The sequence below is a fragment of the Pteronotus mesoamericanus genome, unplaced genomic scaffold (assembly GCF_021234165.1).
Source record: "Pteronotus mesoamericanus isolate MK-2021 breed Mesoamerican mustached bat unplaced genomic scaffold, CSHL_Meso_final contig_25, whole genome shotgun sequence".
Taxonomy (NCBI): Eukaryota; Metazoa; Chordata; class Mammalia; order Chiroptera; family Mormoopidae; genus Pteronotus; species Pteronotus mesoamericanus.
Window position 1 is genome coordinate 24,578,509 of NW_026555105.1, and position 143,283 is coordinate 24,721,791.

General features: G+C 43.5%; 4 protein-coding genes and 2 pseudogenes across 8 annotated transcripts; 1 reads left to right on the top strand and 5 right to left on the bottom strand.

Annotated features, from left to right (window-relative positions):
• Nucleotides 1-6,313: 6,313 nt before the first annotated feature.
• Nucleotides 6,314-22,832, bottom strand: TMEM230 (transmembrane protein 230). Of its 3 annotated transcripts, none has more exons than XM_054574006.1 (5): nt 22,715-22,832; nt 18,728-18,847; nt 18,289-18,367; nt 17,312-17,434; nt 6,314-8,655 (listed from the first exon to the last, which is right to left on the bottom strand). In XM_054574006.1, the coding sequence occupies exons 2-5, from the start codon at nt 18,748-18,750 to the stop codon at nt 8,515-8,517; spliced, it is 366 nt and encodes a 121-aa protein (XP_054429981.1). In that variant the 5' UTR covers nt 18,751-18,847; nt 22,715-22,832; the 3' UTR covers nt 6,314-8,514. The 3 variants fall into 3 exon arrangements, with proteins under 3 accessions (XP_054429981.1, XP_054429980.1, XP_054429982.1); XM_054574005.1 differs by having other exon boundaries at nt 6,318-8,655; nt 18,289-18,390; XM_054574007.1 differs by lacking the exon at nt 18,289-18,367 and having other exon boundaries at nt 6,372-8,655.
• Nucleotides 10,922-11,929, bottom strand: LOC129070835 (glucosamine-6-phosphate isomerase 1-like; annotated as a pseudogene).
• Nucleotides 15,759-16,405, bottom strand: LOC129070836 (60S ribosomal protein L12-like; annotated as a pseudogene).
• A 1,580-nt stretch (nt 22,833-24,412) lies between the features above and the next one.
• PCNA (proliferating cell nuclear antigen) lies at nt 24,413-30,079 on the bottom strand. Its single transcript, XM_054574008.1, has 6 exons — nt 29,680-30,079; nt 28,576-28,673; nt 28,369-28,436; nt 27,532-27,726; nt 24,910-25,033; nt 24,413-24,822 (listed from the first exon to the last, which is right to left on the bottom strand). The coding sequence occupies exons 1-6, from the start codon at nt 29,898-29,900 to the stop codon at nt 24,743-24,745; spliced, it is 786 nt and encodes a 261-aa protein (XP_054429983.1). The 5' UTR covers nt 29,901-30,079; the 3' UTR covers nt 24,413-24,742.
• Nucleotides 30,080-36,475: 6,396 nt separating this feature from the next.
• On the top strand, nt 36,476-86,551 carry CDS2 (CDP-diacylglycerol synthase 2). 3 transcript variants are annotated; one of them, XM_054574010.1, is made up of 13 exons: nt 36,476-36,696; nt 65,615-65,748; nt 67,012-67,108; nt 67,958-68,055; nt 68,804-68,943; nt 70,514-70,572; nt 72,231-72,313; nt 75,715-75,802; nt 76,294-76,362; nt 77,265-77,417; nt 78,827-78,946; nt 79,376-79,479; nt 79,742-86,551. In XM_054574010.1, exons 1-13 carry the CDS (start codon nt 36,634-36,636, stop codon nt 79,869-79,871), a joined length of 1,338 nt encoding a protein of 445 aa, XP_054429985.1. In that variant the 5' UTR covers nt 36,476-36,633; the 3' UTR covers nt 79,872-86,551. The 3 variants fall into 3 exon arrangements, with proteins under 3 accessions (XP_054429985.1, XP_054429986.1, XP_054429984.1); XM_054574011.1 differs by having other exon boundaries at nt 36,476-36,690; nt 65,612-65,748; XM_054574009.1 differs by lacking the exon at nt 36,476-36,696 and adding an exon at nt 41,449-41,655 and having other exon boundaries at nt 65,612-65,748.
• A 44,994-nt stretch (nt 86,552-131,545) lies between these two features.
• PROKR2 (prokineticin receptor 2) lies at nt 131,546-139,044 on the bottom strand. The gene is made up of 2 exons (XM_054573499.1): nt 138,522-139,044; nt 131,546-132,242 (listed from the first exon to the last, which is right to left on the bottom strand). The coding sequence occupies exons 1-2, from the start codon at nt 138,977-138,979 to the stop codon at nt 131,546-131,548; spliced, it is 1,155 nt and encodes a 384-aa protein (XP_054429474.1). The 5' UTR covers nt 138,980-139,044.
• Nucleotides 139,045-143,283: the final 4,239 nt, after the last annotated feature.

A 143,283-nucleotide genomic window follows, 5' to 3' on the forward strand; every position in this document is an offset into this window, starting at 1 on the left:
TATAGCATCTGTATATTATATTGTGTGTTCATCACCCCAATTTAAGTCTCTTTCCATCAACATTTATCCCCTCTTTTCCTCTGATCATCGTGATCCTGTTGTCTGTTTATAAGGTTTTTTAAAAAAATATTTTAAGAGTATGTTTATTAAAGCTGGAGACAGTGAAGCAAGGAAAGGCTTAGGACAGAAGCAGCCGCAGGAGAGCACAGGAAGGGGTGCTTCGGCTCACTGGGAAGTCAGAGAGAAGGGACCTTGGGGACAGGTTTGGGGGGGTTAGCTTGGGGACAATCTGCTACTGCTTGCTGCTTCCCTGGTTGCATGTCTCGTGGGGACCCTTTGCGTTTAGGAGATGCATGTCTGAAAGGGAAGAAGGGTGTAGGAATGCTCCTAGGCGGGAGAGAGCACCTAAGCTGATACTCCTACTGGGGTGGGGCGAGGGAGTGGAATGGTACAGAAAACAATGAATACAGGTAATAAATAAAATTAGGTAGTGAGTTAGAAAGTGACAATTGCTACAGGAGAGTTGAGCAGGAGAAGGGAGACCAGAAATAGGGACACTAGGGATGAAAGTGTGGGCAGGCTGCAGTATTAAACACAGGGGCCAGGAGAGGCTTTAATGAGATGTGATTTGAGCAAAGGTTTGAAGGAACGAGGGATTCTAGGCAGAAGGAAGAGCTAAAGCCAAGGCCCTAAGGTGGGAGTGGTTCCTGGAGAAGTCAAGGAACACTGAGGAGGCTGGTGTGGCTGGAGCAGAGTGAGCAGAGGTAGAGCAGCCAATGACAGGGAGGCAGGAGAAAGAGAGAGCATGTTGAGCCCTGCTGACCGCCGCAAGAACGCAGGCTTTTAATATGAGTCAGATGTGAAGCCACTGTGGAATTTTGAGAGAAATGACATGATATATTTTAAAAGGATCACTATGACTACTAGGCTGATGTGTGAATATTTTATGTAGAAAAGGGTATATATTAAGATGTTATGGCCACAGAATAAGAATTTGTTAGTATAAAAAAACCACCTAGAACAACCTGTGAATATTAAAACTATGATAGCTAAACAAAACAACAACAAAAGCTACAGCAGAAGAGTTGGAAGATAAAGCTGAGGAAAACTTCCATAAAGATCAAAAAGATAATATATGGAAGAAAGACAAAAATGTGGAAAATATGAGAGAAAATATAGGACCAAGATCTAAAAAAAAAAAACCACTTCAGGTTATAGAAAACAGAGATATTTGAGTAAAGGAAATTATCACAGACATGAATTTCAGAAAATCCCTAACACTAAAAGACATGTTTCCAGACTGAAAGGGCCCAGAGCCCCTGGCAAAATGGACAATCGGTGCTAAATTAAAACAGGGCAACAATAAGACATGTCATTGTGAAATTTCAGAACACTGAAGAAACTCCTACAAGCATCCAGAGAAAAATAATAGCAAAATGAAAAACCTGCAGAGTGGCACCAGACACCTCCATAGATGTCCCACAGGGAGCCTGAAGGCACGGCAGTCATACCCTCCCTTCTCGGGGACAAGGAGAGAGCAGGGGAGCAGGCCCTGGAGAGGGTTCCTCGAGGTGAACCGGGTGGAATACTGGGAGGTAGAGCAATGGCCGCAGTCTGAATTACCGACTGGTACACAGAAAATCATACAAACAAAATAATATCGGTCGTTCCAGGGAACACTAAAAGTTGTGCCGCAAGTGAGAAGTCAGTCATGGTATACGTCTGGTTTAGCTGGAAATACGGTTTATATAAATGCTGAGTAATGCCAACTCAAATGCTGAGTATTGATCCAATTAAAATGACACAGTTCTACGGAGAGAATGGAGGAGCTGCCAGTATGTGACTATGATGGGGGACGAGAGGGGACAGAAAAAAAATCTCCATCTCCTGCTGGAGAAAGCCCATTGCCTGGGCCAAATACCGAAAAACTGTGAAGCGTTACTATAAATATCACATGTGGAAATATTGAAGTCAATACTAAAAGATTCAGCTGGAAGAATTGGTGGTTGTCTTTCGAAGAGTGAGGGAGGAGGGGTTGCAGAGAACTATTGGTTTTCATAACGAGTCTGGTGGAACTGACTTTTTAAAAGTATATGCATTGATAATTTTGAGAAAAATAAAACAGAATTTAAAAAGAAAACTACCATAACTCTTCATTCTTTAGCTGGTCACAACCGAGTCCTGTGTCACCGAGGCAACCTTAATCTTCAGCTCTCAGTGCCCACCCTGGGGCGGGGGGTGGGGGGGCGGCCCAGACCACAGCACCCCAGTTTGGGGCCCACCCAAGTTCCCCTCCCACCCGCCCTGTCTCAGCCAGACCTTTCCAGCACCTGCTAATCCTCTTCTCCTCTCCAGTCCACTCAGGAGAGCAACACTTTTCTAAATTACTCATTTAACATTACTTACTGCATTTGTTTAGCTAGTTCAGTATGGCTCTTTCTCCGTAATCTCCGCACGTAAGTTACAAATTTCTGGAGCAAGTGAATGTTTCCTTTTTGATACTTAGCAAAGTGCTCTGTCTATAGTAAGTGCCCAAAAAAGTGTTGCATGGATGAACTTTAAAGTGAGTTCAAGGTGAATTAACAGGTCAATTAAAATCAAAGTTTAGACATAAAACCAAGGTTAGATTACAGCTGTGCCTGATAACAGTTAGGACATGTGGAGGACCTCGTTGTATCAAGATCGGGCTGCTTTCAAAGCTCTGTGGTCTACTCTCTGGGTTAATGTTTAAGTTGATTTGTTTTAATAAAGAGATAGTTTGCCCCCAAACTGCTCTTAAGTATCAAGTTTCGGTGACCTGGGCCTTTGTAAGTAAACGTAGGTCCACACTGCCAGCATGCTATGTGACTTTATAGATTTTGTGCCTGCTTTGTTTTTCTAAATTGCAAAACCCTAATCTCTGTCCTTTGACAAATTAACTCCTTTTATTGCCAATGGATGAGATAAGACCAAAGGAGAGGGAAAACTCCCTGGTCCCTTACTGGAGGTGGGATGAAAACACCTGGGAGCGAAATACAATAGAAGATTTATTTCCAGTCAGCATTCAGCATGAGCAGGAGTCCTTGATCTTGGGCCAACATCATCCACGGGTCCTCTGGTCTCACTGCGGTTTCATTCACCATCATATGGGGAAAATCCTTGGCATTTTCTGACAACCTCGTGAAGGGGCAGCTTGAACTCTCAGCAAATCCTTCGTCAGTGTTAAAATGTTCAGATCGGAGCTACAGGGACAGGAGTCTGTGGCTTTGTCCAGAGAGATTTGACCTACCCCAGCTTGTCATGGTCACCCCTCTCACCTGGTGCATGCCATTTTCTCAGCTCCACCAGGCCACACACTCTCCTAAGCTGTGTTGGTGATTCTGCTGCTGTCATCTTTTCAGTTGCAGGGGGATATTGGTCATATGGGTGGTGATCTCAGTGCAAACTCTGCAGATATTGATTCTATAGAAAACCCTCTTGAAGGATTCGCATCTTGGCTAAGAAACTTGATCCTTCAGGCTGGAGTATTTTCGAGCTGGCTCTTCTAAAGTTAATGAGAGGAATGAGCAACAGGAGGCATCAGAGTCAGACAAGGAGGGAAGCCAGCACCTACCTCCAGTGTTCGAGCTCAACTCCTAAGCCACCAGGCTTGCCTCCCACAGAAACCAACAGAAAAGATATCCTGCCTTTCACTGGGTCGTAAATGTCACATTGTTTCCTTCCCCTGGCCTTCAGAGCACCAAAGTGTGTTTCCAGTCCTGCCGTGGCCCTTCCTCTCTGGTGGGGCATCTGTTTTGATTTCTCACTACGCACAAAAAAGATCTTCATAGAGCTCCTTGCATTTTTTCCTTGCCATTACTGTGACACGTCCTCAAGACCTTGAGAGTTACTATTTTAGCTGGAGAGTACAGGTGGATGGAGGAGGGGCGATACCTTCTGGGTGCCTCCCACCTCCGACCATGGACATAGCCAGGAGATCCAGTCTCGAAGTGAGAAAATGGACTAGGAGGTCCAGGGTACCCCAGACCAGTGCTTCTCAGACACTGACACACAATGGAGCCCGCCCCCTGGGCCCCCCTCCACCGCCTCCCAAGGTCTTGTTCAAGTGCAGGCTCTGATTTAGCAGAGCTGGGGCAGGCCCAAGATTCTGCGTTTCTAAGGAACTCCCCGGTGATGTTGATGCCGTTGGTCCACAGACCACATTTTGAAAAGCAAGGGGCAAGACTGAGAGGAAGCGCAGAACAAGGTAAAAATGGGGACTGTGGGGACAACAGGGAGGGAACAAGGTGCAGGGAGAGCTGGTTTGATGGAGCTCCTGCTGCATCACCTCCTCTTCAAGACCTTCCCTGCAGGGTCTCCTGGGGCAGGGGCCTCCGTGGCCCACACGTTCGCTACAATGGAGCACTTTAGTCCTTCCTGATCCCCCCTTATTCCAGAGGACGACTGGAGCACACAGCTCCCGGGCCCAATTGCATAGCAGAGGGGGAAGCCCAGGGGCTGGCGCGCTCATTTCTCCCAGCAGGTGTTTCTGTCAAGGATGGGAGCCCTGCCTTGGCTGCAGCTGACTGCCATGCGCGTTCGGGCTCCTAGCTCTGGGGTAATTTCACCATGAAACAGCAGGCTCTTCAGGTTGGACTTGCGAATAACTGATGGGCTCTCCCCTCCTCTTAAGCTTCACTCCAGGCACTACTCCTTGAGGTCAAAATGTGACCTTCACTTTCTCAAAGGACAGCCTCCACTTAGTGGTACTTACTACGTGTCAGTGAAGCGCTCTCCCATGTTGTTTTATTTAATCCTCACAATTACCCCGTGAGGTTTACCCCATTTAATAAGATACCTCAGGCTCCGGGGGTAATTTGCCTAACACCTCGTAGCTAATACGAAGTAGTCTGTGCCTTCCCACCACGGCACTAAACCATGATCGAACTACACACCTGTGAGGTCAGGAGTCTGGGGCTGAATCTAGGAGAGAAGCCTCAGGATGGGAATTTAGATGACAGAGCAAGGTAACTAAGGTAGTTTGATTTGGTTTATGAGTCTTTGAAGGCCAGCAGAAAGTCAAAGCTATGATTGTCCCTCTACAGGCTTCCCTTACCACACCCGTAACAGGTCCTTTGGTGCCAGCTGGCAGGGACATCACCTGACCTCAGAGGGAACTCACAGACGGTTCTGAACTGGGCTCATTGGACTTGACTCACTGGGTAGCGCCAACTCTAAAGAGTAGCTAGACTGCCAGTCAGGTGATATAAGAGGATCATTTAGGAAAATCTGAATCAAATGGTACCAGCCCATCTGTGCACACCCTGAAGCAAAGCATCCTGGGATGGAAATACACTCTGGATTTTGGTTCTTTACTCAATAAACCTAAGTGACCACAAGCACTGTGCTAGACTCTGTGGGCCCTCAGACACTGTTTGCCTTCAGTGCAGACAATTAGCAGGCTGGGTAGGAAAGTAACTAAGCAGTGGTGGGAACCACAGTGAACCAGAGAATTCTGCTAAGATAAAGCTGCTTTACCACCTTGCTCCAGTTGATTGTAGCCCCTCAGTATCAAAGAAAAGCCAAAAATCAAGATCATGTGAATCTTCCTATTTTTTAAAAACAAAATGCAGGTCAATGTCTGTGGCCACTAGTTTGCAAACTCTGCTCCTCACTAACCAAACCCTATCTTTTCACGTTGTACCTTTAGCACCTGATGATTCCTGGTAGAAAGGAAGCAGTCAATATGCTTCTGGCACATTGAGCTGGTGAAGTTCATCCAGAGGCAGTGGGTGTGGACTTCCCATCATGTGCAGAACAGCTGATGTAACTGGGGAGGACTTTCAGACTTGAGTGGCGTAATAGTTGTTGCAAATAAGAAAACCCTTACCAGGCTAGGGCACATGGTTTGACCAACACTATAAAGGCCAGGGGGTCGGAAAGGGGAAGAAGGCCACTTTTAGGTAAAATATACATTCGTCCCTACTACAGTCCATACCCCCCTCCCACTTCCTCACCTGCTCAGCCCCTAAAGGTATTTGGCTTTCACACCTGGTAAGAGTAAATCCAGGCTTTTCCTAAATTTCAGTTGTAAATATCCAACCTATTGCTTAAGAATTTTACCCAACTTGGGGTTTACCCAAGGACTAAAATGAAGTAGAATACATAATGAAAGTGCTTGACACAAAATTGGGCAAAGGGTTAAAGAAACATTCACTGTGATTATGGAGGTCTAGATATTTTCCATAAAGCACTAGAAGATACAATTGCTGTCAATGCATAGTTACGGGGATTCCGAATTTTGACTTAATAAAGAATACTCTTGTAACAATCCAAATGCACTGACATTATGAGTCTGAATATTCAAATAGAACAGCAAGGGCCGTTTGTCAGGGGACATCCAAGAGAGGATTCCTGCTCTAGGCGTCTCACATTTATGGTCTCTGCTCTTAGGACCCCGTCACTACATGCACAGCATGAAAAACTGTACCTATAACTTATTTTAGAAAATGTGGCTGATCTGTGGAGATGGAAAGATATACAAAACAGAACAGGGAAAAAACCAAAATTATAGAACTATACAATGAGAGCCCAAGTTTGTTTTTTTTTAAGGAGACACACACACAGAATATTTCAGGAAGGGTGGGGAGGGTATACAAGAAACTTAATTAGAGAACCTTGGGGAATGGGCTGGGGGGGGCAAATGTTTACTCAGCCAAATGCTTACTTTTCATTTTATAGCCCTCTGTTCCATCCTGCCACCCCTTTACCACTAGCAAGATTACCCTTATAAAAAGGACCAAGTAGCCTTGGCTGGTGTGGCTCAATGAATTGAACGCCAGCCTGTGAACCAAGGGTTCGATTCCCGGTCAGGGCACATGTTTGGGTTGCAGGCTGGGTCCCCAGTTGGGAGCACATAAGAGGAAACCACACATTGATGTTTCTCTCCCTCTTTCTCCCTCCTTTCCCCTCTCTCTAAAAATAAAGTCTTTTTAAAAAAGGAAAAAAAGGACCAAGTAATCTGGTTTGACCAAAACCTTGCCTGAGCTTTTCTTTGCAAACACAGGCTGGAATAAAGCTTTATATATTTCCTTACATCTTCACTGCCAAGGCCCTTGGACTTTAATTAGACTACTGACTCCCCAGCCTATCCTCTCATTAACAAATGTACCTAACCTCGGAGGCTGCTTCAGGTCACCCACCGTCTTTGTCCCTCATTTTCTGAGTCCTAGTGTTTTTTTCCCATGCGCATTCACTCCATGGGAGCTCTCATCCAGGCTCATTGTGCTTAGATACTGTCACAACACTGACTCAACTTTCTACCTGTCCCTAGACTCCCTTCCTGAGCTCCAAACTTGCACATTGCAATTGCCTAGCCAACAGCTCCACTTAGATGTAGAACAAACATCTAAAACTTAACACACCCAAAGCTGAACACATTTTCCCCCGTTAACTTGCTCTACCCACGACCCTCTAAATCAGAGCTAATAGCATTTCCAGGCCTCTAGTTGATCAATCCACAACCTCAGGGTAAAAGCTTGACTGAAAGCACTCTGAACTGCAATGCCAGTTACCTAAAAATGAAAGTTGTCCTGGCTATTGGCATCTATGATACCATATAATCATTAAAATCTTTCCTGAAATATGTTTAAAGTTAACTCATTTAAGTGTAGGATTTAGATTTTGACATTTTAATTTTTTTTTTAACATGTCACTTTTTGCAAGCTAGGAAACAGAATCAAACTAAGGCAATGTAGTCTCCTAAGGATACAGACCAAATCTTGTGACTTTCAGCAGAATGACATCGTAACACAAGGTGCTAACAATGTGGTTAAAAACTCTGAACAACCACTTATCTACATTTTTCCTTAGAAAACAGCCGTAGGTCCAGTCCTTAAAGGCAAGATATACAGAGCATCTTAATATTTAAGGGACAGAATTACCCAAATTATACAGTGCCCAACTTATCGGTGAATCAGACCAGAGCTGGCCAAGGAGTGGTGAACAGAGAAAGTGTTTATATTTTGAAAACTTGCTCTGAGGTTTAAAAAAATTCCTGATTGTTCTTAATATTACAGATGCATCCACGCTAATATTTGATTTTGCCAAGGTCTTCCACTAGAACATGAAGTTAGAGCATAGGGGATAAGATACTTGTTTTCAAAATAAACTACTTAGTAGTAAATTTCACATATTGCATTCTTCCATTTGCCACAAGAACAAATTGACAATACAGACTATTCAAAAGAAATGTTCAACTCCAAAAAGGGTGGTAGCAGCAGCACTTTCTACTACAGAATAACCTCCCATTTTTCCATACAATTAACATTGCTATTCTTCCATGATACAGGCATGTTCCTGCAGAAAAGCTTGTTGGCTTTTTGTCGGGGCCAGGAGATGAAAAATAGAGCATGCCCTAATTAGCTAACTGTAAGCTCCGTTAAGTCTTGAGGATGGACCCATTAAACCTGACTATTGTTAAACATCTGCAAACTGCAGAATTCCTCAGCTTTTAGCCATAGTTTAGCCAAACTGCTCAATATCTCAAAGCTGAGCTTAGTCATCAAAGTCTGGAATGTCATCGTAGGAGTAACCCCGGTAGCCTTTGGATGCATAGTAGGCGATGCGCAGGTGGTAGAATCCTGGCAGGAACACTAGGATGCCAATGATTAGGACAGGAACGGCCCGGTCTGCCCCCTAGTGGAAGAAAGAGGCAAACGCATTAGTACTACACAAGTTACAAATTTTAAAATAACACACGGATCCAATCTGCAGATCAGTACCTTACACTTTTCGGAGTATTTTCTTTGGGTAATACACTACCTAGGGCAAAGGTTTACATCTTTTTTTCTCCTGATTATCAATTGTAGGAAAACTGCAAAGTAATGCCCTAGCAGGGTAGCTCAGTTGGTTAGAGTGTCATCCCGATACGCCAAGGTTTGCAGGTTTGATACCCGGTTGGTCAGGGCACACACAAGAAGCAACAATAAATGCATAAATAAATGGAACAAGTCAACGTTTCTCTCTCTTCTTTCCTCTTTCTACAATCAATACATTTTTTTTTAAAAACTTGCAAAGTACTAAAAATTATAAAGATAATAAATTATCCATGTTCATCCAAAGATATTTTAGCTTGTTTTACTACTTATATAACGTTTTTGGTTGTGAACACACTCTGTGCCTTGTTTTTTGTGTCTTATAACAAGATATTGGCAAAATATTACTAAAAGCTTTTCACTGTAGGGTACAGAGGTGGGAGAAATGGGTGAAGTGTTCAAAGGTACAAAATTCCAGTTATGCAATAAATAAATCCTGGAGATGTAGAGCATGATGACTACAGTTAAGAATGCTGTACTGTATATTTAAAAGTGGATGAGGGAGTAGATCTTAAAAATTCTCATCACATAAAAAATGTATAATTATGAGTGATGACGGGTGTTAACTAGACTTATTGTGGTGATATTTTGCACTATTTACAAATATTGAATCATTATGTTGTACACCTGAAACTAATGTAATGGATTTTTAAATTTTTTTATTTATTGATTTTTAGAGAGGGAGAGAAGGGAGAGAGAAACATTGATTTGTGCCACATATATTATTATATGCATCCTTTGGTTGATTCCTGTATGTGCCCTGACCAGGGATTGAACCCATAACCTTGGTGTATCAGGACAATGTTGCAACCAAATGAGCCACCTGGCCAGTGTTATAATTTTTTTTTTTAAATATTGGATTTAACAGAAAATATCACACCATAAACAAGCCCATGATCTATTAGCTTAAAACAGATTGACAGCACAACAACGTATAAAAGCTAAAGGCAAAATGCTGGTACCAAACACAGAACTTAGAGGCCTGTGCCAGGCAGCAGCCACTTGAAACAAAGAGAAGGAGGCTTAAGAAAGTAAAAGCAGGCAGAGAAATAGACTCATATTGTGAACAGGGATGAAAGATAAAGGGACAAGAGGGTTGCATTTCCTGATATTCTGGAAACATCAGAGCATGCCACAAGAACCTGAGAGGGTTAGAAGGGTGGGGTATTTTATTTGGAGAAAGGCAACTTTAGAAGCATTTGTATGTTGTCTTAACACTCAACTCCTAGGGAAGCAGAACATGTCACTCATGTGTTGTATGACTAAACTCCTAACTGAGCTGCTTGCTCCAGCCCCGTCGCCCTGGCTGAATACCATTCTGAAATCATGCCAGTGCCTGTTGCCCCAGTGGACCTTCTACTTTTAATGAATGTGTAAAAGGGGGAGCCACAGTGAGACCTTGGAACAAAAACATAGGCCTCTGGTGGGAAAAGGGTTTCTACCTTCCTTCTGGTGCTGGAGGGTCCCTAGGGAGAGGATTTTAACATTGCTTGGGCCTCTTGAAGTTCTGAGTTTGTCAGCAAAGCCTTCTCTTTAGTGTTACCCTCCCAAATCTTCCCCGAAGGAGTCTTCAGAGTTCATGGAAAGGCCAACTGAGAATAAAAGAAATGGGGCAGTTCTCTTTCCCTGGCACTTGTTAGTGACCAGAGAGACTGCCTCCTTATGCTCATATAAGACATTCAGAGCTTGTGCCTTAATCTGGAGCAGTGATTCTCAAGTACGGGGCAGGCCTGCTCAAGAGGGGCTCTCAAACCTCTTCAAAGACATTTTGTCAAATACTCCCCCCAACTGAGAATCTACGCATAATGACAGAAATTCCTGACAGGAGTGTGTTGCACATGTGAACAGTGTCAGAGGCCGAACAAAGCTAAAACCTCCTAGAATATTTTTTCTGATTAAGAGTTAGTTACAAACAAGTCATTTCTCCTGTAGCTAAACTCTACAACTAGGCTCTATGCTGCATATTAGTTCACCCATTTATCTGGAGTAATCAGCGTGGATTAAAGAAACACAAATCTGTCCTAAAGACAAGTTCCAGAAAGACCTGCCTGTCTCGATGAGCCATTCGACACAAGGATTAGCACAGGCTAATCACAGTGTGGTTTCTTAGAAGACTGTTTTTTCTCTGTTTCTTTCTCTTGGACAGTGTACAAGGGGTCTACCAACTTGTTATGAACAAGCAGGAAACCTTTGAAATACTTGACGGTCTTCACTTTCAGCTCCAGGGTGGCATCCTCATCACACACAATCGCAGTGCAGGGATGGGGCTGGAGGGCAGACATGACACAGTCCACACATGGTTCACTTTCCCTCCTCGATGGCTTTGTACTAATGCCTTGTGAGCTCCTGTGATGAGGATCGTCCTCTCTTAGCATCCATGACAGTGCCCACACCCACCGTCAGGGCCACAGTGGGCACCCTTGCGAGATGTCCATTGAAGAACCTAGCACTGGCCAGCATGGTGTTTATGTCCAGCGTCTTCGTATGGGTCCCGGACACCAGGCTAGAGACCAGCTCATTGAAGGCAACATGTCCATCGGGGTTGATGCCTCTAATAAACTGCTCAATCCCATCTATATCCTTGATCTTTTCTTTGAAGGCGTCAGTTTCAGCCTGTAGGTCAGCAGCATTACCATCCAGAATGTTGATGTTTTCTGGATGAGTGTCAGTGTGTTTAAAGAAGTTTTTCCACATAAAGGAGTGGTAACTCTCTGGGTGGTCTCAGGGAAGATCCACGTACTTGCCCACGTTGGCAGTCTTCACGTATTTGAAACACAGGTCTCCATTCTTACAGTACTCAATTGGCTTCTTGCAGCAGCCAGGTGGGGTGCTCCCAGTGGGGAGCCACCGGGTGAAGTGCTTGTCTGGTCCTGGATTAAACCTGATGATGCAGTTCCTGATGTATTTGGCAGCCCACACCCTGACCTGAGAGTAGAGGTCCAAAATGATGAGCTTCATCTTGTTGCAGACACCTCCACAGGGGCTGCAGCAATGGCATGGACCACATGGCCACGGGTCATGCTGTGCCAGGCCAAAACCAATAGATATCACCTAATGGTATGTAGCATTCCACTGTAATGTTTTGTAATTTTACTTAATCCCATCCCACCACCCTGGACGGTTGGATATTTTAGTTGTCTCTCATTTTTTGTGACTGTACAGAATACCACACTAAATTTCAGTGTTTTCCTTGCCATTTCAGATTATTTCTTTAGTGTATATTCCCATGAGCATGATTCATAGGTCAAAGACGGAGGAATAGTGTTTAATCTCTTTATCAGTAGGGCTTCAACTTTTGGGAGAATTCCATTAGGATAGGGACTTTGTTCATCCCTGTATCCCCAGCTGTGCCCGACATATAAGAGAGGCTCAATAAATGTGCTGAATGAATTCACCTTTACAAAACTGCTTTGTCTGTCTTGGTTTTATACATGCAATTTTAAATGTTTTATAGTTAAACTTATCCTCCTTTTTCTTTGTGACTTTTCCCATTGTTTTTAAGTTTAGGAAGAGTTCCCTCATCCAAAGATTTAAACTCAACCTATAAATCTCCTTTTAATAGGGCTATTTACATAAAGTATACTGATGAGTTATCTAATCAATACAATTTTGGCTGCTTCATTCACAAACAGAAAGAGAAGCAGTATTTACTCCATATGGTCATTGTGAAAACTCAATGAGGTAATACATGTAAAGCAAGTGGCCCCAGCTGGCACACAATGACTCAATAAACATGAGCTTAAACACAAGGAAAGAGAACTTAAAGGGGCTCCTTTGGGCCAAAGATGGACTATTTGAAAATCAGAAAGAATAAAGTCTACAGCTCTCACAATTGGACTTGCTTGGTGCTTTCTCTGTTACCTTCTTTTACATTTTCTCCTTTTCTCCTTTTATCTTTAACAAGATTTCACTACATCCCTAATAGTCATATTCTAAGGATTCAAAGAATTGCAAAGAAAACTTATGGTGCATTCAGCCTTCCTATATTTGGCATTTAATACAGTTACTGTTATTTTGAAGCAATTATATGCAGAGTAAGGCAAGTAATTATACAAATATCACTAGGATAGACATACATATACAAAGAATTCTAATCTTAAATTTGCATTAGAAATATCTGTATTTTTATATCTATGTGGTATCTCTATATTATTTTCCCATGTTTTCTAAAAGATACCTATTTCCTGATTCTGTCTCTGAAAAGATCTAGGAACAATGAAAACCACTAGCAATGAGCACCATTAATGCCCAGTTTGGGAGACCTCTAAATCAGGGCTCCTTAGAGATAAGGGCTGTTGACAAGCTAGAGGGCAGGAAATGGGTAACCTGCTGCACCAGGAAGCAAGAAGCTATCAAAGGCTACACAGGTCAGGTTTAAACGACACAGGAGTGAACTGAATGGGCTCCTAACTGACCCAATTTGGGATGATTTATATGTTAAAAGTATAAAAACTAAAACTAATTAAAGCAAAAATACTTTAAAAATGATGAGTTTATAATGATACTAATAATTCTGTGGTCATTTGTTGAGGTTGCTAGATATATTTATATAAAAGTTAAAATAGAGAAATAATCAAACATGTTTCCTACCTTCACTATATACACACTGGATTTCAGGGTAACCAAAGAGCAAATTTGAGAAGGTTCTTTATAGAAGAATTTCATCCGATAAATGCAGAAAATGATAAAACTGACTCATAAGTGTAAAGAGTGATGGAGAAGTTCATAATAAGTGAATTTAGCTGAAAACACTTGAACCCCGGAATCAATCTTAATATCCACTAAAAACTAGGACAACCATGTGTCTCCTAATGTAATGCTATGGCAATGTTATCAAAATGTGGTCCTTAGACCACCAGCATTTCCTGGGAACTTATTAAGAAATGCAAATTCTCATGCCCCTGCCAGACCTACAGCTAGAATCTCTGGGAATGAGAGCAAGAGATCTGTGTGCTAACAAACCTACAAGGTAATGCTGATTGACACTGAAGTTTGAGAATCAATGTGCTACAGTAAATACGTGGCGCTTCTTATGAAATATTCTTTCTAAAACAAAATTAAACTAAATTAAATCCAAATCGAAGGAAGTCCCTAAATCTAACAGTTTGCAAGAAATATGAGAAATAGAATAAGGTAAATAATATTAAGACAGCATCCCAAGATTTATGTAAAAACTGTTAGAGATGCATACTAAAGATGCACACTTAAGAATTCACCAGCAAGCCCTGGCTGGTGTGGCTCAGTTGGTTGGAGCATGGTCCCATAAACCAAAAGGCTGCAGGTTCAATTCCTGGTTGGAGCATATGCCTGGGTTGTATGTTTGTTCAATCCCAGTTAGGGCGCATGAGAGAGGCAACTGACTGATGTTTCTTTATCACATCGATGTTTTTCTCCCTTTCTTTCTCCCTCCCTTCCCCTCTCTCTAAAATCAATAAGAATGTCCTTGGGTGAGGATTAAAAAAAAAAGAAAAAAGAAAAAAAGAATTACCAGCAAAATGTAAATCTGGTGTCTGCTTTAATACACAGGAAAAAAGTTGAGGCGGATAGATTAAATAAATGTTTGTAACTGTTGATGCTGCACGGTGGACACATAGGGGTTCATTGTAATATTTCAGCTGCTTCTGTTTTGCTTGAATTATCTGTAATAAAAAGTAAAAAAAAAAAACCCAAACCAAAAAACAAAAGAAAACCTATTGTTGGGAAACGCCCTGTCTGGTTTCAGGGACTGTAGCCCGGCCGACAGGCAAGAAGGCCCCAAGGCTGGAAATATTCAAGGAGGCCTTGGAAAAACAGGCCCCTGAGGAGGTGAAACCTGTCCTCTCACATCACCCTGGTTGGCCCTGTGATAGTCACTTGTTGATGATGGGTAAGTTCTCTCACGAGGAGGGACAACCTAAGCCAGACATTGGCCAGTATTAGCAGCAGGACAAGGACTTGGGGGACACGGAGAAAGGGCAAAAAAGGCCTGCACACCTCGGCTCACCTTCGACTTGGCCGGAACCCTCATTTCATCTGAAAGAAGCCTCCTTACTTCTTGGTGGCTCTGCCCTGCCTGCCTGGCTTAGGTTTGAAACAATATTAAAGGCAGGTACAGCCCTAAACTGGGTTGGTCAATTCCCGGGGACAATCAGGCCTAGAAGTCAGTTCCTCTAAGCATGCTTTGTTCTTCCCTCAAAAGTGATGATAATGGGCTCATACTGGGAAGGAGATTTACATTATTCATAGACCCTGACCTGAGGCAGATGTCCTGTGTTCCTCTAATTGTTATCCATGATCTCTATTTGTTTTCTGTAAACATAGCCTTTTGACATTGATTGATGAGCTTTGCTGCATACCTCTGTGCCCTTGGCTCTCAATAAAAGCCTTTGGACAGGGGGTTTGGGGCCTTCTCTCCCCTAAAGAGCCATGTCTCCTCTCCTGGCAAACAGAGAAGTGTTTGCGCCATCTCGTGTTTATTCCCCCATCCGTGACAACCCCGGGACAATGAATCTGCAGGATTCAGAGCCTCGCTCCCTCCTCAGCTGGCGCCAGGCGGTAACCCTCAGATCCAGGAGTCCCGCACTCCACCGCAGTGCTCCCTGCGACAACCTATTACTGATTTTCTTCTTCTTTTTTTGTTAATCCTCACCTAAATATATGATTACTGATTTTAGGAGAGATGAATGGAGGAAAAGAGGGAGAGAGAAACACCAATGTGAGTGAGATATATCAATTGGTTGCCTTCTGTATGCACCCCAACTGGGGATCAAACTTGCAACCTAGGTATGTGCTCTGACCAGAAGTTGAACCTGCAGCTTTTTGGTGTACGGGACAATGTTCCAATCAACTAAGCCAACCTGCCAGGGCTTAGAGATTTTTAAAAAATTAACATCTTATTCTTATTTATTGAGTAGTCTTTATAAACCACACAAAATAAAATGGTATTGTTGCATGTGGATCTCACCTCCACTTTCAATTTTTATATATTTTTTGGTTGTCAAATGATCTTTAATTGAAATATTTTCCTTTGTAGGTCTTCACTAGCGGGGCGTTTCACAGCAGCGCTGTTGATGTCATCTGTGATGTCAGGAGGGTGGCGGCCATCGCCATTGCAGCCCACAGATTGGGCAGTTCCCGGGCTCTTTAATGGTTCCAGAGAGTTCTCTAGCTGAAGATCGGTGCCCCATCTGTCGGGCAATGTTGACAATCTCATCAAAAGTGATACTGCCACTGTGCTTAATGTTTTTTTGCTTCTTTCTATCTCGTGGTGGTTCTTTGATGATTAATACAGAGGCAGAAGGCACTACTTTAATCTGGGCCTGTCTCTTCTGAATAGTCAGTTTCACTGTAATCCTCAGACCCTTCAAGCCACGGGTTGCTTCGATGATTTCATCACCAACTTTTTTTTGGAGACAGACCCAGGGGGCCAATCTTGGGGACCAGGGCAGACGTGGCACCAACTACCCTACTGGTGCACCTCAGACATAGGACTTTGATTTTGTTGGGGTCAAACTTCGGTGGCATGGGGGAGACGGCTGGTGTCAGATGAACCCAGATTCAGGATGACCAAAGAAAGTTGCACCTTCGCCTCCTCTCAGCCAAAAGTCAAAAGCTATAATATCATTAATAGACTCCTTACAATACCCTTGGGATTTATCCTCCATAATGCAATGAAAGCTAACCAAAGGCACAGCCCTGAAGTTGGGTGTTCAAACTTAGAATGCACACCAAGTAAGCATCTGGTCACCATCTAATTGTTTTAGATAGCTAAGGATGTAAGGCAAATTAGATATATTTCTTAAAACCCATATACAGCCATTTTACTGTGATATTGCTAGTATTGCCAAGTCCAAAAATAATGCCCACAGATCCCCTGACCTGATGTGTGTTGAAGAACATGAATTATGATCAGTACTAGTTCAAAACAACTCAGACGTTGTTTAAATGTCTAGATAGAGCCCAAGAACCACCAAACACCACTTCAGGTTTCTAAAGTACCATATTGAAGCTTAGCAGGAACTGCGACCAAGCCCAATATAAGAAGGCTCTGATTCATGCGCCAAAAGTCCTGGCTTGGTCAGTGGTCCCAGACTTTCACAAGGCTCACTGCTTCTCCCCCAAAACAGACTAGTACATCTGTAGCACTGCAAAGCCACAACAGCAAACTACCCCATTTACAGCCTTTATCATTCAGAAGTCCTCGATTCTAGGCTTAGCTTTGCTGTTCCAAACTGTGAGAGTAAGGAAAACGCCCAACATCTCAGAGGGAAAATTTGCTGACCTGACACCACCCACCTCTGAGGAACTGTGGGAGAAGTTTGTTGTTCAAAGGAAGAAACTTATGTTTTGTAATCACAGAACAAAGTCTTAAAAAAAAGAACCCAAAACCCCTTTCTTCTTCCTGCTGGAATCTGCTGTACTAGATACGATTATCAAACAATAGAGCCCTGGTTCACATTTTAAATCTCCTGGCAAATTCCCAGAAACCCTCAGCTTACCCCTTTGCTGATATAGCCTGCCAGCAGGAGGGAGCCTATGATAATGAGAAAGGTGCCAATCAAAAACAGCACTGTAGCAAGCGCAATGGCCTTATACGGGATCTTAGGAGGGCTCTTCTTAAACTGGAAGAGAAAAAAACAGACAAGGAAGAGCATTATGACAATACCAGGGCGCAGACACTTTAAAGCAGGGAGGAAAATATGAACTAATCTGAATGCTCCATATGTCTTGAAGTAAGTCCTACTACCCAGTGCAGCTCTGGGACGGAAAGGAAAGGAACAGGCAGGAGACAAAGCTTTAGTTTACTGCTCTATCAATGAGTCCCAGCAGAATGTTATTCTTTCTAGTTTTAGTTTCATTCCACAGACCATAAAAAACTATTTTCCTACAAATAAAAAGACACTTAATGGTTATTCATTGATTAGACATGTATTCATTAAGTGCCTGGCCCATGGAAGGCGGTGCTAATCTACACGGATTCAAGACTGAACATCTTACTCTGGAGAAGTAAAGAAAATAAGTGGCTTCTGACTTTCAAAGTTAAGTCACCATACAGTCAAAAGTTTTAGAAACAGCTTTTTTTAAAGCATTAGTTGCCTGCCCTATGGAGCAAGTTACCTGCCTTATTAACAAGTTCAATTCAAGGTTAAGATTCAAAAACAATCTTTCTAAGGTTTGGATCATGGCTATATCTGACCTAACTGGCTAGAATTTTTCCAGATGCACTTAAAAAAAAAAATCTCTGTCCTTCAAGTGCACATCCAAAGAGTACAAAGAATAATTGATTTGTTTATATTTAAAAGGATGCCTTCCTGCTACTTCCTTCTTGGCCCTGATTCTACCTAAAATATTCTGTTCTAAGAAGAAATGGGCAAAAGGACATTCTACATCATTAAGTATTTTCTAAAAAGTGATTAGGGTAGAATACAAACTTAATAAATACTCTATTTTACTTACTGTTTGTCACAAAGAATACCTTTAATAAATTGGATCTCATGACATCAGGAAAAAAGGAAGAATTCCACAATGTGTTGGCTTTAGCAGTTAGTTTCTCCCTTAAAAGATGAACTGGCTTTGACTAAATTGTAAACAAACCAATGACATAGTTCTTTAGAAAACTCTACTTAACACAACACAATCTGATTATTTTTCAGATAAACTAAATAAAATGTGCAATTATTGGGCTCTGGTGTTACAACTAAAAATTCTTAAAAAGGAACAGCATTTCCATTGGTTTGAAACAGCTCCACCAAGGTCCCTCCTTCTGCAGGCTACAGCTGAAAGGACCTGGGTTTCTTTCTTGCTGCTCCCTCTAATCCCCAGGGATACTTAGCAAACCCTCTGTCTGCAAGGTCTGCCTGCTAATTCATCAGGAGCAGAGCCAGCCGCTCTCATCAGCTCTCTTCTGCACTTACCTGAAGGTCAATGTAGCCATCATCCGTGCTGGAGAGTCTTGAGTATTTTACTTTACTACTGGGTATTCCAGTAGCCAGGTTAGTACGAGATGGCATCATACACGCTGACACAGCTACAGGCTAAAAACAAGGAAAACTGTAATCATCTGCAAGCAACAATGACGTTTCATAGCCAATGAATTTAGACCTCTCAGATGCAGTGTATTGGAGTTCTGGGCTGTGAGGACATACTAGCAACTGGCAGTTTAGGCTCCACTGCTCTTAGAACCTGAATTCTTTTGACAAAGTGAACATATTCCCATTACATATCCACTCTAGTTTGTCCTGGTAGAGAGTCAAGACAATGGCCAAGATTCAGAACTCATGTTTATCTTGCCACCAACGTTACCCTGCCTCTTAATTTTTCCAAAGTCACATAGGGTAAAAAGTGCCGATTTAAATCCAAGTCTATCTGACACCAAACTCCATAGTACTCTTTGTCTCTTGTTCCTGCTTCCGAGATAAGCAAAAGGAGCAGGTACTCAAGTGATTCTCTTATTTGCCAGGGAGAAAGGAGGGAGAGGTGGGGAATAACATTCATATCAACATTTTACCTATTTCCCCAATGGATTCACAGGCGTTGGTTCACAGCTTGGCCTCACCTGGGCACCTCCGACCCAGCACATGTAGTGGCCACCTGCACATCTCTTTGTAGCTCATGCTGGGTCGCACCAGGCAGAACACAGACAGTGACTGACCTTGGCTTACACCTCCCAGGAGGCCCCAGAGCCTGTGCACCCAAGAGACAGCTTCAGGCCATGTTGAAGCATCACCACCCAGCCACCTCCACAAGTGACACACTCCAGGGGCAGACTTGGTGGGCACCAGAGGCCTGCTCTGTGGGGGCGGGGGGCCCTGCACAGCTGATCTTTCTTTGGTGATTGGTGGTCACAGCCAGTCCTCACAACTGATCAGCCTGGGGATAAATCCCTCCCATTGACTTGCCAAGAGCAATCAAGGCTCAACTAAAGAGGAGGGTGTACATAGCCCACATGAGGGTTACACTTTGAGTGCTTAGTTTGGGTGATTGAGGAGGCTGTGCCATTGGACCCTACAGGACACGTACTACATTAGGTCACCATACCAAGCCTGGAAGACATAGCAGCTCTACCTAATACATAGAAACAAACACAGGGAGGCTGCCAAAATGAGGAGACAAAGAAATATAGCCAAAATGAAAGGACAGAATAAACCGCCAGAAAAAAGAAACTAAACAAAGCGGAGACAAGTAATCAACTAGATGCAGAGGTCAAAACACTGGTTATAAGGATGCTCAATGAACTTACTGGGAATTTCAATAGCATAAAAAGAACCAGTCAGAAATGAAGAATACACTAACTGAAACAAATAATTTACAGGAAATCAACAGTAGAGTGGGTGAAGCCAAAAATCAAATCAGTGACTTGTAATTTAAAAGCAACCCCCCCGAAAACCAAACAAACAAAAAACAAAAAACAACCCCAATCACAGCAACAAAAAGAAAAAAGAATCCAAAACAATGAAGATAGTGTAAGGAGCCTCTGGGACAACTTCAAGTGCAACAACATTCACATGGTGCTGGAAGGGGCAGAGAGCAAGAAATCGAAAACCTATTTGAAAAAAATGACAGAAAACTTCCCTGACTTGAAGGAAATAGACATACAAGTTCAGGTAGTGCAGAGTTCCAAACCAGATAAACCCAAAGAGGCTCACACCAAGACACATCATAATTAAAATGCCAAAGGTTAAAGACAAAAAGAATCTAAAAAGCAGCAAGAGAAAAGCAGTTACCTACAAGAACACTCCCATAAAACTGTCAGCTGATTTCTCAACAGAAATTTTGCAGGCCAGAGGGATTAGCAAGATATATTCAAAGGGATGAAAAGCAAGGACCTACTACCAACATTATTCTATCCAGAAAACCTATTATTTAGAATTAAAGGACAGATAAAGAGCTTCCCAGACAAGAAAAAGCTAAAGGATTTCACCACCAAACCACTATTATATGACATGTTAAAGGGTCTTAAGAAGAAAAAAAGATAAAAAATATGAATAAAAATGTGAGCATAAAATGGCAATAAATACATATTAACAATTGAATCTCAAAAACAAAATAAACAAGCAGAACAGAAAGATTTATAGTCATAGGTACAAAGAACATTTTGACAGTTGCCAGATGGGAGGGGGGCTGGGGGATGGATGAAAAAGGTGAAGCGATTAAGTAGTATTAATACAAATTGCTGTTAGAGAACAGTCATGTGGATGTAAAGTACAGCACAGGGAATATAGTCAATAATATTTCAATAACTATGTATGTCAGATAGGTGCAAGATTTATTACCATTACGTAGTATATTATGTAATTTCTAATCACTGGGCTGTACACCTCAAACAATATAATGTATGTCAACTATAATTGAAAGATTAAAAATGATTTAAAATTAAAAATATTTTGTGTACTTTTTCATCCATAAAACCAGTTGTATAAATGAAGTAAATCTATTTTGATCATGAAGCTGTTTGATTTCTGAAAGTGAAACGTATCTTTTAAAAGAGAAAACTAAGTATTTCAGTAAGGGCAACATACACACAAAAAGAAAGAATGGTTTTCTGCTAGTATAACATTTTACCAATAATCACCATTATAACTGCAGTTAGTGCTGGTTAGGTGGACTCAATCCCATATATTAATGAGGTGTTTTGAATGGCCTGCATTCAACCTAAAATAACTAGTAACACAAAGGAATTGGTGCTAAATGCTCATGTCCCTTTTTAATAATTAATGGTGCAGATGTCAAGTATGGAAAAAAAGAATACGCTAACTTATATGCCATCCTAAAAGGTGTTAAAGAACAAAATTCAACTAAGTAAATTTGAAAATCTAATTGGCTTTATTATTTCATTAATGAATCAGGCAGCATCCCATCTAGCAACTGAAAGGGAGTGCTGAGGAGTTATAGAAATTGGAAGGTTTTTATAGGCAGAAATAGGAGGCTGATCCTGCAATTAGGTTAGTTATTAAGTTTTTGTTGACGTAGCTTAGCAAAAGTGACTCCATTTGGCCTATTTTTTTTTTTAAAGGGTTAGATTAAACTGAGTCAAATACTAGTGTGTGTGTGTGTGTGTGTGTTTTAAATTTATTTAAGTATTTTTAGAGAGGCGGAAGAGAGAGAGAGGAGAAACATCCATCGGTTGCCTCTCACGTCCGCAACCGAGAAACTGGCCCGTAACGCAGGCAAGTGCCCTGACCTGGAATCAAACCCCACGACCTTTCCGTTTGCCAGTCGACGCCCAGCCCACTGAGCCACACCAGTCAGTGCAAATATTAAGTTTTCAGATGTTGCGATCCGATGACATGATAATATAAATTTAATTTTATAAAACTTAAAGTCCAAACTACCTATATGAGGGGGTGTATGACGGCATTTAATCACCTCTGATTTGTATTAGTCTTTTTTTAAAAAAAGTTTGTGGGCTCCGCCAGTAACTATTCATATACTCGCACAAAACAAAACAGCGCAGGGCATGAGGGAGAATGGAGGGGAAAGCTTATTGGTGGCAAGGTATAAGAATTCTAAAAGAGGGGAAAGTACGGAAATCAATGTTCTAAAAGTTCCAACAGGCTCTTTTTCCAGCTCCACTGCAACTTCCAAATTCCCCCTGCACCTGAATGTTGCAAAAATTTTAAAAGAATCAGCATCACTTAGCACAGTGCCTGGAACTACGCGCCAGCACATACGCTAGTTTCCTGCCTTCCTCCAGACCGTGCCAGGAAAAGAAGAAAGAACCGACGCGAATTTAGACCTAGAACAAACAAGACCGGTTTCTGGGAAAAGGCCAGCCTTGCCGAGGTGGGATAACACTACACCCGGAGGTCTCGGGGCTTGACTTTGGCGGGGAGCGTAGTCCCTGCCACGCCATGAGTCTGAAGCGCCACTCCTGCGCCCGCCCTGCTTTTTGCACCCCTTACCGGAGCTCCGTGCCGAGTAGCCCGTGCCGCAGACAGCTAGTTCACCGTTGGAAACAGAGACGCTCATGACATTCCTCGCCTAACTGCCACCCTCCCCACCCGGCCCGGACCAGCTCACTGCCGGAAATTGCGTGAAGGAAGGCGACATAACGAAAGTGGCATCACTGGGAGCGACGCCTTCGGTCCTGCTTTTCCGGAAAGGTCTTTTCACAACCCTGCGTTAGTTCGGGCGCCCCCGGGGAAACCGGGACTCTCGGGAGGCGCCCAGGCCTGTCGCCAGCCACCCTCGCAGGGGTGGTTAGGTCTGTAGGGTGTCCATCCGCCTCGGGTCACAGTCCGGCCGTGGACAATCCGGCAGTTTTCCCGATTCCTCGGCAGTGTAGGGAGCCTAGTAGCGCCCCCCAGGAAGTGGAAGCCGAGCCCATCGGAGGTCCAGTAGTGCCAGAGCTGCCAGATCTATTGCTCAGGGCAGCCAGCCTTACACGGGGCCACGCGGTGGTCTTTGCCAGCCATTACCCCTAATTACGCTTTAGAATGGCCACTCTTGTGCTTCTTTCCCTCTCCTTAACCCCAGGCCTTGCCCAGTTAAGAGGGCCACCCACATGGGACATTTTGCCGCGTGCGACTCAAAAATAAATGAGGGCAACAGCAACAGCAACGCATCGCTTCGCCCACCTATGCATTCATCGGTTGTCTCCCGAACGGCACCCCTCCGAAACCCACACCTCTGCGTGCGCCTGCACACCGTTCAACCGAGCTAGCCGGTCTGGGCACGTAAAGCTTTTTTAAAGTAAGATTTATTAAGGTATAATTTACATACAATAAAGTACAATTGGGTGAGGCTTAACAAATGCAGTCTTGGAACCATCACCAGTCTAGATGAAGTATTTTCATTACCCCCAAAATTCCATCAGGCTCCTTTCCTGCCCATCTCCTTCCTCCCAGGCTCACAGAAGGTAATGAAAAGTTACCCAGTGGATACAGTGATTTCTAAAGTACAGTAACTAGAACTCAATCCCAGTATAACAAAGAAACTAATCATTCACTCCACCAAACACAAAACGCAATGGGAAAATCAACTGTAATAAAGCAATTCTTAGTATGTAAAATGCCAATTTGTGACCTCGTAGCACAACTGGGAACGTTTAAACAGCTTTTGTTTCACAACTGCTGGGCCTTTTCTCTTGGTTGATTCCACCATCCATGGGATTTAAGCCATCTTCACCCTTTAAGGGATCAAGTCCCAAATAAGGCTGTTTATACTGAAGATTTTTTGTTGTTGCTGTTGCACATATTCCTTGGGCTCTATCAGGCCTAGTAAAACATCAAAGATTCTTGTAAAAGGATCCCTAGGCCAACGAAACACTGCCCTGTAACAATGCTAGTCTTATAAAGCCCACACAACTTTGAAGTATAGGTTTTGCCAACAGAACGACAAAGTAATGAAATACATAGAATTTGTTGTATTCTTCTGTTCCATTCTTGAGCTCAAGAATACAAAAATAAGTTTGGCAAATGAATCCTCCTAAATATCTTGTCACCTACTGCATGAAGCACTTTTCATGGCCCTAATGTATTTATACCTGGCTGCTCTAGACTGTGGGGCAGGGGAGAAAACATTTACACAAGATAGCATTAGCTGTGAATTTGCTAGCATACTTTCAACTGTCTTGGTTCAAAAATGAAGGCACTGTCCTGTGATGTTTGAAATTCAAGTAACTTTTATTTAGATTGAAAACAATTCTTAAAACTGCACTAATAGTTAAAACCCTTTGTTATAAAAATCCTAAAGAGTATTTCTAGATAAGGCAGAAGTAGTTCTAGGTTAATAAGACCAGATTTGAATTGAGGCTATCTTTTAAATTGTAGAGAATGAGAGAAAAAAATAGGTTATTTACAGAGAACATTATCTACATATGTACTCAGGTATAAAAATTTGGTAACAGAAGAGACTTTTAAGGACATGTTGGAATCTCAGAAGCAGTTCTCAAAGAGCTTAGTTTTTTTTTCCTTGGACATTGGAAATGCCTAAGATCCTTCTTCATCCTCGATCTTGGGAGCCAGATAGTACTTTAAATGTCCCATATCAGCAATTTTATACTCTACAACTGAAAGAAAACAGGAACACAGTTAATTACTGAGATGTATGACATGCACTACCTAAAAAACAAGATTCAATAAATTAATTATCTTACCAAGGGGTACATCTGCAGACATACTGAGTGTTACTGTCGGAGAGAGTGGAGTAGCTTTTGTAAAGAAGTTCAGATACCTCAGTGCAAAAGTTAGCTGAACTGGCTCATTCATCTCTATGGTAACCTAAGGGAGAAAACAAAAGATCCCTAATATTGAAAAACATCAAGTTACAACCTGTTAGTTTATAATATGCATTAAAAAAAAAAACCTTTATTGATTACTTTGGAGGGTGCTACAAAACTAATTTTGAAAACAGGTTAATAAGCAAAAGAATCAAGTATTCAGCCTGCCTTTCCATATATGAACCAAATCCCAGGTAACCAAATTATGTGATAAGAGCTTCTCTTTATGAAAACATTTCTAGTAAGTAAACCAACTAATAAATGAATAACGAACTATATAATATATTATGACTATGCAAAATCTAATGACTTAATCTAGACATTACTATTATGGGTGCTAAAATCACAGAATGGTATTCAGATACCTCATGACTCCTACTAGGGGTACACATCACCATGTATTATGTATTCTTGCTCTCCCACCCCCAAAACAAAAAACCTGAATAGCATCAAGCCTCAAGAGCCACTAGTTTATAGGAAATACAGGGTAGAGGAACAAACTGACATAAGGGACGCAACTGGCAAAATCTAGACTTTGGGTAATGACTAATGACCTAGTTTCTTCAAAATGTGAAACGGTAATGGAGAGGCAAAAACAAACTGAAGAGAACCAATTGATTGACAGAAATTTAAGGGTTATATCAACCAACTGCAGTGCAATGTATGAAACTTCTTAAAATTTTGATTCAAACGGTCCTGACGTGACCAAGGAAGCAGGAACACTGAGAAATTCTTTAATACTGCATAATTTTCTTGGATATGGTAAACTTTATACTTCGAGCAATACTGAAATATTTATGGATGCCCCTCACTAGGTAGTACTCTTAGTTAAGAGTGTTGCCCCAATATGCCAAAGTTGCAAGTTTGATCCCAGATCAGGGCACATTCAAGCATCAACCAATGAATGAATAAGTAAGTGGAACAACAAATCAATGTCTCTCTCTTCCCTCCTCCCCCGCTCTCTAAAATCTATCTGTATAAACACATATACATACATAGAGATTACACACACACACACACACAACTGTCAGTGATTTTTTTAAAAATTGAAGCTGGATAGAAAGTGAAGTGTAATTTAGGAGACAGATAAAAGCTGGAATTAGCCCCTAGGCTTTTGTTGTTAATATAATTTTTAAGAAGTCTGTATTTGGCCCTGGCTGGTGTAGCTCAGTGGGTTGAGTGCCAGCCTGTGACAGAAAGGTCACCAGTTCAATTCCCAGTCAGGGCACATGCCAAGTGCCCAGCTAGGGACGCACAAGAGGCAACCAATTGATGTATCTATCACACATCAATGTTTCTCTCCCTCTCTTTCTTCCTCCCTTAAAAAATAGAAAAATAAAGTCTTTATTTGAAACATCTACAGAATATTCCAGCTAATATTGAAGAATCCATAACAGATATTAAATTCACATTGCAGAGAGAATATGTGAAAGTACATTACCATACTGTGCATTAGAATTATGGTTATGAGCTTATCTTGCCTGTGTACACAATATGTTCATTTAGTGTGACAGTATTTTACATAGAATAAATGTGAAATAAATTAGTAATGAAAATCAAAATTTTCTTAAGTATTGTTAGCTTTACTGTTGGGCATTCAAAATGAAAAAAAATTGAGTTTATTTTCATTTAAACTGTGGGTTGACTACTCAAGCAAGGGACAAGAAAATATCCAATTACTATAAACTTACAGTATGCCAGATACTGTATTAAGCACATTGACTATTACTATATTTAATCCTAACAATCCTGTGAGGTTAGGCTTTTTAATTGTTCTTGTTTTAGAGAGTCAACTGATGTTCACTGGCTAGGAAGTCTTATTTTAGTGCAATTACCAAATATTAGTTTTAAAATATTCTAAGAATCTAAACAAAACAAAGCAAAACATACAACTGCTTGATTACAGGAAAAACCTTAATTTAAGGATATTTTGGAATTAGTGTTAGTTTTTGGGTAAATGTGGATTAACTAGAGCTCCTAACAGCTAGATTTTTACCCCTAACTAGATCCTTCTGTTGAGGTGTCCTTTGCTCAGTTATTTGATAAAAGCGGAGTAAACATCTCTAGAAAGCTAAAGGTTAGACACCTAGCTTCCCAATCCAATCCTAAAAGTATGTGTGGGTGTGATACACAAACATACTGTTCTGTGATTTATAAAGAAACCACCAAACTTGCCTTCCCTGCCCACAAATTATAGTAATGCAATTTTGTCTAATTTTTCCTTAGAGTTTTCTGCAATGTTTAGTAATTATCTTGCTACAGACTGAATGTTTTGTGTTGTTCTTCCCATTCATGTTAAAACTGAATCCCCAATGTGCTGGTATTCAGAGGTGGGGCCTTCATGAATAGGATTATGCCCTTATAAAAGAAATAAATTTCCATTGCTTATAAGCCACCAGTTTATGATACTTTGTTATAACAGCCCAAACAGACATAACCTAATATTAAGCAGTGTTAAAATTCTCTTCAAAGTAGTTTGTTTACTTTAAAACTACTTACAGCTTCCTCTTCTTTATCAACGTTACTTGTTTGTGACAACTTAATATTTCCATTTCCAAGTTCCCCACTTGCAGAAAATTTCACTCCATCTTTTGCACAGGAAATTACAACAGCGTCTCCGATATGACTGAGATCTCGGCATATACGTGCAAATTCACCAGAAGGCATCTTTACCACACAGCTATACTCTTGTTCCTATAAAACAAAACAAAACACTTAAATATTAGTTGCTGAAAATTGAAGATTTGGCAGGTACCCTCACTTTCTGAAAAATCAGCATCTAAATGAGAACTCAGAATTTTAAGATTTCTGATTATGTTGAAATATCCTATTGTGTGACTTACACCCCAACCATTCAAAAAAATAAATGGAGATCTAAAACAAGTATGTTATAAGAATAATCACACTAAGAAAGCAAATTTAAACCTTGAACAGTATAATCCAGGGAACTAAAGTGTCCCCAAAATCACCCTCCAGGGCTAAATCAAGAGTACATTTGAGTATGGTATAGAACTCTGATGGGCAAGCAGGCTCACCTGCTTTCCGAAAGAAAAGAATATGATAGCAGGCATTTTAAACATGCCAACATTACTTCTCTCCTTTAATGCTGATAAACTTAATCGAATAAATTTCTGCCACCATTGCTCTAAAATCTACAATAAAAAAGCAAGCATTCTAAAGATAAGAAAAAGATGCATGGAGGTATATGGAAATGTAAATATGTACTTGACAACAATAAAGTCAACCAATGAAAGATCCAATTTTTAGAGTACTGCAGTTTAACATATCATAGGTAACTATCAAGTACAGTAAACTCAATCAGAAACTGATACTCACTGGAATTCCAAGTTGCTCAACATCTAAATCCATTAACTTCATTTCATAGTCTGAAACCTTTTCTTGATCTATCAAAAGAAAGCAAATGTTATTGAATAAAAGCATGTTAACTTATAACAATGAAGTGAATTTTATCAGCATCACAAACATTATTGACGCTGCATTTTAATTTTCTTCAGCACAACTCAGTAGAAGAGTATAACCTACTTGGGGCTTCGAATACTAGTGCCAATGTGTCCGCATTATCTTCAGCCCTTAGGGTAATGATGTCTTCGTTGCCAGCACATTTTAGTATTTTGGACATGCTAGAAAAGAAGACACGGGGTTTAAAAATGACACTATCTTCTGAAGACTGTTAGATTTCTAAGCAATTAAAACAAGGAATTACCATTTTTAACCATTAGGCTGTCTGATGAATTGTCAAGTTAGATAAACCTGCTACAGGGGGGATGTGTAAAGTGGTCCGGCCATTCTGGCATGTAATCTGGCATTAAGTACTTAAACAAAAATGCTCACTCCACCAGCAATTCCACTTCTGAAGATAAATAAAAGAGCAGTATCTTCTTTAAGGTTTTGAAATTGATTTGAGAGATCAATTTGTTGTTCCACTTAGTTATGCATTCATTGGTTGTTCCTTGTATGTGCCTTGACTGGAGCTCGAATCTCCAACCTTAGCTATCAGGACAACAAAAAGCAGTATTTTCTGAATTGCAAATCTTTTTACTGACCGAGTAAATTATTGGACCGCGATGACTATTAAAAACGATCTGTTATACCTATTAAAAGACAAGGCATGTACCATGGGAAACTATTTCCCATAAGCTTTTTAAAATTTAAACATGTTTATCTATTAGATAGTGGTCAAAAAGTTGAAAGCTACTGCCCTGGATAAATATTCCCTCAAGTCCAAAAAGGTGCTCACTGCAACTTCGTAATAAAAAGGAAACAAAAGTGGGGAACACCATAAAGCGGGTAAAGGCATCCATGACCAAGGTTTCTCATCCAAGGCTGCCGGCACCTAATGATCAACAGAGCTCTGTGTGTTTTCCTAGTAGCCCGGCGAAGCCTGTCATTTTCCCGCCACCACCCGCTTTGTCACTTTGGCGCGGAAAGAGTCGGTTCGCGCCGCCACTAGCGCGGGCTTTTGGAAGCGCGCGCTCCGCTGAGTCCCGCCCCCTGCATAGCAGGCCAATGAGAAGGCGCGGTGGCCCACACTAGCCAATGAGGGCCCGGCTCGGAGGAACTCCCGCCAAGAGCCGGGATTGGGAGTGAGGGGACCAGGGCCTGGTTGCCCACCGCCCCCGGGCTTACCTGGTGAGGTTCACACCCATGGCCAGGTTGCGGTCGCAGCGGTACGTGTCGAAGCCCTCCGAGCGCAGCGTGAGCTGCACCAAAGACACGTGGGACGAATCCATGCTCTGCAGGTTCACGCCGCTCGAGCTGATGTCCCAGCAGGCCTCATTGATGAGATCCTTAAGCGCCTCGAGCACCTTTTTCAGGATGGAGCCCTGGATCAGGCGCGCTTCGAACATGGTGGCGGAATGGCAATGACGCAGCTAGAGACGACGGGAAGAAGGAGGTATACCCTTGCGCTTCACAGAATGAGAGCGAGCAGGCAGCGCCTGAGATACAGGAAGACCACCACGGCGTTCGACCGGGAACCAAGTAACAGCGAAGCAACTGCGAGCCCGAGCTCTCGGTCCCTACGCTCCGTAACAAGACGTCACCACGCTGCCCCGCCCATACCTGGGCGGAGTGCCAGGGCCAATCCTGTGCTTTATCCGCGCTAGGCCCGCCCCCCGCGAACATCCATTGGGTTATGAGGGCCGAGAGAGAGGTAGGAACGCTGAGCCTTCGGGGGCGGGCGGAACGGCTTCTGGCAGAACTGTCACACTTTTCGTCACATCCCGCAGTCTGAACGCCGGACAAGTCCGGGCAGTAGTGAGCTGCAGGCCTGGGGTCAACGAGCTCCACGTTTGCGGTACCTCCTCAGTCTTCCGCTTCGGGAATAGAAAGTTGCCAGCCCCGAGAGTGAAAATAAAGCACAAATCTAGACTATTTGGAGGGAAAGCCGCCTTGTAGCCTGAAGAGAACTGCTTTAAGTGTGCACTTTATTTTTGCTGTTGTGGAAGTGACACGTTCCTAAAAATCAAAAGATAAAGAGGTGTACATTTATAAAACAAAATTAGCTTCCACCATCATCTTAACACACCCCCTACACACACGCCAAGCTCCTGCCAATCTTGTTTATACAGGTTTCTAAGCTTTTTTCTCCATGCAAATACACGTTTTAGAAAAAAAAAATGGATTCATACCGCTAACACTTAGGCAATGTACTTAATAAAATATATTTAGCTTTATGCCATGTACACGTTTTCTACATAGGTGCCTTTTTTCGTAATTTTAAAAAGGCGTAACACAGGCATACCTCGAAGATAATGAGGTTCCTTCCAGACCACGCAATAAAGGCACAAAGATAAAAAGAGAGTTGTCACCTTTTTGCTTGTGGGGGGTCTTGCCTTCTTTTTGTAAAAGCCGACACATCTGTGGAGCCCAACAAATCAAAGCAATGAGGTAGCCCGTATCTTGCATTTGTAATCTAATTTACCAATTTCTTGTGATTACAAACACCTTTGGGCACTTAGGTGATTCTTGTCAGATCAACTCCTTGAACTAGCATTGCTGGGTGGAAGAGCATATCATTAAATATTTGATTAACGTTACTCAATGGAGCTGTTAAAGACTGCAATTTACATTCCAGCTAAGACTATGAGCGTATCCATTTCTTCTGATTTTTTTTAACAATAGATATTAGCAATCTCAATATTAAATCAGTGCTCATTTTGTGTGAAAATTTCAATTTGCATAATTAAAAAATGTTATAGGTTGGACATTTTTCACATACTTCTTGACCATTGAGTGTTTATATTTTTCCATTAAACATTTTTATTGATTAAAAGGAGCACTTTATATATTAACCATTTTCCCATTGTTTATTTTTCTTCTGGCTTTGCTATTTCTCTTTTGCATTCATTACGGCATTTCCATTTAGTTGCATTTGGTATCCTATCTTGGACTGTAGAATTCTTTAGGGTTTTTTTTTTTTATGTATCCAGGTATGGATTTAGCTTTATTTATCATGTTCAGGAAATTTTGTGTTCCTGAATCAGGAGATTCATGCATTTCAGCAAGTCTAGAATATTCTCAACCATTACAGCTTCAAATACTGCCTTTTTCCTACTCTAGTCTCTTCCTCTGGCATTTCTATTAGATACATCTATTGCACTGAATTTAAGAGGAATACCATCAACTGTGAGATGTGCTCTCATTTTATGTAGCACATGAAAGAAAAAAACGCCAAACTTTTAAAAATATTTGTATCATATATTACTCCTGCTCATACATTAATATAGACATAATAAATATGAATATACACAAATATAAAAATAGGAATAAAGCCCTGGTTGGTGTGGCTTAGTTGGTTGACGTGTCGTCCCATAAACCAAAAGGTCACCAGCTTGATTCCCTGGTTAGGGCACATGCCTGGGTTGCAGGTTTGGTGTCTAGTTACAGGGCATATGAAAAGTAACCATGTTGCCCTCTCACATCAATGTTTCCCTCTTTCTCCCTCCCTTCCCCTCTCTCTAAAATCAATAAGCATGTCCTTGGGTGAGGATAAAAAAAAAAGTAAGAATAGAGACAGTCTATATTTAAAAATATATACATGAAAACAAAATTAACTAATGAAGGCATTCCTAGTATTTCTCTACACTTAATTTTCCACTCAGTTGCTGATACTGTTTTTCTGTGTCATTTCATTTTCTCTTGTCAAGGATTCTGATAATGCAGCATTCTCAGTGGTACTCTATTGTGTGTCTATTGTTTCAAGGCTCTGTCACCCATTTATAATTGTTTTTTATGTTAAAAAATTCAATTTATTTAAATTAAAAACATAAAAAACAAAGAACAATACACACCAATTTCCACCCTTAACTCTCTTCCCCATTGCCTCTGGCAACTATAAATCGGTTCTCTCGAATCCATGACCTTGATTTTTTTGTGTGTTTGGTCCCACATATAAGAGAGATCATACAGTGTTTGTCTTTCTGTGTCTGACTTATTCACTTAGCATAACACCCCTGAGGTCCATCCATGTTGTCACAAAAAAGGTGACAACATGGAAGCTAATTTTGTTTTATAAATGTACACCTTTTTATCTTTTGACTTTTAGGAACGTGTCACTTCCACAACAGCAAAAATAAAGTGCACACTTAAAGCAGTTCTCTTCAGGCTACAAAGAGCCTGGAAAAAGGTGACAACTCTTTTTATTTATTTTAAAGATTTTATTTATTTTTAGAGAGAGGAGACGGGAGGGAGAAAGAGAGGGAAGAGAGAAACATTGGTATGCAAGAGATACATGGATCGGTTGCCTGTTGCATGTTCCCAACGGGGAACCTGGCCCGCAACCCGGGCATGTGCCCTGATTGGAAATCAAACTGGCGACCTTTCGGTTCTCAGGCCGGCACTCAATCCACTGAGTGACCCCAGCCAGGGCTGTCACTCATTTTTATGGCTGACTACTATTACACTGTACATATATACTGTATCTTCTTTATCCAGTCATCCATTAATGGACATTCAGTGTGTTTCTTTATCTTAGCTGTTGTAAATAATGCTGCAGTGAAAAGAGGGGTACATATATCATTTTGAATTAATGTTTTTGTTTTCTTTGGGTAAATACCCGGAAGTAGAATTGCTGAATCATTTGGTAGTTCTACTTTTAATTTTTTTCAGGAAATTCCTTATTGTTTCTCATAGTGGCTGCACCAATTTACATTCTCACCAGCAGTGCACAAGGGTTCCCTTTTCTCCATGCCCTCATCGACACTCATTACTTGTCTTTTTTATAATAGCCATTCTAACAGGTGTGAGGTCGCATTAAGGCTTTGATTTGTATTTCGTTGCTGAATAATGACGTTTAGCATCCGTTCGTGTGCCTATTAGCCAACTGTATTCCTTTGGAAAATGTCTATTCTGACCTTATGTCCGTTTTTAATTGGATTTTTTTTTTTTTCGGCTATTGAATCGTATGAGTTCTCTACACCAGGGTTCCCCAACCCATGGGCCACAGACCGGTACCGGTCCTGGCACGTTAGTAACCGAGGGCGAGGGAAGCTCGTCTGACCTCCGCCTCCTGTCTCCGCCCCCTTCCCCGCTCGGTCCACAGCAAGGGGTGAACAAGTGAAGCTCCGCCCTTCCCCGCTCGGTCCACAGCAAGGGGTGTACAAGTGAAGCTCCGCCTTAGCTCTGCCTCCAGACCCCTGCCCACCCCCCGCCCCCACTCCAGAAAAAACCTGTCCTGGTTCCAAAAAGGTTGGGAACCGCTGCTTTACACAATATATATGTTGGATAGTAGTCCTTTATCAGGTACATGATTTGTATTCTTTTCTCCCATTTATTATGTTACCTTTTCATTTTGTTGATGGTTTCCCATTTGTAAATTTTGATAATAACACTTTCTAGCTTTATGTATGGTCAGTTATCCTTTTGCATACATCTTAATATCAAACATAATTGCTTCATCTACTTGTATTTTCCTTTTTTAGAACTTACAGAATCTCTGTTCCTTTGCAAAATGTGGAATGTGTTCATTGCTCCAGTAAGGAACATTTGCTTCACTAATAACAAATGTGTACTCCACTGCTGTTTTTGTACTTTTTACTTACTTAATAACATTTAGGTTTAATGGCAAGCCAAAGTGTAATGGATTTAAAGGCATTTAAAATGGCAGTTAAACTTCCATGTAGTTGAAATGGGGACATATGAATGGCTATGACCTATAGTCAAGAAGACCTCTCCAAGGAAGTAGCATTTTACTGGAGATGCCGGTTTGGAGAGCGAAAGAAAGAGTATTCTGGGCTGAAAAGAATGGCATGATTAAGAAGGACAAGATGCTTAAAAGGTGTTGAGATAGTAGTTAGTTTTAGAATTCAAAGTTTTTTCAGGGGAAGGTGTTTCCCTGTTTTACTGAGATGTAACTTACATATAATAGAACTCAGACTGATGTATCTGGAACACACCAAATAATGAGCAGAGTAGTGCAAAGTGAGGTTGCAAAGGGAGGCAGGGGTGATGTTTTATAGCACTTTGGAAGCCCTCTATAAATGCAAGGGAAAGTTATCAAAAGAAGTCTTTGCTCTGGCCCTGACTGGTTGGTTAGAGTGTCATCCCATATGCCAAAGTTATGGGTTCGATTCCTGGTCAGGACAAATACAAGAATCAATGAATCAATACATGCATAGCAATCATATTGTGCATTCTGAAACTCTGATCTACATGCACTGGCTCTCCAATCTCCTTTGTTTTAGGCTGGGTATGAAAGGACTGATGTGAGGCTTACTCAGATGTGACCTTGCACAATTGTGTACCTGAAAGTGAGGATGACTTTGTGGTGCTCTCTGTGTCCATGTCCTTCTAGGTCTTTTTGTTTTTGTTTTTTAAATCCTCACCCTGGGATTTAAAAAAATATATATATACACACACATATATATATATATATATACACACACACATATATATATACACACACACACAGAGTGATATATATATATCGAGTCTCCAGCATGAACGAGCTATATATAGTGGTAAAAAAGAAAAGAAGGGAAGGAGGGAGGAGGTGAGAGAGAGAAAGAGACAGATATTGATTGGTTGCCTCCAGTATGCACCCCAACTGGGGATCATACCTGCAACCTAGGTATGTGTGCTGACCAGGAATTGAAGTCGCAGAGTTCTGGTGCTCTACAAGTGGACAATGCTCCAACCAATTGAGCCACTTGACCAGGGCCTTTTCAAAAAGTTATTATTGGTAGAATTTCATTTATTGATTTTAGAGAGAGAAGAAAGGAGAGAGAGAAAAGTCAATTTGTTGTTCTACTCTTTGTGCATTCATTGATTGATTCTTCTATGTGCCCTACTGGGTATTGAACCCACAACCTTGGCATATCAGGATGCTGCTCTAACCAATTGTGTTACCTGGATCTATCTAGCCAGAGCTAGGTTCTTTAGACAATAAACCTTGTTTAATTTACCCAACAGGTGTCTAGTGTTTAGATCAAGAAGTGCCCACTGAACAGTTGAAATGGTGACCAGTCCTCAACAGATTGAAAGTTTTAAAATTAGCATCAGCAAGGTATTTACTTTTACAAATAACATTAAAACAAAGACAAAACACAAAAGCAAAGCTTTCTGTAAATAAATTTTGGCCTGAAGAGAGTGGTCTATCTCAAAAAAAAAAAACAAAACAAAACGCAAGTATTTGTGCAATTTTGTTAACACGAAACAAAGCATACCCTGAGTTCAGTGTTCTCTACACCTATTTTACGCTCACTGTGAAACACTGTTACAGGAACTTGGAAATACACTCTTATAGAAATCAAGAAGATATAATGCCCTTCTCAGAATTCTCTCCATTTTCCCCAAAACCCACAGTTCAGATAAAATTGCTTATACGAAACTGCAACTCGTGTGTGTGTGCAAGTTTCTTTCCTTGTTAAATTACAGTACGCTTAAGGGAAGGGACCTCATTTCATAAATGTTTTATATCACGAGACAGCGAATGAGAACCGCCGAAGGCGATGTTTGGGAAACATAGGTTAGTGTGGTCTTCGGTAAGAAACAGATGTGTTCTAATTCTTAGTGGGCACTTTCTAGCTATGAGAACTTGGTGAACTCATTTCCTTTAGGAGAAAATGTCAATCCACTCAACAAGTACTTAGCCCGTGTCAGGTACAAAGTCCTAGCGTGTCAGCGCGGGCCATCCGCGGTATGGTCGGAGCTTTCATTGGCTATCCTTCAGAAACGCACGCCTTTTCCCGCCCCCTCACTTTGCGGCCGACGCTAGCCTACCTACTCTGCCCCGCCCCCGCTGCCCCGTCTCCCTGGCGGATTCGCGCCATTGGTGGGTCGCTCGTGGTGGCTTTGCGCGTGCGCGCTCGCTCCCAGGCCCTGCCGAGAGGGGGAGCGAGCGGGCCGGAGCTGGAGGCCCACGGTGCTCCGCCCCGGTGAAAGGGCGGTGGTGGCGCTGGGCGGGGCCAAGTTTCAGGGCTGGCGGCGGGGCTGCGCTGGGGCCTGCGAGCTGCTGCGGGGCTGTGCGCTGCTCAAGCTGGGCGGGGCCGTCCGAGCGGAGTCCGTGCGCGCCCGCGCTGAGCTGCCTGCTTCGGCGGCTCCGCTGCTCGTCCGCGGCGACGTCGCCCGCGAGTCTCCAGCATGAACGAGCTAAGGCTTAGGGCGGTCCGCGAGCCGGACGCACCGCCCGAGGACAAGGTAGCGGTGGCCTGCGGGTGGGCGCAGACAGGGCAGCGGCGCCTCCCGGAGGTCCGCGTGGGGCACGCGCGATGGGATCGTCTAGCTCTTTGACCCTTTGTGGCAGCCGACCGCGGCCCCGGGCCTGGGCATCGCGAGGGTCCTTGGTTGCGGGACCTCCGCGGAGCGCGTGTCAGGGGTCAACAAGTCGGGGTGCTGGGGGACGAAGCTCTGGGGTCCGATTGGGGGTGGTATCTCGGCGGCGCAGGAAGGAGCGCGCGGGGGTGCGCACCGCTGCTTGCCTCGCAGGGCTGGTTAGGGGTCACCCTTCAGTCCCCCACCTCCCGAGGCCTTCCTAGGTGTGAAGACGTCGATACCCCGCAGGGTCTTCTCGGACGGGCAACTGGACTCCTCTGTGCCCGACTTAGGCTTTCCGCACCCCTCTACATTTTTTGGCGGGGTGCATCAAGACAAGGCCTTGGGATTTGTCTTGTAGGAGATTTAAATCCCTTCTTGAAAGTGAAATCCGTTGGCATTAAGCAGAGCGATCTCTTGACTCACGTAGTCAGCAGGTGTTGGAAAGGATACTCCAAATAAATGGGCTTGTTTTCTCCTCCAAGTGTGGGCATTGATGGGGTAGAGGAGGTAAAAAAAGAGGCCATCTTGGCGGGGATGCAGCTGGGTGGGGGGGGTCAGTGATGGGGGGTAGACTCTTTTCGTTGAAGGGAAGGGTTTGTGTAGGGGAGTTGAGGAAGGTGAAGGGAGCGTGGTTGTGATACTGTGGATGTTGAATGACAGCATAAGGGTTCGGACTTCATGGTACTATTTCGAGCCTGGAGTTAGTGTTTAGGAGCACTGTAGTCGGTAAATTGTTCTGGAGTGGTATGTAGAATGGACTGAGGGAGCCTGGACCAGAGTGAAAGAATCTGATTAACCGGGGGATTGGTAACTGGTGACCTGCAGATGTTTTCTTTGGTCCACATGTTGCTTTAAAAACAAGATTTCTCCTAACAGTGTGAATTTCTTGCTTATATTGTATAGTTGGAAGATCTGCCATCATGTTCCCACCTTATTTACATTTGGCTGGAGCTGAGAGGAACAGCTGTTCCCATCAATCCCTGTTGCCATATTCCAGGCCTACAGCACCCACCTATGTTGCTTGCAGGTTTTGATAACTGGAGGAAAGCAATATTAGGGAAACATCAGGAAGGAGGGAAGTCCAAGATTTGGTGAAGGGGTGTAAACAGAGCAATTATATCAGGGGGGATGTTTTAGGTGAAAGAATGTTTTGGGTTTTAAACAACTCTTTGTTGTTGATTTTGACAGTGGATCATCCAAGGAGAATTCTTCATACTGATTTTTAGAATATATTTTGGAGAAAATTTAGGGCTTCTGTGCAAGTTTAGGAGTTGCTTGCAAAGACAAGTGATCTAGCAATTTCTGATCTTCCTATTAAATACCCTGGTTGGGCCTGGAAGAACTCTGTCCCCTTCCTGTTGGTGAGTATTCAGATGTTTGAAGTGTACAGAGCCCCGTTTAAGGGTCAGACTTGTTAATGGGACTCTATGAGAAGAGGGAGAAAAAAGAAGGTATGAGAGCTAATGTGCTGTATTTTTAAAAAGCTAATTAATCGTAATAATTAGACATATTTACTGGTAAAAACAGAACAAAACCATACACACAGAATACCCCCACTAGATTACAAAGTGAAACAAAGTTTTTATCCTCCCCATCCAAAACTCCTTGGACTCATCTCCCAGAGAAAAAGTTATGGCCTGTGTCACCCCAATAAATTCAATAAAGTAAAAAAGCAAAAACAAACCCTTCCCCAAACCCCACAAAGATCTCTTTAAAAAAAGAGAGAGAGAGAGAGAGAGAGAGAGAGAGAGAGAAGAGAAGAAAAGAGAAAAGAAAAAGTGCCAAATGATTCCTAAATACTTTCTCATCCCATATTTTAGGTAGGACATGAGGAGCTGTCCAGCTAAAGGTGCCTTAATTTTTTACAACTGCACTTAAACCACTTACACAATGACAGAATGCTTGGGGGTTGTGAGGTCCACTAAGTGCATGCTACTTCCTGAAACACAGCAGCTACTGTATTCTGTTAAAAGCCTGATATAGTCCATTAGTTCTGAACAAGCCCCTCATCCCATCACTGTATTTCTGATTTATCATGCATGAGATTTAAGAATGGTGAAATGCTTTATTTGCCTTTGGTGAATGTATATTGTAGAGTTTTAAAAAAATACTGATTTATTTTATAGGTTGAAAAACCTACTTTCATGATTTTAGCTTTGCCAATGTTCTAGTTAGAACCTGAGAAAATTAGAAATAACTAAAAAAGAATATCTTTTTAGGGAAATAAATTGTGAAATGGAAATTTGCTTATTTTATGGAAGAATTCAGAAAACAGTATCAGGTCAATTTATTAAAAGAACTGAAACAAATTTGAAAGATTCTTTAAAATGTTACAGTTGCTTAACTGCTGTGGCAAAATTGTCTTGTAAATAAGCAGACAATCATTAGTTTCAAAATAATCTGGAGAATGTGTTTATTATAAAAGTCAGAAAGTATTTTGTTATATTTAGCATCATAGAATGGAATTTTCATAGCCAGTTAGTTGCTAATAAAGGAAATGTTTTCCTCTGGGAACCAAGCTTATAATTTTAAAGTCGCGAAGCACAGTATTATTGCCAAACTAAGGAACTTGGAGTTTAAACTTCAGGAATGATCCTCTTCCTTCCCAACCATGTTTTACAGCGTAATTTAGGAATGGAGATGAAGCATGGGTCAAAAGATTAGCATCTTAAAATTTATGATTGGGTTGGCATTTCAGGGTACTTTGTTTTAGAGGGTAGCGTGAAGGTTCAGAGTTTTCTGCTGTACTTAGATGCTGGAGAGCTATTTAAATTAGAGCTTTACTCCTTTCAAGGCCTCCCTTCTAGATTGAGGAAACCAGTATCAGGAGGGAATAGTGACATTATTTACAAAGGGGAGCTTAAACTTTAAAGACAGTGGTTTAAAGCAGGAACTTAAGAATCAGGTCCATCTTGAGCCTGGGTTCTGCATCTGAAGAGCTGTATAACTTTGAGCTAATCACTAAACTTGGATAAATCCTTAGTTTTTCCATCTAAAGTGGGGCGATAAAACAGCATGTGCATCAGAGAATATTTGTGTGGATTAAATGAGTATGGATGTTACATAGATTGGGCATGAATAGTCACATTGTAATCATGTTAGCTGTTTCTGGTTGAAACATAGTTTTATAGGAAAAAAACTTTAATATTTACCTTCTGCTCTTGGAAGATGATTAAATCTTTAAGTTATAAATGTTTGGAGTAGTCTTTTCCTATTCATCACCTTTTAAGGAAAGTATTATGGACAGAGCTTGGCCTTCTGTGACCTATCTTTTCAGTTCATTTTCTAGCTGAGTTTTTCAGTGCTCAGAATCACAGTCAAGCTTAAGCTGTAGAAGGAACATCGCTGTATTCAATTATCTTCCCTCCATAGCATTAGCTATAATATATTGTTAGCACAGTGGTGAATAATTAGAAATGGCTTTCTGATATACTTTTAAGAGTGAACTACTAAAATAAAATCTTTTTTTAAGAGCTATAGCTACTTCAGATATAGGAGAAATGCTTTGTTTCTCTCAAAAATATTTTTTCTTCATTGACAAATACTTTGGTATTGAAAAATCAGTGAATCTTAACTATGGTTCTCAGACTTAAACATAGGGAGAAGCAGTGAAAGATTGATTTGTCATATAACCCACCATTTTAAGTTTCATTGGAAGGGAGTGAGGGAGGGGGGCAGAGAGAGAAAAGAAAGAAACATCGATTTATTGTTCTACTTATTTATGCATTCATTGGTTGATTCTTATATGTGCCCGAACCAGGGATTGAACCTGCAACCTTGGCATATCAGGTTAGTTTACTAACCCAACTGAACTACTCAGCCAGGGCTTAAGCTTCTTAATTTATGTTGATCAAACAGTGTAATTTTATTTTAAAGACTCAGTGACTCTCCAATTAATGAATAGTTAAAATTAGTCTTTTAAAAAAGCTAATTTTGTTTAAAATGTTTTGTGTTTGCACAAATTTGCGATTTTTTTCTTAGAAAAATTTATGCCTTTCAAAAATATTAAATTGCACTAATTAGATGTTAAAATTAGAAGGGATCCTAGAGGTCATTATTTTATAAAAATGGATACCATAGTCCAAAGAGTTTACTTACCCAATATCACACAGTTGGTTAGATGCAGAATGGTTAATAGTATGAAGCTTTTCATGCTTTTTCTTGTTTCTTTCCTAATTATGTTGCGTAATGCTGCTTTCAAGGGTACAGAATTAGTCTACAGACTTTTAAAGCTTTTGCATTGATTGATAGGAAAAAATGTAAAAATAGCACCTTTTTTTAATGTGGCTACAAAAATTAAAAAATAGCAAAAAAGATCTTTAAAATGTCAAGTATATAAAAATAAATTCCCATATACTGAATGTGGAGATTCTGAGAAACCTTTTTTTTTTCCCCCCCTGTAGAAACAGTTGATTAGGTTCAGTTTTCCGGGATATTGGATGCCTGGTGATTATATATTTTGAAGTCCATCCCTAAGAGCAGCCACTTGGATATTACAAGGAAAATATTCAGAATTTTATACCAATTTTATCTTCAAATAATCATTCTTTCCCCATTGTTTTGAAGAAATCCTTTAACTTGAATGCATCTGGGAAATCTTTGAAATGAAACTTGTAACTAATTTCATAGTGCAAATAATCATTCTTTAAACCATTTATAAAAGTGTGAGCATCAATATTTCTGATTTGTACACTCTTCCTTCTTCCCCAGGATCTACATAGCGGGAGTGTGTTGAACTTGTTAGTGTCCCAGAGGGCATGCAGAGCGGCTCTCCTGCACATGCTTCTTAACCTGTTCGAGGGCTGTGACGGCCCAGGCCGTTGCGAGTGGTGCTGGAGGCTGCCGGGGGTAAGAAAGTACAGCCTTCCCGGTGTCATACTGCTTCTGGTTTGGAAAAGAGACAGAGAGACCCTGATGATTAATTATTAATTTTGCCAGGGTCTCGTTGGAAGAATACTAATTTATTCCTGGCATTGGGCAGAGTTCTGGCCTTCCAAGCCTTGCCACGTGATGGTTGCCTGGTTGGGGTGGTGGGGCAGTGCCAACGAGGGCAGACCTGGTCCCGGTTAGGCAGCTCACCCTGCCAGTCCCTGATCTTTGCTCTCATGCTATTTGCTACAACAGTGGGGATGGCATAGGGCCCGCTAAGTTGAGTGACCTTTCAAGGAAAGCTGAACTTTTTAACGTTGTTCTGACTAGGCAATGTATGGTTCAGAATTTGATAGACACAAAGGGTACACTGTGAGCACATCCTTCTCTTCTCCCTATTTCTTCCCAGAGGCAGCCCCCCTTGTTCCAGGTTGTGGTGCTTATGAACAACTGCTGTCCATGCGGGAAGGACCTGACCTGTCCTTCCAAAATCAGATGTTCTTTTGGTTTGTTGACCTTTGTGCTGGATTTCTCTGTGAAGACTGCTGTTTTTGAAAGAGCCCTTGAGACCTAGGATTTACTGGTAACACTCTCTGTATCTGGGTTTCTGATGTAAGGATATCTGTCATTGACCCTGGATCCCTCAGTGGGTGTCTCTCAAAGCCTCATCTCCACATCTGTGTCTTATAAAATTAAAAAATTATTTATTGACTAGAGAGAGTGAGAGTGTGAGAGATCTGTTGTTCCACCTATCTATGCATTCAGTGGTCGCTTCTGATCGATTCAGTGACCAGGGATTGAACCCACAGTCTTTGTACATGCAGATGATGCTCCAACCAATTGAGCTATCCGGCCAGGACCCCACATCTGTGTTTTGCTTGTCCTGTGGATTTGGTGGTTTTCAGGACATTCTTAGATGCCTGCTCTCAGTCAGTGTAAACTTTGTCTCAAGCCTGACTTCTCTCATTCTGGATGTTGACCCTCCTCTTCCTGTCTCCTCTGCAAGTAGAATCAGATGTCAGAGTTACTGCAGCTTGAAATCCATTAGTCCCTGTGTCTCTGCTCCCTCACCCAGCCCAGGGCATAGGTTTTAACGGGTGTTACCTGAATTCCTTATCTCTTGCTCTTAAGTATTTCCCGTAGGTCAGGAATTGATGCCTACACTGTGGTAAACCTTTCTAATTGAATGCCCTCCATTTAGGATTTTTCTTAGCCTCTTCTAGTCCATCTGTACTTTGTATTTTCTAGCAGCTCTAAAACCATCCTGTGAGTTACGGGGGTGGGGGTGGGGCATGGAAGAATTCCGGCCCCTTTATCAGATCTCTTAATCTAGGTCCTTTATAACCCTCTCTCTTAACCAGTCCCCTCCTCTTGCTTTGGTGCCTCTGTGGCATGGATCTTGGCCCTTGCTATTTCTAACCCCCAGGATGTGCTCTTTTCTTGTCACCCGTCTCCCTACCTCTGTCTATTTAAATCTTATTTTGTCAACATTCATTTTCGATCTTCCTTATCTCAGTACTTTATCAGACTAGTATTGTAGAAATCACAAAAAATGTATATATATGAGTATGAAATCCACTAACAGTCCCATCATTCAGAGAAACGGCCGTTGTTCAAAAGAGTACCTCTCCCGTGCATATTGCTGCACATGGCTGTAACGGTGGCTACCATGCATGATCTGATGACTCGCCTTTTTATGCTGTCGGAAGCATTTTCCCAAATGGTTAATGTTCATTAATTTCTTTGTGAACGCTGTTTCACATTTTTTTAAATTATAAAAGATATTCTTGTATGTAGAAACACCAAAAAGAAATCTCCTTAATCCTGCTACTCAGAGATAACTACTTTAATGTTTTGGTGTGTATGCTTGCTTTTTATACACACTGCACATTCCTGTACTATGTGTATTACTGTTTTATGACTCAATTTTTAAAAGAGATTTTATTTATTTACTTTTAGAGGGGAAGGGATGGAGAAAGGGAGGGAGAGAGAAACATTGATGTGTGGTTGCCTCTCGCATGCTCCCCCACCGGGGACCTGGCCCACAACCCAGACATGTGCCCTGACTGGGAATCAAACCGGCAACCCTTTGGTTTGCAGGCCAGCGCTCAGTCCACTGAGCCATGCAAGCGAGCGCATGACTCAATTTCTTTTAACTTAAGAATATGGCCTTAAATATTGTTAAGTTCTTTAAAAATTCTAACCCAGCATCATTTTTAATGGCTTTAGTTCATTTCGCTGTTTGGCCATACCTTAACTTATTGAACAAGTCAGGTATTTAAGTTTTGTTGTTTGTGTTTTTTTTAAGGTTTTTATTTATTTATTTTAGACACAGGGGAAGGGAGGGAGAAAGGGAGAGTAAACATCAGTGTAGTTGCCTCTTGTGTGACCCCTACTGGGGACCTGACCTGGCCCATGACCCTGGCATGTCCCCTGACTGGGAATTGAACTGGAGAGACCCTTTGGTTTGCAGGTCGGTGCTCAATCCACTGTGCCACACCAGCCAGGGCTATTTAAGCTTTTGGGTTTTTTTTCCTGTTGTAAGCAGGTTGCAGAAAATATCCTTGTTAAAAAAAAAAAAAAATGAAAAACTTCTGCACATGCATGATATCCTTAGATAAGTTCTATGTTTAGAATTATGGACTCAGAAAGGGATATACATTGTTTCAGCTTTTGATACAAATGACATATTTCCTTTCCTCAGTAAATTTGTGGCCACCATAACAGCCAGAGGGTCTGTCTTTGTATGTGGTTTCTCCTTCCTCACAAAGGAATACTGAGTATTGACTTGTTTCTTGATCTTAGGCATTGTGGCCTAGTGGTTACCAGCACAGGCTAGGATTTGGACTGCTTGGTTTATAACCTTGGCTCCACCACTAATTTGCCCTAGTTTTCTCATTTGAACAATTGGACTTCGAATGGGATGGTTTTGAGATACTATCATGCTTTTCCTATAGAAACTTTACTTTAGAACAGTGATTTTCAACTGGTGTGCTGCAAGAATTTTTAAAACATGCAGTAACTGACTCTTAGTCAGGGACATTGATCTCTATTCTCTTAGATTGTCAAATAAAAAAACTGACAACAGCCAACACAATAATAGCTGTTCAGTGTGAATTAATCAGTTATAACTTTCTGTCATGTTGGCAAAAAAATATCTTTTTTGGTGTTCCATAGAGTTTTAGTAATTAGTTTATGTATGTCATTAGCTGAAAAAGTTTGAAAACTGCTGCCTTAGAATAACCAAAAAGTTTATTAGGAGAAGTTTCTCTCTTTTAAAAAATTTTAAGGTCAAGGACCCATGGGCAGAGGCAAAGTGGGGAAGGACTGAGGGTGCGAGGTAGGGGGTGGGGTGGGAAAATGGAGACAAATATATTTGGACAATAAAAAAAATAAATAAAAAGAGAAAAAATAAAGATTAATTTCAATTCTAATTTTCTAATTTCTAGGATTGGTGGGTGACCATAAAATTTACTGTCCAAGCAGGGCATGAAAACTCTGTTAAGAAAGAACAGTGGGTGCTTTTAATTACAGTGAGTCCCCATGTACAAATATGAATATATGGCCACTGCCTGAATAGGGAAGCCTTCATAAGAAAGCGGTGATATCTAAAATGGATCTTGAAGAAATGGATTTTGAAGATTGAATGTTGTAGGAAAACTTGCATATGTATAGAAAAGCCATTAACCTTTTAAAAACATAAAAATTGCCCTTCTATTATGGCTTTTGAACACTTGTATTAAAATCCAAATATATTTCCTTGGAAGATGAAAAAAAAATTTTACGATCACACTTTATTTAAATAACTTACAGAAGAGTATAGGACGAATGTTTCCAGCAGTATAATGAAATGAACATCCTAATTAACTCTCCACTAAAAGTAACTAAAAAATGTTTGCTAAAATAAAACTAAAATACTTTTTTCAATATATTGATAAGCTGGAAGAAAACAAACTTTATAAAAGTCAAAAGCTCTATAAAAGCAGAACCACAGAGATAAACAGTAAAGCCAGCTTCCATTTAGAGGACATTGGCCAAACCAAGTAAACTAAAGCTTTGGGAGAAGTTTCCCTACAGGATAAATGGAAAAGGAGTGATAGACTATAAATATTTTCAATTTTCTTTGAGTTAATAGAATGAGGTAGTAACCATTAGCGATGCTTCCATCAGAGGGACCAGTAGATACTATGTATCTCTGGATGGACAATACTACTAATGCATGCATCTTGCCCCAAAATCATATTTGAGCCCGATCAAGACTCTAGCTCTAAGTACTGGTTTATAGAAAATGCAAGAAACAGAAGAATACATTGAAAAACACCACTGGACAAATGATCTGATTGCTTTAGAAAATAAATGTTAAGAAGTCACCCTCCTTCCCAACTTGGGGGAAGAAAAAGGAAGAGAGGGGAGTGATCGACATGGAGAATAAAATCTACAGATTAGCCCTGGCTGGTGTGGCTCAGTGGATTGAGCGCTGGCCTGCAAACCAAAGGGTCAGCAGTTTGATTCCCAGTCAGGGCATATGCCTGGGTTGCAGGCAGGGTCCCCAGTAAGGGGTGTGAGAGGCAACCACATGTTGATGTTTCTCTCCCTTTCTTCCCCTCTGTCAAAAAATAAAAGTCTTTAAAAAAAATCCACAGATTAAAAGACTTAAGGCATATTAATGATTTCTGACCTCATTTGGATCCATCCACTCAAAACTGCTATAAAGAGAAAATTTAAATTACTGAGTAAATTTAAATACTTACTATAAAGGAATTGTTAATTTTTTAGGTGTAATAATGGTATAGCAATGTTTAAAAGTTTCTATTTTTAAAAAGCACTATAAAGGAGATAGTAAGTTGAGCTACATTAAAGCTTCTGCTTCTTGAACTATTAAGAGAGTGAAAAGGAAGGTCACAGACAATGAGAAGATACTTATAAAAAATATATCTGAAACAGGACTCATATCCAGAATCTATAAAGAATTCCTACAAAATAAATTTATAAAAAAGACAACTCAATAGAAAAATGAGTACTTCAAGATGGTCAATAAATATATGAAAATGCTCCCAACACCATTAGTCATCAGAGAAATGCAAGTTAAAACCCACAATAAGATACCACTACATACTTACCTGAGTGGCTAAAATTAAAAAGACTGAAAATACTAAGGATTGGCAAGTATGATGGAGCAAATGTAACTTTCACACACTGCTTATGGAGTATAAATTGGTACAAGCATTTTAGAAAGCTGGCAATATTTACTAAAGCTAAATTTACACAAATCTTATGATTTAATATTTCCATTCCTAGGTGATTACCCAGGATAAATCTGTACATATGTTTAGACAACTACTAGAATATTGAAAGTGGTCTTCTTTGTAGTGGCTCCAAACTGCAAACAACCCAAATTGCAAATAATTCTATGAACATGAGTGTACAAATATTTGTTGGAGTATCTGCTTTCAGTTATTTTGGGTTTATATCCAGGAGTGGAATTGCTGGATCATATGGTAATTCTATGTTGAATTTTTTGAGGAACCACCATACTTGCATATTTTCATATTTTAGAAATTTCCCAAGTTTTAGTTTCTAATAATGGCAAATATCAATAGACAGAACTTACGTAAATAACTATTGAGGTAATCAGTAATAAGAGGTCCTGAGATCAAAGAATTCAAGAACTGTTGCTTTAAAGAACGGTATTACCAAGGAAGAGAAGGGTTGAAGAGGTCAATGATAATGGGTGTGGAGTAGGTGGGTGATGAGTAGGGTGACACTCTTTTGCTCATTAGGGTCCCCATTTGGAGGATACATTATGTGGTCACCTTAATGAGCGGGCCCATATTAGGAATACTGTCGTCTAGTTTCATTAAAATCTAACATCCAGTGGTGGATTGTCAGACTCACTGAGTCACCTTTATTTTGTTGGCGGTATAGAGCTTCCTGAACTGGCAAGCTTGCATAGCTTGATGTCCGGTAGTCTCCTCATTGGGTCTGGTGACCCTGTACTAAAAGGATTACCTGTCATTGTCTCCCCTCCCAGTACAATTGTGGAAGAGGGACAGTATGAGGGGGTGGGGCAGGATACCTCAAATAAACTTTCCCACTCAGACAAGGAAGAATGGGGAGACACACAGCAGTGTCTCGGCTCGCCCCTCTCCTGACTGATGTTAACTGTAAATAAAGTCTACTAGGTATTCATCAGCCAAAAAAGGATTTGTTCAGGCAAATTAAAGGATTGCAGTCTAGTACCTGCAGCCGTGCAGGCAAGTGTGCCAGACCAAGAAGGAAGTTCTTAAGAAGGGTGAGAGGAAGTTAAAGGGATGGCTGTTATAATCATAGAATTTTTCCTGTAGGGCTTGACCGACACACAGTGTGGGAGTTCCTCTTACAGGTCCTCCAGATTCCTGTCTTGATTAAGGTCTTTGTTATAAATTTTGACACTGGGAATTTGACAGACCTCTGTGTGCTTAAATGGAGCCTGTTGTCTGGCAGCCTTCATTTTAGGCCGAGTAGGTGGGGGGCAGAACCTCCCAAACCTCACCTGCCATCCTATAGGTCAGATCTCAGTGCAGAGCTTCTGCAGGGCATCAGAGCGGAGGGCTGCCGCTTCCCCGGAGCCCTCCTCAGGTGTATCCTCTTGGCTGCATTTTCTGTTTTATTTCATTCATCTTGGTCATCCAGAAATCTGTTGAAATCTTACGTCCACAGATGCTCCCTGTCCCCTACCATTTCTGTCTAAGGCCATGGTTTTAATCCTTACCATACTCTCTGACATTCATTTCAGTAGGATATTGAGGTTAAAGGGCATGGGCTCTGTCTGCCCTCTTCAATAGGAAGTTTTGAGTTTTGAGAGACTTCCCTCATCTTACAACATTAGAAGCAGGAGGTTGCTACACTTTTGTTGTTTTGTGTGGGCTGGGGGTGGGGGGTGGGGGGGTGAGATAAAAATGGTTCCTCTTGGTTGATGACACATGTGAATTCCAGGCTTCTGCTGTTGACATTAAGAAGACCAAAAAAAAAAAAAAAAAAAAGAAAAGAAAAGAAAAGAAGAGCAAGAGTTGAGGCTTAGCCTGGAAAGTGACCATATTTGATTTGAGGTGGCCGGAGGAGGAGAAGAGACGGGGTAGGAGAACAATGAAAGAGTCAAGAGCGGGTGGTGTGCTATCATACCAAAGCCTGAAAGAATAAATTTTTGAGAAAAAATAAAAGGTCAGTATCAAGTGCCAGAGAGATGTCAAGTGGAACGAGGAGTAGATATGGTTTTATCCTGCCTACGTAATTTCCCACAATGGCTCAATAATCATTTCATGGAAGGTGATGGGGCCTAACCTTTTTTTTGAACAGTAAACCTTTATACATACATTTGCCATTTGTATGGATTTTTCTGAGCTCTTACTCATGTTTTTTAGTTTCTGTTATCTTACAAAATAACTAGTACTGTGTGTTTTATAATGTATTTCTTTAAACATTACAGCAAAATCTAAAATACCAAAACATAGTTGCTCCCCTGTTAACTGGATATGACCAAAAACCAAAAATGATAGTGATTTAAACAAGATAGAAGTATATCTCCCTTGTGTAAAAGAAGTCTGGAGGTCAGCATTCCATCAACTTCAGTGTCAAGGATTTAGTTTTCTTCGATCTTGCTGTTCTACCATCCTGATTGTGTGACTTCTATCTCTAGTACAGTATGGCTGCTGGAATTCCAACCATCACATTCATATTTCAGAAAACAGGAAGAAGGGGGAGAGAAAAAAGGAGGCCTACTCCTTTCCTGGAAGGACAATTCCTAGAATATGCTGTCTCTATTTCTGCTTATGTCCCATTGGCCAAAACACTGTCACATGGCTTCCTCTGACTGCCAGGGAAGCTAGGACATGTTCCATATAGGTGGCCATGTGCCCGGCGAAGCATTGGGGCACCTATTACAATGGAGGAAAAGGAGGATGGATGTTGGGACAACCAGGTACCTCTAAGCACTTCCACAGGCCTGAAGGTGCCTGTTAAAAATTGACAGGAGAGCTACCAAGCAATGAAGAAGAAAAGCTGGAGGAAGATGAGGGTGGGGAGTAGAGGAGACGAGTTATGGTGGTTGAGGGTCTGCTCCAGTGCTGGCAGGTGGCTGATTCACAGACAGACAGAAAGTGAAAGGGAACAGTTTTGCATGTTTGAGGGTGGGAAGGAAGGGGTTGGGGGTTGAGCACAGGCAGCTGTCTGCTCTTCAGTCGGAAAACCCTCAAGACGCAGGCCTCAAGGATCTTTTGGTGTGAGGATCATTCAGCAAACAAATAACATGTGGGGAACTCCCTGCATCCCATAGCACACAAGTATGTCCAGCACCACTTTTATGAAAGTAGAGGAAAAACCAGGCCTTCAGCACCATGTTTCTTATCATCAGATTTATATTTTTTGATCTCTATAGGACAGAGGAGTAATTGTTACCTAAAAAGAAGATCTGGAATTCTTACAAAATTGCCTGGAAATGATCTGTTTTAGATAGTCAGAAATGATGCTGCTTTACTTAACAAGATGACTTTGGATAAAAGTCGTTATTGCATGTGCATCTTCTTCCAACCATTGCAACAGAAATGCCTGTTACCCAGCTGTCGGAGCAGTAACTTGCTGGCGATGGCACAGCTACTGTTAGGGCTGGCATTGAAACCCAGGTGTCCTCCTGCCTGAGGGGCCTAAGGAGGTTAGGCTCTTAGTGCAACGTGACAGTTCTCTATGGAGAAGCAAATCAGTTATTAATAAATGCAGTCTTCAAAATAACAGGTCCTTGGTGGAAAAAAGTCACTGAAAGATAAGTGAAAAATAATCCCATTATGTTGCAGGGAGACTGGCTGGCCAGCCAGAGTTCTGATTGCCTTTGGCCAGTTTTTTCCACAGGCTTAATAACTCTGACGGCGTACATCATAAATCTTCTTTATTCCCTTCCACTGTGGGTTTATAGTGTGCGATTCTGCTTTGAAGGTGAGGGTGCTCGTAGATGCCCAGGGACCCCCTTAATTGCTTATCTTTGGCTACTTCTAATAGAATTTCCCACTAAAATCCAGTCTGTGCTGTGTCAGTAACCCTCCTGTAATTTTGGGAGAGCAAGGTCCGCATGAGGTTTGTTTTTTCACAAGGATATCAGCCAAATACCTAGTTTTCTCTTGAACAGCTGGCATTTCTGTCTCCTGTCTGTTCCACAGAATTCTCTGTACAGATATTTTTCAATTTGCACATAGTGATCTGTTGAAAAGATGCCACAGGGGAATAGCTATTTTGAGAACTTTTGAGAAAGAACTATTTCTTTCAGAGATACCATTCTCTGAGGGACTTTTCACTAGACAAGTGACATCTCATTGTTCCAGAGGGTTCCACTTGAGTCCTGGTAGCTCTGTTGGATTATCTTATTTCCTCGATCTCAGGAAGAATTGCCTCAAGTATTGAGTTTGGTGTTGTAGCACATGACTCTTATATTTCCCATTGGTTATAAAATAATCTGAAACACTAAAATGAGCCCCCATTTGAAGTTGAGGAAACAAAAACTTTTAGCATCAAGGTTGGTCAAAAAGGAGGTGGAAACTAGGATGGTATGAGATTTTTTTCAGGGCCCTTTCTTTTCAGGAAATTTGGCACAGAATTTCCAGCCTTCGTTGACCTCTAATATCTTGGCTTTGTTGAATTCAGTATAGACGTACTTCAGAGTCACTGTGGTTATTCCAGACCTCTGCAATAAAGTGAGTATTGCAGTAAAGAGAGTCTGATCTTTTCGCTGGTGGGAAGTCTTGCCTTCAATTTGTAAAAAATGCCACACTTGTGAAGTGCAGTCAAGTGAAGTGACAGTAAAAGAGGCTATGCCAGTATGAGTAACGTGGTGGTGGTAGTGGAAGCAGACCTTGGGGTGGCTGTTCTGGTTGTTTGGAGAATGTCATGGTGCCCTGTGTATTCATCTGCATGACTCAATCCAGGCCTCTCGTATGATTGAATACCGCCTGGGCAGGGGCGGAGGAAGGGGCTCGTTGGGGGTGAACATTTGAACTGCAGGAGCAGAAATGTGCCTGGGAGGGTAGCGAGAGAAGGAGGCAGGGATCTCCAAGTGTGATGGGAGGGCCTTAAGGGCCATGCCAGAGAGTTTAGGGGGAAGCCAGTAAAGGCATCTTTTTTGTTTTATTTTTACATATATTGGGAAACAGCAAAAGTTATGCTCAGAGACTGAGTTATCTTTGCCAGCAATTTATTTATTTAGCGCAGGTTTGCTGTGGAAATTATAATTTCACAAGCCAGTAGTATATAGGATAATATCTCTTAATAAATAAAATAAAGAAGTAACATACTCTAAACAAATGCAAGATTAATAACACTGTTGTTCTAGGTAAAGGGAGGTGAGAGAAATAAAGTCCAAATTTAATATGAGGTGCACCTTTTTATATGAGTTAAAATAGGTGAAGAGTCAGGGTCCAGCCTACAGCTGATTTGGAGTACGTTGCTAGGGAATGATAACAGATGCCAGTGTCGCTAGGTGGGCTGTCTCTTGCACAGGGCCAGCTGTGAGGTTTATCACCACTGTCTTCCAGGAGTGCCTCACCAAGAAAGCAGCGAATGCCCCAGGGCTCTTCAGAGAGTTGTTAGGTTAGGAAGAGTCACCTTGCCCAAACCAAAACTCTCAAATGATGCTCATAAACTCTCAGTATTCATTTTTTAAATACTCCCCTGCCATCGTTGCTTCTCCATGTGTTCTTACAGAAGCTGTAAGAGGGTGGGAAGGAAGGGGTTGGGGGTTGAGCCCCTAAGGCGCTGCTGACTGCTTATCAGCACAACAGATGTAGAAAGATGACATCTGTGCATTGTTCTAGCAAAACAACTTTACTTCTTTTTTAAAAAATTTTATTTATTCTTAGAGTGGGGAAAGGTGGTAGAAAGAGAGGAAAAGAAACATCAATGCATGGTTACCTCTTGTGTGCCCCCCACTGGGACCCTGGCCTGCAACCCAGGCATGTGCCCTGACTGGGAATCCAACCGGCAACCCTTTGGTTTGCAGGCCTGCGCTCAGTTCCCTGAGCCACACCAGCCAGGGCATTATTCCTAAGGTTTTAAAATGTCTGCTTGGTATTCCTCCCTACCTTTGTTAAGTAGATCAGGGCAGAATCTTCTATTGTTGGTCGTAATAGGATGTTTCTTTGTACAAATAATCCTGTAACGAACATCCTCATATAAATTATATGTTTCTCAAAATATTCACTAAGGGTATTTTCTAGACATGGGATGACTAGATCAAAGGAGGTATGAATCATTTAAAGGCTATTCATACAAATTTCCAAATGACCTTTCAGAAAGGTGGTGCTAATTTATCTTTCCGTGTGTACTATATGAGTGTTCTAGTTTTCTCTAACCCTGGTCCATATTGCATATTCTTTTCATTTACCCATTCAATTTGATATGAGAAAAACAGTTTCTCATGGCCATTTTATTTTTTTATGTCATTGAATATTGTGAAATTAAAATACAGGTTATTTGTATTTGGCAAATTGTCTTTTTTGCTAGTATTTCTGTTGGCATGTTCACATTTTTATTATTGATTGTTAAGCTTTTTTAATTGTTAAAGAACTTGAGAGATCTAAACTTCGGTATTGTTCTGAAGGGATTTTTAGAAAATTATTATCCATTTTTTCACAGACATGCTGTCATAGCCTAGAGGATAGCCTTAGGGCAGGGTTGTGATGTTATTATGAGGCCTGACCTTGCAGCGACCAGCTGGCCCCTTGTATGCATTTCTGTATGAGGACTTGCTGGATTATCAGAAGTATTGGCTCCTATTTACAGGTATGAGCAACAAGGCCTGAAATTCAACTTAGAATTGGAACCTCGAGCCGACCCTGACGTGCATGCTTTTCCTCGAGCCATTCTACCACCCTGGCTCCTGGTCTTGGGCAGGCCCTGCCGGCTGCTGTAATATGAGGCCTGCACTGCCCGGAGCCCTTATACCCTGAGGTCCAGCTTAGCCCCCAGCACCCGTGTGGCATCTTCTCGATTCCTGCCCCCCATTTCTTCATCTCCTTCCCTTCTCCAGGCCTCAGTGGAAACCGGCTGTTCAAATCCTTGATAAGTGCTTTCTCTCCTCCGGGTGTGCATTCTCTGGAGTTGGGCTCCTTGGCCTGGATTTCACGCAGTTCACTAAAGACATGTTGATCTGTCATGGGGGTTCCTGACAGGTGGCAAACCTGACTGTCCCGGGGGAATAAAGGAGGCAGAGCTAGAAAGCACAGCTCTCCTGCTGAGATGGTCATAAACTCCTGGTCACGGGCAGTCTTGGCTGTTTGCAGCATATAAGGTTGTCAGAAGGTTGAGTGGTGCTAAGGCAGCTGTGAAGATTAGCAGCCGGCTGGGCAGTGAAAAACAGGCCTCTGGTTGCAGGAAGAATTTGTTGAGCTTAGCAACTAGAGTTGAGGAGCAAAATGAAAATTATCGGCATGTCAGTATTTATTTTTAGTATTGAAGTACCATGCGCCATTAACATGATGTGCTTAGTATCAATCCCACCATTTCGTTAAAAAGTGTTTATGTTAAAAAGACTTTATGAAGTTGTAAAGACAGTAATTAAAACTAAATGGTTCAGATGCACAAAGTTTGGACACACTACAGAATGTCAAATACAAACTTAATTCATATGCCCTGGCTGGGTGGCACAGTTGGTTGAAGCATTGTCCCATATACCAAAAAGGTGATTCAGTCCCTGGTAGGGGGTGTGTATGGAAGGCAATGTCGTGCCCCCCCAAGTCCCCTTCCCCCTACCCCCTACATCTCTCCACCTGCCCTTCTCTTTCAAATCAATAAACACATCTTCAGGTGAAGATTAAGAAAAAACTTAAATTCATAAAAATTTAAATACTAAACATAATAATGACTATTGCTATATAGGCTAGTAGATAAAATAAGTAAAATTAAAAGTTTTACTCAAAATTAAAACCTAAAATGTATTAAATTAACTAAATTTACTAAATTCAAAATTAAATTTACTAAAATTTAAAATGCAGTGAATGCTCTTTTAAAATATACGTCAACAGCAACAATTCATATCAGTACATTTCTGTTTAACTTCTTTCTTTCTCTGTGCTGAAATGTAACTCGGAGACCATCGAACTCCAAGTCTTTTCTCTTAATCTTTCATCTTTACATCCCACCTATTGTTTAATAACTTTGAGGACCTTTTTTTTTGGACAGATTGTAGCCATTTAAATGCTAATGTGCTGTGGTTTTTGGCTCAGGCAGCATTTCCTGTTTGTCTTCAGTTTCATTGCTAGTTTGGAAATTAGCGTCCTTACTAATTTCTTTGAACTGGAGAGTAAGTCTTCAGGCAGAAGTTTTACCTTATTGGTTGGTGTATTTTCTCTTCCTGAGGATTGTGGAAAGAGAAAAAGCCTTCAAAATGAGGAAACCTAAGTATGGGTAAATCTCAGATATAAATAGGATAATGGAGAAGAAGCATGTCATTTTGAATGCTTTTGTAGCACACAGTTGCTGTGTTTTTATGTTTTAGTTTTTATCTGTGAAAGGCTAACCATGCCATGTCTCCCCCTTATTCCTGCTCCCACCCCCACAAGAACCAACATTTGTATGGCCACTTAGTTTACAACATATTTCTCTGTGTTGTTTCAGGCCTTTCAGGCTTTTTTGGACCTTGATCCACAGGAGTAAATACATTTTACATTGTGGCCCAATACAAGGTTGCATATATTAATCACTTCAAAGCAAAAGTTTCATGAAGCAATAATTGCACTATCTGTGATACATTAAAAGTTTTCTGTTTGATTCCTGTTCTGCTTTTTATGTAGACTTTTATTGAAGTGTAGTGCACATATGGAAATGCGTCCATATAATAACTATATAGTGTTGTGATGGTTCATAAAATAAGCATATCTCTGCAGCCTGCGCCGCCACCCCCTCATCAGACAAAACATCACCAGTACCTGGAAGGCTCCCTAGTGATTTTGTCTAATTAGTTCCTCTCTCGGGGTAGCTGCCACTAGCCTGACTTCTGCCATCAAATTTTATTCTATTCCTTACCGATTGTGATTTACTGAATTGATTTCAGGAACCACTAGGTCTCAACCCACATCTTGAAAAACACAGACTTATTTTATCTCTCCAGTACCCTTGGGATGGGATTTGTTTCTGTTTTATAGATGATAAACCAAGGCCCAGATGTGTTACGATTTCTTCCAAAGAAATCAGCTAGTACTGGTTCCCCCTTTTCTCATGCCTGAGACATTCTTCTCCCTGAGGTAGAGTGTCTTGCTTCTTTGGAAAGTCAGTTGCAGCCTTTTTTGTTTTTCTGTCTAGTTTTTCACTCCATGCTGTGTTCGCAGGATTGATATTCATTATTAATGTAGCTTTAGTGAATTCCAATATTACCATTAAGTACTGAGGATGTTTTTTGTTTGTGTTTTTGTGAATATGAGCCGTGTCCATTGCTCTGGAGGTTGTGTGGTTTGGAGGCTTTTAATGGCATTCATCCTTTGTCACCTCCCTCGTCCCTTTCCTAAAATGAAACTCTGCCGGGACATGGATGGCAATCAGGTGTGACAAATGGCTTGGACTGCGTGTGCCCAGTGCCCTTCCTCACTGTGCAGTAAAGTACTTTGCTGACTTCCCTGCCAGTAGAAACCTGTGGGTGGATTTCTTCCCATACCATGCCTCCCTTAGGCTCCAGAATACCTGCCTGCAGGGCATACGTGCTGAGCTGTCCTGTCATTTTCCAGCTTTTCTGGTTGCGAGGCCATCGCTTCTAGCCAGGACCTCTCCGAGCAAATGCTCGGAGAACAGTTGAGGCTGCTGTGCCAGTCTACCCTCGAGGTCCTTGATTGGGCGCTGGGCCTGAGGACTCTTCAGCTGTGAACTTGTGAACTGTTCTGGATCTGTCCATTTTTAGCGTAGGCCTAATTCTAAGAGGCTTGACCTTCTGAGCTCTCCTCCCTTGCTAGTTCTCTTGAGAGAGAGACAGCTTGGAAAGACAGGCATGCTAATGGCCAGTGGCGTGAGAGTAAGGGAGGATAAACTCTAGGATTCAAACCTGAGCACTAAAGCACAGGGCCTGTATTATTGGGGCAGACAGCTGCTTCATCCATTAGCTCCTAAGGCCTGCGCAGGTGGAATGGCAGCGGAGATACAAGATGTCAAAAACAAGGCAACAGGTCCCAAATGTCTCACTTATGCCAGGCCCCACGTCACCAAACTGAGACTTGATTTAACAGTTTTTTGCTCTCCCAGAAACAGAATCTTCAACTAGTCAGCCAGGAATTGCTTGATGAGCACTTGTTAGGTAATTTGCCTAATAGGCTCTGCCATCCCCTCATGGAAAGTGACCTTGAAACAGTCGGCCTGCCTGCTTTTTTATTTGCCCAGCCTCACTTCCTTGCTCCTCTCCCTTTTATCTGTAGAAGTTTCATTTTGTACAGCCTCTTGGAGCTCCTTTCTGTCTGCTGGATTAGATATTACCTAATTCATGAGTCATTGAATAAAGCCAATAAGCTCTTTAAAATTTACTCACTTGAATTTTGTGTTTTAACAAAGGAAATATAGGACAAAGTCCTGTTAAAGTGCCCTTGTTGTAGAGATTTACAGTAATCTTTGGGTAGAAGATTTGCTACCCCAAACATTTAAAAGAAAGCCATTTAAAAAATAATAGATGAAGCAGCTGACTTTTGTTTGTTTGTTTTTTTAGAAATTTCACTGTGGATTAGCAGGGTGTTTTTGTGTGTGTGTGTGGTTTTTTTTTTTTTTTTTTTTTTTTTTTTAACATCAAATAACTGAGGTGTTAAAGTTTATTCTGTTCATTGACCTCAACCCTCAGCTGAGATAAGAGTTGGGTAGAGACAACAGCCATCTTGTTCACAGTGTAAAGACTGAGTGGCTGTTACTGTTGCATTTGTTATTGAGATGATGAGTTACTTCCTTTTTGGTTAATGTACCTGGCTGTCTTTGCTTGGAGCAGAAACCACCTTGTCAGGGAACTCAGCTTCTAGAAGCCAAAGTGGCAAGATGCAGGTACAGGTATGCCTTGCTTCATTGAGATATTTGCTTTATTGCAGTGGTCTGGAACCAAACCTGTGATATCTCTGAGGTATGCCTGTGTATCCTTTTGGCAAGAGTGGTGGAGGAAAAGCAGGCAGCAGCTCTTTGAGATTTTTGAAATTTTCTTCTTATACTACTACTCACCTTTATTCTGCATGTTTGGTGGCTCCTGCTTATGACTTCCACTTTCCTTCCACCCATGGAACCTGCAAATCTGTGTAAACATGGTAAGATGGGGATTTTTGTGCACAGTGGCTGGCTGTTGTGGTGTGATGTTTATGCCTGTCACTTAAAAAAAAAAAACAACTTTATTTAAATTTAGCGAGAGAGGAGAAGAGAGGGAGAAAGAGAGGGAGAGAAACATCTGATGTTGATGTGAGAGAGGAACATTGATCAGTTGCCTCTCGCATGCCCCCAGCCTGGGACCTGGCCCCTATCCCAGGCATGTGCCCTGATTGGGTGTTGCACTGGTGACCTTTTATGGTTTGATTACATCCAACCCACTGAGCCACACCTGCCATTTTAACTTACAGACTGAGAAGAGGATAATTCCTTAGTTATTCTTTAACCTATTGTCTTCTCTCCCTTCCTCCTTCTGTGAAGAAACATTTATGGAGGATCTTCTATATGCCAGGCAGCATTACAGGCCATGGGAATATAGCAGTGATAAACAGATGTAGCTTCTACATGGAGTTTATGTTTCAGCAGGGGAAGCGAAACATAATTATTACATATCAGAGACAAACGTGTAATAATTTCAGGTGATAGTGATGTTAGCAAGAAGAATAATGGAGGTGTTTCTTAGCATGAGAATAGCATCTTAAAATGTTAGCTTTGGAAGGGGCTTTCCAATAGGCAGTCCGATTGCCTCGAAGGACGGATGTGTGACTCTGCGTGGAGCATTTCCCATTATTCAGGGGCAAAGAGTGAAAATGTGCAGGATGGAACCATTTAGGGCTCTAAAAGGTTTCACTATCCCTCTTTAGTCATTATTCCTGGCAACACGTTCGTTGCTGTCTGGAAGTACAGCTCATAGCCACCCTGGGCTTTATGGGTGCCCCCTGGGGCTCCCCTCCCCTCAATCATTTGAACCTTTGGGATGGGTTGAAATCATAGCCCTTTTAGTTATTAGTTGCATTTGTATAACTATAGCTCTAGGGTTGTCTTCCCCACACTAATAGTGGTGGCACCCATTATTCTAGGTCTTGTAGATAAAGATTGACAATATGAATTAAAATTCAATGGGATTAAAAACATACTCTGAGCTTTTACCAGATTCAAGGCAAAGATTCAAAGTAAACAAATAAGAATAGGGCAGTTCTTACATTTGATGAGTTTGAAACCTAAATTAGATTATGGAAAGTGCCCTCTTAACTGTCTGGAAGTGAAATGGTTCATATCCTGAGTTAGGTTTTGAAAAGGCGGGTCTCCCACGAGCTCTTCTCGTCCTTTGCGTCCTTTCTCTGGAGCTCCTTGGTGTGGAGTGCAGTTACCTGTGGAAGTACTTTAAGTGCAGTGGTCCATCTGTAGGAGCTGAACGCATTTTCTGTAAATCTCATTATGGGAGGCTTTTGGAGTGCAGGGTAGGGCCATATTGGGGATGATTCTAAACTTTCAGAATAGGGCGCCTCCTATTCGATCCTTTGTTCAGACAGCTGAACTTGTCAAAGGGAGTCAGCATTAGAAAAAGCTAGAAATATTTCTTTTGCTATTCCTAACACTGCACATACACACCTACTTGGCTTTTCCAGCGAGAGTGATATGTAGGTCCCTGACACTCCTATTAAGAAGAAACCAGTAATTTCTATCCGGGAGATGTGCCTGTAAGTGGAGGAATCAGTTCCCTGTCAGCTGCCACAGGCCTTGATTAAGAAGATGCAAGTGGATATTTAGCGGAAAGGTTAGGCTCAGCCTGAACGACTTCCTCCAGGACAAGGATTATAATTTGCATCTAAAGCAGCGCAAAACAGTCTGTGTTAAGGTATGGAGTCACTCAGTAAATGACACTGACAGTTTGAATGCAGTGTCAGTATGAAAGGACAGAGCTGTCAGGGGCGTAACCAGCCGGAGTGTAACCAGCCAGGGCATGGAGTACAGCAGGTCCTCGAATGACGCTGCTTCGTGGTTTTCCTTACGGCATTGATGAGAAGAGGTACTGTAGGAACTTAACTCTTGTTTATATTCATTAGCCTATGGTGAAATTGGTTTCTTTATATGTCCTTTCTCTGCAGTTCCAAGAATTTATTGACAACGTAAGTGAGGACTTACTGTACTACCTTTTAATGAAATTGCCTTGAAAATGAAAAAGAGAAAAAAAACCTAGTGAATGATACCACGTATTTTCTTTTTCATAGCTGTTAGGTCCTGTTAGGCAAACATGAACAGAATGTGAATACATTTTCTCTAGCAAGGTATCAAACTGAATTGGCATCAGATAAAGAAGTGGCGTTTGGGGTGGGATGAGTCCCATCTGCTTGGAGCCCAGTTGACACAATGCCCAGCGCTCCTGTCCAGCCTGGCCACAGCCACACTTTTTTGGGTTCATCTCTAACCATTACCACTTGTGGGTGTCACTGTGGAGTTTTGAAAAATGCTGAGGTTGGAGAGTGGGCCCCTGCTACCAACCGGTGGCCCAAAAGGAGCCTCAAAGAGAGGCTGCCCAGCAAGCTATTGTAAGCCCAAGGCAGGCCTCAGGAACGCCTGAGGACTGAGAAGGAATGGGATGGGGGAGGATTTCCCACCGTGAGAAGGCCCTGTAAGTGGGTTCTGCAAGTGCTGTTTCAGACTGAGCCGGGCCTCTCCGCCGGCCAGCAAATGCTAGGCCTTGGCCATAAGGAACTTGCCCTCCTGCCCTGCTGCTCCTCTGGTCGTCCCTTGTTGCCTTTCCTTTCCTCTGTTGAAGGAAGGCTTCGGTGCTGTTCTCAGCCCCAGGTCGGTGCTGGTGTTGGCTTTCGGGCAGCTGTGGCTGAGAGAGGGGCCCTGGAAGGCTGGTAGGGGAAGCTTTTGGGACATGAATCTCTCCAAAAATGAAGACATATCCTACCTGAGCTCTTGGTACCCAGGAGACTCCATGTGTCCAGCACCTTCGGTGCTTCTGCCTTTCCCTGTAGGATCTAAGTGAATCAGCAGGAAGAAAGCCTCTGAGGGAGCTTTTTTCTCTTCTTTTCTTTTTTTGTTTTAAACACTTTATTTATTTACAGAGAGAGGAAGGGAGGGAGAAAGAGAGGAAGAGAAATGCTGTTGTGTGAGAGACATCAATCAGTTGCCTCTTGCACACCCCCAGCTGGGGGCCTGCGCTGCAACCAGGCATGTGCTCTGACCGGGAATCGAAATCATGACCTTTTGGTTTGCAGGCCGGCACTCAGTCTACTGAGCCACATCAGACAGAGCTTTCTCTTCCTTTTAAAGTACCACTTGTATTTCCTGTTTACACCAGCAACACAGCCCCCCTGGGAAATGGCTAAGGGAGTGGGGGAGGATGGGTGGTGATTAAGATAGAGTCTGAGAGAGGAGGTCTGTGCCACTTAGTGTCTTACCTGGGCCCTTGGGATGAAAAGGAGGGAGGGAGGGAGAAAAAGCAGGGAGGGAGGGAGGAAAAGGAGGCAGAATAGAAGGAGGTCATGCGTGGAGGCTGGGCTGAGACAGTTTGAAGCAGCAAGGCAGCCATTCCCTGCTGCCCTTTGCTGGTTCCAGAACTGAGCCGGTTCCTCAGACCCAGCACTCAGCAGGGAGCGGGGTGGGAATGGGCACTGGTCTGGTCCTGGTTTGAGGGCCACTGTGAAGGCCATGGTGTGGGTCTTGGCATGTGAGCTGGAAATCAGAGTGGGTTCTGTTGTACCTTCAGTGCAATCTGGACACTGGTGCATGGTGGGTCCAGTAGAATTAATTATCTTATTTCAGCAAATCTTTGAGTGCTTGTTATGTTCCAGGCACTGCTGGGTGCAATGGGAAATGAGACGCACATGGCTGCTGACATGTATGTGTCGTTTTACCATGTGTCCCAGCTTGCACAAGCTAAGTTCTATATATGTACTGATAGGCCCATTATAGAGCATGCACAGGAAAAAAAACATGAACAAGATAAACAGAAATAAGTGCTCTCTGTTTTCTCCCACACTTCAGTGGATTGCTTTACACACATCCCACTTCAGAGAGTACTAGTATGTACTGCTGTATTTGTGTTTCAGACCTCCATCTCCACGGTAGCTGTGGGAAGTGGATCCGTTTTGATTTGGGGCTGCCTATTGGATGTATTGCAGGTGTGAAAGAGAAGGCAAGGCGGGCAGATGCCGAGCGCACGTAATCGGTCAGCACATGGGCCTCAGCAAGGCCTGATGGCCACCATGCTTTCCCTGCTCCAGCCTCGTTGGGGAAGGTACCCGGGTTGCCTGGGGTGGGTGTTTAAGGTTCTTGTGCTGCTGTCCTGTGCACCATGGTGAGGGGACTGAGGGGCGGAGGGTGTTGCTATTCAGTCCCTTTTTAGTTTTTACAGTCATTCATTGATCTTGCATTTGATCATCCCAACAACCATCAAGATGGGGGATTCTTTCCCCACTGGGAAGACCAGGGAATGGAGGCCTGTGCCGAGCATAAGAGCAAGAGAACTGGGCCCTGGGCCTTGCCCTCCCTGACTGGCCGCTGCCTCCTTCTGCAGAAAGCCTTCCTTCCCATTGGCCTGTCTTGCCTTCCCTTGAGGAACAAACCAGTGAATGTGCTTGGCACCCTTGACTCTTGGTTCGGCTTCGAGGATTAGGTCTTTAGGGTAGAAGCCTGTTAGGAAGGGAATGCCTGTTAAGGCTAGGCTTCCGACGGACTTTTCTTCTGGGTGAGAAGTTGGCTCCAGGTCCTTGCTTCCTTCTGGGCCCGCTTTGGAAGCCACACCGACACTTGGCCTCTTCTACTCAGGTATTAGCGACCCATGTTGCAAGGCCTTCGCCCATGGGGTGGGGAGGAGCCAGAATGCGGTAGGCCTCTCCAGGTTCTTTTACGTTTCTGTTCCCTTGGCCAGCTCTCCTGTGACACTTGGCTGGGGCAGTGCCACAGCTGAGGGGAGGGTCAGGAGCCTAGAGTGCTGGCTGACTCGCCCCCTCCCCATCCACGTCTGAGGCTGTGCCCTTTCTTTCCCTTGCACAGGAATTTGCCTTCCTGCTGGCGGGAGAATGGTTGTCTGTGTGGGTGCTGGTTTCCTGTTCAAACGGAGCCTCCAGAAAAGAGCTCTTTCTCAGAGGCCTGGGGTGAGGCCTGGGACCCTGGAGTTACTTGCTTACAGGCAGGTAAAACCTAGGAAGCGAATCTCCCCTTCAGGCTTGTTCTTTCAGAGCATTTACTTAAATTCCTAGTTGTTCATCACAGGCCCTTTGACCCCTTGGTAATGACAGCAGCTACAGGGTCGATGCAACAGTCCTCCATCTACTACTTTCCGCCTCAAGATACCTCTCTTCACCTCACCCCATCCTAGCAAGGGAGGGGAGGAGTCACAGTTGGTGATAGTGCAGGAGACAGTGCTGGACTAACATTTATAAAAGGGCCGGGAAGGTCAGGAGGCGGGAGGGGAGTTAGTACGGAGCCAGAGCTCCTGCCCCTCCCCGGCTCCTTCCTGCCCTGGGGAACCAGCAGCCTTTCTGAGTCTCCTTGACAACAGGATGGGTGAGTTAAAAATAACCTTCTGCTGGGGCTTCAGTGTGCGTGCGTGTGTGCATGTGTGTGACGTACACAGGCGCATGACTTCTTGTCTGCTGTGCTCAAGCTCAGCCCCTGTGGCTTCTAGGTGCTGGCGGAAAGCCTCTGTCGGGAGGCTTCCGGGGGCCCTGGTGCTTTCCTGTTGAAGACCCTCAGTTTAGGGGTCAGAATCCTTACCTCATATTACTACTGAATGTTACAGATGGGGTGTGGGTGATAATGTTAAGATAAAGAATGGAAAGCTGTTCTGAATGCCTCCTCTTCATTCCATCTAACTGGAAAGGGATGATTTTGGAGGTGTTACTCTGTTTTGGAACTTCTCAGGGTGGTGGAATGGGACATAGCCTTGGGTGGGTTTGGTTGTATGTCTTCAGTGAACCCTCACAGGTCAGGAGAGCCTGTTTATAAGGTAAGGACACTAAAGCACAGAGGCACTTGTGTGACTTCTCCAGAGCCACCAGGCTCAGCTGTGGCAGAGTAGGGAGCAGCAACCCCGTCATCAGAAGCTATAGCTCTTTCCCCGAGATCCGGTTGACAAGACTACCTCTTTACGTCCTTTATCAAACCCAGTTGCCTTTTGTATGAGCAATCTCGTACTAAAGATCTTTTGTTTAGCGGTGTTATCACAGTAATTTGTGATGTAATTTAGAAATTGCTGTTTCCATGAGGGCAGGGGCTAGGCATCTCTTTACCATGCCTGGAATTAACTCCTTGCTTCCTCCTTCCATCCTTCCGTCCATTAGTAAGTATTTTGCAGTGTGCCAGGCATGGGGATGTCATGAGAACAAGGGGTCTCGGTTCCTAGTTTTAGGGAGCAACAGACAATTACAAAAGATCTCCTTCTAAGCCCCCATCATGGGCCAGTGCGAGAGGGAGACGGTCTGAGTGTTAGAGGGAATGACTGGGGTGGGAGCAGGGTCAGGGAAGGCTGGGAGAACAGACGGATCAGTGACACAAAGTACTTAATTCTGGGATGAATAAGAAATTTCTACAAATCAGTAAAAAGGAAATGCACCCCGACTGGTGTGGTTCGGTGGGAGTGTCATCCTGTAACTGAAAGACTGTAGGGTCAGTTCCCAGTCAGGGCACATAACCTATGCTGTGGGTTCGATCCCTGGTCCGGATGCATACAATCCATAGTCTGAGCACATACAAGAGACAGCTGAACTGTGTTTCTCACATCAGTGTTTCTGTCTCTCCCTTTTTCTCTAAAAGCAATTAAATAAATAAATAAAAAGGAAGGCAAAAAACTCAGTAGAAAAACTGGCCGGTGACTTGATAGACACTTTGCAAAGGAAAATAATCAAATGGACAGTAAACATATGAAATAGTGCTCTATTTTGTATATTTATTAATTAGGGAAATTTAAATTGTTAGTTCAACTTAAATATGTTTGCCCATATATATAATGAAATCCTTGAAGATGTGGTAAAACATCCTTTTGCTATATCTAGTTTACTTCATTTTGAATTTCTTACTGAAAAAACAAAATGGGTTCCAGGATGCTTAAATAAAAGGAAATGTGGTGATGAACAAATGCAAATTATAAGACCTGGGTGAATAGGCGATTTGGGGCCAGCCATGGAGCTTCTCAGAGCCTGTATCTTCATTTGTACCACGGGATCTTGTGTTTCTTTCTTCCCAGAAGTGCTCTGAGGTTCACAGGTATGGGGGAAATGCTCTAAAAACTTGAAGGGCTATATAAATACTAGTAGTATTGTTACCATCTAGTTCTATGTTACTGTCTAGTTCTACGTGATGTGATTTCCATGTCTTCTCACAGCAATTATTTTAAATTCCCTTAAGAAATAAAAGCTCTGAGTAGTAGGATCAGGAATGGGGCCCAGATGAAACCTGGCCACAGCTCCCATGTGCATTCTTTGGCTACAAAGGAGCCCCTCTCCCTCTTCTGAACTGTTCCCTGCCCCGCTCCTCTGTCTGGCAGTGGGGGTTTAGTAGATCGAGGCTGCTGCTCATCCTCCCGAGGTGCCGATGCATGTCTCTCTTGCAGTAGAGAGCGGGCCACCTTGGCACATGTCAGATGAGTGTCAGGATCGCTGTGCGTCCCATCTGTTATTGTCACCTGACTCTGCCAGTTCTTCAGGCCCAGTTTGGGTCTTTTCCCACAGATCTCCTATAAACAGCATATACTTCTCAGTATCCTGCTCAACATTTTGACCTTTTCCTCTTCTGTTTTTCTGCTCTGTAGGAGCCGGAGCCAGAAGCAAAGGTAGACGGAGAGACTGCATCGGACAGTGAGAGCCGAGCGGAAGCTACCCCCCTCGTAACCTCTGTGGACGATACCCCAGAGGTCCTCAACAGGGCCCTCTCCAACTTGTCTTCAAGGTAACCTGGCTTAATGATGCAGGTGCTTGTTGGGGGCCTTGTTGGCATGTCCAAGTGCCATGGAAGACCCAGGCCCTTCATGGTCTCGTGGTGGGAGTCTATTCCTGTCAAAGCGTGTGGGACATGCCTGCCCACTGGCATTGACTGCAGTGCCCGTGCCCTGCTCATCTTAGCAGCAACCGCGGGCACAGCCTGGAGGGGTCTGGCAGTTGAAGGGTGCTCTAGGCTGGGCTGGAAGGGGCTGTCCAAGGAGGAGGAAAGGGTGGGCAGAGGGGTGGTGGTGGGCAAGGTCGCTGACCCAGCATATGTGGGGAAATGGTCCCTGGGCTTTGTGACTGATGGAGGGACTGCTTTTCACAGAGGAGCCCACGTTTCCAGTTTAACGTTTAGTGCCCCCTCTCCCGCGCACGTCCATTGTGGACATTTAAAAGGTCTCCTGGAAGAACTGAGAACCATCTTAACTTGGGTGATTCCAGGGTTGGAATTCTGGTCCCTTGAAACTCTAGTCTCTCCAATGCCAGCTATGTGGGTAGATTAAAAACACAAACTGTAAGGCCCCAAAACATCTGTAAGTGTTTCTTTGTGTGCCTCCCATACATGTCCCTTTGAAAGATTGTATTGAGCAGTGGTTAGGGGTATGGGTTCTGGAGCCAGGCCCCCAGGATTGAAGTCCCAGCTTAACCGCTTCATAACTGTATGACCAGGGCCTCCAGCTCCTCATCTGTAAAAACTGAGAGTGTTGAGGGCTGAATGTCTTAATACATGTAAAGTCCTTATAAGGGTGCCAGGTGTGTATTTGTAATAGCTGTTATTATCACTTTTTAATATTGCTATCACCATAACAGTGCAGGAGTAGGGCAACGTAGGGTTCTGCTGAAGGAAATATGTTTGTAAGGTTCATTCCCAGGGCCCCCCGCCCCGTAGAGACAGCTGTAGAAACCATTCAAGTAGATACTGAAGTAGAGGGCACTGCATTTCCCTTGGGATTTTTGCCTGGTTCCTTCATTAAGACATAACGCTGGTGTATTCTTCTGTAGGCCTTGGGCCTTGGAACGTCCACTGTGTTGGGTGTGGATGAGGCATCGCCTGTAGTGGCCCTGCTCCCGCCAGCATGTGGCTAGTTCCTCTGTCCCAGTGAAGGAGATGCTCCTGGAAAGGACTGACCCCAGGCCCTCTCCTCCCGGGAACAGCCGTCCCCCCTGGGTTTGTGCTTCCGTTCTCTCTGGGCTCCTAATGCATTTTCTCCTTCCCTCTCTAACTTAGATGGAAGAACTGGTGGGTGAGAGGCATCCTGACTTTGGCCATGATTGCATTTTTCTTCGTCATCATTTACCTGGGACCAATGGTTTTAATGATCATTGTAAGTGCCGTTGCGTGTTCTTTTAGTTTGGCCTTCGGTTTTTCATGCAGGATCTGAAGTGCTGGGTGCTGGGTTAGTTCTGGGAATCATTTGGGGTCCAGGCTCCACAGAGCATTTCTTTCTTACAATATCTGTGACTGCTCTCTTTTTAGCAGCCAGGTAGAGGGATGTTGGGTCAGGCCAGTTGTATGTGGTTAAAGATGCCTCTCCATTTTAAAATTTGATTTTATTATTTCAACTGTTTGATTACACTGTGACCCCTGCTGTCCTGTTGATTCTTGGTTTTGTTTGTTGTTTTCCTGGGGCCTTACTCATAGGCTTCGGCCTTTCCTTAAGAACTCCCAGTCCACAGTGCCCCCTCTCAGTCTTCCCACTGTCACGGGCAGGTCAGATGACCAACAACTGACCGCTGAGCACAGCAGTTGGGGCTTTCCAGGTATTTGTATTCATAGTCAAAAGGGAAAGAAGTCGATTGAGTCCTGGGAAGTTCTAGAATAAAGAGTTAATTGAAACTTCAGGAGCATGTATTTGTTGTTTTGTTTCAAAAAATATTTTATTGTTTATGCTATTATGATTGTCCCAGTTTTTCCCTCTTTGTTCCCCTCCATCCAGCCCTCCCCCACCCCCTCTAGGAGCCTGTGTGTTCTTTGTGAGAAACTGGATCTATTCTGTTATAAAAGGCTATATTGCCACGGGGGGTGGGGTGTGAGAGAGAAGAGAGATGAATCGCTGTAGGACTGCCATTTTTCTTACAGTGGTTTTTCTTGAAAGCCCATGATTTGTTTCTGTTTCCAAAGATCATAAGAACTGGGGAGCTCTCCAGCATTCTTATTCTTGTGTGTCCTGCAGGTGATGTGTGTTCAGATAAAGTGTTTCCATGAGATTATTACTATTGGCTACAATGTCTACCACTCCTATGACCTACCCTGGTTCAGGACCCTCAGCTGGTAAGCTCTGCAGCCCCATAGGCACCCTTAATAGACTTGGGTGACAGGTGTTTTGTGGTAGATATTTACCGTGGTGATGGGCGGGAGGGGAGTGATGGCTATGAACCTGCATGGCACCTATGAAACCCAAGTGCTTTGTAGGCCAGACTACATGCTGGCCTTGGAAGAGTCGTTAGTAGTTACCAAAAGTCTGGAATCTTCCTAGAATAACAGAGACTGGCTGACGTGCTATAGAAGTGAATGCCAGGGAGGCAGGTATCGTGTTACGTCAGGCAAGGTTTTATGAAGAAACTGATATTTGAACAGTGAGTGAAGAAAGGTAAGTGAAGAGGATGCCCCAGGCAGAGAAGGGACAGGAGCAAAGCAGACAGGTGGCAAAGCTGGGTGAGCCTCCCTGGTGGGCACGAAGGGTTCCTGCCGGGGAGAGTGGAAACAAGACTGGGAAGCAGGATGAGGCACGTTTTGGAGCACTATCTTACGGTTTGAGCGTTCTTAGGTTAGGTACAGAAACTCTACAAAAGGGGCAAAAACTAAATCCTGCGTTTGTGATAAATGGAGGGTGAATGACAGCTGCCACAAGTTTCTAGATAAACTTCTCACCTACAGTGTCACTGGAGAACAGGGACCATGGGGGTCTCGAGGGTGGGGGACTGCTGTTCTGGTCCTTTCCTCGGGGTTTCCTGACAGCCTCGCTGTAAAGGACAGGCCGCACGTGCTCCCCGCGGCAATGACTTGTCTCCATTTACAGGTACTTTTTACTGTGTGTAAATTATTTCTTCTACGGTGAAACGGTGACAGATTACTTCTTCACTTTGGTCCAGAGAGAGGAGCCTTTGCGGATTCTCAGCAAATACCACCGGTTCATTTCCTTTACTCTCTACCTAATAGGTATGCGTTGAATGGCTCACTAGTTCTTATGTGTCCTGTTTTGTATGTCTGCTGAGTAGGAGTTGGGGAATTCCTTGGTTACTGTAAAGTGTTGATGATGTCACCTCTGACCACGAGGGGAGCAGAGCCGAGGGCGCTGCGTTACTTGAGCTGTAGCAGCTCTTTGCTAAGAGAAGCGAGGCTCTGGGGCTCTGTGGGTGTGGGGGACCGCAGCCGGTGCCACCTGTCCCTGTGTTCCAGCCTGTGTTGGAGGGCAGCACAGCATGGCCCTGCCCTGACTCTCCTGTTGGCAGAGAATCTGTGCTGTGATGGAAACAGAAACCACCTGTTCTTATAACTTAGGTTTAAAAACAGGCAGCCATCTTTAGGAGCATCTTCTTAGAAGACCGCCTTGAAGGACAATGCAATCTAGTGGAAATTTTACTGATTTGGATTTAAAAGGACTCTGTGACTTCCCAGGGGCTGGGAGCTTAATCTCTCTGAGTCTCAGTAAGCTCTTTTGTAATCTAGAGCTAAAACTGGGCACTTACTGTGAGGATTAAATCATATACATTAAAACTTGACAAACAGTAAAGTACTTGTCAGTCTAAACTCAGTTCAGACTACACACTAGTTCTGATAATGTTAGTGTTTTTCATATTTGCCTAATTTAAAGCTAGTTTGGGGCACATGAGAAAGTTGTTCTGACCTAAATTTGTCTGACCTATTTTTGATCAGCTCTGTGAATGACATCTGGGTATTAAAATATAAAATCCACTGCTAAGGGGTTTGCAGATGTTGAGGATATTCAGAGGGCATGCCTCAGACCCTGAAAGCAGCCCCCCAGTGGGAGTCAGAGGTATCTGGGACAGCGACATGCTCTCTGCTGGGCAGAACTGTGTTTGAGGGGCCTACCACACTTAGGGGTAAAAGTTCTTTCCCTTCCTGGAGAAGGGGCAGGGGCTGCAGGTATTTTTTTGCCATCATATGCGTCTGTGAGGGAGGTAGGGGTGGCTTCTACCCCGCACCTGGTGGATCCCCCTTCTACCAGGCCTCTTCACTGGAACAGGAGTTGGCAAACTGTTCCTTGAAAGTCCAGATAATAAGTATTTTAGGCTTTGGGGGCCCAGGGTCCCTGTTGCAACTCCCCAATCTGCTCTAGTAACACAAAAGCAACCACAGACAATATGTAAACAAATGGGCATAGCTGTGTTACAATAAAATTTTAGTTATAAAATCTGGCAGCGGCCTGACTGTTGTTTGTTGACCCGTGCTCTAGGGTTAAAATATTCTTATCTGGTGAACAACAGCCTAAATTGAGTGTAGTCTGCAAGATTTAAAGACAGTGCCTTCCTTTCATTGTCTTGACGGAGTCATTTTTTCCCTTCTGATTACAATCTGAAGAGCGAGTCCATGCCTTCCTCCCTGCTCCACTACCTGGGGTTTGGGGTTATGCACTGGTTAACTGCTTCCAGGAAATTAGCCAAAGGATCATAATCACGATGATGTACACAGCCAAAGGAAGTGGCTAGGACAAAGGTAAATGCAGAATGTGATTTATTTTGCCCTTTCTTCTCCCTCCTTGAATCAGGATTCTGCATGTTTGTATTGAGTCTGGTCAAGAAGCATTACCGCCTGCAGTTCTACATGGTAAGGGAAGTGTGTCTCTATCTCTGTCTCTGTCTCTGTCTCTCTCTCAGGATTCTTGGCTTAAATGAAGTTCTGCTGAAACTCAATAAATCTCTCATCTTTTCTGTGGAAAATCCAAACTCTGGAGTGCAGTCTGTTATGTATGTTTCTGGAACCCAGACCATGAAGGAAGGGAGCCTGTTCAAGTTTGGCAGCTGTATATCCACTTAGATCCAATCACTGTTACTTAATTTACACCCTAAGCGATCCCTCCACTAGGCCCTGAAGAAAGTGGGCTTCAAGTAAGGCTCAAGGTGGCGCTGTCACCAGAAAGGGACCAGGACTAAGGCAGGACTGCCCCAGGCTGGTCTGGAATGTGTGCATTCTTGACTTCATGTAGGAAAGATATCATGACACAAGGGCAGGTGATTTGGAGAGTATGTTTATTAAAGCCTGGGGCCAGTGAAACAAAGGAAGGGTTTAGGGTAGAAGAGGCAAGATCATAGCAACAGGAGTGAGCCTAGGCGAGGCTGCCTTGATGTAAGAAAGGAAAGCACAGTAACTGAAGTGGCAGAAGTGAGCCATGCTGGGCTGCGTGGACTCAGGAAAGGAAGTCACAGTAATAGAAATGAGTCACGATGAGCTACACAGACCAAGGAAACAATTTACAGAGATAAAAGGAGGGCCCTTGGAGACAGGTTCAGGGGGTTAGCCTGGGACAAGCGGCTGTTGCCTGCTGCCCTCCTCATTGCGAGTCTCCTGGGGACCTTTAGAGCTTAGAAGAAAGAAAGCAAAAGCACATGCCTGAAGAAAGAAGGGGTGCAGGCATACTCAAGGGAGAGCACACACTTGGTTCTTTGTCTTAAGAGTTATCTTTTTTCTGTAGGTGGGAATTTTAGGGAAGGTTTTGGGAGGGTGTCAAAAGAATATTCAACAGCTTTCCAAGTATGTCCTTTAATGTGCTGATGCATCAAAATGAGTGTATGGGGGAGTTTGGGATCATTTTCTGGTCAGCTTCACTGTTTTACTTTTATCTCGGATTGGTCTGGCTCTATTTCTTTTTTAAATCTTTTTATTTGTTCTTTTGACTTTATTCGTTCTTGGGCTTGGTGGGCACTGGTAGCACCATCTGGGTCTCTGTTATCTATCTCCTTGACTTGGGTGATTTAAGCTACTCACTCTGTTGAGGAGGAGAGGTATAAACCATTTGCTCCGAAGTGTTCTTGGTTAGGGAAGACAAGATCTTGCAATTTCTTAGCACCTTGTTTAACTATTTGTCTCAGTTTCCCTCATTCCACTTGCTAAAGAGTTTCCTAGTTTCTTACTGTTCTGCCTCAAGGCCGCAGGCATTGTCCTATCCTATATCACTTTTCCAAATTGATCATGTTTCCTCTCTGAGCACCTCAGGCACTCAATGAATACTTGGAAGTAGCCAGGGTTTCAGAGCACAGAAGAACTTACTCACTAGTGAACCACGTGGTCCTGAGCATTTATGGGGACTGTAGCTGGGGACAGAGTTTCTCCCGTAGGCCTGTTCTGTACCTTGTCACTTCTAATAAGAAACATATCTACAGAAGCAGATATCTTTCCTACCTGTTTCTCGGCAATTTTCTATTTGGTATTGGCTGGTGCCCTTCAAGGCACACTGATAAAAGTTGATTGTTTTTCTTCTTTTGCAGTTTGGTTGGACCCATGTAACGTTGCTGATTGTTGTCACCCAGTCACATCTTGTTATCCACAACCTCTTTGAAGGAATGATCTGGTGAGTGATGACAGGGAGGGAATTTTCCCTTTTAGTTTGTGCGTGTTTCTCACGCACGCGTCCCTTGCCTCCTGAGCCAATGGTTGTCACCTTGCGCTACATCAGAATGCTGTGTAGCGCTGGTTACAACACAGATTTCTGGGCCCTAGCCCCGAGTTTCTGCTTCAGGGAGTCTGGGGTGGGACTTGCGAACTTGAATTACTAGTGCATTCCCAGGTGATAATGGTGTTGCTGTTCAGGGCCTACAGTTTGAGGACCATGGTTCTAGACTAATAGGTACAGGGATATTTAAAGAATCAGAGACAGTTCTGTATGGCAACAAATTTGAAATCCTAGAGGAAATTTCTATGATTTCCTGGCAAAATATAAACTATTAAATGTCATCAAGAAGAAAATTTAATAGATAAGTAACTGTAGAAGAATTAAAAATTGTGTGGGAATCCACACCTGGAAAAAGAAAGGACCAAAGGAAATAGCTAAGTTTTATCTAACCCTTAACACTAAAGCTGATAAGCACAGGGAGAGACAAGAATGATAAACTAATTTCTTTTATGGTTATAGATAAACCGTTCTAAATAAACTGTTAGCAAGTGGAGTCTGGCAATGTGTCAAAAGAATGTATACAGTCACGTGCCACTTAAGAACAGCTTTGATCAATGACAGACCGCATACTATGGTGGTCCCAATGGAGCTGACAAATTCTTGTCACCTAGTGAAGTCGTAGTGTGATGCATTACACAAATACTTATAATTGCCCACAGCATTTAGTACAGTAGCATACTGTACAGATTTGTAGCCTAGGAGCTGTAGGGGAACAGAACTTTCTTACCCCAAAATACCTCTTGTTGGCACAAGCGTTATTGTAGGCCAATTAATTTTAAGAAATAACAGACTTGGGACAAGCTCTGAAAACCAAGTAGCAGTTACCCTTTGTAAATACGTTTACATTTGAATGGGAAATCTCCATATGTAAGTGTCTCCTTGCTGTACTGGAAGAGGTGGATGACCTATTTCTACAAACTATTGTCAATATAGAAGAGAAAGGACTTAAATCTGCATAACAACCATACCCGTGTTTACTTCACTTTCCCTGCGAACTTCCTATAACCAACTCTCCCCCCACTTAGGGAGAGTTTCTTTTGTCTTCAGCTGAAGGTGGTATTTAACTTGGTAGTTTCAGCCATTTTGGCCAGTTACTCAGTTTTTCAGGTATATATGGTTTTAAACTTCTATTTGTTTTTCTCCTACGAATCTGTCTTTTATTACAGGAATGTGTCAGCCAAGAGCTTAGAAGGGTAGAGGCAAAATTATTTTTCCGCCCCTACAGAGCAATACCCTAGGTGTGTAGCAGGCTATATTGTCTAGGTTTGTGTAAGTGCACTCTGGTGCTCATATAAGGACTCAGTCACCTAACAACACTTTCCTCAGAATGCTATCCTCATAGTTAGGCTGCGCATGACTGTTCTGTTACTTAGTAGATTTTATTCCAGAAATGTAGTGGTTTCAACAAGAAATCTGTCAGCATAGATAGAAATCATCAGACTGATTGAAGAAGTTGGATGGTCGTAATGAAGAGGTATAGCCTATCCTAGTGTATAGAAGAGAGGTACTAAGGTATTCTGGGTAAGACCCCAGACTGTGCTTTTGTTTCCAGATCTCATAATGAGGGTACAGTACTCCCCACCTCCTGAGGAATAAATTAGTAAATACATGTGAAGTGCTTAGAACAGAGACTAGCTCATATAAATGTTACAGGCATTATTATGGTTATAACAATTATAATGGACTGGGAAGCATACAGCTCCTTCTTTCTTTCAGAGTTTCTGTTAGGTGTCTCTTAACAGTGAGTGATACATGCTAAGTCCTCATCTTAATGACCAGATATATCACTTGCTTCTACAGTGAGTAATGTTAAAATCTCTAGGTGCTGGTTTTCAGATTCAACCTACAAGACTTATAGTTTTAGAGCAGAGAGTATGTGCTAGAAGCCTCTACAGAGTAAATATTTTGGGGGGGTTGGTTGAATACTGATCCTCTAAATCCCCATAACAAACAGCAAGTCAAAATTTTGCCTTTAAGTATTCAAAGTCATGAAAGGCAAGGACCTACATCCAAGATTACTCTGTCTGGCAAAGTGATCATTTAGAATTGAAGGGCAGATAAAGTGCTCCCCAGATAAGGTAAAGCTAAAGGAGTTCATCATCACCAAGCCCTTATTACATGAAATGTTAAAGGGACTTATCTAAGAAAAAGAAGATCAAAACTATGAACAGTAAAATGACAACAAACTCACAACTATCAACAACTGAACTTAAAAAACAAAAACAAGACTAAGGGAACAATTAGAACAATTAGAACAGGAACAGAATCACAGAAATGGAGATCACATGGAGAGTATCAGCGGGGAGGGGGAGGGGGAGAATGGGGGGAAAAGGTACAGGGAATAAAAGGCATACTTGGTAGGTACAAAATAGACGAGGAAGTTAAGAATAGTATAGGAGGTTGAGAAGCCACAGAACTTATATGTACAACCCATGGACATGAACTAAGGCGGGGAGTGGGGAATGCTGGAGGGAAGCGGGGTATAGGGTGGAGGGAGATAAAGGGGAGAAAAAAATGAGAAAACTGTGATAGCATAATCAATGAAATATACTTAAAAAATTTGCCTATAGTTGATGGGCCAGGAAATTGAAGAACTTTAAATCTGAAATAGAGGAAATTTTTAAAATGTGACTGTCAGAGAATAGAGAGTGAGGAAGAGGAGGGTGATGGTACAAGTGTGGAAGCGGCCCCAATCTTATGATGGGCATGACCAGACCAGCAGGGGGAGGCAGAGAAGACATCGAGCTGTGTGTGTGGATGGTGGTTTTGCCCACTGGGTAGTCCTAGAGAACGGCAGGGCTTGCTAGATAGAGCTTATAGTAAGTAATACACAGTTTAAAAGAAAGTAGGTAAATTATGAAATAGACAAAATATATCACTTACTAGAATTAGGGAGGCAACTACTAGGAGAAAAACCAGAAATGATTAAAAGTGGCTGTTTTGGGAAATGGAGATAGGAATAGGAGAAACAAGGGAAACTTTTTTTTCCTTTCCTTTACAGTTTAAATTTGTACTGTTGTGTAGATAATTGCTTTATAGTGACAAAAGAACAAATGACATCTTACAGCATGCTACTTTCATGTATTCAGTAGTCATTCAGTAAACATTTGAATGCCTGCCCTGTGCCAGGTACTAGGAATGGCTCGGTCGGTATTTTATTTTATTTTTTTAAAAGTTATTTCTCAATGGGTAACAAATACTCTATGAGTTATTTTGGTACTAGAATTCATGAATGGTATTATACTGTGGTCTTTTAAGGTATTATCATGGGAGAGTTGATCCTTTGGTTTATTTTGTAGGTTCATTGTCCCCATTTCTTGCGTTATCTGTAATGACATCATGGCCTATATGTTTGGCTTCTTCTTTGGTCGGACCCCTCTCATCAAGGTAAATGGATAATCCTAACATGAAACATCACCATGCGGGAAGGGGGATGCTTTCAACGCGAGTAGATCAGCTTGGGAGACAGAGGAGATCTAGCTAGTACGTATCTTTCATGTCGTCCCTGAGAATGGCTGATACTAAATTTTAGGAGAAAAAACCAAAGGAAAACCCTGACAGTTACCCACGGGGAAAAAAGAGTGAATAAGGAAAACATTTTTATAAACTCTGTAAATACATTTTGGGGGATTTGATCTGAATTTGAGTATTGCTGTTTAGTTAGTATGCTGTTTTATAATATAATTAAATGACTTAAATGACTACTTGAAACAGGAAATAAACTGAGGGGAATCAGGCAGGGAACCAGAAAACCAAGCATGGGGTATTTTAGAAGGTGAGGTGGTTAACATAGTGAGGTTTTTTTAAGACGTACTCAGTGTTCCCAAAGTCAGAGATCTCAACATACCCTTTGCTAAGGACTTGTTCTCTGCCCACAGCTATCACCGAAGAAGACCTGGGAAGGCTTCATTGGGGGCTTCTTTGCTACTGTGCTGTTTGGCCTCCTGGTAGGTCCTGGCTGGGTGGGGGAGTGCCAGAGGCCCCACACCCATCTTCCAAGCCTGTCCAGGGCTAGAGAACATGTGTCCCAAGGCCAAGGACTGTGTCCTCCTGGATGGGACCTTGCCCTGAAGAAGGGCACCAGCGTGGCATGCTCTGTAACTGGCACGGGCAGCTCCAGCTGTCCTCCGTCCGCCAGTTTTCAAACAGAGTCTTGGCAGTTGAGGAGCAGGGGCCGTGCGCACCTTGTGCTTCTCATGCCGAGGCATGCAACACCCAGCAGGCCGCATTCTTGTCCTGGCATTTGATATTTCAAGGTCAGCATGATTGGCATCGGAGAGTAAGGGGAGGGGTGAGATACACTGCTCAGCCCAGATTTTCTCCTTTGTGTGCCTGGCCACAACTGGATGATCTCCCAGCCCTTTCAAGAGCACCATTCCCTGCTCTGACCCTGCACCAGTCTCCCTTTTGCAGTGCTGTCCGTCTGCCCTTAAGTGCCCAGCTTCCTTACCTTGCTGCTCTTCAGCCTCCTTCCTCCTGGCTGTCAGCCTCTCCTTGTACCATTTCCTCAGTTCCTGCCTCCCGAGATCCTGAGAAAATTGACTATAGCACCCCCAAGTGGGGAGAAATTTCTTACAGTTTTTTCACCACATTTCTCAGGTCTTTCCTGGATTCGTTCAGGGCATGGGTGTCTGGGCGGGTATGTGTGCGACCGCAGTGGGCTGGGCACTGTCCTCCGCCCCCGCCCCAGTTCAGGCAAAGTACACATGTGGTGGAACCTAAGCCTCTGATTCAGTGCGTGCTTGCGGTTAGAGGGTAGGCACTGTAAGCACGGGACCAAACCAGGTGTCTGCTGCCCAGGCAGGATGGCGGAACTTGTCACCTTTGCCTATCTATTCTTCATTCTCAGCTGTCCTATGTGATGTCTGGGTACAGATGCTTTGTCTGCCCCGTGGAGTACAACAACGACACCAACAGCTTCACTGTGGACTGTGAGCCCTCGGACCTGTTTCGCCTGCATGAGTATAACATTCCTGAGGTGATCCAGTCGGCCATTGGCTGGGTATGTGTCACCGCCACGGAGCGATCTGACCTCAGTGGGATGGTGACTGCAAGGGACAGCCCCCTCCCCACACTGCCTTCTCTCATAAAAGCACCGTCCTGTCCCCAAAGCTGTGGGCCCCAGGGTGAGGGAGAGTGTTCTAGTCAGTTCATGGCGGGAACAGGAGGAGACTTGACTTCTTTCTTCAAATCATTAGGACGAGTGATTCTCAAAGCGTGCTTTTGGATCCCTGGGGGACCCTGAGATCCTTTCAGGGGGTCTGCGAGGTCACATCTATTTTCATAATAATACAGTGACATTATTTGCCTTGTTCACTTTGTTGACAAAAGCAGCCGTGGGTCAACCTGCTGGCGACCCAGCATGGGTGAGGGGCTGGTGCCAAAGAGGACCAAGTCACTGGGTTCTCTGAGCCACACGCTTGCAGTAAAAACTGAGCCGGTTCTTCTTAAGAGTGTCTTTGGCAAAATAGTAAAATTATTAATTTTATTAAATCTTGGCCCTTGAATACACCCCTTTCTAAAACTCTTTGTACCAAAACGAAAAGTGCATAAAACATTTCTGCTGAACTAAGTTTGGAGGTATTTGATTATCCAAAGGGAAAGCATGTGGGCACTTCCTTAGGAGCTGACCTAGCTGCTTTTTTATAGAAATATAATTTTACTTGAAAAGAACTGACAAACTATAGTGTTTTAGGCTTGGATAATTGACAGGTGTTTTTCTTAAATGGATGAAGTGAGCCTGTCACTTCAAGGAAAACAGCTCACAGTAATTGTTAACAATGATAAAATATGGCTTTCATGGGAAAGAAGAATTTTAGAAAGTGTTCCTTTTGTGAGCTTGATAGCTTCCTAATATTTAAAGAATTTTCTGATGAGATCTGTGGTAATTTTAATATGTGATGTTTTGACATTTTAGAGCTAAGTGCGTCTACCTTTGGAAGGTTGACGTAACTCAGGAAACCAGTATTTTCTGAATGGCCAGTGCATGGGGTTATACAGTCATGCATGGGCAAAAACATACATTCAAAGTGCCCGATAGACCAGTGGATTTTAACTTAAGAGTATAAAAGTTTCATTAATAGAATTTCAGATTTCACATTGCACCAAATTTTTAAGGACTGCCACTTATCAAGTTCTTGTGTATTGTCAAAAATACCCACAATTATCTGAAAAGACAGTACTGAAATACTCTTCCTTTTTTCAGTGACATATCTGTGTAAGGCTGGAGTTTCTTCATAAACTTCAACCAGAACAGAAGTTAAAAAAAAAAAATCAGTCTTCTTACTAATTATGTTCTTTTTTGGAGGGGTGCGGGGAATATAGGTAGTTGAATAAAGAGTTATATATGTTAACATGTAATAAGGCTGTGCCTGTTGGCATCTTGACTTTTACTTCATATATTCTCCTCAGAAAATCGTCCGGATGTACCCTTTCCAGATTCACAGCATTGCCCTCTCGACCTTTGCCTCACTCATCGGCCCCTTTGGAGGGTTCTTTGCAAGTGGATTCAAACGAGCCTTTAAAATCAAAGTAGGAGAACCCTCTTCTCTGTCCCTCCCATTGTCTCCCCGCCAGGCCCCTCTTTGCCTGCCTTCCGCCTCCCTCCTCCTGCCCCACCCTGTCAGCCACCACCTCCGTCAAAGTCCTAGGCCCTTACTGTGTGCTCTTCACCCATGCGCAGGATGTAGGTAGGTTAAAAAAAGGGCAGTGTTTCCAAGAAAACTTAGTAGTTGGAATTTCTGTGTATTTGTTAATATCTTACATCTTTCTTTAAAAAACCATTTTGTAATTTAATAAGATCATGTCCTGGTATAGCCTCAGCATTTGAATCAATGCTTGCTTCTCACTTGGTTTCCCTCAGCGACTCGGGACAGTAGCTGGGCATTGAGGTGGGGCCGTAGGCCAGGGTTTGACCTTGGCTGAGCCCCGGCCCACCAGTCCCTCTGCTGCCTCTAACAGGACTTTGCCAATACGATTCCTGGCCACGGGGGCATCATGGATCGCTTTGACTGCCAGTATCTGATGGCCACCTTCGTCAATGTGTACATCGCCAGTTTTATCAGGTACAGTGCCTTTCCACCTGAACCAAGTTGGAAGAATTTTAAATAGGGCGGAATTCTAGGAGTTTAGCTACATCTCAGTTTCAGCGAAAAGCATCCCAATTATAAATGCAGTTTTCCGCTGCTACTGTTTATCTACAGGTTTCCCAAGGCCGCTCTGCACTCTGTTCGTAGGGAATCCAGAGGTGGGAGCAACCACTTGGATAGTCAGGCCCTAGAAATTGGTGGGCCCCCATCAGTGCCATTTTGTCACATTCTCTTCCAGGGGCCCGAACCCAAGCAAGCTGATTCAGCAGTTCATGACCTTGCGGCCAGATCAGCAGCTCCACATCTTCAACACACTCAAGTCTCACCTGACCGAGAAGGGGATGCTGACAGATGCCCTGGAGAACTAGCAGGCGCCACGCAGGGCCAGGAGTCAGAGCAGGCCAGAGCGAGGGGACAGGGCTCCCAGGCAAGCCCCGCTGGTGTGACTTAGACAATGACAAGGCTTCAACTCACTGTCTTTTTCTTTTTTAACTTTTTGGTAGAGTGTTTTTTATCTGCAGGTGTTAAGAAAATTCTGTACATTCAGTCTATGTGCTTATGATTTGGGGTTACAAGTAAACTACAGCTTTGAGTTGGAAGGAAGTCATGGGGGTAAAACCATTTGGGTTTTTTAAACAGAAGTTTTAAAACCCTGGAGGATGGTGCTGCCCAGCTCAGCAGTGGCTGCTTGGCCCTGGGTCTGGGTCTCCTCAGTGGAACCGGGCTCGATTAGAGAGTGGCTGTTCACTGGGTCTGACGGGCTCAGGGTCCCCCGCACCTGTCTTCGTACTGCCCCTTTCCCCAGCAGGGAAGGGGTACACGGCTTCAGTGTCTTTGCTGCTGGAGAGCTTTGCCCTGAGCTGCTCTGTAATCCCGCCTTGGAGCCCCACGGGGTTTGCCTTCTGTCGGCTGCGGGGACAAAGGCTTATTTATCAGACAGCATTCTGTCCACATAAAATCCCGGGGAACATGAGCTCTGCTTTATGATATGGAGTCACCTAACTTCATCACAGACTGAAAAATTTTCTTGAGAAAGCTCAAAAAATTATTTATAATAGTCTGGTAAAACAAACAGACAAAAAAAAACACCACACTGTAAGACTTCAAGTATATACAGTAGAATGTACTGTAACCAAACCCCTTCCCACATGTTTAGGCTCTGATGGCTCCTGGAGGGCGGTCCAGCTAACTTTATCTTCAGGGATGATGGTGTTCACGTTTGTGCTATGGACTGGTTGCTGCTGAATCCTTTCTGGGGGCTTTCCCACTGGGCAGGGAGCAGAGAGCTTCTTGTTTGTGCCCCTCGCCTGACCACCCACCCATGTAGCTGCTGTGTTGTATATATATTACTCCTAAGGCAAATGTGTATTGTGTATGTGTTTTAAAAATCACTTATTTCCTATAGTGATTTCAACTGTACCATGACTTCTTCACTGAAACCATAGAATCCTGCTTAAAACTTTGGAAAACCCAACCTGATTAGAGGTTCGACTATTCTGAAGATTAAATGCACACTTTTTATATAATGTGACAAGTTAAATGTACTTTGTATTTTACTGGGGGACCTTTCTTTTTTTAAAAAAAACAAAACAGAACTGTGATTTATTTTGTTTCCCTTCTTAATTATAAGAGTGAAGTTGACTTTGGGAAAGGGGTACAGGAGAGAGAACTTGATGTCCAAATGGGTTTAATTATTCCATGCCATGGTGGTTCTCATTGCCAAATGAGGGTGTAATAGCTTCCTTTAGTACCTGGCCTGGTGGTAGTTTGTTTTGTTTCTGTTTGACTGAGCCTTTCTGCCTCCCCGAAAGCTCACACTCAGCCCAGATCACTGGAGCGTCCAGCACAGGGCAGACCCCTCGGCATTTCAGCTCACAGACACCGCATGACTTTCCACATGCCTGTAGCATTGAAGCAGCTTCTTTATTCTGAACTTTTACTTCCACTTTAGCACATAGCTCTTCTTTTTCAGGTTCAAGTCCCCCAAAAACAAAATGTGTTTTTGCACAGGGTTTCAGTCCTGGCTGTGGACCCTGGATGGGACTGGCACATCCCTCACTGGGTCCTTGTTTTCTGAGTTGTCTTCTAATTCCAGTATTCCGTGATTCTGGCTGAGCAAGTCATGTCTCCAGAGGCAGCTATGGGTAGTGAGTCATGTCCTGGGCACCCGAAAAGCAAGTGGTGTCGGGCCCTTTCTAAATGTTTGTCCTTAAGATGAGGCAGCATCTCAGCAATGAATTAAACAGTGGAGGTGATTAGTAATGACTCTAGTTTTCTCACTGAAGAATGAACTTATTCTCCTGAACCAGAGACAGAAAGTCTCATTTGTCTTGTGGTGCCTCATTGTGGGCCTATGGTGGGGTCCTTGGGAGCAGGGAGCGGCAGCTGGAGCCCAGCAGCAGAGAGCCCCTCGCAAGGAGGGCTGCGCTTGGATCAGGGTGCCTGGCACATTCCCTTGTGGATGTGGTCGCTGATAGAGGCGTCTGAGGATCCTGGGGGGTCTGCGGAAGCTGAATGTGGTTGCTCGCCGGAGCTACCAGCAAGAAGGCCAGAGAGTCAGCCTGGACTTTATTTTTTGGGGGGTTTCTCCACATTCTTTCTGGTGAAATAAGAGTGTATCCCAGTGGAGTATAGTCTAGAGAGCAATGCTCCCTTGTGTCTTTGTAGCCCAGTGTTTTTCTTTCTCCCATTTATAGATGTTACTTCACCATTCAGATAAGATTCAAGAGACTATTTTAACATATACCTGTGCAGATCTTAATGGTGTAACTTAACTTCGTGTCCATTTTGTGTGTGTGAGAGAGAAATAAAACGTGAATGACACTGTGTGCCCTCCCTTGTCATGGATTCGGTTTCTCACTTCCATGTTTGCCTTTCTGTTTCCCACTTGTTTGGTATTCATAGCTGTTACGCAGTTCTGATTTAGAGATTTTTGTTTTGTTTACAGTTTGAATCCTATACATTCTCACAACAACCTGCCAAGGTGCCACAGGTGAGAGTCATGAGCACTTTGCCAGTGCGGAAGCTGAGGGGCAGAGTCGGGAGAGAGCTTCTCCAGGGTCATGTGGTGGAGTTGAGTCTCCGTCTTTCCGTCTGCCCACCAGGACAAGGACTGGATTGTCCCCAGCCCCACTTGCCTTTGCAAAGGTGGAGTAAGAGCTTCTGAAATTTTGCACCATTCCTTCCCTCAAGCTTAGGAGGCCTGACCTGTCTGCCAGGTTGGAGCGTAAGTTGCTGTTTGCTCCTAAGCAGTGAGATAAAGGAGCTCATGGACAAGGGCGTTCCAGAAGCCAGGGCCCTTCTGCAGGGAGCTGAGCCTGGCATCCTCCCTGGTGATTTCTACTTGTCCCCTCTCACAGGACACCCATGTCTTTCCCCCTTGTGTGTGCATGCCACCTCAGCATGATGAAAGTACACATGTTTTCCTCCTGAATGTAGAACCCTCTAAGGCAGCCTGGGCCTTACTTATATTTATTATTTTTGGTCTGTTTCTATTCTGAACATTTTAGTAGCTGTAGTATAACTGTATTTAAAACATTTACTCTTAGTGCTGTACAGTTCTACAATGTATATTTGAAACTAGTGTCATTTTCAGAAGGGGCAAAATGTAACTTTTAACCTTATACAAGTGGACTTTTGAAACTCCTTTAATGGTATTTATCTTTTTCTACTGGGCTTCTTAGCCTATAAGTTGACTTATGTTATGCAAGTAGATTCCAAAAATATGCTTTAAGGGAGACTAAGCAAACCCTGTGACTTGAGTCTAAGCTAGTTGCTGAGTGGGCTGGAGGCCGATTTGAATGGATCCTGGAGTTTAGCTCTTTCGAGTGTCAACGAGTTCTGGGCAGGTCCGAGAGCACCATGAGGTGATGGGTGGGTCGGAGGAGCACGTGAACCACTCCAGGCAAAGAGCGTCCCTGCTCGGAAAACTACGCAGTGGCCTTGTTCCCTGAGCAGCCTGCCCAAGGTCAGTTTTGTAAGGAAGTAGATTTCCATTACTCTACCAAACGTGGTCTGTCATTGCTGAAACTTGTTTCTGCGTCACCATTGCCCTTTGTTTTTTGTAGTAACTCACATCTGTGCCCACCTTGTAATTATGTGCTGAGAAAAGGGTGGAGTGGGGAGGGGTGATGTCACTTGTGTTCAGGGTTCCTGTTCTTCCAAAGTCGGGGGGGGGGGAGGAAAGGCTAAGGGGAGGATCCAGGTGCCTGTCGTGGACACATCACGAGACAGTAAGCCACGGGTGGGCAGCCCCTGGTGCTGCCTGCAGCAGGGGCTCCGAAGGAGCAGCCGGAACAAACCATCGCTGAGGCGACGGGATGGGCTGCGCACAGTGGTTCCGAAGCCAGAGGTTGGGTCCAAACAGCCCTACGTCTGGGCAGGCTACTAAGTGCAACTCTGGCCCAGCTGGGCCTGATAACAGCACCTCCCTTGTGGGATTGTGGAGATTTTAAGAGAGAATGCTTGTTAAGCATTTCTCACAGTGCTTGACACATAGTGGGTGCTCAATAAGTGGTAGTTATTTTTGTTGCGCTGAGCTGGTAATTTGAACCTAAGTCGCTGTGATGTCAGAGACTGGGTTCTCAGCCACTGGACTGCAAAGAAAGGGGCTGATTCCTGGGCAGGGCCTCATTCTGTCCTTGTGTCAGTCAAAACAAACTTCTTTTCCCCTTGTCACTTGCCACACAGTTGCCCAGCTTCCAGTTTTTACAGAAATGAACAGCTTCCACTTCCTGACTTGCTTTCCTTTATTTGGAGGGGGTAGGGCTTGTGGCACGACCTAGAGAGAGTGCTGGCGTTTGGACAAAGGGGCGATGAAAGAGCCTGGTTTAAAGTCTTCATCTGGGCTCACCTCCTGGTCCTAGGTTCTGCTCATCCACGTGCCCTACAGAAGGTGGCCCCGTTCTCAGTAACAGCGTCCCCGCGGCCAACCACCTGTATCATTTGAAAGCGTCCCCATCTTTTTGTTGCTCCCAGCACTGCTCCAGTCCCTGCCTCCTTCAGGTTGACCAGCCAAGACGTTGTTTACCTGGGCTCTCAGGTGGGTAGAGGCTGTTGCTCTTACCTGGGGCTGCCTCTTGATTAAGTTTTTTACCTGTTTGTATGTGGACCGTGTTTTCACAGGCAGTGTGGGAGGTATACTTTGGATGCTAAAATGTTGGGGTTTTTAGAACATGTGGATGATTTCTGTGAATAGAGGACAGAATATCTGAGAGCCAGGAGTTTATGGCCAGTGGGTTTTAAGTCCACTTGGCTATTTAAAAACCCTGTCTCCTTTCCTACCGTCTCCACCAAATGCCTAACTGCTGAGGCTCTTTTCATTTTTCTTCTCCAGCCAGTAAGTTACTAGCAGTGTACTTATTAATAATAATTGCAGCAATAGTAATAGTGCTTGATATGGGCCAGGCACATAGGAAGTTGCTGTAGTGCCAGAGACTGGGTTCTCAGCCACTCCACCGCCACCTGCCCTGCACGCAGCCTGGGCGTCCAAGGTCTGGAAAGCGGCCCACTGAGCTGCTGAGAGAAGCAGTCCAGCTTCAACACCCACCTACTTTGCACTTGTTCCAGAAGGTTGGCCTGACAAAAGGAATGAAGACAAGAGGATGTTTTGAAACCCCCCACACTTAGCGGCCATGGTTTGCCTGAAGCCGTCCTCACTTCCTGCTGCTCTTGGTATAGATTTTCCATGGGAAAGGGCCTCGTTCTTGTCTTCTTGCCGGTGGTGCCTCCGCTCTGTGGGTGACGGTGTCTCTGATTCCCTCAGGACCCCATTTCCCCCTCTGGCCAAGGGCACACAGCTCAGGAACCTACAGCAGTGCCCTGCATAAGCGGCCATGGGCCACGAAGAGTAAGGGAAAGAGAAAGTACCTCCAGAGCAGATTATAACACAGGGGAAGGGAGCCTGAAAGCCCTGCCCGCACCCTTGCAGTGTAACAAGTCAGGGCCTTGTGTTTCATGCTTTCTTAATAGTATTTAAGGGTAGAAGCAGGTGACCACTGAGGATAGATGACGTGGGTGTGTTGTTGGATCGCAGGTTAGCAGAGGATCACGTGCGTGATTTCATGAATGAAGGGAGAACAGGCACTTGAGTGAAAAATATTTCATTTAGTTTTCTGAAGGGAGACAGGGAGTTAGGGAGGGTGTGTGTGTGAGGTGGGGGATTCTTCCCTTTGAAGGAATGGTGTTGACAAAGACCCGTGAAATTCAAGCCAATGGAGTAATAATGTGGAATTACCGGCTTGACCGAGAAGTGTTCCTGGGAGCTGGCAGAGAAGGAAGACCAGATCCAGAGGCCCACTGTGTTAACTGGCCTCGCCCCTTCACTTAATTAATGAAGCCGCAATTGTGGCAGGAATCAGGAGAGCATGGTTGCAGAGGTGTTCGGGAAGCAGCTGCTGTGACGGGCTGGTCCTGGGCTTGTCCTCTTGTCCTGGACTCCACGTTTGTTGGGCCTGGCACTTCCTCCCTCATCACTGCATCTAAAGAACCCAGGCAGCTTCTCGTCTGCAGAGAAAAAAAAAGTCTCCCAGTGGGGGCGAAGGCCCCGACAGTGCCGCTGCGGGGGTTTCCCGGGCGTTGGGCAGGGCCGAGCCCTTTGCAGCCTCTTGAGGGCTTCCCTCTATGCAGTGCTCAGAGGGTTCAGCGGGGTTGAGGCATCTGGTGATTCTGTGCCAAGTGAAACTGTTTGCTGATAGGATGGAACACTTACGTCTCACTTCCGTTAGGTTCACAGCCTGGGTTTGCTGGCTTTGTGCCAAGGAACACCAGCCCAGAAAGGGAGTTCGGGGAATTGTGTAGCTGCTGTGCCCCGTACGTGACTTGTTTCACTAGATCCATGTGTTTGTGCCACAGCAGACTCCCCTGTGCACCGTCTGATCAGTGTTGGACAGTACATGTAGATTCTTTTCCACTGCAGTGTCAGAACATGATGGACTATACATTGGAAAATATTTACCGTGTTTATATACCTGAATGTTCCTATTACACAAATAAACATCTATTAAATTCTAGATCCCGTGTGCTTCCTGGTGGGCAGAGTGCTGACGTGGCGTGAGGTGGGGGCTTGGTTGTGTGGGACCAGCGTCGCTTCCCAGGATGCCGCCCGGCCTTCGCCACCTGCCCTCCTGGCTTTCCTCCTGCTTCCCAGGCTGCCCCTCCTCAGGCACCCGTCAGAGCATTTCTGCTCCAGCCTGGCCCTTGGGTGGAGGCATTCTGCCCGAGGCGCTCGCACCCCCGCGCCCTCTCCTGGGTGTTCTCACGCACTCTGAGGGCCGCAGTGACCACACTCACTGTCACAATTTCAGGTCCACGTCTCCAGCCCTCACGTACCGACAAGGCCTCTTCACGTGGACTTCGCATGGGCAAACCCAAACCTGGCCCTTTACCCACACCCACCCCAACCCATGTTCCGTACCCCCACCCCCTGTACCTCTTCTTTTACCTAAGCCCGTCAGTAGGAGTGAGCTCACCTGTAACCAAGGCCAGCCCCTTCCACCTTCCCTCTGGCCATTCTGCTAAACCACTCCCTTTGTTATAGCTGGGGTGAGCTTTCTCTGCTAGATGCTTCTGGTGGCCTTAGGTCAAAGTTCAGCTTTGTTAATGAGGTTCCGCGGGCCCTCCCTCCAACCCACAGTCAGGGTCGGCCCTCTCACGGCCACACTGCGTGCGCATCTTTCCCTGTGCCAGGTGCTGTGGTCTCCTGGCTTCACACGTGCTGCTTCCTCTGCCCGATTTTCTCCTCCCCTCCCTCCCGGCTCCCCGCAGCCCGCCGAACCCCTGCCGGCGCCAGGTCCGCCATCCGTGGCACCTGCTCTGGGAGGCCCCTGTGCTCCCCGCCTCAGGACTCCGCTGAGACTGTGGGCCCTGGTGGGCGGCTGGAGGAGCCCCGAGTCTGACATCCTGTGACAACGGGCCCTGCCCAGCCCAGGCCCATGCATGGGCCAGTAGGACCTCCGGACCTTTCGCCTTTCAGACGGGCTTCTGCCTTTCTGGACCGCAGGGACCCTAAAATGGTGGCACTTGTGGAATGACTGGTTTCCTAACACTCAAAAGTGCAAAAAACGCTGCATTTACTTCCTTTCCTATATCCAACAAAATCTGACTCCAAGCCACAGGTTTCAAGGTTGATGAGGGCCCCAACGTTAGTCATTTTCTCTGGCTGCCTGGTTTTCTTTTGTTGTACCAGGAACCAGGGGCTCTATCTGCTGAAGGTTCTCATCCAGCCTGCAAGGTGCACATGCTCCCTGCTAGGAGGCCCCGTCAGTGGTATCAGGCCCCGCCTTCCCTCGGCGCCCTCACAGCCACCTGCAGCAGGTGGTGACCTTGCACCTGAGGCCCTTGACCATCTTCGTGCATTCAGCAGATGCTGTGGAGCTCTTGTTCTCTGCTTGTCCCCATCTGGGCCTGGAAATGCAGCAAACAAATAAAGCCAACAGAGTCCCTGCTTCATGGAGCCCGTTTTAGGAGAGGGTGGCAACATGTGAAAAGCAAGTCAGACGGAGAAAATGTAACCAGGAGGGGAACAGGGAGTGCTGCTGGGGAGTGCAATTTTAAAGGGGGCGATCAGGAAGGGCCTTGCTGAATGGTGATGTTTGGGCAAACGGACACATTTGAAGGATGTGGGGGTGGGAGTTCCAGGCAGGCAAACAGCAAGTGTGAAGACCTCTGTGTTTTCAAGGAACTGCAATGGTGGTTGAAGCACGTGAGTAGACAAGGGCAGCGGTGGGAAATGAGGTGCAGGGGAGAGTGGGTAATTACACAGGGTCAAGGCCACTGGCTTTTACTCTGAGCAAGATGAGAAGCTATTGGAGAGTTTAGAGCCAAGGGGTGATTTGATCTAATGCTTCTTTTCAAAGAGTCACTTCGTTGCTGTGCTAAGAATAGATTTCAGAGGGACAAGGGTGGAAGCAGGGAGACAGAGACAGGGGGGTGGGCAGCAAAAATCCAGGCAAGAAAGGATGGGGGCTCCATTAGGGTGGCGCAGTGAGAAATCATCAGATTGTCAGAATTTGCTGGAGGATTCTATGCAGCGTGGGAGAGACAACGAGGAGTGAGGATGGCTGTGACGTCGCTGTCCCGGGTGACTGGAAGAACGGCAGTGCCATTTTTCTGAGCTGAAGGCGGCTGTGGGAGGACAGGTTTGGGGTGGGAGGTGGAACAGGGAGGGAAGGCCAGGAGTTTGGTTTTGGACACAGTAGGTCTGACATGCCTGCGTAACATCCACGCGGGGATGTCCAGTCAAGGGGCATGGCCAGGGTGTGGGTGCTCTTCTGCAGGAGAGCCATGATATGGGATAAGATCACTGATGGAGAAGAGGTAAGTCTGCAGCCAAGCCCTCCATCATTCCGGACTCCGGAGTCTATTGTTTCCCAGCTGGGGCCACGCCCTTCTTCCGTTCAATGAGATTGTCTTGTTTTCTTCAGGGAGCCTCAGACAACCCAGTTCTCGGACAGGATGCCAGCTTGAATGGAATGTGTCTTTAGGTGGCCCCTCTCCCACCTGACAGCTGCTAACTTCCTCCTGGGAGGGAGGGGCAGAATCCTAGAGGCCTGGGTGTTATTTCCTGGAGGAGGAAGGGCATCGTTACCTTTTTGGTCTCTTGGGGGAAGGTGGGAGAGGGAAACAAGGCAAGATGCGTGAAGCCCCAGAATGGCCTGGCCAGGAAGTACTAAATAAAAACCCATCACATCCCCGTATTTACCAAAGGGTATGGCTGGTTCCAAAAGCAACAAAAATCCAGGGAGCTCTCAAATGGAGTGAGTAAAACTGTGGAGCCACTTTTCTTAATGCTTGTTCTCAATTTTTAGTAAGAAACCTCACCACGGTTTTAGGGTCAAAACATCCATCAGACGGCGACTACGTTCAGGATAAACCACTTGACCAAGGCAATTGAAGTTCTTGCAGCAAAGATGGGCCCTCTGGCCTTGTTCACGTGATCCCAAAGTCTCTGAGATTCAAAGATCCTTAAAGGGAGAACATTCTTTGTCATGACTGTCAAACTTGGCTGTACATTAGAATCACCTGAGGAACTTTAAACAATCTCAGTGCCCTGGCAGCAGCGCAGACCAATCATATCTGCATCTGTCGGGGTGGGACTCCCTGCCGGGAGAGTCTATCTCCTCTCGGACACCTCCACCCCTGCAAGTGGGTGGCGCCCTCTGCTGGAGGGTCCCCTGGAAGCGCCTCACGTTGCGTTCGGTGTAATCATTGGAAGGATGTTCTACACTCCGAGCCACAGTGTGGAGCAATGTGTGCCTCCCAGCACCTCCACCCAGAGCTCACCTTGTCTTCTTGCATCTCATAGACTGAGTCTGCTCTTCTTTGCTGGACAAACATACTGTTTCTCACATGCCACCAACTAGCTCCTCCCTGCGCCACCCAGCCTTCTCCCAAACTCCCCATCTTACTCTCCTCACTCTCTCTCGCAAGAAATGCCTGCCAGCCCCTTCACAATGCTGACCAATGTCCAGACACACACAAGCTTATCCTTTTGGGGTCCCCTATCATTGATTGCAGTTGTGAATTGGTGTGTGCATTGGAGGGGGCACCCCCAGGGCCCTTCAGGGAAGACCCCTAATAGCTACTGCTCAAGAGGTAGCTTTTTCCTCCTGTTGTCTCAAGGGTCCCCATACTCCCTACCTACCATGGCTGTCATGATTTTTGTCATGAAGAGGAGCCGAGGAGAGGAGCAAATAATAAATTTGTAGTTCCCTACGAACTCCATCGGTTACCAGGGAAAATCCCAGGATAGCTGCTGTGGGTGGCTTCCTGAAGGTGTAATTTTTTTACCTTTTATTTGGAATAATTTCAGACTTACAGAGAAATTACAGTATAAAGAATTCCCTACATACTTCACTCAAATTCTCCAAATGTAACATTTTCTATATTTATTATCTTTCTCTCTCTCTCTACACACACACACACACACTTTTTCTGAATTGTTTAAAAGTTGTAGTCCTGAAGCTCCTTTACTAGTAAGTAAACATTCAAATTTCACCAATTATACCAATAATGTTCTTCACAGAAAAATAATATATATTGCTTTTACTGGTGCAATTTGAGGGGGCTCTGCGTGACTTTGGGACCAGAACTCCCTCTACCTGCCCCGTCCCTCCCCCGTAGATGATATCCTTTAGCAAGCAGAGCTGGAGGCTGTGGTGTAAAAATGTGGTGCCCGGTACAACGTGGCAGTACTGCCCCATGCCCAGCAGAGGGCAGCAGTGGCTCACAAGTGCCGGGCCTTGGAATGAGACACATCTGGGTGGAATTCTGACCCAACATTCACCAGCTTTGTGACCTTGAACAAAATAGCCACTCAGCCTCCTCTTCCATAAAATGGAGATAATTAAGAAAATATGCAAAGCACTTGTCCAGCACCTAGCGCCTACTAATCACTCACTAGAGACTTCTATTTGTAATATTATCACCTTGGTCAGAGAGATGAATTTCTGGGATGCAGGGGGAGGATCTGGCACAAACTCCAGTGGGGGCATGGCCGAGCTGGACACTGAAGCTGGGGAACAGAGAATGAAGTGCTCTTGGGGAGCGAATGAGGGGAACGGAGGTTATAGCTTACCTAGGGCGCCCCAAGGCCAGCTGGAACTAAAATTCACACTGAAATACTGCTGAGCATGTCATGGCTTTGTCCAGACTCCCACCTGCTTCTGGAACCCCCTCTAAAGTCATCCTTAACCAATCCAAGAAGGGGGAATGGTTAGTCCTCCATTTTGATTGGCAGAGCACCTGAGTTCAACTCCTGACGCCATCGTTTACCAGCTGTGTGACCTTGTGGCTATGGGCAAGTAATTTAACCTTCTTGCATTTCAGTTTCCTTCTCTGTAAAGTGAGGATATGGTTGTGAAGATTAAAGCTTAGACTGGCTTCTGGCACGAAGTAAAATTTCATGAATACCTTCTACTATTATTGCAGGTGTCCCCTGCCCCCTTTTCTTTCTGATCTGCGTGCTTTGCCTTTTCATCATCTCTGAGAGGGTCCCATTGGGGGTGGGGAGCTACTCTTGGCTTTGGTCCTTCCTGCCCTGGATGTATTTGTTGTACCTAAGCAGCTGCCCGCACTGAATTCTTGTAGTTAACAGTCAACCTTGTGGAATTTTCATCTGACCACGGGCTTTCTATCTGTTCTATCTCTTGTTGCAAACATACCAAAGAGCAAGAAACTTACAAAAAAATGGGAGGGTCATATCGAAATGCCTCAGAGCCAAAAAGAGGCTCCCCAGGATGGAGCATTTTAAACATCAATAAAAATAATAACTGCAGTTGATTGCAACATATTAATTACATTTAAATACACGAATTCATAATGATAGTTAAAAAAATTCAATTGATCACATTGGAGGATGCTGGTGAACCAAATCTATTTCTAAAACTAGTACACAAAGAGAAAGAATCAAGCGTTTATCCTGCCTTTTCTAAATAAATTGTGCCATTGACATTAAACACCAGTTGCATAAAGATGAACCAAGTAGCAGTGTAGGAAGTAACTATAAAACTGGTAAAGGGAAAGAATTAAGAGTGGGAAACAGACTTGCCATATCTGGTCCCTTGATTTGTGACAGAGGTGATGTTGCAGTGGGGAAAAGGTGTCCTTTTCCATAAACGTGCTGCATTAACTGGATATCAATGTGAAAAACGTACCTCGCATTGTACCAAAAAAATAAATTCCAGATGGATGAGTAAAATGGATATTTTTCTAGAAAGACACAGACTACCCAAACAGCTCCCAGAAGCAAACATGACCAGGTAAGAGGCTAGTGTGGTAATCCAGGTGGGGTTGCTGATGGCAGCTTGGACCAGGGTGGGCGGGCTGGAAAGTGAGAGGCATGGGACCCCAGGGATGTAGTTTAGATTCAGGAGCAATGCAGTTTACTGATGAACTGGATGTGGGATGGGTGAGGGAAAGAGGAATCAAGAACAAGTCTTAGATGTGAGCCTTGCCCAACAGGTGGATAGGATGCCACTGTTTCCTCTAAGAATCTCAGTACTTAGTACAGGACAGAGGTTGTTGTGGAGATGTGGAGAGATTCGAGGGACTGGGAACATAACTGGGAGCTTCGGAGAAGAAACATCTGAAACATCGCTCCCTTTCCCTCTCCCCATTTTGGAAATCAGAACTTCCCATAGCAAAGTCTTACTCATCTGGGAGCTGATAAACCCGGCCAGGGTTTCTTGCTTCACTGCGTTTGTTTCTGTTACCTTTGTTTTGACAGTCTCTCTTTTTGTGGCATTTGGTGGGTGTCAGCATAATTAGGTTTGCAGAAATAACAGTCCTTAGTCTGCCCACTGAGTGAAATTGATTTGAATGTTATTTGCATATGTTAAATGCCTTTGTGAAAATTACTTCCTGTCTACACTGCAGTCTGAAGAACTAAAATTGACGACTTAATGAAAGAACCAACTCAGCTAATCCTTTAAGCAGCTACTTTAGGTTGGGGTTCTCTAGGAGTAGGCAGGGAGAAAAAGAAGTTTATTTGGAATGAGGACAAACCTGCCATGCTGTACAGAGGTGAGACAAGGAAGTGTGTATTAATGACCGGGTTGCTTCTGGGGGCCACTAGTGTTTAATCCCCCTGCAGAAGCTTGGGAGACTGTGAACACATTCCTCAGAGTTGTCTTCACCCAGATGTGACGAACTCCTCCAGCCTGCTTTGACACTGGTTGAGGAGAGCATCTGGGGGCATCAAATCCTTCCACACAGCCCGCCCATTGCACGGGGGTGCTGAGAACATTTCTGCAGGAGAGGTAGCTCTCAAGCAATGAGTTGCAAGCTAAAGGAGGACATGCATTCTGGGAATGGGGAGGGCCAAGGGGATATGGCAGTGAGGCTCTGACCTAATCAGCTACAACAGGCTTTAGGGAAGACAGGGGTTGTTGGATCTGAGGGGGTGACTGGGAAGGTATGCAGACAGTCTATCCAAGCTTGATGCAAAGGATGTCATTGTCACTGTGTCAGTTTCATGGTTTCAGAGTCTCACAACTTCTACACAACAGCAAAAGAATTTTCATGGTAGTCCCATCTCCAAAATATTTCACTAACTCCTGATATTCCATTCAAGTATTCTGTTCTTTTAAAAGATTTTATTTACTTATTTTTAGAGAGAGGGGAAGGGAGAGAAAAAGAGGAAGAGGAAGATCAACTGGTTGTGTCTCTCATACGCACCCAGGCTGGGGACCCAACCCGCAACCCAGACCTATGCCCTGACCCAGAACTGAACCGGCGATGTTGCGTTTTGTGGAACAACGCTTGACCAACTGAGCCATACCAGTTAGGACATATTCTGTTCTTTTAAATAGCCAGCTTGTACTAGCCCATGCAACTCCTGCAGAAAATATGTGCTGGGGGTGGCAGATCTCTCCCAGGATTTCATGCCTACGGCGTGGAGATAATTGGCTGGCTTTCGTTTACTGACACCTGGCCACGTGGCTCAGCCTGCTGGTACTAGGGCACTGCATGTTACACAAGGATGATGTGTAATGGGGGCCACCATGTAAAACAGCTCCATTGTCCTGGTCCTTCACTCAGCAAGGAGTTGTACCCAGTCTGGACACATTCAGACATGAGGGATCTACATCCAGTCTAGAGGAGGCATCTTTTCCTAATTTGCACAAAGTTGCCCTGTGAGTTAATGGAAGCACTAAGTAGGAAAGGTGAGTTGAGGAAAAAAAATGCCTTACATCTGCTGTGCGTTGATGTGTTCCAGCTATGACCCCTTCCTTCCACCGCCCTGCTAGCACCCCTCTTGTCTCTCTTCCTCTTCCAGTCTCTACTGTTTTGTATTTCCCCCCCACCCCCAGGGTCCAGCAGGCAACTTTCAAGTTATTATGCAGAGTAAATTAGTTGGTCTTTATCCTCATCTTTATCACCTGAGTTATGTCTGCTGTAACTTTTACCTTCTTTACCAAATCCACCTATCAAGATGCGTGGCTAAATAGAATAGCTCTCACCCCGCACCTTGTGCTTACTTCTCTCAGTTTGAGCTGTTATTCAAAGTGCAAGCAGTTAAAAAATGTGTTTTCCTCATTACATCTGATACTATGAGATGAAGTGAGTTCAAGGTACATGAAGAAGGTTCAAAGCCACAGCTGAAAATTGATGTTTATACACAGAGCATTCGGGGCAAGACAGACTCTCTGTTGCCTCATGAATGACGACAAGCTGAGGTACAGACAAATTGTACAAGAAAATAATGTTCCTTCTTCCTGGAATTTCTATAAAAGAGAAAGGATGAGGACTCTAGATCTTATTATTTTAAAAACTGACATATAGATTCAAATTGCCAATCAGCCTCAAGCATACACTCGAAGTTATCATTTTTCTTGACTAGCATATAAATGTGAGACTCCATGTCCTTAACTAGATGAGTAGCATGGGCAGACTGTGAAAATGCTGAATTGCCTGCCAAAGGCAAGGTAGATTTGAAAATAAATAATGCATTCCACAACCCCATGCAGCATCACGCTCTAGGGAGCCCTGAGGGACGTAAGTGCAGCCATTACTCTGTGCTCCCCTAAGCATTTCTAATTAACTCAAGGACTGTGGGACCCTGTGCCAGTGGAGGGAGAAGAAGGAATAGGGAGGGGGCGGAAACCAGAGGGGCTTTACCTTCCTTTTCAATCCTTATCTGCAGCCGGCCACTCCAGACCAACCTTTTGTCTCAAAGATCAAGGGACTCCCCAGTCCCCCCAAAAACCTCAACAAATTGCAAGTCTGTTCACATAAACATCCAATAGACACTGAGATCCAGCTAGATGATCGAGGTGTGACAATATGATGGATTATATCACAGCTCTTTTTACAGTGATGTTCTAGAGAATATTGACTTACAGGGGTAAATGCTGACAATAGATTGCAGGCTGCAAAGCAGAAAGGAAGTCCTCGTTTTGATAAATTACATAGGCAGATATCAATTCATTTGTAAATCACTCCCATACACATGACACATGCTTGTATTATACACACATATAAATTACTTACACATACAAATCATGTATAAAAACACAGGGAATATATAGACATGACCATATTCATAATCGGTACATTGGAAATAGGGGTGATTTGGAATTTTTGGAAAGATACTATTTGTGTTTTCACAGTGTTTTACATTGATCATATTCTTTTTATAAATAGAAAACTATATTAAGAAAGAATTTTGCCTTTCCTCTTGTTTCTATGAGTCCTGATATGAAGTTTGAGCAAAACAACTCCTTCTCCTAGCTGCTTCTTTTTAAAAAAAATTTTTTTGAATTTAAAAAATTTATTTGTTTTTAGAGAGGGGAAGGCAGGGAGAGGAACATCAATGTGTGGTTGCATTTTGTGTGCCGCCTGCCGGGCACCTGGCCTGCAATCCAGCCATGTGCCCTGTACTGGGAATCGAACCAGCGACCCTTTTGTTTGTAGGCTGGCGCTCAATCCGCTGAGCCACAGCAGCTAGGGCAAAAAAAAATTTTTTTTTTTAAAGATTTCATTCATTTTTTAGAGAGAGGGGAAAGGAGGGAGAAAAAGAGGGAGGGAAACATCGATCTGTTGCCTTGAACCAGCAACTTTTTGGTTCACAAGTGATGCTCAGTCCACTGAACTACAGCAGCCAGGGCCCAGCTTCTTCTCCTTCCATCTCAGATGTGGCCCTATCATTCATACTAACATACTCCACCCAAGCTCGGGTACTGGTCAAAGGCTGGGTTGGTGTTAAAAGGTCAGTAGACCTGAGACCTAGGCTTCTCACCTTGACTGTCCATCCCCATGAAGAAATAGCAGTGTGCCCTGAAGTCCTGTCAGACCACATCACTGGCCATGCTTGTAGTGGATGTTGCTCTTCATTGTCCTGTGTATCAAGTTAGGTGGCAGGGGAAATGTCTTTCAGTTCAGAGATGGTCTCGGCTAAATACAGTATTGTCCTGCTGTATCACAAAGGTGGAGCCACCTAGTGCTCCAAGGAAAGCTCAGCCAGATTTCACAACAACCCTGTTACATTGACAAATCCAGAAAAATCTGGATTTAAGTCCTAGGTTAGGCTCAGCCCTACATGCTGTGTGACTTTGAGCAAGTTACTTAACCTCTCTGAACTTCACTTTACCCACCTGTAAAATAGTATCCAGGAGAGGGTTGTTTTGAGAATTAAGATAGTCCATAGCCCAGTGCCTGACATCTAGTTGTCACTCAGCAAATGAGGATCATTATTAAGGAATACTCTAACTTACTAGTGTTCAAGGTTGAGCTAGAACTCCATCTTGCTGAGCCTCAAGTTTTACATTTCTAAAGTAAAACAACAACAACCTTAAAAAAATACCAGACTTGCTTGGTTGACCCACATGGGACCGGCATGAGGTTTAAGTAAGGTGAAAGTGAGAAATGGTTTTTAACCAAACCAATGGCAAGAACCCAGTATTTGCTCTTGGAGAGGAACCAGAAAGAAGATTAATGAGTAACTCTCTGTGGATTGATTGCAAAAATAGCTCCAATTTTTCCTCTCCTTGTATCCTCTCCACTTGGCAATGTGACTGTACGTCTTCCCATCAAGAGGTGGAGTCTATTTCTCACCTCTTAAAACTGGGCTTGGCCACATTACTTGCCGTGCATTGCAAACCGAGCCTTGAAAAGTGGTTGCACAATGAAGCTTGCCCTTTCTTGGTGCTCTTGAGAACCCTACAACCACCACTGGGTGAATGAACTCACTGAAGGATGGGCAACACATGCTCTGAAAAAGGGTCCTTTATTGTCCTGGGCAACGGCCAGCCACCTGGCAGACACGCGGGTGAGGCCGAGGATCATGAGCTGCCTGTGGTGCCTGGGGGAGCTCAGCCAACACTGTGCTGAGCAGCCATCCCACCGGCCCACTGTCTATCACACTCAGCGTTCTATCTACACGTAAAATCTACTCTCTGAATTAGTGCTTTTATTATGTACCAATCTACAGATTAAAACTTTGATCATTCTTATTCCATGTGTGTTTGAAAGCAAATGGTACAGTTTCAAACACAGATAAAATGCCTGGTGGGTATTTATAGACCGGATGGATAGAGGCATAGATGGATGTGGTAGGTCAAGGCAGAGTAAAATGGTGGAGCAGGGGGTTTCTCATGAAGAATAGCTGGAACAGGGCTTCTCACCTTCAGCTCTACCGCTATTTCGGTTCTCATAATTCTGTTTTTGGGGGGGAGGTGTCCTGTGCATTGTAGGCTATTTAGCAACACCCCTGTCCTCTGTACTCTAGATACTAGTAGTAAATCACAGTACACCGCAATACTGACAACCAATAATGTCTCCATACACTGTCAGATGTGACCTGGGGAGCCAAATGGTCCCCCAAACACCCACTGAGTTAAGGGAGAAGGTTCCGAGCAGTTGCAGGGTTTACGTCTGGGTAATGGTGAACAGCGCCTCAGACAGAGAGCTTCTCATAAAGACCCGTGAATAGGACTGAAAGATCAGGAAAACGCTTGTTGCTGACGCTACTGAGGGCTGAATACCAGCCATTGAGCCACTGGCCCCAATCAAGCTGTGAAGCTCAGACTTAGGGTGAGATGAGAATTGAAGGGACTGGTTTGTGATGTGCATCTCCCTCTTCTCTCCTGTCGCCTCTGGAGCCTGCCACCTCTCCTCTTCATCAATATTTCCACTGGTCAACAGACAGAGGACATAAAAACTGGGGAAACTCTGGGGAGGCAATATTGGTATTTGATTCAAGGATCTGGGGAAGGGAGAGGAAAAGAATCGAAATGATATTTGTGGGAATTTTAGTCTTCTCAGTCCTTTGTTCTCACTATGGAAAGGGTAATGAAGAATTAGCTTTATTTCCATGAACAGTGACATGTCCCCAAACCTATAGCACTTCCTTACTGAATGGCAACTCATTGTCAATTGTTTAGAAGATGGTGATATCAGACTGACATATGTTTTTCCTCACACAACATAGCAGAAATCAATAACTATTTGAGTTATTACTTCTTCATCATAATTCAGCCATCAGCGAATCTCTGAGTAAGGCTGTGTTGTTACAAAGCCTTTTTTCATCAATGACATTTTAATCTCCCCAATATCATTACAGAGTGAAGATGTTCTATAAACAAAAGATAATAAGCACGCCTCATCTAATAGCTTTTCTCTCCCACTGTTATTCTAACCACCCTAATGCAGGAACTCTCACATTTATAATTCTTAGCAAAACAAAGCCTGCTTCCCAACTGTGTAAGCCACCCCCGTATGGGTGTGTGAAATACTAATGAGATGCCTGAATGTAAGCGTGTTTCCACAAATGTAGAGCATTACTTGAATTTGTTTTTATTGGTGGCCTCTGGATATTGGGGATAGTGAAATACCAAAGTCAAGGCTTTCTAGCAGGATTGGAAGATGCATTTTCCAGGCTAACAGACATCCTGGTATTTGGAGAGCTACTGAATCCAGGTGATTGTGTTAGTTTGCCATAAGAACATACAACAGACTGGGCAGCTTAGACAACAGAAATTTATTTTCTCACAGTTCTGGAGGCTGGAAGACCAAGTTCAAAGTGTCAGCAGGGTAGGTTTATTTCGAAGCCTCTCTCCTTGGCTTGTAGATGGCCTTCTTCCCTCTGTGTCCTCATGTGGCCTTCCCTCTGTATGGCTGTGTCCTAATCTTCTCTTTTAAGGGTACCAGTTGCATTGGATCAAACCCCACCTAAAGGCTTCATTTAACCTTAATTACTTCTTTAAAGACTCTGTGTTAACTCCAGTCACATTCTGAGGTATTGGGGTTTAAGACTTCAATGCAGGAATTTGGTGATGGTGGGGGAGACACAATTCAGCCCACAACAGTGACTAGAGCCAGGCCCTCATCCTTTCTCTTCCACACACACTTCACCCGCTGTGCAGGATGCCAGATCCCCTTTATCAGCCTACGTAAGCATCTCTAAGCTGCTGTGAGTGTTGGTGGCTAATGGCTCTCAGTTGCCCCCTTCTGTGCAGAGTTTTCCTTGTCCAGGATCTTCCTTGCTAGAGGAGTTATGCCCCCTCTCCTCTGGCAGCCCCCAGCTAATGACTGACTGATATGGGCGTACAAAGGGCCAACCTTTTGTCTTAAGGAAGGACGAACTCTGTGGTGCAGTTCACACTTCGGAGCTCCCTGGGCTGATGCTCTGCCCCCTCTTGCTTCTCTCACTCCCCTTCACCTGACAGTCACCCAGAAAAGACCGTATGCATCCAAATCCTGTCTCGGCCTCTGCTGTTAAGGGACTTACCCTGAGATTGTGAATTTCAAAGAAATCACTTGAATGCACTTAACAGGAATACTCCGCGGAGGATAATCTATTTGTTCTTTGATGATTCCGAAGATACCCGCTGACTGCACAGTGTCACCGGGCTGTTATTATAAACATCAATTATTTCTACAGGTGGGAAGAAATGCCTTCAAACAGAGCACTCTTCTGCTAGAGGGTGCAAGTACACATTTTGATTTTTTAAAAAAAGATTTTTACTATTTAGAGAGAAGGGAATTTACTATTTAGAAAGCATGGAAGGGAGGCAGAAAAAGAGGGGGAAAAACATTAATGTGTGAGAGATACATGGATCGGTTGCCTCTCACCTGCCCCCTACTGGGGACCTGGACTGTAACCCAGGCACGTGCCCGGACTGGGAATCGAACCAGTGAACTTTTGGTTTGCAGGCTGGTGCTCATTCCACTGAGCTGCACCAGCCAGGGCTACACACTTTGATTTAACAGTAGGCAGAACCCAGTCTGTTTGGGTCCAAATGAAGGCAAATCTGAAGGCAGAGCCAGGGGTCAGGATGGTATCTCCAGTCAACATTGTCCACACGCAGTAACAGGGGTTAACCATTGTGCTCTTATGTGTGTAGCTTCTTGCTTTAATAGCATTTCACATTGTTCATCTCATGTCTAGACATATAGGATGTTGAAGCCGGGAGGGTCTGTAGTCATTCCTCCTGCAAATATTTGGAGCTCTGTGATAGGCTGAGCTCTGCCCCCCAAAAAGATACATTAAAGTTCTAACCCTTGGAACCTAGGAGATGACTTTACTTGGAAAAAGGGTTGCTGTAGATGTAATCACAATGAGGTTACACTGAAGTAGGTGGGCCCTAATCCAATATTCTGTACTTCTTCATTGTTTTGTTTTTGAAGTCATGGGAGACCTGATCCAATACTTGACAAAATTTCATTAAATTTAATAACAAATACTTAGAAAGCTTATTTTTGTATTTCTTATTTAAAAGTAAAAGATAAAACACTACATCCCATTGTGTAAAACACTGTCTCATCTGCGCTGGCTGGATGGCTCAGTTGGTTGGAGTGTCATTCTCTACATCAAAAAGCGTCAGGTTCAATCACCAGTGAGGGCGCATACCTAAGTTGCAGGTGCGATCCCCAGTCGGGGCGCATATGGGTGGGAGGTAACCAATTGATGTGTCTTTCTCACATTGATGTTTCTGTCTCTCTCACTTCCTCTCTCTCTAAAATCAATAAACATATCTTTGGATGAGGATTAAAAATATTGTCTTATCCTATTGGAATAGGTATGATTGAAAGAATGTATGGAAAAATCTGGTAGCAAAATTAAAATATAGTCTTTGGTCAGAAAATATGTGGGAGATACCTAGAAAATATTTCTAAAGATTTGGAAAATATTAAGGCAAAGTACACAGGTGGGAAATTTGCAGTAGTTTGATACAAGTACAGATAGATGTCCCTAACGTATTCCAGCTTACAGCGCTTATTGGACTCTGTCAGATATAAAATGCAAGAGCTATTTCAAATTAGCCATGAAAGGAAAGGTGAACTTCATCAGGTAATAATCTCAATACTAATGACTTTTTGAAAATATCAGTGTTTGATGAAAAGCAAAAATAAAAAACAGTGTAGCCTCCGAGAATGATCCGCTTTGATTTGAGAGGAGAACAGAGGGGATTATGGGGTGAGGGCATTGCGCATCCTGTAACAGATGCATCCACAGTTGTTTCAGAGGCAGGGTGTGGCAGCAGAGGGGTGAAAGCCAGAAACGCTTCAGGCACAGAGCTCACTGCCTAAGGACATTTTTTAAAGGGTGAGCAGGAAAATCATTTGGCTGCGCAAGAGTTCACGGGTTGTTTGCTGGCAAAGTTTGTAAAAGACCTTCTAACTTAAAGATGAATTACACAGTTGTTGTTGATTTTTTTTAAACGAGACAAATGTTTCAAATTTGGGAGCCTCTTCTGGAAAGATAAATGAAAATCAATAGAATTGACAAATGATATTAGAGGGCTCAGACTGGCAGAAAACCAAGAAACAAACATGGATGGGTAAAACAAGGTTCACTTATCTCATGGATGGGGAGAGAAGTTGGCATAGTCAGAGTTCACAGCAAAGACATTAGGAGCATGAACTGAGCCACAAAGAGATGTAAACTTGTGTATTAAATTTTCTCCCAGAGGTACAGTGTCATATGACAACATCTCATTGAGTGAGGATTCCCAGACCTTCTGGAAGCCTGTCTCCCTGGCTCCAGACTTACAGACATAGTTCTGCACTAGAGCCAGGAACACCTCATCAGTCTTGGAGTTTACGACGTGCAGTATTACTACAGGTCCCTGTGTTCTTAGCCATGAACACAGTTTTCTATGTCCCTCCTCTCTGTCTCCCCAGGCTAACACAGCCTTGTCCAGATACATTCCTGAACTTAGAGCTGTCCAGCTGCCTTTGGGCTAAGACGGAGTTGAGAGACCTACTAACCAAATGCAACAAATGTATGGTCCTTCCATGGTTCTTGGCCCAGACAGACCAACTATAAAAGACATTTTGGTGACAGTTGGGGAAATCTGAATATGGTTTGGGTAGTAGGTGATATAAAAGGATTATTGTTTATTTTTTTAGGTATAATCATTGTATAATGGTTACAGAGGAAAAGTCCTTGCTCTTAGAGATGCATATAAAAGCATATGAGATAATGTCACTTTCTGTAATTTATTTAAATATTTTGGTAAGAATTTACATGAAGCAAGTCTGGCATAATATTAAGAATGATTATGTCTAGGTATTGAGTAGCTGGCAGATCATTGCACTATCCTCCCACCTAGTTTTCTGTATGTTTTAAAATTTTCATAATAAATAAAAAATTAATGAAAACACAATCTATACTATCAAAGTGAAAATGATGTTTCAGCATTGAAGAAAAGCAAAATTTTTTTTGAATAAAATAGGAACATTTTGAAAGTTTCCATTGTTATTTTATCAATAAAAGAAATGTAAGTGGATTATCTATGAACTTTCTTCTGCTTTACTTAAAATAAAAATTTGGAAAAACAGACCTGGGTTGAGCACCAGCCTGTGAACCAAAAGGTCACTGGTTAGGTTCTCCATCAGGGCACATGCAGGTCCCCAGTTGGGGGTGTGCAAGAGGCAATCAATCGATGTTTCTCTCTCACGCACTGATGTTCTCTCCCTCTCTTTCCTCTTCCCTTTCCTTCTCTCTAAAAATAAATCAATAGAATCTTTAAAAAATTGGAAAAACAATACACTATAAAAATACTATAAAAATTTGGGGAAAACAATGAACAACTCAAAAAGAAAATAAAGAAGACAATTCCAGTTATGACAGCATTAAAAGGAATAAAATACTTAGGAATAAATCTAACCAAGGAGGTCAAAGACTTCTATGCGGAAAACTGCAAAAACATTATTCAAAGAAATTAAAAAAGAAGAAATCAATAGAAGGAGATTCCTTGTGTTCATGGATTGCAAACCTTAATATTGTTGAGGTGTCAATATTACCCAAAACAATGTACACATTCAGTACAATTTCTATAAAAACCCCAATGGCATATTTTGTAGCAACACAAAAATTTATCCTAAATTGATACAGACTCTCAAGACGGGATATATACCCCTCTTCTTTTATCTGATACTCTAGGCTTATTATTTTTATCAGTACAAGTGGGGCAATTTTAGTCTTTTTTTCTTCAGGGCTGTACATGGTCACTAGATTTCAAGTCCTCTTTTCCCTTTAGTTAAACTCTTTCCTCCAAAAACTATCTCCTGAAATACTGACACAAAATTCCTTTAATAGCAAACAAAGTCTTTGATTCCCCAATTGGAAATAAAGGCTTACAGTAGAAATATTACCTAAATAACACAAGAAACTCACACATGTTAAGGGAAAGAAAATTCATCAGTGAATTGAATTGAGGGGCCCCTCAGCTCCTTTCCTACAAAGGGGGGGATGAGAAAGAAGGGGAAACATTTTTCTATAAAAAAGGGGTGCAGATGACATTTTTTTGAAAGTATATTGTGGGAATAAAGAGAAACCATATTTTCAGGCATTGTCATCATGTTGTCTTGGGCCAAATGGGAAAAACAAACTGAAATCAGTAGTTGGGACACTTGAAGTTCTAGACTATGGAATTTAGAATGACTCAATAATGACTTGTCTCTTTAGGGACATTGTAAATTCTAGGAGAACAGGGACCAACTACAATATATTATGTTTCCCACCTGTTCCCTGGTAGCCTCCAGCATGGAGCTAAGCACATGGAGTTTAAGTGTCTGCTGGACAATTGAAAAAATATAACTTTTGAAAACCTATTTAAATCCTGGAGCACTGCCTAAGCAGTGAGTATTTTCTTTTCCCCTTGAAGAAGTGAATGAGAACATTAACTAATTAAAAACCTCTTGGGGATGATGTTTCTTCTCAGCCTTTGCTTCTCACTGATGAGAATTTAGACTGAAGAGTTCTTCTTGAAGTCCTAAAGCAACAGCCAATTATTAATGAAAATCAATGTTAACTACATGAGCACTTTGGAAATTAACATAAGGAGGCTCTCAAGTAAATTCAGAATTTTCACTTGTGAAAGCAAGACATTATTGAAAAAATGATACATTTTATTGAAAGGTATTAATGAATAGTTAAATAATGCAGAGAAATGCCAAGTTTATGACTAGGAAAATGCAATGTCATCAAGATGTAATTTTTTTTCCCCAGAATTGAGCATAAATACAATGTACTTCTGAAAAAAATTCCAATAAAGTTATCTTGGAACCCAACAAGCTGATTTGAAAATTTATATGGAAGAGTAAAGAGCCAAGAAGAGCCAAGACACTTTTGAAAGAACAAGGTAGTGGTGAGGTGCTTCTCTGCTAGATGTCAAGACTTATCAAATGGTTGGAGTCATTAAGGCAGCGTGAAATAGCCAGAAAGAGAGAAAACTAGACTGATGGAACATACTATTGTAGAAGCGCCAGAAACAGAAGCACAGGTCCATGGAAACCTAAGATGTGTTTGGGAGTTGTTGCATGAGAAGGAAGGGATGGATTGGTTGATAAATGGCTCTGTGACCCCTTAATAGACATTGTGCTTTACACTTTCACTACCACTCACCTGTCACTCTGGATGATTACTGATCTGTTCTCTCTCTGTCTCTTCCACAAACTCATCAGCACTGAGGATGTCTTATTCCCCCTCTTTGCTTCACCTAACACAATATCCATCACGAAGTAGAGCTTCTACAAGATTCAATTCCATTTTTAACAAAAATTTGTCATTTACTCCATGGGACTACTGTGAGAATTAAAAGACATAATTTAAATAAACCTGCTAGAGTTGTGCATTGCATAGATTGAGCACCCCAAAATGGTCATTATAGTAGTCAGTTTATTGAGTCTCTCTATGGGCCAGGCACTGTGCTAAGCTCTTCATAAGAATTATCCCAGTTTAATCCTTGGAACAATCCCATGAGCCATGGGGAAACTGAGTCACTGAGAAGCTAGGTACTTTTTCCAAGGCCATAAGCTAGAAGGTGAGTATTGAGGCTTAGACCTAAGCAACATGTTTTCCATTGGCATTCCAGTGTAATCTTAACCATCATATTACACCATGCTTCACAGTAAATCCTCAGTTTTGTATAAAAAGTCACAACAAATATTTGTGGCATGGATAAGCACATGAGTGATCTTGAGTCCTCAATAAAATGTTGAGAAGTAGGGAAATGTATAACATATCTTCGAGATTTTCACTTCGTTTAATCTTGAAGGAGCTATGGTGCTGGAAGGGTAACAAGTGTGATCGGCCTCATCTCCAAGTACGTAGGAGAAAGAAGTTGTTAAGGAAGGGCAGCAGCCCCCAGTCCCCAGCAGACACAAGACAAGCACCTGCAATTCCTGGCCACCATGCTGTATGGAGCAGAGTGTATCCCTGGCCTGGCTTAGGGGCCCATGTGAGTGCAGAGCTGGAGGGGGGACAAGCTGCATGAGCCCATGACAGCTTGGGATTCCTACTCTCAAGTCATGCCTAAGCCACAATGCGATATCACTATACACTTATCAGAATGCTTAAAATAAATTGTGATAACACCAAATACTGGTGAGGATTCAGAAAAACTAGACCAGTTGTATAATATTGTTGGGAATATAAAGTGTCATAACCACCCTGGAAAATAGTTTGGTAGTTTCTTAAAATGTAAACAGGCAACTACGATATGACCCAGCAATGGCACTCCTGGGCATTTGTCTCAGAGAAATGAAAACAGGCTCACACAAGGACCTGTGCCCAGATATTCATAGTAGCTTTATTTGTAATAGTCCCAAACTGGAAACAACCCAAATAGTCTTCAGTGGATGAAAGGTTAAACAAGCCATGGTGCACCCACACCACGGAATACTAACTCCTCGGCCCAGAAAGGGATGATCATACATACAACAACCTGGATGACTCTCCAGAAATTTATGCCAAGTGCAAAAAACCAATCCTAAGAACTTACATATATATGATTCCATTTATAGACATTAAAATAACAATGAATATCACTTTATACCCAACTTATTGGGAAAAAATCACTAGCAGAGATGGGAGGACATTCCTTACATTCACTCATTGTGGGGTATAATGTGACTTATAAACAGCAATCTGGCAACATGTATCACCATTTAAAAATATATAAATGTGCCCTTAAAAATTTATTGAGCCATGCACTTAAGAATTGCATACTTTACTATTATTTCTGAATAAAAAGAAACAAAAAATTAAAGATACATCTACCTTTGTCTCACACCCTTCTAGAAACCTATCCCAGGAACTAAAATCCCCCGTTCGTACAAAGGATATTAGTACAGAGATGTTTATTACAACATTGTTTGTTGTGCCAAAAGAAAACAAGGAATAAAAATGCCACAAACAGAGGCATGCTTGAACATGGCATAGTCACGCTACGGAGTACCGTGCAGTCATTAAAGGGTGTTTGTCAGCGTTGCACAGATGACTGGGGGATATTTTCCCAAGTACTGTTGAGTGAGAAAACTGAGTGTAGCAAAACATGCGTTATGTGATCCCATTTTTATAAAGTAATTGCCGCAGAACCCTGTGTATGTGTACATCCATGTATACATCCTTGAGTTTCTTTACACTCATTTTTAAAATTGAAAGAGTTAATAAGCTAAAGGTTTCTCTAAGCTTGCTCCCGTTCCCCATACTGTGCACACTCATGCACAACTCCATTTGGGGAGCTGGTGAATTAGCCCCACTCACCTATCACTGAACTCTCCAGGCTTTGGGAGTCACAAGCCTGGAAAATTTCCTTGACAGCACGTGAATGTCTGTATGAACACTGCCTACTTCCTAGCGGATCAAATTCAGCAGCCTCAGTAATTTAATGCCCACAAACAACGGAGGGTTCTGGAATGGAATCATGTTGATAAATAGTCTACCCTGCATGGTCTTCCCATGGCATCTGGCTTCACTATCTCCTTATGGAGCCATCTCCTTTCCGAACTCCACTTAAAATACATTCAGTATCTACTTAAAGGTGATTTCAAATATTTTGGGACCTTTTGGGATATAATATAATCATGATATCAAATGTCTGTTGAGTCTGGCACACGGTGAGCATTCTATAACGGTTAACCTCTGAGTGGCAGTGGGAGGAGGGAAAGATAGGGGAGAGGATGATGGGGGGATGAGGCCAAAGGTGGAGCCAGCTCCAGGGAAGGGAGGGGATGCTTCCTGCCCCTTTCCACAGATCTCTCGGGCTTATGGTGCACTTCTTACATTTCATTTTTATGTGAAGTCCAACTTTGTCTTTCCCTTAGGGGGGATATTTAATGTCAAGAAATATTTTTTAAAAAATTGTAATTGCACTAAAATTTAATTTTTAAAAATTATTATAATATTAATTTAAATGCTACTATACACCTATCGAAGTGGCCAAGATCTAAAACACTAACCCTAAATGTTGGCAAGAATGTGGAGCCACAGGAACTTTTATTCACTGCTGAGAAGGATGCAAAACGGTGCATTTGCTTTGGAAGACAGTTAAGCAGCTTCTTACAAAACTAAACATAGTCTTAGCATATAATCCAGCAGTTGAGTTCCTTGATATTTACCAAAAGGAGCTGGAAACTTATGTCTCAGAAAAATCTGCATACAGATGTTTACAACAGCTTTATCCATAACTGCCAAAATTTGAAAGCAACCAGGATGTCCTTGAGTAGGTGAATGGATAATAAAAACTGTGGTACATCTAGACAATGGAATATTATTCAGCCCTAAAAGGTGAATTATCAAGTCACAAAAAGACATGGAGAAAACTTCAATGCATATTACTAAGAAGACAATCTGAAAAGCTACACACTATTTAATTCTAACTATAAAACATTCTGGAAAAGGCAAAACTATGGAGATAGTAAAAAGATCAGTGGTTGCCAGAGTTTTGGGGGAGGAAGAGATGAATACACAGAGCACAGATGATTTTTAGGGCAGTGAAACTAGTCTGTATGATACCACAATGGTGAATACATGTCATCATACATTTGTTCAAATCTATAGAATATACAACACCGACAGTGAACCCTAATGTGACCTATGGACTTTGGGTAATAATGATGTATCAATGTCGATTCATCAATTGTAAAAAATGCACTGCTCTGCTGTGGGATGTTGATAATGATGGAGGCTGAGTATGTGTGGAGGTGGGGGTATGTGGAAATTCTCTGTATTTTCTACTCAGTTTTGCTGTATAGCTAAAGCCAGATTTCAAGGCCACAGAACTCAGGCATGCAAAACTAGAATTTCCCTTGTTTTCTAAAAGCAAACATAGTCCTCTGGAGCCTCTGCAGCAGACACTGTTGAGGGCGCCACAGATCCCCTAGGCAGCTCACCCCATGGCCTCCAACTGCACCTCTTTCCCCAGGGGTTTCTCCGGCCACTTGCCATGGGTAGGGAAGGCTGGAAGGACCAGAAAACTGACTTAACCAATAACTGACCCAGCTTTCTTTATTCCCACTGGTGGTGGGTTAGAGCTCCAAGGCATGCTCTACACAGGCTTCCAGACACATCTCAGGTTGAGCCCCAGTTGTCCACATCAGTAATCTGCTCATAAACACACTCTTTAGGGGTTGCTCTCCCTTCACTGTCTTACTTCCCCACTTCCTTACCAGTCTCTTTGGAGATTACTTCCCAAATAAGCCACTTGTACTTAAATCTTTGCCTCAGAGTCTGCTTCTGGGGTATATTGAACCAAGACAACCTCCTTTCCACCTGAGTACACAAAACAATCCAGTAATTTGTAGGCACATTTAGTTATTGAAGATGTTTTAGTCATTTCAAATTTAAACTCAGGCAATTTAAAATTTCCTGCCCCACTCCCAACCCCACCCACCCCATGTTTCGCTTAAGGTGCATATCTACATTCCTGGGTTGAGGGTGGGTGGGAACGAGGAGGTGCTTCGTGGCATCACAGTATTGTTTAGTGCAGTAAGGGTGGGAGGTCCACCAGCTGGGCACAGGACACAGGTACAGTGGGAGAAGACGGACAGGGGAGGTTTTGTTTACATCTTAGAATTACTGGCCCACTAAATGCCTAGGCAAGGAGTGGTTGCCTTTTGTGTAACTAAAGGCTGTGCACAGAGTGAGGCCCTGAAAGCATTGTGAAAGGCCTGGTGCAAACAAACATCGTAAGAGTGGAGTTAGTTTGGTCTTGGAAGCAGATGTCCTCTCCCAGTGAGATCCTCCATCTAGATTCCTCAAGTTAGGTCTCCCACTGCTACACTCAATAATGGACTCTCTAACAATGCTTTGAATAAATAAATAGATAAGTAAGTGAATAAATGGACTTTAACAGGAGATTGAAGCTGCTTTTCCTGATGTCACAGAATTTTGATGAAGCTCTAAAGATGAGGATAGTAGGTGAAAGTTCCCAAAGAGAGGTGTTAGGATGGACCATGCAAGATGTGTTTACCCCTATTCCAAAGAGAAATGCTATACGCACCTATGCCAGAATTACTAGAAAATATTAGACTTCAATGGCCATCAATCCCTTCTCCTACATCCAGTCTTTATGGGAAGACTATTTGAAATGATTATGGGAGGGTCCTTGGGAAAGGAGAGCTCAGTCTAGTAGGGGCTGCTGTGGTGTTTCCTCTCCTCTGTCTATGGTCCTCCCACACTCCCCCGCCCTGGTGGCTTGTTGGGATGCAGAATCCTGTAGTCCCATCTTGGTATAGCCACAGGGAAGGAAGGCGGTGAGAACTCTCGGGAGAGCCTGGACCTGGGGGAGTTAAGGGAAACGGGAATTGAAACCCACATCTTACGAGGTCAGGCTAAAGGTGGAATGTTTGTTGGCAATGACTATGATGGCAGGGTGAGGAGCATGGACATCAACAGGCAGATGGCACTCCCAGTATTTGGGGAAGCAAGGCTGGGAAAGGGGGTACAAAGTTAGAGCACTTTTAATGGGAGTTTGCCCAAGAGGTGAGGACTCATGCAGAGAGAGGGTCTGAGATAAACTGAGGAGGCAAGAATCAGAAAGGAAGAAGCATGTGGGTTATGCAGAGAATACCTGAATTCAGAGAACTAAACAGTATGGAGGTCGTGTTGAGACACCTCCAAACGACCTGCCAGTGCACCCCACACAGAGCAAGGCTGAGAGCATGTTATGTACAGAAGAGACATGTAGAGACAGCCAAGGGAGAATCACAGACTGCACTAGCTAAGTACATTCTTGCTTCCTATTTCTCCTAATCCCTCCTTCTCCTGCTTTGTCCCATAGAAAAGAAGACATGAAGGAAGGGCAGAACAGTTCACAGCCCCTTTCCTCATTGCAAGGCCTCAAGCTACAGTCTAGGTAGGAGCTGAAGGGAGAATTGATGCTTAGAATTGTGTGAGATTGGAGTTTTGACTTGGACTAGACTGGACTTGCCTTTTCAATGGCTGAACAATGAGTCAGTTTTAAAATGAGGGTGTTCTTATTCTTTATTTATTCATTCATTTATTTATTATTATTTTTTAATTCTCATCCAAAGATATGTTTATTGATTTTAGGAAGAGAGGAAGGGTGGTGGAGAGGAGGGCGGGGAGAGAGAGAGAGAGAGAGAGAAAGAGAGAGAGAGACATTGATATGAGAGAGAAATGTCAAGTGGTTGCTTCCTGTACATGCCCCAACCAGGAATCAAACCCACAACCCTTTTGGTGCATGGGATGATGCTTCAGCCAACTGAGCCATCTGGCCTGGCCTGGCTGCTCTTATTATTTAAAGTGGTTGATTAGCTTGAGGTGTTCTCTAGGGATAGGGACCAAGCAATTTTGAAAGAAAATTAATAAAGAAAGCTTTTCCTTGTTTGGACTTCAACCATCTCAACCTATTTAATAGTGAATGAATGACTGAATTTGAGATTGGTGATCATAGCTCCTACCATTGTGTACTTCAAAGTCCAGAAAGTTTATAGTTTCCTGGACTCCTGAGGTCCTTGTGGTCAGAACCTCCTCTGCTCATTTGTTCATTTTCATTCACTCAACTTTTAATTGGCTTCCCACTTTGTGTCTAGCATTGAGGTAGGCCCTGGGGGTCCTAAATGAGCGAACAAGGTCCCTGACATCCAAGAGCTTGCTTTGTTTTTGATGGAGGAGTGATTCCACTGAGCCCTGAAAGATGACTCAGGCCAGGAAAGACAGAGGGGGTATCAGTTCAAGATGGAGACACTGTCTCTTAGAAGCTGGGTTTCCTGACACCCAACTCTGGCCCTGGCTCGCTCATTCACTCATTCATTCATTAATTCATTCATTCAGGAAATATGTGTGGAGCATTAACCCAGTTACAGGGTAATCTTGGCATCTTTATTAGAGGGGTATCCACGATGAGTAGATCTTTCAGCATGACAAGCCTAATTTTCACCCTCTGAGGAATTCAGATAGCAAAGGGGTGGAGTGTGGGTTCCAGGGATTGGAATCTGTCTTTTCTGACTGATAGCTCTCTGACTTTCCTACTTGCTCTCTAATGTCCTGTTGACTTCAGACCGGAACTGAATCTAGACCTGGTTTGCAGGAGTCAGAGCACTGAGGGCCTGACACTATGGAAGGGTCCTTGGCAGTATGGTGTTTCCACTCCCCATCCAAACCTTGGGAATGGGGTTGCCGGAGAGAGTTGCAATGTTTTTCCAATACATTGTTCATTGTTTATCTGAAATTTCACTGAGAATCTTGTATTTTAATTTGTAAGTCTGGCAACACTACCTGGGAAGGGCTCTGGCCTGAGAAAGACCAGGAGACTCATCTGTCAGGTTTTCAGAGCTTCTTCCCCTACAAATCTTCTCCTCACCCCGCTGGACCCTGCTGTTGACTCTCCACAACTAACCCTCACGGAGGGGTGGATGGCCATTGTGAGGACCTTATACTAGGGACCAGGAGATCTGGGTGTTAGACCATGGTCTGCCACCAACAGCTTCAGTGACTTTGCGCAGGACAGTTTGCTTTTCTAGGACTGAATTCTTTATTTGGAAAATGAGGGAGCTGGGGTTTCCATGGGCCATTCAAACATCACACATGGATTTAGCTTCAGAGGGCAACTGGGGCAAGGGCATTTGGTCACTTGCCCCCTCTGTACCTAGTCAGGGCTCGGTGTGTGTGTGTATTGAGGGATGGATGAGAGATCCCAAACTACCCTAGATATTGCAGGAAATGGCTTGGGAAGTGTTAACTGCCATCGTTGTTTGATTTTGTAGTGTACAAGTGAGTCCTGTACTGACAATGACAGGGGGTGGATGAGGAGCAGTTGGGGACCCTGCCCCATTTCTGTCTCAGTTTACTTCTTTTGGAATGACCCTGTCCCTATGCCTCCTCACTTCCTGAAGAAAACAAAGGTTTTTTTCTCTGTCCCTGAAATATAGCAGGCTGGCAAAAGGGAACAAAAGACACAATGGCAGACTATTGAGTTGAGCCTCAAAAGACCAGCCACCAGGGCCCAGTTCCCGTCCGAACTGCCCGGGGCTCAGGTGGCTCCCTCTGGGAGGCTGCTCCTAGCAGCGCTGGCTATTCATTCGTTCATTCTTTTTCTGAAACATAAGGTGACGAGGTGAGGCAGATCTTAACAGAATCTGTGGGGAAGCCAGAAAAATGACTGCAATAGGAGAGAAAAAGTGCATCCCTGGAATGCTGCTTTTGTCCCTAATTCTAGGATCATGGACATTTGGCAGGACAAAGAGACAACTAGCTGAGAGAGGGTGGACAAAGTTTGTGCTAGGGCTTGAACGCAAAGAAGTACATCCTCTGAGCTGCCTGGAAGTCAGTGAGAGCGTCAGGAAGGTCGAGATATCTGTCACCCTGAAGTAGAACACGACTGGCTCTTGGTATTAGCAGAGGAGCTGGTGTGTGTTGTGGACACTGTGCACTGCCCAGATTCCTGGAGGTCCCTCTGCCCAGTGCTCCATGTGCATGCCCAGCTGCTGCGGATACTGGCACCTGTACCTTTGGGAAGATTGTCTTGGGCAGTGGAGCCACCTTGCCCCGCTGAGAGCTAGAAGGGTCTGTGAATTCCATGCCGTTTCCCCAAGCTCCTCCTTTCCTAGCCAAGGACAGACATGGGAGTAAAGAGGTTTGGCTCCTCAGGATGGACAAAGTCTGAGGTGTAATATATGCCCCAGAGCTCCCCATGGGATCCGGCTAAGCCTGCAGCCTCACTTGAAATGCCCTCTACCTGGTTCCTTTCCTTTTCATATCCTGCTTCCCCCACCCTCGTACTGGTTCCCCCTAATTAATTATCTATTTTATTAAGGAACTTATTATTTCTTAATTAACCACTTACACATGAACTCTGGTCTCAGGGTCAGACTCTGGTCTGATTGAGAAGGCGGATGACCCAGTGTTTGAACCCAGGAAGGACATTCTCATTAACACTCCAGGTTCTCAGGAAGGAAGATAATGAGGGGACCATCAGATTCACCCAGCCGTGGCCCAGAAGCAGAACTGTCATCTAGAGACCCTAGACCTCTGGTGGGGGAGAAGGGTGGATGCCGAGAGCATTCTGGAGGCTGGCATCATAATCTCCCATGGCTGTGTCTTCACTTGTGGATCTTTGAAGTGATTTACATGGCTGACTCTCGATGTACTAGTTAAGGGCACATGTTTTAGACCCAGACAGTTCTGGGTTCCTGTCTCACTTTTGACCCTCAACAGCAGCATAAACTGGGGCAAATTACTGCTGCTCTCTGAGTCTTAGTTTCTTCATCTATAAAATGCGACTCGTCGGGGTTCATACCTCAGAGGGTAGCCAAAGGGTTAAATGAGCTAATGTATGTGCTTGCCTGCCAGTGGTAAATGTATTGTTTCTGGTCCCTAAATCTCAATGTTACCGTAAAATAGAAACCCACACCCTCAGTTTTACTAGGATGTCGTTCCAAGGTGGGACATGCCAACTGCTAAATAATGCAGCCGACCTGTGATTTCTAAAGAGTTGTTATGGCAACCATATTTTTAAAAGTCACTAAAAGTTGGTGAAGAACAGCACTGGGACTAAGTGACAATAAAAAGTGATGGGATGACATAAATAAACCTAGAAATAAAGGGGAAAAGAAACTAAGAATACCAGAAGCAGGTAGAGAAATGCATAGTAAGTCAGTGCAGGATAAATCTGTGTGTCCATGTAAGTGCTGGAATCTGTCCCAGGTCTGAGCAGAATAAAGGCTGTGTACTTGGAATGGGCACTGTTACATGATCTTGGCTGTAGCCCTTATCAGGCCTGCCTGAGCCGTTCTGTTCTTTGGGTCCCCATGGAAGAGCGGGAGGAATCATCTCCCTCCTCAGGGTCCTGGCTTGGGCTTTTTAGCTCTATGACCTTTCTCCCTTTTGCCTCTGTCCCATCTGCCTGCACGTCCACTGGAGTTCCTGGGTGGGAGCTCCCTCCCTGTCCTTTCTCCATAAGTTCACTGTAATTCCTGACATCAGAGAAGTACCACAGCTTTGCCACCCCCAGTAGTGGGAGAAAGTCAGAGTTTTGGTCTCACTGGTGGCTGGGTGGTTGGAATAGTATTGTGGGAGCCATGATGCCATGGTCACTGCCAAGTGGACACCTTGTGAAGGACTTAAGAGAAACTAATCCTTAAAGGAGGCCTCTTGTCAGGAGACCAGGAAAGTCCAAGTCTGAGTGTGATAGAGCTGAAGCTGTCGTGGTTACAGGAGACATGAGGAGTGTGACATGAAAGGCGTAGGCTGTTTGTTTTGTTTGCCCACGCTGGATTGATTCTCTGTCCTTTTCTGCCTTGCTCTGTGCCTCGTGATGGACCTTATGGATGGAATTTTTTGGAAGCTCACATGTCAGTTGGATTCTGGTCTGGTTTGACCAATGGAAGGCACCTGAGACTGGAGGGCAGCAGGAGGGAGGGGTCAAGATATCTACCCTTGCCCCTGCTTTGACAGTGGCTCCATCTGTCCAGGAGCATCCCCTCCACAGTGGCCCCAGATTCTCCTGTGTCACCATTTCCTTCCTTTGCTATGCAGTCCTGAGGATGGTAAAGCTGCCCTCTGCTGCTGGGTCTGGGAGCCCAATCACTTTTTGGTGGTTTCCTTAGTCTCACCCACACCTCTATAAATAGCTCCTTCATTAATGACTTCGTTTTTGAACCAGCCCAGTGGAGCTCATTCCTACTAACACCTTAACTGGCATGTGGAGAAGAGTAAAGACACCAAAGATACTAATTTAAGTGGGATTTTTTTTTCCCTTAGGTAACAGGGGTGTAGGTTGGAGGGGGAAGAAGACACGGGGAGGGCAGGACCCAGGGATTAAGGTCAATAGTAAAGCTGGGTCACAAGGGTCTAAATTACAGGTTATTTATACTGGTCTGAAACCTGGGAGAAAGTCTTCTGGTGAGGGGAGGAGGCAGGGGTCTTTGGGCAGTGGAGATATTCACATTGTGGGTGGAGCTGCATCTTCACTCTGGGGAATCCTTCTGCCTCCAGCAGGGCTCAGTCCCAATGGGGCAGGGAGCCTAGAGCTAGATATGAGACCAGAGTCAGACAACAGCCTAAGAGCCACAAGAGAGCAAGTTCTGTCCTACAAACTGCAGAAGGTAACGTGGATGAAGGCAGGGAGGTTCAAGGCTCCACTCATGGTCTTAGAGGAGCCTGAGTAAGGATGAGACCAGGGCCAGGCAGAAATGACACAAATCTGCTGGTGATAAACATGTGATGCCAGATTCGTAGCTCATGAGATATGCAGCTTTGGCTTGCTCTTTAGCGCTGGTAGCAGAGGGGAAGGATTATTAAGATAAAGACACTTGAAAGCAGTGTCTCTGACACAGGAATGGCCATTGAAGAATATGTTTAGGAAGTGAGTTGCGGTGTGTTACCTGTAGTAGAGGAATTCTGTATTATACTACACAGGTAGTAAAATATATTACTTGAGTAGAGTCACTCAGGAGTCAACCTGCCAGCCTCCTGGCCTAGTGTCAGGGGAGTTTCTCTTCAGTCCTCCCTGAGGTTTCCACCTCTGCCCCCTTTCCTCTGGTGGTTCAGGAATGCGGGGACACCTGACTCTCCCCCTGACCCTGATGTTGCTGTCTCTCTCCAGGCATTAGTGCAAGGCTGAAGGGGTAGGGACACTCCTTTTTCCCTTTCCTGTCTTGTCTCCTTATTCCTTTCAACACCTCCACATTAGAATGTAAGAGGACATAGGAGGTGTAAATTTTCAGTAAAAATAAAAAAGAAAGTCAAGTATGTAAAAGTCTCATTTTATTTCTCTATAACTAAGATTAAATCAGCCCTTGAGCCTTGATTTCCACATTTTGGAGGAAACTTGATTTTGCCAATTTCCATATATACATGCATCTATATCTGGAGCTTTATATTCTGTTTCACTGACCTACTTATTTATCCCATCCTTGAATATCCCCTCTTTTAATTACTATAGCTTTATAATAATTCTTGTTCTCTGGTAGAATAAGTCATTTCTTCAAAAAGGTGTCTTGGCCTGAATTTTGAAATAAACTGGTCAAGTTTGCTATTGATTCTTGTTTCTGAATCTTGTAGCCAACTACCTTGCTGCGCTCTCTTCTCAGTTCTATTACTTTTTTACAAGAGTCTTTTGGATTTTCTATGGAGACAATCATATCCTTTGCAGATAATGGCAATAACATTCTTCTTTTCTAATTCTTATATTCCCCCCCCTTGTCTTATGTTGGCTTCTAGTACCAGTTGAATGGAAGGAATAACAGCAGATATTAGCACCTTGTTCTTGCTTTCAAATGAAGTACCAACTGCTCTCTAATTCTCATAATGGGATTCCTACCCACTTCTTTAGTATCTCCATTGTTCTCCCAAGGAATCTGCCTTACCCAGGATTTGCCCCTCTCCCTTGGCAGTACTTTCCCTGGTGCTGAGAAACTCCATTCATGAGAGTGACCTGCAGTGAGGGGTGGCTTTAGAAATCCTGGTTTTTACAGGGACAGCCCAGGGCGAGTTCTTCTTTCCATCTTTTCCTCACCGGTATATTTTGCAGGCACACCCCTTCATCCTTCACGTTTTAGGGTGAGGAGCTGTTGAATCAGGTGGAAAGGCATGTGACCATGTATTCTCTCTCTCTCTCCATCTCTCTCTTCCCCCCCTTTCCTCCCTCCCTCCCTCCTTTCCTTCCTCCTTCTCTCCTCTTTTTTCTCTCTTCAAAGACAAATGATAATTGTCAGAGACTGTTAAAACCCAAAAGGGGCAGAATAATGTTTTCCTTCATACCACATAATTTTTAGAATATTTTATTTATTTATTTTTAGAGAGAGGGGAAGGGAGGGAGAAAGAAAAGGAGAGAAGCATCAATGTGTGAGAGAAACAGAAATTCGTTTCTTCTCATACACCCCAAGCTGGGGACCTGGCCCCTGACCAGGAATGTAACCTGGGACCTTTCAGTTCTCATACTGGCACTAAACCCAATGACCCACACCAGCCAGGGCCACATCACATAATTTTAAAAACCACATCTTCTTAGTGGAGTTAAACTTCACATTTTAATGTGGAAGATCAGATTCTTTCCTTTTGTCTCAACTTCCGCCTTCAGAGTATGTTCGTGCATCTACTCGGAGTAAGAAATAGCACTACCTCCTTTTTCCCCTTTTTTATTGAATTTATTGGGCTGACATTGGTTAATAAAGTTATATAGGTTTCAGGTGTAAGATTCTATAATACATCATCTGTACATTGCATCGCGTGTTCACCACCCTAAGTCAAGTCTCCTTCCATCAACATTTATCCCCCTTTACTGGCGTCTGCCTCCCCTCACCCCCACTTTCCCTCTGGTAATCACTATACTGTTACAGTCTGAGTCTATGAGGTTTTTTTTCCTTCTTAATCTCTTCACCTTTTTCACCCAGCCCCATAACCATCTCTCCTCTCACAGCTGGTGGATGAACCTGGAGAGCATTATGTTAAGTGAAATAAGCCAGTCAAAATAAGGCAAGTACTACATGATTTCACTCATACATGGAATCTAATGATCAAAATAAACTAAGAAAATAGAAGCACCACCTCTTAATAACGATTCCCTCAGCTCTGCAAAGACTGGCTTTGAAAGGCTCTGAAATTGCCACATTGACGCTCAATTCAAGTCTCAGCCAAGGGCTACTCTCCTGTCCTCTCTGGGATGGCAAAGCTGTGGTTTTCTTCTTCCTTTTCCATAATAATGCTATAGAACAGGTGAGCTGTAGTTTTCAAGTTCAGTTTTTTGTTTATTTAATGAGGAGAAAAACAAGACCACTCTCCTAGACATGTGGTCCCCAGAAAGTGTGGGCTGTGGTTTGGTTAAATGTGCATGCTTTCATTGCAGATCTGCCTCTCCAAGGAGTTTCAATTTGTATTAAAGTGGCAGACTTGGGTAGGAAGGTCGGGGAGGAGGGATGCTGCCAGAAGTGGCAATTTGACCAATTCAAACCCTGAACTCCATGGTTTTATTCAACTAGCACTTTACGTTACATCTTGTGACAAACAAGGTTTCAGCTCAGGAGATTATAGTCAATTCTCATTATTCACAGCAGTCAGGTTCTATAAAGTTGCTGCAAAACTGAATTGTTGAATATATTGAACCATTGCTCTAAGAGGAATTACAGGGCTAGGTTTCTTTGAGCCTCTGGTCACAACATTTTTCTCAACTATAACATTGTTTAATGCATGTTACTGCTTAAAGACACTTTCTTAAAATACACTGTTGATTTGTTAACACCGAACTCATGGCCAACAGCACTACAACTCAATAAAGCCTCAATAAAGTTTACCTAACAGATGTGTTTTTTTCCCCTCTTCTTGCATTTAGGAACACTGGACAACCCTTCAGTTGTCATTTAAACAGTGAAACCACCAACAAAAAACATAAAAATTCAAAAAACGTAGCACTACATAAAACATGAAAAGGACACTTGTTTGTAGTGTGAGACCTCAAGCAAGAAGGCAGAGAGCAGCAGCTTGTTGGACCCCAGCTGGGAACATGTGCTTTGGGTCACTCAACATTTTCCCTGCTCTGTTCATGTCCACAGATGACCATGAAAGTGCCATGAATACTGATTTGGGATTACAAATAAATTTTAGCCTGTAAGAGAACTAACAAGTAGAGAATCCAAGAATGATGAGAATTGACTGCAAAAAGAAAAGAGGCTGTATATTATAAAAAAATATTTCTTTAAAAATACCCTGTAAACTTATTCTTTGAACAATGATTGCATGAAGTTAAGTGCCTTGTGCTTCCAACAGCTATTCGCAAGGGAGCCCCGATAACAGCTCATGTGTCATTCTGCCCATGATCTCACTCCTCATCAGGGTTTCCAGGCAGGGCAGGGGTGGGGAGATTTAACCATGTTGAACAATGAAGTGAATGCCATAGAGGTTTAAACATGCTTTCGCGTGTCAAGCCTCATAGAATCTGGCAACTGAAAAGGTGGTGGTATAGGTGCTTTCTTATTTCCTGCCCTTTCCTCTGATTTAATTCCACCTTTTGTTTCTTCTTTTAAAAAAGGTGCCAAGATGTTAAGAGGATAGTCGATAATGGGGAGGGTGTGGGTGAACCACTCCAGTTTAGGAATTCCTAAATTTCCAGGGAGGAGTCAGCCTGGATTTATTATGTAAGAGGAGATCCTGTGAAGGTGAAGGATGTAGAAGCAAGTACTTGGCTTCTGGATGTGTTTTCTGATACTTCATGGCCTGATCAGTCTGAAGGTGGGGCTAGGTGGGAGGGAATTCAGGCAGTTAGTTCTGCTTTGATTTCAGCCTAGGAAGGATTTCCCTATGGCCTTTAATCTCTTTCTGTGGCAAACAATTCCCACACCTTGTTGACCTGAAAATCAGAAGAACCAAAGATGGAGATGGAGCATCGCTGACCTAGGAGCTGAGCACATCAGTGCTGTTCACTGGGGCTGAGTTTACTGTCTGACGCCTGGACTTTGTTCCCCTGCTTTTATTGCCTTAACAGGCAATACTGCCTGTCTCTTTCTGGACCGCCTGTTATATACCTTCCTGGGAAGCCACATCCTATGCTTGACCTTGCTGATGTCCACAGGAGAGTAAACATCCATCAGAGGCATGTAGTTTGTGAGGACCCAAGTGCTTCCTCATTGATCCTCAAAGATAGCAATGGAATTGGTTCCTGTTGTATCCGTTTCCTATCACTACTGTGACAAATTGACAAAAAAGTAGTGGTTTAAAACAACACAGATTTATTCTCTTACAGTTCTAGGGGCCAGAAGTGGAAAAAAAAATGAAGTTAGGAAGTTAAAATCAGGGTGTTGATGAGGTTGTGTTCATTCTGGAGACTCCAGGGGAGAATTTGTTTTGTTGCCCTTTTCAGTTTTTAGAAGCATCTGCATTGCTTGGTTTGTGGTCTCTTCTTCCATCTTCAGAGTATATCATTCCAACCTCACATCTCCATTTTTCAGACTTGGTCCCTCTTGCCTTTTTATAAGGATCTTAGTGATGACATTTGGTTTACCCCAGATGATGCAAGATTATCTCTTCCTCTCAAGATGCTTAACTTAATCACACAAGCAAACTTCCTTTTGCCATAAGATGACATACTGGCAGGTTCTGGAGATTAGGTTCAGTCAAGTAATGGGTTTGGGGGGTCATTATTCAATTTACAGCACTGGGGAGTAGAAGACTTACTCAGAGCCACTTCAGTGTGTTTATAACCCAGCATTAAGTGATGTTTTAAGCTAAAACACTGCTTAGAGCAAAAAAGTCAGGCTCAGATGGAGTAATCTGAGAAACATCAGCATAATGTGTTTTTGTGATGCTACAATGAGACTCATATAAAGAATTATATTAAAGAATAAGAATTTTAAGATATAATAAGAACTGAAGCTGGGTTGCCCCTACATGAAATGATTCTCAGAGATCTGAAAGCAGTGGCCTAATTATAAAACAGAAATATTGTGAAAACAGTGCTTTGTTGGGTCAGCTGGGGATCTCCCAATTTTCCAGTTCTTCTTCTTGACATTCCCACAACTCTTTGTGGATGGTTAATGGTGATGATAATGAGGAGAAGAAGGAGGAGGAGGACAACTAATTCCCAGAGTTCATCTACAGCAGCCTCTAAATACTACAATGACCATTTGCTAAAACAAAATACAAATGCATGGCCTCAGGCACACTATCTGGGTGAGTAAGGCAAACCACACTTGAAGCCTTTTGTGAATGTTCCTATTAGCTGATGTAGCCCAAACAACTCAAATGATGAGGAACTCATCCAAGTGTTTGCTGTCCCCTTCATGGTCCAGGCCCTTAGTAGCCTTGCCTTCTCTACATTTAGTCAAGTGTGATTAAAAGTCTTTAAATTGACACATATTTTAATCACTATTCTTTCAATCAGTCATGAATCAATATTCCTAATTAAAATGTTATTTTGTTTCTATTTCTCCATCTTCCCACAAGGAGCTCTTGAGAGGAGGTCTCAGAAGTTTCACTAAAATGTAGAAAAGATAAACCCTTGACATTCATGAAGGACCCATTCTAGACTTTTGGGTATCCTCAGTTATACACCTAGCACAATGGCATGTAATATCTTCCATAAAATGTAATTTTTTCACAGACTTGAGCATTTGCTGAAAGCTTTATGAATCTCTTCTGTATAAAGCTTACATTCCATTCATTCATACCATAGGTTAAAGTAACAAAGATGTCATTATAGTCTAAATTTATCCAAACCTCTATTCTTTGGTTGAGAACTATCATTTTCTTAATGGATTCTTCTTAACTTCTCATATACTAATACCTTCATTTCTTTCTTCACTTTCAATACCAACACCAGCTTTCAATGCCAGAAAACCATTGACTTCCTTTTAGGGGGCAATTTTTAAAAATTTTACTAAGAAACATGGTCTTTTTTTATTTCATGAGAGCAACTGAATATACAATGTTGAGTAAAGAACAAGAAAGTCGCACTGAAACGGGATTGCCATGTGGTTGGCAAGGCCTAGTCATTTGTGTGCAAGATGGAAACTTCTGCCTCTCAAAATAACAAATGATTACATCATGAATCTTTGTGATTGCTTATGAACAAAGTCACAGATATCAAAGCTGTCAATATCAAGGGCTACTATATGCTATATCAACTGTACTTTTCTGTACTGTCCATGTTGAAGACACACACGCTTATTGCTTTGAGTGCTAGTCAAGAAGACATGGATCTGGATCCAGTGTGGCAATTTCCATTTCTATCATGTGTTTCCAGTGTGACAGCTTCTCTTTCTTTTTTCTCCCCAACTCAGTCCCTAATCTTCTGCTGCCTCTTCATCATTGTTATCTGTGCAACGTTGGCTGACACTACACTTGGATGTACATAGCTTCTTGACTTCTCTCTCTTTGATCAAAGCTTCATAAGCCTTTGTCTCATTGGGAGGTAGAGAAGCAAACTTAAACTTAGCTATTAATGATATATAGTCTTTTTGAACTTAAATATTGATAGATTCCTTTTAGTTTAAATCATTCACTTTTTGACAAATGAAATCTTTTGGATTTCAGTCCCTTCTCACCACTCTTTCTCAACGTGGTGGAGCTTCCCATGACTTCATGTTGGAGGAGGTAAGAAGGAAGACTCAGAACCATGCACTGTTACATTGATTCTGCATCCTTGCTGGCTCTATCGCAGGATGGACTGCTGAGGAATACTGGGTCCCATCTAGCTTTTGGTAGCCTATGGTTCTGGATACTTGTTCCTGATTGCAAAGGCCCCACATGTGATGGCCTCTTTGATTTAACCCCAAGCTTCTGTCCATCCATTTGTGGCCCCCAAGTGGGGTATATAAAAATTTATGGATCCCTGACTGCTGAGTGGCTGTCAAGGCACTGCCTCAAATTCCTTTATTTTGCTGTTTCTCCATCTGCTGCTCACCATATCTCTGAACCATATGGAAGCTTCTCTTAGATGTCTGGGTCTTCCCCCAGTGAACCTGGGGAAGGAATTCATTGGTACTTCCCTCCTCCATGATCCTAGACTTCCCTCTACCCTTGATGCTCCTACAGTATCCCTACCTCCAACACCTGGATTTAGCCCCTGAAGAAGAAAGCAAGGACAAATGCATCTGGTCTTCAAGTAACTTGTTTCTTTCTTTTCTACCAACATTGGAACTGTAAGGGATGAGGTCTATTTTCTCCTTCCTTCATGGAAGGGACTCTCCTTATATTATAGTTTTCTTCTTGAGGGTCGTTGAACTTCCTGGCTCAGCTGTAAGGTGGAAGGGCTTCTTCTTTACACTATGGAAAAAATCTTATGGTTTGATCTGGCCAGGTAGTATAGGGATTCCAAGATATCAGGGAATTGGGATTACAGAAAATAAAAATATTCTGATTTGATAATCCCTAAATATTATATTCATGGACATGACACAGTGTTCTGAACTCTTCTATGAGAAATCCTGTTCCCAGAATTAATCATTCTAAAAATAACAGTATCTGTTGACTGCTTATAATGTACTGGGCATTTTTCTAAGATATATATTCAATTCACATATAATCCTATGATGTAAATACTATTAATATTATTTTACATAGAAGGAACTAAGGCTTGGATAAGCTATCTTTCCAAATTCACATGGTTAAATAAGACTTACTATTTGACCCCAATTCTACGTGATTGTGAATCCCAGGCTCTTTCAATCTATCCCCACACCCAGCCTCTTTCTTTATCCTGATCTTCAGTGTGTAGCCTCAGTCTGTTCTTCCCTTAACAACTGCATTCTTTGTGCTTGTCAGACCAAATGATTTGCTATTCCACTTATATTCCATCTCATTTCCCCTCTTCTATGTCTTTGCTCATTCTATTCTCTTAGCCTGGATACCTTCTCTCCACCATTCTCTATCTTCCAAGAGTCTAACTATCCCATCCTAAACCTTCTCTGATCCCCATGGCTGAAAGGAATCTGTCTTCTAAATTTCCTCCATTTTTGCACTTGCAGTATCTCAACTTTGACATAGAATCAATCATATATTATTTCAAGAATCACCTTGAGATTCAGGCTTGAATCTCCATCATCCTTGCTCTTCTACATTGGCCAGTACAGAGACCAGATGAATAGGTGGGACACCCTTTTCTACACACTGGACCACCACTGCAGCAGAGTTTGGTCAAAGGATTATGTCAGGATCTTGCCTGGGAGCTGGATCCGAGCTGGCATCCCCCCAAGGTCAGCATTAGATGAGATTCCTGGAGAGGACCTCTTTCATCCCAGCCTGTGACTCATGTCATAAAAGGATGTCAACAAAAGCACACAATACTTTGTGCCTATAAGGTCCTCTGTTCCAGGGGCTGACCTTCTGCTTCTTGGAGGCAACCCCTCTGTCTACTTCCCTGTTCAGTCATTACTTAGAAATATAAGTGATATAAATATAAGTTCCAATGAATTCCTCGCCTCTCGTCAATTTATTATATATGAAGAAAAGGCCACTTTTTTCATACTAATTTATCTCTTAGAAAAACTGTACTGTTTTTGGATCTCTTTGAATATTTGTAAAGGAGAAAGTGGTCCAAGCAACACTAGGAGGTGATGTGTGCCTGGTTGGTGGATCTAAGTGGAGAGGCTGACCTGGTGACCAGCAGGCATTCGGTCTTGCAAGTCATGAGGAATGACCTCTACTGGAGGTCAGCATAGTAATGTGTGTTAAGATTCCACTCTGTCTTCTGTGGCTTCAGCTCTGTTTTGTTTTTGGATGTGAGCAGACCCTTCTCCCACTACCTGAATTTCTTGGGGCCAGGGTCACCTCTCATCAAAATACACCATCCCATATGGCTCCAGCATCACTTTCACATAGCTCCCTGTACATTCAAATAAAATGTGTTTAGACCTCCAGCAATGGAGGCATTTTTCTCACTAGGGAAGAAGCAGGAACATTGGATTAGTTCTGGTGTAATTCTCTCTGGTTTCTCTGGAATCATGGAGCTGGGTTATGATGTTCCTTGGACGGGATGTACACTCTTTGCTTGCCAGAGGGAGAGAAGGTATATTTCATGCAGCTTAAGATTCTCCCACAAACCTTTTAAGGTGACGGCATAGGTAAACATGGCTCACCTCCTTGCACAACTGCATCAAAATTACAACTATATTATAGAACAACCATCACTCAGAACTGTCAGAAATCAATGTGAATGGAGGTCTGACAACTACAGAAACCACATCGATCCAGACTGGTAGGAGGGGTGGAGATGCGGAATGGGTTGGTCCTACATCCATGGATAGAGGATAAAAATTTGGGAGGGATATCTCAGGAGTGAGGAGTCCCAGTCCCATACTAAGACCCTGAGCCTAGATTCCCAGTGCCAGGAAGATAAGTATCTATATTTCTGGCTGCAAAAAACCAGCAGGGATTGAGTTGGTGGAAGAAACTTCTTGAGTCCCAAGCAACTCCTCTTAATGGACCCACACGTAGACTTAGACTCCCTCCCTCTGAACTCCAGCACTGGGGGAGCAGCTTGAAAGGTACCAGTGGCTTACAGGGAGGAACTGAAGTGTCTGGCATCAAAGAAAAAGCTAGGGGACAGCTTTCTCCCAGAGAGAAAGGCAGGCAGAGACCATTATCCCTTTTCTGAATCTTCCCCCAACAGTGTCGTAGAGCCAGCAGGTGGGTGCCATATCTGAGACTCCATCAACCTGGCTAACACTGTTTGCCTAACATAGAGAACCCCTGAGGCTCTATCCCACCCAATTTATAGCTGTTAACAGTGGCTTTTCAATATGAATGGCCGGTCTTGGCTCACGCTTTCAGCTTCCTAATTCCTTTCATATAAGCCACAGCCAGCCTAAGTGAGCCCCCAGCACCCATACCTCTTGCTAAGTGGCCACTGGCACAGCACTAGATTCACAGGTTGGCTTTACCTGGGTATCTCCAAGTCCACTACAAGTAGCAGCCATCTCAAATTGCTTTATAGCTCAGGCAGGGTGGCCTCGGGTAAAACACAGGTGGAGGCTGACTTTGGCCTGTACCACCTGGGAAACCCCAGGGCCTGTGTACCCAGTGGGGAACTACAGACCATGTTGGAGAACCACTACTCTGACCCTGCATAGCTGACCCTCCATGGATGGCAGAGGTTGGTGGTCAGTGGGTCCTTGCAGCTGACTGGCCTAGGTAAATCTCTCCCATTGACCTGCCAACAGCAACCAAGGCTCAACTACAAGAGGAGGGTATACTCAGCCCATGTGATGGGTGATGGGCACACCTTGAGTACCCAGCTTGAGTGATAGGGGAGACTATGTCACTGGGCCCTACAGGACTCTTACTACATTAGGCCATGCTACCAAGACAGGGAGTCATAGCAGCTCTACCAAATACATAGAAACAAATACAAGGAGTTTGCCAAAAGGAAGAGACAAAACAAACAAACAAACAAACAAATAAACCAAAACCCCAAAATATGACCCAAATGAAAGAACAGGTAAAAACTCCAGAAGGAGAACTAAACAAAATGGAGATAAACAATCTACCACATTCAGAGTTCAAAACATTGGTTATAATATTGGCTGCTCAAGGAACTTAGTGAGGACCTCAGTAGCATAAAAAAGATCCAGTCAGAAACGAAGGATTCACTAATTGAAATAAAGAACAATTTACAGGGATGCCCTGGCTGGTGTGGCTCAGTGGATTGAGCTCCGGCCTGTGCACTAAAGGGTCGCTGGTTTGCTTCCAAGTCAAGACACATGCCTGGGTTGAGGGCCAGGTCCCCAGTAGGGAGCACATGAGAGGCAACCACACAAGGATGTTTCCCTCCCTCTCTTTCTCCCTTTCCCTCTCTCTAAAAATAAAATAAATAAAAACTTTTTTAAAAAAGAACAATTTACAGGGAAATAACAGTAGAGTGGGTGAAGCTGGGAATCAGATCAATGATTTGGAACATAAGGAACCACAAAACAACTAATGAGAACAAGAAAAAAAAATCCAAAACAACTAATCAGAACAAGAAAAAAAAAATCTAATTAAGCAGCCTCTGGGACAATTCAAGTGTTCCAACATTGACATAATAGGGATAACCAAAGGAGAAGAGAAAGAGCAAGAAACTGGAAATCTCTTTGAAAAAAATGAGAGAAAACTTCCCTAATTTGGTGAAGGAAATAGGCATGTAAATCCAGGAAGCACAGAGTCCCAAACAGGATGGATGCAGACACCCACTCCAAGACACATCATAATTAAAAGACCAAAGGTTAAAGATAAAGAGAGACTTTTAAAAGCAGCAAGAGAAAAGCAGTTAGTTACTTACAGGGGAGTTCCCATAAGACTATCAGCTGATTTCTCAGAAGAAACTTTGCGGGTTAGAAGGGGTTGGCAAAATCATGAAAAGCAGGGACCTATAGCCAAGATTGCTCTACCCAGCAAAGATATAATTTAGAATTGAAGGTCAGATGAAGAGCTTCCCAGACAAGAAAAAACTAAAGGAGTTCATCATCACCAAACCATTATTATATGAAATGTTAAAGGGACTTAGTTAAGAGAAAAAGATCAAAATTATGAACATTAAAATTGCAATAAATATATATCTGCCAATAATTGAATCTAAAAGACAAACTAAGCAAACAAGTAGAACAGAGATAGAATCATGGATACAGAGTGTTTTGATGGTTGCCAGATGGGAGGGGGTTGGAGGGGAACAGGTGAAGAGGTGAGAGTATTAAGGAGTACAAATCGGTGGTTACAGAATAGTCATGGGGATGTAACACACAGTTACATCCAGGGGGAGTAGGGGTGCTGGATGGAGGGCAGCAAAGGGAAAAAAATGGGAGAACTGTAATAGCATAATTGATAAAATACAATTTAAAAAAAGATTCTCCTCACATGGTCAGAAACCAGCTTAAATGGCCCTTTAAGTATTCTTTAAAATTTTTAAAAAATTAATTATTTTTTAGAGATAGCAGAAGGCAGGGAGAGAGAGAAACATCAATCGGTTGCCTCTCCCACGTGCCCCAACCTGGGACCAAATCCACAATTTAGGCATGTGCCCTGACTAGGAATCCCCAGCTAGGAATCAAACTGGCCAACTTTCGCTTTACGGGATGATGCCTGATCAACTGCACCACACTGGTCAGGGCTCTTTAAGCATTCTGAAAGAGGCACCCTTCCTTTGGACTCAAAGGAAGGCAGTTACTGAGTTCACTTTACTGAACCAGAGTGAGACCTTAGGGCACTGTTTTGGCTCCATCAAGTAATTAACTGTGCATCATTAAGTAAGTCATTCCCTCATTTGAAATTCAGATCTTCCCAGCCTAAGAGTGAGTTGAGTTATATGCCCTTACAATGTTGTTTTTTTTGGGAAGGGTTCTGGGGTCCCAGTGGGGTGTGTGTGTGTGTTCTTGAGCCCAAGGGAAAGATGATGGTTACATTGAAGAGATGTTTCAAAGCTATCATTTCCCCCTAGAAAAAGAATCCACTTTAAGTTTTCTAATCACTTCCCATGTGTCACATTCTCCCTCATACATCTGCAATTGGTTTTTGTGCCTGAAGGGCTTAAAACCACCTTTTAATTTTTGTCAGTTTGAGAATCAACTTATTTTAGATGTTGGATGCTGAAAGAAAAATCTCTAATAGCTTCACCACAAAGACTTCTTTTATTCTGACTGAGAAAATGGATCTATTTTGTCAAATGAGATTAAATTTTCAATATATAATAGTATGTGTAAATGTTTATATATTTTAACATATTAAAAGTATCTTAAGCTTACCATTAATTAGTCTTGAGAAGAAAAAGTTGAACACAAGTGCAATTAATTTATTATCTTAATATTAGTAAGATGAACAAACAGTTTCCATGCAAAAGACAGTTTTCATTAAACAAACAAGATAATTTCAGAATGAAGGGGTAACATGTGCACAGAGTAGTGGTTCTCTGCTTATTTGCATTCATGAATACTCTCCTGGGCTTGTAAGCTTGAAGGATGTAACCAAGACAAGGCTGGTGCTGGTTTGAGTTGATACTGTTCTAAAAATGCCCTCAACAAGTTCCTTTTCTGTTTCAGTGTTGAACTGTTAGATAGCTATTATTTCATTTATATCTAAATATACTGATTTATATTAAAGGTTAGTGGACAAAATGCTCAAACACTGTTTGAGCATAAGATTGCATAAGTTGTTTTAACATAAATGTGGAAATTTTGCAACAGTCATTTAAAAAAAATCAATTTGAACTTGCTTTGAGGAGAGGTTCAATGTCTAGCCCTACCAGTTACTGACTATGGGGACATAGAGCAGTAATTATTGCCTTTCAGAGCCTGTTTCCTTATTTGTAAATGAGGATGGCAATTCCAACTTCATAGGTTAATTGAATGAATCAAAAGAGATGTTGTACATAAATATATGTATGAATATGCTTGATAATCTATAAACTAATATTTAAACAGCTGTTATATGAAGTTGAACAATTTTTTCTGACATTTCTTCATTTTGATAGTAATATACCTGTGCTATTGAGCCTAAAAATGATTCCATATGTTAATTACTTTATTTGATAATGACATAGCACTTTTATTTTCTGTAAAATCAGAAATACACACTGATATCTACAAAAATTGTTTCAGTTACATTTAAATGAAGAGAGAATCATACATTTCAGGATCAAAAGGAAAAAGGGTATGAATTCTGTTAACAGACACAATTGGTACACAGTCTGCTATAAAGAATCTACTTATTAGAAGAGGCAGGAAGGAGGTAATAAATACAAATACTATTATTGTTATATTTTTTAAAATGCAGATAACCACAAATAGTTATTTGCTTGACTTTAAAATGCAGTGTGTAATTTTGTGAAATCAGAATGTAAAACCATTTGGTTTTGGCTAAACTTGAAGGTATGTGCTAAGTGGTGATGGAAGAAAATGTTGATTGAAACCTCACTGTTTAGTAAACAAAAATAATTTTAAAAACATATATACAAACAACTAAATAACCCTTTCTCTATAGAAAAATAAAAGTTTTCCAAATGCAAATGAGCCAATCCCAAACCAGGTACCATTTGTATAGTCAGTCTCTGCTTCAAAATGAACCAGAAAGAAATTAGGAAAAACACACACAATAACCACATATGTATAATAATACAACAGATTATGCAGCCTTGGGGTGCCTAACATGCAGGGAAGGTTTTCAACACTTCTAGGACCATGGGGATGCTGAAAGCCTGGGCACCACTGAGACTCTGAGGTTGACTCTTCCAGATTATAACCCAGAACAAGAATTGCTTTATTGCCCCAGTGTAGATGGGCTACACTGGGAAGAGTTCAGGGTACTCAGGTCCAAACAGGAATGAAAAAGTGGGGGTGTATCTCCATAATAAGCCGCAGTGGATGGCTTATTGTCCAGACACACCATTCAATATCATTAATCCATTCTTATTACTCATAGAGTTGAAAAGCACTTTCCAAGTAGAGCTCATTTTATAAAACAGGATTTGTTTTAGAAAAGTGGTTCAGGCCTTAGCAAAATGGCCACACAGATTATGTTCATTGCCAATGGCAAGTTCCACCCCTTTCTGTGCCCCCTTCTCCCCAAAACTAGAGCCATGAAATACTTTATATCAAGGTATCAGGAACTAAATGTGGTCCTTGTTTCAAGATTATGTGTTTTACACAAAACAATGGTGAGCTTTCGATCATCAGTGGAAAAGATATTTTGGTTCTTTCCTTTGAAATTACATCACTGTAGATAACCAATGGTCCAGCTGAGAAAAATTCTTTCCTGGCTGCCAGAATCCTAGAGAATGTCCTAGGGAGGTAGTATGAGCTGAGTGGGAAAGCTCAATGTGATGGCATGAATTCTCATCCCACGAGGCTGTAAACCCTGTACACTGACAAACTTGTTTTTACATTTTCATCATGTCTAAGTGCCTTATTTTATTGCCTTTGGACATTCCTGCACTTATGAGATACAGAATGAGGGAGGATGGAGAGTGAGTCCAGATAACCACTGTGTTCTGCATCTGACCATCTATATATCTAGATACAGCTCGGTGATTCCAATAACTTCTGCTATTTTGTTATTTAAAAAATTTACACAGTAGGCAATCAATAAATGTCAGCTCTTGTTGCCCTTGTCTACTCTCATTGGTGGGTTTGCACACAGATGTTCAATGTCATTTGCTGTTACTTCTGTCTTATTGGTGTGGTTGTGCATACAGCGGGTGCAGAGCAGATACCAGTAAAGGTCAGCTGCTGTGGTTTGTGTATGGTCTCACGTTATGGCTGAGAATCATCCAGCAACTTGAGGGCAGTGAGGCATGAACACAGTTGCCCTTTCCATATGCAGCTCGTAAACTTGGCTATTGGTAAGTTTTGCTCTATGTACTGGCTTTTGCATTTTCAATTGTGAAACACCAGAGGGTCACTTCAGCCTGATACAGTCCACCTCTTCTGTGGCCGGCATGCCGCTGTTTCTGAGGACGAGTTCTGCACTGGACTTGCTGCCCTGGTGGGAAGGACGCCAGTGGAGCTCCATCATCTTCTTGAAGTACTTCATGGTGTTGTTCTTGACGATCACAAAGCACACGGTGTTGATCATGCTGTTGCTCATGGCGATGCACTCCACTATGTAGAAAGCCGTGAGGTAGTGCTTCTCCTTAACAAACACAGTGGGGAAAAAGTCGCGCACGATGGTGAAGCCGTAGAAGGGCGCCCAGCACAGCACGTAGGCCGTGAGGATGCACATGAGCACCAGAACCGTCTTCCGGCGACAGCGCAGCCGCTTCCGGATCTGCTCCGTCTGGAAACCAGGAACTTCCTTGAACCAGAGTTCCCGTGAGATCCTGGCGTAGCACAGGGTCATGGTGACCACCGGGCCCACAAACTCGATGCCGAAGATGAAGAGGAAATAGGACTTATAGTAGAGCTGTTGGTCCACTGGCCAGATCTGGCCGCAGAAGATCTTTTCCTGTTTTTTAACAATAAAGAGGACCGTTTCTGTTGCAAAGTAGGCAGATGGGATGGCGATAAGAATGGACACCATCCAGACCAAAGCGATCAGGAAGGAAGCCGTGAGATAATTCATCCGTGGTTTCAAGGGGTGAACGATAGCGAGATATCTGGTGGAGGAGGGAAGCCATCAATATAATCTGTGCTTGAGAACATTATTAATTTCTAACACCACAAGCACATGCAAAAGCAAAATGTCACAATGAGTCCCCATGTACCTATTAATCTAGCTTCAACAAGCTTCATCTTATTTTAGCAATATTATTTGGCATTTGGAGGAGTGGAATGGTTTAGAGGGAAATGGTATAGAACTTGTGTCAAACAAGTGGAATGAATCCCAGCTTTTCTCCTGATTGGCTTTGGGGTCCGGAATGAATCACTCAGTCTCACTGAGACATGTTTCCTCAACTGCAACATGGGATAAAATGACACCTACCTTGCAGGGCTTCTGTGAACACAAAATATGATAATGTTTGTAAAAGACTTGGCATGTGGTAGGTATTCAGTAAGTACATGTGGCCTATTATTTTTATAAGTCCAATGGATACCATCTTGGTTTTCAATCTTGCCATTTTAACCAAGAAAATAATACTCTGAAAATTTTTCATTATAAATATCTCATGGGTTAGAGATGAAAGAAGAGCAGTGGACCTCAGAGAGAGGTGGAGGCCTTTCTCAATGTAGTGGACTACGGCTCTCTCCCCCCACCCCCAACCATGGGTATCATTCTGCATTACATAGCAGCGGGGTAAGGGTAGGCTTGGGTTGGAATCTAAGGAATCTAATAAGAAGTAAATGATTTTCCCAAGCTCAGTTGGTGTAGGGACCAGAATCCAGGCTTCTGATACAAAGCTTTCACACCCATCTCCTTGGGCTTTCAGAAGCTCTGATGAGAAGGTGGGTAAAGTCACCTTGACACCATAAAGCAAGGTCCTGCAAGGTCTTTGTTACCAAGCATCTGCTTAGATGTGTTTCTTGAGGTTAACGCTCTCCTTCTAGCATCTCTATGACTTGAAATAATTTCTCTTCCAGGCCCTTGAACCTTGTTCTTTTTCTGGGTGTGGCATCCAGAAATGGCAGTAGGTAGCCCTTCTGATATTTATGCATAGTAGGACAGGCATATTTACCAAGGGGGTAAACTGAAATGCACAGGGAAACCTGTGCCTTTCCCACCCCGCCTGTGTCAGAGTTTGCAGGTTTATCTAATTCTGAGTATGCAGCGGTCCCCATGCCCACAGATAAAAGCCTCATTATTCAACACCAGCGTCACCACAACAAAGTGAGTTTGGCCATCCATCTTATTCTTTTGCCTTATTTTTAGTTGCTTTAAAACCTAAATGAAAAAGAGGGGTGCTATTTATTAGGCTCCTATATTGTAAGGCCTGCAATTCCATGAGTTACCTTGAAATCTTTGAGCCTCACAGTGCTCTAAAATCTTAGCCATAAGTTTCCTATTCTTCCCAGATACACCATTCCACCCAGGAAAAGGCTTTCTGCTCTGCTAGTTCCCCTATCAACTGAACCAGCTGTACCTCCAATCCCTAACCTAATTGGTTTCATCTCCCTTCCAGTTGACAAAATTGTTCAAACAAGCCAATCACATCCTCCTGTGGGAACCAAGCACCACCCCATCCTCTTGTCATTATAAAGCCTGCTGCCCACAGCCTCTGCTGCCTCATTCTATTCCTGAGAGCTTGGTGTGCAGTGTCCTCCTTTCCTGGGCTGTGATATATGAGACAAATTAACAGCTGTTGCTCTCATCTGCCCAGGGTCAGGTGTTGTGTGTTCAACCATCTTGTATTATTTAGAGTGGGAGAATCCTGCTTCATTAATGGGGTGAGTAGGAGGTGGTCAGGATAGCACATATGGATATCAACATCTTCTTCATGGAGCATTCCCAGACTATATCACTAATGTAATGATCACGCCTTCCTCCAAGTTACTCTTGCCTATCACTTGATTATTCTATTTTTTGTGGAAAGAAAACCTCCCTGAGGTCAAGGATTATATCTTCTACTACTTTATGCTTCCATTACATAGGTTGGGCACATACAGCAAGACCTGCAATCTGTTGTGGACTTACCAGTTTATAGCAGATGCTGTTGGTGCGCCTCACATGTCCCTTTGCTCTTGTATCACTTACATGCACAACTGTTTACTTTCACCTGCCAACTCCTGCATTTTTTTGTCTAAAGTTTTTCTCTGGCTTCCAGTCTTCTTGGCTACCTGCATGGAATTTTCCAAGCAGCCCTCACCAATGACTTGAGAGTTGGTGTATAAATACCCGAGCTTCCTTCCACCTGCCACTCCTGCGAGAATTCTGAGGTGATTTACACTGATTCCAAAAGTTGCTTAGCTGAAATAAGCATCAGGTGCCCACAGTGAAAACTTGTTCAATAACACAGACAATATTGACTGCTTTTCCTTGCCTGCCTCATTTTCCATGTCCCTATAGGTGCTTCCTGCATGCTACCTGCACATGAATCCTTGTCTCAGAGTCTATTTTGCGAGTACACTAAACTAAGACACAGGTATAAAGTTCTGTGCTGAGCACTGTAGAGACAGAAAGATAGGAGACATGGTTATTCCCTTAAAATACAATGTTCTTCGGAAAAGACATACAGATATGTATCTCCATACATGGTATGAGATTGCAAAGACAAGATGGCAACAGATTATAAAGACTCTGGAATGTTAGACTCAGGATTTAGCATGTATTCTGTTAGGCACTGAAATTTTTGGCAGTCTGTAAGCAATGAAGTATTTTAAGAAGAATCATCAATAATGATATTCTGATGCTTAAGGTGAATAAGCATGAATTTCAGGGGACAGTTAGGAGGAGGGTAAAGAGACATGTTAGAGGAGCATTATGATGGTCCAGCTGTGGCTTGCTAAGAGATGGGGTTGGAGGGACAGTTGCCAGGACTTGCTGTAGTGCTGCACAGAACGGGTGGGTGGTTGGGTGGGTGTGGGACACGAAGAAAGGCAAAGAGTGATGGTAATTTTTCCTGCTTGGGTGACTGGGAGAATGGTGGAGCTGCTGACTGGAGCAGAGCTGGGAAGCTGACTGGGGCAGAGCTGGTTTGAGATAAAAACTGAAACAAAACAAAAAACCACTCTTTGTGTTGTAACAGGATGGTTGCTTCCTAAGAAAATCCTGTTACATAAAAAACTATATTTTAAAGACAAAAAAGATTTCAGTGGGACAAATGAGGTGAGGACCATTATAACTGTCATTTCAATGAATATCAGAATCACAGAAAATTGGATAAAAATGCAGATTCGTGAGGCCTACCCCAGGAATTCCCATTCAGCAGGGCTGGGTGGGGCCCAGGAATCTGACTTTGTATCACTGTATTAAATGATAGCCCTGGGGGTTTTGCAGTTCATTGATGGGTACATTTCATAAACACTGGTTTCAGGACTGGAGAACCTCAGAGCTGCAATAACAAAATTGTTTTTCCTGCAGGAATTTTGTTAAAGAAAAGATGTCTCTTATGCATGCATAAGTTATAAAAAATAAACAGTAATCAACTGGTTTGATTAAAAGGACAACAAATCTAAATAGCACTGAGAACTAAAGAAAGACAAAAGGATTGAAAGGAGACAAAAGGGAAAAAGGATCATTGAAAAACACAGTATCAGACTTTCTGTCAAGATGGAGGTGTAGGTAGATACACTTTGCCTCCTCGCACAACCAAAAGAAAAACAAATTTAAAAACAAAAAATAACCATAACTGCCAGAAAATTGAACTGTATGGAAGTCTGACAACCAAGAAGCTAAAGAAGAAACATTCATCCGGACTGGTAGGAGGGGCAGAGACGGGCAGCTGGGGTGGAGATGACATATGGCAAGGCGGTGGTGGTGGACCAGGTGGTCCCACATTCACATGCAGATAAATCAGGAGGAACAGCTGGGCAGCGACACAGACTGAGCAATCCAGGGGTTCAGTGCGGTAGGGAAAAGAAAGGCTCAAAACCTCTGGAGGCAAAAACCTGTGGGGGTTGTGGCAGCAGGAGAAACTCCCAGTCTCACAGGAGAGTCTGGCGGAGAGGCCTACTGGGTCCTAGAATGTACACAAATTCACCTACCCAGGAATATGCACCAGAAGAGCCCAATTTGCTTGTGGGTAGTGGGGGAAGGAGAGTTACTGAAAGCCAGCGGGATCCTAGCAAGTGGCATTATTCCCTCCTGGACCACTCCCCCACATACAGCATCACAACACAGCGACCTGGGTTGCCCCACCCTGGCAAATACCTAAGGCTCCGCCACTCCCAACCTAACAGGCACTCTGAGACAAAGAAATATGGCCCAAATGAAAGAACAGATCAAAGCTCCAAAAATAGAACTAAGTGATGAACAGATAGCCAAACTATCAGATGGACAACTCAAAACACTGGTAATCTGGATATTCCTGAATTGGTTGAGTATGGTTGCAAAATGGAGTAATAAGTGAAGTCTATGCAAAGTGAAATAAAGAAAAATATACAGGGAACTAACAGTAAAAGGAAGAAAACCTGGACTCAAATAAAAGATTTGAAGCAGAAGGAAGAGAAACATTTAACCAGAACAGAATGAAGAAACAAGAATTCAAAAAAAAAAAAAAAGAGAGATTAGGAACCTCTGGGACAACTTTAAATGTTCCAACATCCTAATCATAGGGGTGCCAGAAGGAGAAGAGGAAGAGCAAGAAATTGAAAACTAATTTGAAAAAGTAATCAAGGAGAACTTCCCCAAGCTGGACAAAGAAACAGACTTCTAGGAGATCCAGGAAGCTCAGAGGGTCCCAAAGAAGTTGGACCCAAGGAAGCACACACCAAGGCACATCATAATTACATTGCCCAAGATTAAAGATAAGAAGAGAACCTTCAAAGCAACAAGAGAAAAGGAGACAGTCACTTACAAAGGAGTTCCCATAAGACTATCAGCTGATTTCTCAAAAGAAACCTTGCAGGCAAGAAGGGGCTGGAAAGAAGTATTCAAAGTCATGAAAGAAAAGGACCTACATCCAGCAAAGCTATCATTTGGAATGGAAGGGCAGATAAAGTGCTTCCCAGATAAGGTAAAGCTAAAGGAGTTCACCATCACCAAACCCTTATTATATGATATGTTCAAGGGACCTATCTAAGAAAAAGAAGATCAAAACTATAAACAGTAAAATGACAATAAACTCACAACTATCAACAACTGAACCTAAAAAAAAAAACCACCAAAAACAAAGTAAGCAAACAACTAGAACAGGAACAGAATCACAGAAATGGAGATTAGAGGGGAGGGGAAGAATGGAGAAAAAGATACAGGGAATAAGCAGCATAAATAGTAGGTACAAAATGGACAGGGGAGGTTAAGAATAGTATACAAAATGGAGAAGCCAAAGAACTTACACACACAACCCATGGACATGAACTAAGGTTGGGGAGGAGTGCTGGGGGAGGGCTGGTGCAGGGTGGAGAGGAATAAAAGGGAGAAAAAAAATGGGACAACTGTAATAGTATAATCAATAAAATGTATATAAAAATAAGTAAAAAACACATTATCAAAATGAGGCTCAGCACAGCTCACAATGGTGAACCAAGAGGATGTGACACCAATTGCTCCCCTCAAACAGAGGCATTGCTGGCCTACAACTCTTCACATAAATAAAATGTGTCAGGTTTATCATAAGATGCTACTAGAAATTTTACTTTATAAATCCATAACATAGGAAGGACTTCCAGAACATCTTATTCAAATATATGCAAATGAGCATATGGATGCATACAAAAAAGCAAAGGAAGCTTGTTCTTCCTTCTTTTCTGCAAACAAGCCCTGCTGTCTGATTTTAAACTCAGTTGTGCAACAAAGACACCAGAAACAAGAGTACCTCTTGTATGATTCCATTTTTATGAAGTTAAAGAACAGGCAAAACTGAACTATGATGATAGAAATCAGATCAGGGTTGTGTTTGATGGGAGGATTGTCAGGTAAGAGGCATGAGAAAGTTTTCTGGGTGATGAAAATGTTCTATATCTTGGTCTGGGTAGTGGTTACAGAAAAACTGGGTACATATTATCTGGACTGGAAGCTGCCCTGGTTAACTTTCATGTGGCTTCTAAGCAGTAAGCTGCCTAAACTTTCTGCTTTTGCTTTTGCAGTTGAGGCCACTGGTCATGTGACATGCCTATATCTGAAGCAGATGTGGTACCTGGGGGCATGGCCCAGAGCTGAAGGGCTCAGGAGCCTCACTCTTGCTCACATTTGGAAGAACATGAGCCACAACTAGAGAAACCAGGTCTCCTCTTGCCCTGTTTCAGATTCAGATCTGAAACAATGCCAACAGTCAGAGCTGAAGTGAGGAAAGGGGCAGCCTGGCCCAGCCTCCATCTTTACCCCTTCCCAACAGCCTCACCTGTCAATAGCAATGGCCAGCAGAGCATTGGTGGAGACGTAGAGTGACACAGTACGCAGGTAGTTGACAGAGGCACAGAGCACATGGCCGTGCTCCCAGGAGAGCTGGCGTACCACATAGTAGTCCATCTCGAAGGGGCAGCAGACAGTGGCCACCAGGAAGTCAGAGATGGCCAGGTTAGCAATGAGCAGATTGGTGAGGTTGCGCAGCTTTTTGTAGCGGGCGAGAGCAGCAATAAAGACAAAGTTGCCAATGCCGCAAACCAGCATGATGCCTGCTAGTGCCACACCGATGATGATCTTGGCTGCGAAGAAGGTTCGAGTCTTGGTCATGTCCTCATCCTCATCCAGAGGGAGGTCGTAATCACTATAACTGAAGTTGAAGGGGAAGGAGGAGGCATGATCTTGGGGTGCATTGAAGTTGGGTGCAGAACTAGTGTTTCCATTCTGGGTGGCCATGGTGAAGCTTGCAGGTGGAGTGGCGGGTAGAAATCTCAGGGTCTGAGTGCTCTGATCTGGGGGTCTAGACCTGCTCTCACGAGGTCAGTGAGCCCAGCACCCTGCCCACATCTTCGGGGAGAGTCAGCATGCCATCTTGAATCCTGGAAGGAGAGAAAACCAGTAGACAACATGCAGGAGAATACCCCCAGGTGTAGGCCAACTAGGCCTGGTATTTACCCAGATAGAGATAACCAGGGTACAGGGGAGAGGAGACACGAGATCTAGAAATTGGGAAATCCTCACCTGGCTCTTGGGTTACCAGTAGGGACTGGGCATAGGATGGACTGGACTCTTCAGAGACACTCAAGAAGAAAGGGTGTATTTGCCTTTTTACCAGGGGCAAGGACCTTTTGACTGTCTAGTCAGCACTCACCCCCTTCCCCAGCAGCCTTCACAGGGGTCTTCTGGAAGTTTTCCAAGGCTCCCGGCAGCTAGCCAGGCATTTATGGCAGTGAAAATGTTGCACCCTTCATTACCCAGGGACAAGGAGACAAAGGACCGGGATATAGCAAGGTCTTTCCTCCAAAGCAGGGCATGGCTCCCTTTGTCCTGGCCAAACCATGGACTTGCAAATCACCAAATCCATCTTCACATGGACAAGGTGAGTCATCTTGGGATAGTGAACTATGTTCTCTGCATCCCAATTTTCCTGTAAACCAAATTCTGCTGCCCAGCCCACGGCCTGGCACATAGTGGGGACTGGATAGGAATATATTGACTGAATGAATGAGGATCCCAACCAGGATTCCACAGGTGGAGGAGGCTGCGGGTTGAAGGGCATTCTGCTGCTACCCTGCACTCTGAGAACCAGCTTTAGAAAGAAATCCTTTGTCTGCTTCCCCTCCTTGCCTCCCTTGTCCCCTCTACTAGGCCCCCAGTTCCCTTTCCAGAATCAGCCCTGACTGGGAAGCACTATGACCTGTCACCAAGGTCTGTGTCCTCTGAAAGTGGAGGCCCTGAAAACAGCCCCGCAAAGAGCAGGAAGTGTCAGTGAGGACCCAGGAGGGCCTGTGGACTGAACTGTTCTCATTGCCTACGTCCTTCATATCTTCAAGATGCCCCCAGGAGAGGAAATAAAGCCTGCGCCCTCAGGAGACAGGGTGCCATTGGGTTCCAGGCGTTGGAGGGGTCGGGAAAATAACCCGGGCCCCCAGCACCAGGAATGGAAGTCCCAGTCATCCAGCGGTGAACCCCCTGCTCGCCTCTCCCTTGACACACTTGGGAATGACTCCAAATTGGGGACGTGGGACGCTGGTAGAAAGAAGTGTACCAAACTGGGCAGGAGGTATGGCCAGGCCCTGTGTGAGGAGGGGGAGAACCAGGGACAGGAACTGCCCCAGCAGGTGGGGACAGAGGGTGACAGGGACACTCCAAACTTGGGAGGTAAACCCTTCCGAAATGGGGGGGGTTCAAGTGTCAGCGGCGTTCGCAGCCCGGGCGTCCTCCCTCCGGGTTGCCTCTCGGACTCACGGGAGGCCCAATACCCGAAGGCAGTGCTCAGCTCACGACAGAGAAGCAGGAGTCCCGCCTTCCTGGCAGCTACGCTCCACGGCTCTCCAGTCCCAGGACTCCAGAGGAGGGGGCGTGCATCAGGCTGGGCAGATCCCAGCCCCATGTCTACAGGATGCACTCCCTGCCTTGACCAACTCGCTCCAGGTGCCCTCTCCCACCCTCCCCCGATTAACCACTCCTCGGGACCGCTTGGTCCCCAAAGGCTCCGCCCTGGCAGAAGCGAGAATCAAGTCAGAAATTCGGGCTCGAAAAGCAAAGTGTGCGGAGCCTCAGGGTGGGAAGAAATCTGAAGGTAGGGGTAGATACGGTGAGCGGGAATTTTCCCAGAAACGCTTCCCTTTTTCTGTTCTTTCAAGAAGGTGCATCCCTGCGCACGCCCTTCCCTGCAATTTGGCGCTTGCCCGCCAGCCCAACACCCGAGGGCATCCTTCACCCGCGCTCACACTCCCAAGTCCCAGCTTGCCACCGTCTGCCGGGTTTTAGCAGGTCGGTGGGTTGGGGGGCTCTTCCCGCACCAACTCCTCTACTTCGAGCCATCACGCGCGCATCCGGAGAGAGGTGGGAAGCAAAGCAGCCCCAATTCGCCCCCCCCCAGAAGAAGTGAGCATCTGCGCCCCCAACCCTGGAGACGCCTGCCACCCCATCGATGGAGCTTTAGACCGCTCCGACCTCAGCACTTATCTGCCTCGGCGCCTCCTCCCCACGTGCTCAGCGACCTGGTCCGCTCAGTTCCCGCCCGGGGGGCCCGGATTTGCACTTGCAAAGGTTCTGCGTTGGGGGTGTCCCTCTTTTTCCTTGCCCCAGCGCGCTTCCCGGGAGCGTCCCGGCCTCAGTCTTCCAGCTGGATTTGGCGCTCCGCCTTCAAAGCTCTGCAGGTCAGGTACCCAGACTGATGCGCCACGCCCCGCCCCCAGCTCCGCCCCGGGCTCCCCCGCCCTCTCCTAGCCGAAGCGGAACAAGGGCGCTGGGCTCCCGCCCTTGGTGCGCTCCTGGAGCCGGCGCCCGGAGCTATGGCCGCGTCGGCGGGGATTTACAGTCGGTGGGGTCGGCCCCTTGCAGAGGCTTCTGCGCCTTCGCACCCTAATGCCAGTGAGAACGCAGTAGCCGGGTTTAGCTCATGCGATTTGGAGAAACCTGTAAGGCTCTCGCGTCCCACTGCGGCGGGGTGTGGCCCGTGCAGGAGCTCAGCGTCCAGTCTTAAGCCGGAGCCCATGGCCAGAGTTCGTTCCCCCTAACAAGGTGAATCCTTTGGGAGGAGCCGGGGTGCATTCCATCGTGCCCGAGAGCTCGTGCTGGGGAGACTCCAAAGAGCGCAGAGTGAGCTTTGTGCGGGGGTGGTGGTGGAGGAGGAGGCTCTGTCGGAGGAAGCTGGGGGCCAGGGGTAGCGTGCCGTGCTCAAAGCTTTGGCCCTGAAGTCCTCACCAAAACCCTGCGGTGCCCACCGCTGCCGCATTCCTTGGCCATTCAAAGACCTTCCCCGCTGGGCTTCCGCCTGTCGGGAGATTCCGGAGCCCTTCACTTTGCTTCCAACAGGCTTTGGTTTTAGGCAACTTTCTTAACCTCTCTGGTCCTTGATTTCCTTACACATTGAGCGTGGGGATTAAAATCTATAAAGAGCTGCTCATTCTAATGACTGGTAACTGGAAAGAGCAGAGGTCCAGCCAATTATTGTCAGCTTGGAATGTGGACTCAGCTTTGTCAGATCTTCCCATTTTTCCAGGGAGTCTGGAATCTCAGAACTTAATACTCTGTGGGCTTAGTTAAAACAACAGCAAAACCTGTGCTGGCCAAAGACGGCATATCTCAGAATGAGCACAGTCTACTGGGACACCAACTTAAAATTCCTGAAATCCTTTGGGTGGTGACATTCTCTGATTTTTGCCTTTCCCACCTTGTGTGGAATGAACCACACCATCCTTCTCCCTTTAAAAAAATTTTTTCCCCAGCTTTATTGAGATATAATTGACATATAACATTATATAAATTTAAGGTATACAACTTGATAATTTGATACACATATACATTGTGAAATGATCACTACAATAAGGTCAGTCAACACATCCATCACCAAGCATAATTATGATTTTTCGTGTGTGGTGAGAACTTTTAAGATCTGATCACTTAGCAACTTTCAAGTATACAGTACAGTATTGTTAACTATATAGTCATGATGCTGTACATTAACTAGATCCCCAGAACGTATTCGTCTTGTGAATAAGGGAAGTTTGTGCCCTTTGACCAACACCTCTCCATTTCCTTCATACAACCCACCCCCACCTCCTGGCAACCACCATTCAACTTTGTGATTCTATGAGTTTGGCTTTTTTAAAGATCCCACATATAAGTGAGATCATACAGTATTTGTCTTTTTCTGTTTGACTTATTTCATCACCAAAATGCCCTCAAGTTCTGTCTATGTTGTCCCAAATGCAGGATATCCTTTTTATGGTTGGATAATATTCCACTATGTGTGTATATGACATTTTATGGCTGAAGTTATATGTGTGTGTATATATATGTATGTACACACACACAGATACCATTGCATAATATCCACACTTACGTTGTTTCCATGTCTTCGGTATTGTGAATAATGCTACAATAAACATGGAATGCAGATATGTCTTCAAGATACTGATTTTATTTCCTTTAGACACATACACACAAGTAGGATAGTATTTGTTTTTAATTTTTTGAGGAACCTCCATTCTGTTTCCATAGTGGGCACACCAATTTACCGTCCCATGCAA

Excerpts from the sequence above, each read along its gene's own strand:
- TMEM230 (XM_054574005.1), bottom strand. The coding sequence starts at position 18,826 with ATGATGCCATCTCGTACTAACCTGGCTACTGGAATACCCAGTAGTAAA. Across the intron at positions 18,391-18,727 it reads ATGGCTACATTGACCTTCAG|TCAAAGCCAGTTCATCTTTT; the intron begins GTAAGTGCAGAA and ends TTTACAATTTAG. Across the intron at positions 8,656-17,311 it reads CAGGCTATATCAGCAAAGGG|GGGGCAGACCGGGCCGTTCC; the intron begins GTAAGCTGAGGG and ends TTCTTCCACTAG.
- PCNA (XM_054574008.1), bottom strand. The coding sequence starts at position 29,900 with ATGTTCGAAGCGCGCCTGATCCAGGGCTCCATCCTGAAAAAGGTGCTC. Across the intron at positions 27,727-28,368 it reads TTGAGCAACTTGGAATTCCA|GAACAAGAGTATAGCTGTGT; the intron begins GTGAGTATCAGT and ends TTTGTTTTATAG. Across the intron at positions 25,034-27,531 it reads TTGATAAAGAAGAGGAAGCT|GTTACCATAGAGATGAATGA; the intron begins GTAAGTAGTTTT and ends TTTCTCCCTTAG.
- CDS2 (XM_054574009.1), top strand. The coding sequence starts at position 41,587 with ATGCTTCTTAACCTGTTCGAGGGCTGTGACGGCCCAGGCCGTTGCGAG. Across the intron at positions 68,944-70,513 it reads CTTTACTCTCTACCTAATAG|GATTCTGCATGTTTGTATTG; the intron begins GTATGCGTTGAA and ends TCCTTGAATCAG. Across the intron at positions 79,480-79,741 it reads TACATCGCCAGTTTTATCAG|GGGCCCGAACCCAAGCAAGC; the intron begins GTACAGTGCCTT and ends ATTCTCTTCCAG.
- PROKR2 (XM_054573499.1), bottom strand. The coding sequence starts at position 138,979 with ATGGCCACCCAGAATGGAAACACTAGTTCTGCACCCAACTTCAATGCA. Across the intron at positions 132,243-138,521 it reads CTGGCCATTGCTATTGACAG|ATATCTCGCTATCGTTCACC; the intron begins GTGAGGCTGTTG and ends CTCCTCCACCAG.